The sequence below is a fragment of the Tachyglossus aculeatus genome, chromosome 24, assembly GCF_015852505.1.
Source record: "Tachyglossus aculeatus isolate mTacAcu1 chromosome 24, mTacAcu1.pri, whole genome shotgun sequence".
Lineage (NCBI taxonomy): Eukaryota > Metazoa > Chordata > Mammalia > Monotremata > Tachyglossidae > Tachyglossus > Tachyglossus aculeatus.
Genome location: NC_052089.1, coordinates 6,091,265 through 6,205,822, shown reverse-complemented (window position 1 = coordinate 6,205,822; position 114,558 = coordinate 6,091,265). Strand labels below are relative to the sequence as shown.

Sequence of the window (114,558 nt, the reverse complement as noted above, 5' to 3'; positions counted from 1 at the left end):
GGGATTAAGATTGTCATCCCCACGTGGGACAACCTGATCGCTTTGTATCCCCCTCAGCACTTAGAACAGTGCTTTGCACTTAGCAAGTGCTTAACAAATACCATCATTATTATTAAATTCCCGTTCTCTCAATAATAATGATAATGATAGTATTTTAAGTGCTTACTAGCCACTAAACATAGCTGTGCTGGACTCTGGTACTCTCCTCCAAATCTTTCCTTGACATCTCCCTCAGATAGGCTAACGCCCCCCTTCCCTCCACAGAAACTGCTCTGTCTGAAGTCACCATTGATCTTCTAGCTAAATCCACTAGCCTCTAATAATAATAATAATAATAATAATAATGACATTTATTAAGTGCTTACTATGTGCAAAGTACTTTTCTAAGCGCTGGGGAGGTTACAAGGCGATCAGGATGTCCCACGGGGGGCTCACAGTCGTCATCCCCATATTCCAGATGAGGGAACTGAAGCCCAGAGAAGTTAAGTGACTTGCCCGAAGTCACACAGCTGACAATTGGCAGAGTGGGGAATCCAGACTTTGAGCCCGCTGTTGGGTAGGGAACATCTCTATATGTTGCAAACTTGTACTTCCCAAGCACTTAGTACAGTGCTCTTCACACAGTAAGCGCTCAATAAATACGATTGAATGAATGAATGGATGAACCCATAACCTCTGACCCCAAAGCCCAGGCTCTTTCCACTGAGCCACGCTGCTCTTTGGTGCCCTTGACTCTGTAGACTATCCCCCTTCCTTAGAAAACACTATCTAACCCTGGTTTCATTGACATTTTCCTCTCCTGGTTCCTCTCCGGCCACTCGATTTCAGTCTGTTTCACAGGTTTCTTCCCTGTCTCCCACCCTCTAACTGTGAGAGTCAAAGACTCAGTTCTGTGCCTCTGTTCTGCATTTACAAGGACGAATCCCAAATCCACCTCTCCAATCCCAGTCTCCTCGCAATCTCACAATTCCTCCTGCCTTCAGGACATCTCTATCTCCTGCCAACACTTCAAACTTAACTTGTCCCATCCAAACCTTGTCCTTCCCATGACTTTCCCATCACTGTGGACACCACCACCACCACTCTCCCTGACTCTTAACCATGGCATTATCTTTGCCTCATCTCTCATTCAACCTGAATAGTCAGCCTGTCACCAGATCCTGTCAGTTCCACCTTCACAGCGTCTGTAGAATCCACCCCTTCCTCTTCATTCAAGCTGCTACTATGCTGGTCCAGGCAATTTTCATATCCTGCCTTGACTACTGTGTCAGCCTTCTTGCTGACTTCCCTGCCTCCAGTCTCTCCCCACTCCAGTCCGTGCTTCAGTCCACGGCCCAGACTGAAAACCCATTCTGCGGTTGCCCATCCGTCTCTGTGTCAACAGAAATGCCTCAGCTTCGGCTTTAAGACACTCAATCAGCTCTCCCCCTCTTCCCCTACCTGATGGTTCCAATTTTATCAATAAAGGATTTGATCTTCCTGTGCGAGACGGAGGGTGAGCAGGGGGGCTCTGGGAACTTCAAATGGGAGTTGAAGGTCCGGAATAATTTGTGATGACAACGTGCTTGGGAGTCGATGAGGGAGAAGTAATTTAGCTGAGCAGAAGAAAGGAAGAGATCAGAGCAAGTTGAGGTGAATTTGAAGTGACAGAAGTGAAATGAAGTCTGCTCTGGAAGGTTCAGTCATTTACCCGCCTGGAGATAGAAAACCCAACCAGGTGGCTCTTGACAACCCTTTCTAGCTTTGGGGTTTGGATTCCTTGAATCATTGGGATTCTAAGTATGAGCAGAGAATAGTTTTCAATCCTGAGGACCTCAGAGAATGGAGGCCGAACCTCAGACAGTTTTAATAAGAACTCCCATAGTAGCCTGGAGAGCATTAACGAGGTGCAACGTGGCTAGCTTCTCCTGGAAACAAATTTGAAATCATACCCCACTCTGGTGTTCCCAGCTGGTAACTGAGTAAGCTTGGCTCTCCCTCCGCTCTATAAAGCGTTTCCCCCGCCCCTGACCGATCATCGTGTAACTTCAAATTGTTTTCCACATAGCTATCGAGTGCATTCCAGATCTACTGCTTTGGATTTTAAGCTGTTGGACCCCATTCCCCACCCATGAGACTGCCAGAGAAATGGGGGTCCAAGGCTTCCCCCTCCTCTGGCCTGGCCCCTTCTCCCTCCTGATCTCTTCTTCCTCTCTGTCCCTCGGCCTCTCTGGTCCTGCCTGGTCCCCTTGGCTTTGGTAGTCCAGAGGCGAAGCCCACAGGCCCGGGGGAAGGGCCAGCCAAGACGAAGAAAGTTCTGGAGAAGTAAATGAGGGAGAGAAGGGGGGACTGAAAATGGCGGTGGATTTGGGGGCGTGCGTTGGGATGCAAGAGAGCTCTCAGGAAATGGGGGAGAACAAACCTTTAAAAGCCATAGTGGCGGGAAGTTATAAAGTGGAATGAAGGTCTAGGAATAATAATAATGGCATTTGTTAAGAGCTTACTATGTGCAAAGCACTGTTCTAAGCGCTGGGGGGGGCTACAGGGTTATCAGGTTGTCCCACGTGGGGCTCACAGTCTTCAACCCCATTTGACAGATGAGGTCACTGAGGCTCAGAGAAGTGAAGTGACTTGCCCAAGCTCACAGCAGACCCGTGGAGGAGTCAGTATTCTAACCCACGACCTCTGACTGCCAAGCCCGGGCTCTTACTGCTGAGCCACACGGCTTCTCTAAGGAAGACCCTCATAGCCTAGTGAGCGCAAAGCATCGGTTGCTAGTTGTAGACGAAATGGTGGGTTCACTTCCGGTTGAAGCAGGAGTCTACCCGAGCATTACAGAACCCAAACTATTTCCGTTTTTGATGAACTTATTCATTTATTCATATTTATTGAGCACTTTGTTGAGCAAAGTACTAAGCATTTGCAAGTACAATACAGCAGACGGGCACTCTCTGCCCACGATGAGCTTACAGTCTAGAGGGGGAGATGGACGTTAATATAAATAAATTACAGGTATGGATATAAGTGTTGCGGGGCTGGGGGCGGTGGAATGAAGGAAGGGAGTGGGAGAAGAGAAAAGAAGGGCTTCGTCAGGGAAGGCCTTTTACTCCAAATGGCATCTTACTGGTCAGAGGGTAACAAGCCAAATAATGACTGTTGTGTAACTGTGTACTGAGTAACACTGTTGAGTTACTGTGTATCTGAGGCCCGCAAATGAGGAGCAGAACAGAGGGGCCCTGTGTTGGGGGGTGGGAGGGAGGGGGCTTTGATCTCTGAGCCTCAGTTACCTCACCTGTAAAATGGGGATGAAGACTGTGAGCCCCACGTGGGACAACTTGATCACCTTGTAACCTCCCCAGCGCTTAGAACAGTGCTTTGCACATGGTAAGCGCTTAACAAATGCCATAATAATAATACTAATTATTATTATCTCAAAACCACCAGTAAAGTAATAATAATTGTGGTATTAAGCGCTTTCTTATATGCTAAGTGTTGTGCTAAGTACTAAGGTAACCAGACCGGAGACACATGCACTGTTCTGATTCTATTTGTTCTGATGACTTTGACACCTGTCTACATCATCATCATCATCAATCGTATTTATTGAGCGCTTACTATGTCCAGAGCACTGTACTAAGCACTTGGGAAGTACAAGTCTACATGTTCTGTTTTGTTGTCTGTCTCCCCCTTCTAGACTGTGAGCCCGATGTTGGGTAGGGCCCATCTCTGTATGGTCCCAAACACTTAGTACAGTGCTCTGCACACAGTAAGCGCTCAATAAATACGATTGAATGAATGAATGAGGAAACTGAGGCACTCTTAGGAAGGAAACTCTCAGTGCCTCAGAGTTTGTTTGCCCCAAGTCACACAGCAGGTGAGTGGCAGAGCGGGGATTAGAACTCAGCTCCCCTGACTCCTGGGCTCTTTCCCGGAGACCATGCTGCCTGGCCAGTACGGAGGCAGCCTGGGGCTAATGTGAGGGGCTGGGATTCGCCATAGAAGCAGCATGGAACTAGGAGTCAGAGGACCTGGGTTCAAATCCTGCCTCTTAGTCTTGCTGTGTGACCTTGGGCAAGTCACTTAACTTCTCTATGCCTCAGTTACCTCATCTGTAAATTGGGGATTAAGATGTGAGCCCTATGTGGGGTGAGAACTTGGTCTAACCTGATTATCTTATATCTACCCCAGCACTTAATACAATGCCTGGCACATAGTAAGTGCTTAACAAATACCATCAAAAAAAATAGGTGAGAGTCCCGGGAGGATTGTGTACTGAGGGCTCTGGGAAAAATTAAAAGACCCTTTGTTCTAGGTGTCCGTAAAACTGAAAAGCCTATAAAGCTTCTTGAAACTGTGAGACCCACAGACCTCCCTGGAGGGCTAGGACATTTTTCCTCTCGGGGATCAGCAATAATAATCCTTTAGCTTTCTTCCCGTCGCCCCTTACGGCCTCGGGAAGACCCACGATCCTTCTCTCAGGAGAACAGCACGGTCCAACTGGCTCATGTTTAGGATGTGGTCAGACAAGCGCTTAGGACAGTGCTCTGCACACAGTAAATGCTCAATAAATACAACTGCATGAACGAAGGAATTAGGGCCAACAGTCCAGGGCAGGGCTACCTGCGGCCTCAGCACGGGATGGGCAAGTGGCCTCGGGAAAGCAGATGGAAGGAGCTTAACAAATTCAGCTGGGCAGTGCGATAACCGCGGGTGGGGCATGATATCAGGCCGCAAATATTCGAGGGCTGGAAACACCAGAGGCGGGGGAGAGCTGACGTTCGCCTGATCTCTAGGCATGGGAAGAAACTTCAGGCATAGGAAACGTTACGGAATAGCAGGGAAATGGGATATGAAAGAGAATTAACAAGCTGTGCGATAGGGTGAAGTCCGGATCCCTTAGGCCACCTGTCAACCAGGTTTTATGAATTCTTGGGGAAGGGGGTTGGGGGTTCACAGCTTTGGCTGGATGGGAGCTCTGGTTTATGGGATACAGTGGAGGCATAATGGGAACACGGATGGAGAATGGGCCTGGGCGTCGGCGGGAATTGAGTTTTAATCCCGACTCTGCCTCTTACCGTCTGCGTGACCTTGGGCAAGTCACTTAACTTCTCTTTGCCTCAGTGACCTCATCTGTAAAATGGGGATGAAGACCGTGAGTCCTATGTGGGACCTGGATGGGGTCCAAACTGATTAGCTTCCATGTACTGCAGTGCTTAGTACAGTGTCTGGCCCCTAGTAAGCGATTAACAAATATCATTTTTTTTTAAGTCAGAGGGCCGAGGAGAAGAAATGTCAGTACAGATGCAGGAGATGGGAGTGTTTTGCTGAATGCCCAGAACTTTGAAGCCCATCTTCCCAACTGTCGCTGGCCCCAGTTCAGTGGCCGAGGTCTAGGGAGGGGAGTGTCTGGATGAGGTGGGGAATTCAGGGAAGGCTGGTAAATGTCCCTGATTTGGGGTTGCCGGGTGGACCAGGTATTTCAAGTGAAACCAAGAAGCAACGTGACGTGGTGGAAAGAGCATGGGCTTGGGTGTCAGGGGCCCCCGGGCTCTAGTCCTCAGATCTACCACTCACCTTCTGCGTGACCTTGAACAAGTCACTTCGCTTCTCTCAGTTTCCTCATCTGTAAAAAGGAGCCAAAACTCCTGTTCTCTCTTCCCCGTAAGACTGAACACCTTAAGACTGTCCAACCTGATCATCTTGTATCTGCCCCAGTATTTAGAACAGTTCTTGACACGTAGAACACAAATACCACAATCAGTATTGTTACTATTAGTGGTATAGTTTCAAAGGAGGATTGAAGAAACCTTTTGAGACTTGAAGGCCTAGGCAATGAACGTGAGACTATCTTTTCAGAACAAATATAGCACTTTGATACAAATAGTATTGCTTTGGTTGATTAAAATTTTAATCCAATCAACCCCCCGATACTTAGGTACTCTGCTTTTCCTATTCTCTAACTTTTCACTGTGTGTGTGTGTATGTGTGTGAATGCACCATTTTTGGGTTTAGCACAGTTGTGAATCATATGCTCCTTGTTCAGTAATGCAGATTTCATTCTCCTTCAAATGGGAATTTGATCAATCAATCGTATTTATTGTGTGGCTCAGTGGAAGGAGTACGGGCTTTGGAGTCAGAGGTCATGGGTTCAAACCCCAGCTCCACCAACTGTCAGCTGTGTGACTTTGGGCAGGTCACTTCACTTCTCTGTACCTCAGTTCCCTCATCTGTAAAGTGAGGATTAAGACTGTGAGCCCCTCAAGGGACAACCTGATCACCTTGTAATCTCCCCAGTGCTTAGAACAGTGCTTTGCACATAGTAAGAGCTTAATAAATGCCATTATTATTATTATTATTGAACATCTACTAAATGGGTAGGGACCATCTCTATATGTTGCCAACTTGTACCTCCCAAGCGCTTAATACAGTGCTCCGCACACAGTAAGCACTCAATAAATATGATTGAATGAATGCTAGGCACTGAATTAAGCACTTATTTAATTTAAGCACTTGGGCAAGTTGGGCAATAGCAAGTCAGGCATTCTCTGCCCTCAAGGAGCTTTTAATTTAGTGGGGAAGACCAACAGAATTTATTTCCAGGTAATGAAAGCCGGAAGAAGAAGGAAATAACGCTGCTGTTACCGACACGTCAGGACCAAACATCTGAACAAGTAACCAATATGTAAATACGCTCCTTGTTCAGCAATGCAGATTCCATTCTCCTTCAAATGGGAATTTGATCAATCAATGGTATTTATTGTGTGGCTCAGTGGAAAGAGTACGGGCTTTGGAGTCAGAGGTCATGGGTTCAAACCCCGGCTCCGCCAACAGTCAGCTGTGTGACTTTGGGCAATTTTATATATATATAAAGTTAAAGATAGGTACATGAGTGCTGAGGATGGGAGGCTATACTTCGGAAGAGCCCAAAATTCATTCCTTTTTGCATCAAGTTCAGCCCCCCTGAGTGGAACTCTTTCCTTTTTCTCTGGGTAGACCAACACTGTCCTCATCTTCAAAATCCTTCTGAAATCATATCTCTTCCAGAAGGCCTTCTCTGATTAGTTGCTCATTTCCCCACCACCTGGCTCCACTCTCCGTGTTGTCATTCTGCTTCCGTTAGGCACTTTGATTAATATTTCTTGAACAGTGCACCATACTGTTTGGGAAAGTTACAATAGAGGTAGAATCAGTAGAGGTAGAATCAGTCAAACAAGTTGTCGCCAACTTGTACTTCCCAAGCGCTCAGTACAGTGCTCTGCACACAGTAAGCGCTCAAAAAATATGATTGAATGATTGAATGAATGAATAAAAGGGCTGACGTGTGGACTAGCTTGTAGTAGGAGATTGGCAAGGGAAGATAGGAAGAGAGCTGATTGAAAACTTTAAAACCAATGGTAAGGAGTTCCCGCTTGACGTGGAGGTGGCCTGGCTTTTGAGCCTCAAGAGCTCAGTGGCTTTTGAGGATTTGGGGAGATGTGGGCTGACCCTTTCTTAGGAAATTGATCTGGGCCGCAGAGTGAAGTATGAACTCCCGAGGGGTGAGATAAGAAGCGGGAAGGTCAGCGAAGATACTGGTGCACTTATCAAGGTGGGATCTGAGTGTTTGGATTAGCACGGCGGCCTTTTGGACGGAGAAGAAGAGATGGGTTTTAGAGATGTTGCCAAGGTTGAATGTGTGGGTTGACTGAGAGAGATAAGTTGGGGATGGTGGTGTCCGCAGTGATGGGGAGAAGATTTGGGTGGGAAGATGAAGGGTTCTATTTTGAACGTGTTCATTTTGAGGAGGAGGCGGGATATCCAAGTAGAGATGTCCTGAAGGCAGGAGGAAATACGAGACTGTGGAGAAGGAGAGGGTGCTGGAGAGTACTTAGTACAGTGCTCTGCACACAGTAAGCGCTCAATAAATATGATTGAATGAATGTAGATCCGGGAATCATCTGCTTAGAGATGGTAGTTGAAGCCATAGGAGCAAATGAGTTCTCCAAGGGAGTGGGTATACATGGAGAATAGATGGGAGACAGAGGAGGAGCCTGTGAAAGGGATTCAGTAGGAGCGACCGGGAGTGTATAGGTGAAACATTCAGGAAGAGATGTCCCGAAGGCAGGAGGAAATGCGGAACTGCAGAGAAGATGCCATCTCTGCCCTTAAGAATTTGAGTCCTTGGCCACCTTACCCTCTAAAAACTTGAGTACGCATTGGACCTCTCCTCCCTGTACTAAGTGCCAGGGAAAGTGCAATCCAGCAGAGTTGGTTGGCATGATTCCTGCCCCCAAGGAGCTTACAGTGGACAGACGATAAACCTTCCCCAACCTGCAATTCATTTTAGTGTTATTTATTATTAGACTGTAAGCTCCCTGAGGGCAGGGTTAGTATACACTGGATTGTACTCTCCCAAGTGCTTACTGAACTTGGAAGCAGCGTGGCTCAGTGGAAAGAGCCTGGGCTTTGGAGTCAGAGGTCATGGGTTCAAATCCCAGCTCCGCCAGTTGTCAGCTGTGTGACTTTGGGAAATCACTTCACTTCTCTGTGGCTCAGTTACCTCATCTGTAAAATGGGGATTAAGACTGTGAGCCCCCCGTGGGACAGCCTGATCACCTTGTAACCTCTCCAGCGCTTAGAACAGTGCTTTGCACATAGTGAGCGCTTAATAAATGTCATCATTATTATTATTATTCCCCAACCTGCAATTTATTTTAGTGTTATTTATTATTAGGCTGTAAGCTCCCTGAGGGCAGGGATAGCATAAACTCCCTGAGGGCAAGGTTAGTATACATAGTATTGTACTCTCGCAAGTGCTTACTGCGCAGACTAAGTTCTCAGTAAAAAACAATCATGGGTTGAGTGAGGAAACCAACCCTCCCTCATGATGCTGGGGAAGGTGAAAGGAAAACATTTTCAGTCGGAACCCTGTGTTATTAGGAACAGGAAATGTTTTTCCTCTTTCTATTGTGGTGAAGTCTGATGATGTTGGGCTTTTACTGTCCGCTGCCTAAGCTGATCTGAGACTACTGCTTTTTTAAAAATGGTGTTATTTTGGTTTGTTTTAATGGTATTTATTAAGCTCTTACTACGTGCCAGGCACTGTACTATAATAATAATAATAATGATGGCATTTGTTAAGCACTTACTATGTGCGAAGCACTGTTCTAAGTGCTGAGGGGGATACAAGGTGATCACTAAGCACTGGGGCAGATACAGAATAATCGGTTTGTCCCACACCGGGCTCACAGTCAAGCCCCGTTTTACAGACGAGGGAACCGAGTCCCAGAGGAGTTAAGTGACTTGTCCAAGGTCATACAACAGAGAAGCAGCGTGGCTCAGTGGAAAGGGCCCAGGCTTGGGAGTCAGAGGTCGTGGGTTTTAATCCCGGCTCTGCCACATGTCTGCTGTGTGACCTTGGGCAGTCACTTAACTTCTCTGAGCCTCAGTGACCTCATCTATAAAATGGGAATGAAGACTGTGAGCCCCACGTGGGACAACCTGATCACTTTATAACCCCCTCCAGCGCTTAGAACAGTGCTTTGCACATAGTAAGTGCTTAACAAATGCCATTATTATTATTATTGAACCCCAGGCCCCACAGGGGTCAGTGCTGGCCTGACCTCTGGTAGGTGAGTGCAGTAGTTGACTGGATCCCTAAATGGATGACATTGTATCGTTTAGGTCCTCTGACCAACCCAAGAGAAGATGCAAGACCTCTCCTGGGAAATGACTCAGATCCCATATAGATATGGAATTCAAAGAAAAAGAAAGTAAACTCTCTGCCCCACCTCCCGGGCAGTTGGTATGCCTAGAATCCATCTTTATAAACAGCACAACATCTGGCTCTGGGAGGGCCCAGCAAAAACTACGGAACCGTCGGCCGCGCGTTCCACCTCGGCTGTGTCCAGCGGGGCCGGGGGCCCCGGAGGAGGTCAGAGCCCGGTGGGGAGAGGCCCACTGAGGCAGAGGTCTGAGGCCCCCGCTGGGCATCCTGCCGGGCCAGAAGAGCAGCAGCAGCTGGGCCTGCTGACACTTCAAAGCGTCCACTTGTCCGGCCACCTAGGCACTTGAGTCCTGAGTCCCTGGGTGACCCCGCCCACCTCTCAGCACTTATGTACACATCTTTAAACTCTGTCGCTCTCCTTGAAATGGATTTTTAAGCCTGTCTCCCCCACTGGACTGTAAACTCCTTGAGGGCAGGGAATCGATGGGACTACCTTTCTCGGCGCCCTCCTGATCGTTTAGTCCACTGCCCTGCCCAGATGAAGAGAACCGATGGACTGATTGGTTGATGGATGGATTTGGGGGTCTGGCATTCATTCATTCATTCCATCGTATTTATTGAGCACTTACTGTGTGCAGAGCACTGTACTGAGCACTTGGGAAGTACAAGTTGGCAGGGGTAGGTACCCCCGCTGCCTTTAGTGGAAAATGATTTGAGCCCACTGTTGGGTAGGGACCGTCTCTATATGTTGCCAAATTGTACTTCCCAAGCGCCTAGTATAGTGCTCTGCACACAGTAAGCGCTCAGTAAATACGATTGAATGAATGAATGAATGAATAAAGCATTTATTCAATCGTATTTATTGAGCACTTACTGTGTGCAGAGCACTGTGCTGAGTGCTTGGGAAGTACAAGTTGGCAGGGGTAGGTTCCCCTGCTGCCTTTAGTGGAAAATGATTCGATAAAGCATTCATTCATTCATTCAATCGTATTTATTGACCACTTACTGTGTGCAGAGCACTGTACTGAGCACTTGGGAAGTACAAGTTGGCAGGAGTAGGTTCCCCCATTGCCTTTAATGATTCGATAAAGCATGGGCCTTTAATTTTCGGTTTAATGGAAAATGATTCGATCCCTTCCCATCGAGAAGCGGCATGGCTCAGTGGAAAGAGACCAGGCTTGGGAGTCAGAGGTCGTGGGTTCTGATCCCAGTGCCGCCACTTGGCAGCTATGCGACTCAGGGCAAGTCACTTCACGTCTCCGGGACTCAGTTCCCTCATCTGGAAAATGGGGATGGAGACTGTGAGCCCCATGTGGGAACACCTGATCACCTTGTATCCGCCCCCCACCCCCCACCCCGGCCCCTAGCGCTTAGAACAGAGCTTGGCATGTAGTAAGCGCTTAACCAATGCTATCATTATTATTGTTATTATTGACGGGCCGGTCCTTCCCACCGGTCACTCTGGGGGTGGGGGGGCTCATCTCGTGTGTGGCGGCAGGGGTGGGCAGGACGGGGGAGGGGAGGGGTGGGCAGGACAGGGGAGAGCAGGGAAGGGGAGGGCAGGGCAGGGCAGGGGTGGGCAGGGGAGGGGAGGGCAGGGCAGGGGAGAGCAGGACAGGGCAGGCAGGGGTGGGCAGGACAGGGGAGGGCAGGGCAGGGGAGAGCAGGGGAGGGGAGAGCAGGGAAGGGGAGGGCTGGGGAGGGCAGGACAGGGGAGGGCGGGAGAGGGCAGAGGTGGGCAGGACAGGGCAGAGGTGGGCAGGACAAGGGAGGGGCGGGCGGGGTAGGCAGGACAGGGGAGGGCAGGATAAGGCAGGGGTGGGTGGGCAGGACAGGACAGGGGAGGGCAGAACAGGGCAGAAGTGGGCAGGACAGGGGAGGGGATGGTGGGGTGGGCAGGACAGGGAAGGGCAGGATAGGGCAGGGGTGGGCAGGGAAGGGCAGGATAGGGCAGGGGTGGGCAGGGGAGGGCAGGATAGGGCAGGGGTGGGCAGGACAGGGGAGGGCAGGATAGGGCAGGGGTGGGCAGGGCAGGACAGGGCAGAGATGGGCAGGACAGGGGAGGGCAGAACAGGGCAGAGGTGAGCAGGACAGGAGAGGGGAGGACAGGGCAGGGGTGGGCAGGACAGGGGAGGGCAGAGCGGGGGAGAGCAGGACAGGGGAGGGGTGGGCAGGACAGGGGAGGGGAGGGCAGGGCAGAGGTGGGCAGGACAGGGGAGGGCAGGACAGGGGAGGGCAGGACAGGGGAGGGCAGAACAGGGGAGAGCAGGGGTGGGCAGGGCAGGGGACGGCAGGGCAGGGGAGAGCAGGACAGGGCAGAGGTGGGCAGGACAGGGGAGGGGAGGGCAGGACAGGGGTGGGCAGGGCAGGGGAGGGCAGGCCAGGGGAGAGCAGGCCAGGGGAGAGCAGGACAGGGCAGAGGTGGGCAGGTCATGGGAGGACAAGGCAGAGGAGGGCAGGACAGGGGAGGGCAGGATAGGGCAGGGGTGGACAGGGCAGGACAGGGGAGGACAGGCAGAGGTGGGCAGGACAGGGGAGGGCAGGACAGGGCAGAGGTGGGCAGGACAGGACAGGGGAGGGCAGGGGTGGGCAGGACAGGACAGGGGAGGGCAGGACAGGGCAGAGGTGGGCAGGACAGGGGAGGGGTGGGCAGGGGAGGGCAGGACAGGGGAGGGGTGGGCAGGACAGGGGAGGGCAGAGCGGGGCACAGGAGGGCAGGACAGGGCGTCTCTGCTATCTCTCGCGTCTCTGTCTCTGCTGGCCTGTCTCTGCCCCGTCCCTGGCTGCCAACGGCGGGTCTGAATCATGGCGGAGGCGGGGCCGGGGGGCGGGGACCGTGGTGAGTCCGCGGAGGAGGAGGAGGAGGAGGAGGAGGAGGAGGAGAGGGCGCGGGCCGAGCCGGTGCGGAGCCCCGGAGCCGGGGCAGGTAGGGCGAGGGGCCCGGGGGGGCGATGGGTGCATGGAGGGAGGGAGGAAGGCGGGCCCCGGATGGCCGCCCCCAACCCCCCGGCTCCTCCCCGGAGCCCCCTCCCCAACCCTCGGGGTCCTGGGCGGGGGTCGGCGCCCCCCATCCCGGCCCGGCCCCCCTGGGGGAGGCAGACGTGCGGGCCCAGCTGGGCGAAGCTGGGGGAGACGCCCCCACCCCCTCCCCCTTCCCCCCGGCCTGCAGCCCCGGGGTGGGGGGCGGGCGCACGACCCCCACCCCCACCCCCAACTCACTCATTCATCCTCACCGCTCCCGGGGGCCTTGGGGGACTCAACACGCACCCCTCATCGGCCTCCCCCAACTCTCACCCTGGGCTCCCCTATCCCCTCACTCTGGGCTCCCCCCAACCCTCATCCTGGCCTTCCCCATCTCCTCACCCTGGGCTCCCCCCAACCGTCATTCTGAGCTCCCCCCAACTCTCCCCCCGGCCTCCCCTACTCCCTCACCCTGGGCTCCCCCCAACTCTCACCTTGGGCTCCCCCCAACTCTCACCCCGGCCTCCCCCACTCCCTCACCCTGGACTCCACCCAACTATCACCCTGGGCTCCCCCGAACTCTCATCCTGGCCTCCCCCACTCCCTCACCCTGGGCTCCCCACAACCCTCACCCTGGGTTCCCCCCAACCCTCACTCTAAGCTCCCCCTAACCCTTACCCTGGGCTCCCCCCAACCCTCCCCCCGGCCTCACCCCAACCCTCACCCCCGCCCCCCCAACTTCCTCACCCTGGGCTTCCCCCAACTCTCACCCTGGCCTCCCCCACTCCCTCACTCTGAGTTCCCCCTAACCCTCACCCTGGACTCCCCCCAACCCTCGCCCTGGGCTCCCCCCAACCCTCCCCCTGGCCTCCCCCACTCCCTCACCCTGAGCTCCGCCAACCCTCACCCTGGCCTCCCCCACTCCCTTACCCTGGGCTCCCCCCAACCCTCACTCTGAGCTCCCCCTAACTCTCACCGTGGGCTCCCCCTGACCCTCACTCTGAGCTCCCCCTAACTCTCACCCTGGGCTCCCCCCAACCCTCATCCCAGCCTCCCCCATCTCCTCACCCTGGGCTCCCCCCAACCCCTCACCCTGGGCTTCCCCCAACCCTCACTCTGAGCTCCCCCACTCCCTCACTTCTGAGCTCCCCCTAACCCTCACCCTGGCCTCCCCTGCTCCCTCACCCTGGGCTCCCCCCAACCCTCACACTGAGCTCCTCCTAACCCTTACCCTGGGCTCCCCCCCCAACTCTCACCCTGGCCTCCCCCAGTCCCTCACCCTGGGCTCCCCCCAACCCTCACTCTGGCCTCCCCCTCCCCCTTGTGTCCCCTAGTCCCTCACCCTGGGCTCCCTCACTCCCTCACCCTGGGCTCCCCCACTCCCTCTTCCTGGGCTCCCCCACCCCTTCACCCTGAGCTTCCCCACCGTCTCACCCCGGTCACCACCACACCCCAGGCTCCTCCTCACCCTTGTCTCCCCCACTCCTCACCCTGAACTCCCCAACCCCCTTACCCTGGGCTCCCCCATCCCTTCACCCTGTGCTCCCCCACCCCTTCACCCTGGGCTTCCCCACTCCTCACCCTGGACTCCCCAACTCATCACCCTGGACTCCCCCATCCCTTCACCCTGGGCTCCCCCACCCCTTCACCCTGGTCTCTCCCATCCCTCACCCTGGACCCTGGCTCTCCACGGAAGAGGCAGACAGGTAGGATGGGTTTGGAGGAGGTCAGCCCCAGGGTTTGGGTTACCGAAGCCGCTACCTTCTCTACCCCGCTGGCCCACGGAAACCAGAACCAAGGGACTTCAGGTTCTGGCTGCCACCCAGGAGACAGCCTGGATCTGTAGCTTGTAGCCAGCTCCTCTTACACCGTGAATGAGGGGTTGTTCCTGGCGTCCACCTCCCCTTTGCCAGTGTGAACCCTGGCCTGGGAGCAATTGGTAAGGAATGGAAGTGACCCCTGACCCTGGCCTTCCTGCAGACCTGAGCTCTGAGTGGTAGGAGCCCTCCTGTTCTCACAGCAAATAACAATAGCAATAGTAGTGATAATATTGAGCGCTTAATCCGAGCCAAAGCACTATGCCGATATTATACAGCCGGGCACAGTTCCTGCCTCTCATGAATCTAAGAGGGAGGGAGAGCAGATATTTAATAATAATGGCAATAATAGCTGTGGTATTTGTTAAGCACTTTTTATGGTATTTATTAAGCGCTTATGATGTGCAAAGCACTGTTCTAAGTGCTGGGGAGGTTACAAAGTGATCAGGTTGTCCCATGGGGGGCTCACAGTCTTCATCCCCATTTTCCAGATGAGGTAACTGAGGCCCAGAGAAGTGAAGTGACTTGCCCAAAGTCACAGCTGACAAGTGGCGGAGCCGGGATTTGGAGTCATGACCTCTGACTCCAAAGCCCGGGCTCTTTCCACTGCGTATTTATTAAGCACTTTCTATGTGCCAAGCACTGTTCTAAGCCCTTGGATAGACACGTAGTTCCGGAGCCACAAGGGTATCATGCTCTGTAGGGGGAGAGAGAACAGGTACCTAAACCCTGTTTTACAGATGAAGAAATTGAGACCTAAAGAAGCGAAGTGATTTTTCCTACACGGCAGTGAGTGGCAGAGCCAGGATTCGAACCCAGGCCTCCTGGCTCCGGTTTCTAATCACTAGCGGCGCTGCCAGGAAGGGTCCTGGCCCCTAGCCCTCTCCTCTCCACTCCCCCCACCATCTGGCTTGTTGGCATACTGGCAGCGTGGGAGATTTGGCCATCAGCTAACGCCAGGGCTGAGTGGGGTTGGGTGGCTCTGCCCTGGCTGCGCATGGCTCTGCTTTCCTCGTCCCTCCTTGCTCGGCAAGGCTCAGCAGAGGCCCCCCGGGCTCCAGGCCACCCAGGAAGCTCAAAGTTTTCCTGGAATCATGCTGTTGGAAGTGGAGGGAGTGGGGAGGAGCTGGATGGGGACACCTCAAAGCCCCTCCCGCCCTGGGTCTTTGACGATGGGCCCCCCCCGAGCCCCTCTGGCTCCAACTTGCGCAGAGTGGGCAGAGTGGCCGCAGGCTTCAGGAACTTCCCAGCCCCAGTGACCCCGGCCCGGTGTGGAACCGGAGTGGGTCAGCTGAGCTGGAACTTCTAATAATAATAATAATAATGATGATGGCATTTATTAAGCGCTTACTATGTGCAAAGTACTGTTCTAAGCGCTGGGGAGGTTACAAGGTGATCAAGTTGTCCCACGGTGTGCTCACAGTCTTCATCCCCATTTTACAGATGAGGTAGCTGAGGCCCAGAGAAGTGAAGTGACTTGCCCAAACTCAGCTGACAATTGGCAGAGTTGGGATTTGAACCCATGACCTCTGACTCCAAAGCCTGGGCTCTTTTCCACTGAGCCACACTGCTTCTCTGGGAAGGGGTTCTCCGGGACTGGGGTGGTCCTGGGCCTCTGGCAGTCCCCAGGCAGGTGTTGTGACTCTGACTCCACCCAGGTGGTTCGAATCCTGACCCCACCCCACGTCTGCTGTGTGACCTTGGGCAAGTCACTTAACTTCTCTGAGCTTAAAGTTACCTCATCTGTAAAATGGAGATGAAGATTGTGAGCCCCACATGGGACAACTTGATCACCTTGTATCCCCCCAGCGCTTAGTACATAGCACTTTGCACATAGTAAGCACTTAACAAATGCCATTATCCCTGCCCCTACGAGCTCCAAGGAGGGCTTCGAGGGGTGGGCAAGAGCCTGGCTCTGCCGGCTGGCAGTGCCCAGTGCGCCCAGGCTCTCGGGTGGCTCACAGGTGCATCGTTCCCCTGCCCAGCCAAGACCCACTGGCCCCATCCTTCTGGCCGGGGGAAGGTCGGCCACCCCGGTCACCTCTGGGAAGCCAGAGGCCGGGGTCGTCGGTGCCAGGTTTTAGGGGGACTTTTATGGCCACTTGAGAAGCAGCGTGGCTCGGTGGAAAGAACTCGGCCTTTGGAGTCAGAAGTCATGGGTTCAAATCCTGCTCCGCCAATTGTCAGCTGTGTGACTTTGGGCAAGTCACTTCCCTTCTTTGGGCCTCAGTGACCTCATCTGTAAAATGGGGATGAAGACTGTGAGCCCCCCGTGGGACCACCTGATCACCTTGTAACCTCCCCAGAGCTTAGAACAGTGCTTTGCACATAGTAAGTGCTTAATAAATGCCATCATTAGTATTATCATTATTATTGGTGGGGTCCAGGACCTGGAGGGGCCATTGAGGCTGGGCGGGCTGGGATCTGTCTGGAGCTGTGGGCACCAAGGGGACCGGCACGGCTCAGGTTGTGTGAGCCAAGGCCGAGGGCACTGAAGGTCCCAGGGCAGCTGGGCCCAAATCCTCTGGAAAACCTAAGGCCCTCTAACTATGCGCCGTGTCAACTCTGGCTCCCACCTTCTTCTGCTTCCCACAGCCCCTCACTGTCTGGGGTGGGAGAGGGGCTGGGATGGAAGCAGCCGAATTCTTCCCTGGCATCTAGAGCCATCGTTCCGACCCAGAAGCCCCGGGGAGGGCGGAATGGTCGGGGGAATGCGCGTTGCGGGGAAGAGAGGAGCGCCTGACTGCCACTGGATAAACAGAAACCTTCCTTTATTCCTGAGCTTTCCCTGCCCAAGGGAAACCCGAGTGTTTCCAGTTGTCAGGGTGACTCATTGGTGTGTGTGTGTGTGTGTGTGTTGGGGGGGGTTTGGGGGTGTCGAGGAAGCGGTCAGTCAATCAATCGTATTTATTGAGCCCAGGCCAAAATTGCAGAGGACTGAACCAACATCTGGTCCCGGGGCTTGGGGGAAGGGCAAGAAGAGGCAGGGAGTGATTTCCTGACATCATCTGGGAGCCTTAAGCACTTAGAACAGTGCTTGGCACATAGTAAGCACTTAACAAATACCAACATTTCTCCCCCTTCTAGACTGTGAGCCCGTTGTTGGGTAGGGACCGTCTCTGTATGTTGCCCAAGCGCTTAGTACAGTGCTCTGCACACAGTAAGTGCTCAATAAATATGATTGAATGAATGAATGAATTAACATTATTATTATTATCATTAAGGAGACCCAAGCAATCGGCCTCCCCACTCAAAGCATCATCCCCCGGACTCCACAATGGAGATAGTCAATAACCATGCTACTGGTTAGAGAAGCAGCGTGGCTCAGTGGAAAGAACCCAGGGTTTGGAGTTGGGGGCATGGGTTCGAATTCTGGCTCCGCCACTTGTCAGCTGGGTGACTTTGGGCAAGTCACTTAGCTTCTCTGGGCCTCAGTTCCCTCATCTGTCAAATGGGGATGAAGACTGTGAGCCCCCCGTGGGACAACCTGATCTCCTTGTAACCTCCCCAGAGCTTAGGGCAGTGCTTTGCACATAGCGCTTAATAAATGCCATCATTATTATTACTGGTTAAGCACTTCCTGTGTCTCAAGCAGGGGTAGAGAGATTATTACAGTACAATCAGACCAAACACCGTCTCTGTCCCACATGGGGCTCACCATCTGAGAGGAAGGGAGAACAGGTATTGACCTCCCATTTTACAGATAGGGAAACCGAGGCCTGGAGAAGCTAAGTTCTTCCACAAAGTCATCCGGCGGGTAAGAGACAGAGCTGCCAGGCCCTTCCCGGGTATTCGCAGCAAATCCAATGGGCCCGTGGCTGAGCCGCAGCCGGGCCCCCGTGCCGGGCCACCGAGGGGCAGGGGATGGAGTCGGTGGGAGAGTGGAGCCGGCGAGCCTCCCCGGGGACACAGGGCTGGTCCTCATGGGCCCCCAGGCCCCTCACCTCCCCGAGACCCAGAACGGAAAGCAGGAAGCTGCCAGGGCAAGGTGGCACCCCGGCTTTGGCAAGACTAGGGTCGGCGCTGTCCCTCAGCCAACTCCAAGCTGACTGCTGGGATGTCTCAAGCCTGATGGCATAATAATAATAATAATGATGATGATGATGGCATTTATTAAGCGCTTACTATGTGCACAACACTGTTCTAAGCGCTGGGGAGGTTACAAGGTGATCGGGTTGTCCCACAGAGGGCTCCCAGTCTTCATCCCCATTTTACAGATGAGGGAACGGAGGCCCAGAGAAGTGAAGTGACTTGCCCAAAGTCACACAGCTGACAAATGGCGGAGCTGGGATTTGAACCCGTGACCTCTGACTCCGAAGCCCAGGCTCTTTCCACTGAGCCGTGCTGCTTCTCTGGAATCCGGGGAAGCCTCTGGCTCGCTCCACAGAGCCCCGAGGAATGGCAAAAGGGACCCCCAATCCTTTGTACTTTCCCTGGGGGATTCAGGGGTCTGTTTCTCCTGCTCAGGGGGTGACCTCTCCCTCCCTCCATGCCAAATCCAAGTGGCCAGTGACCCAGAAGCTTGCCACCTCTGGCCCTCTCACCTTGGCCCTCCCCACCCAACTTATAATAATAATAATAATAATAATAATAACGGTGGCATTTGTGAAGTGCTCGCTATGTGCCATGCACTGTGGTGATCGGATTGGACACAGTCCCTGTCCCCCATGGGGCTCACAATTTAAGAGGGAAGAGAAAGTGGCGTCCGATGCCCATTTTAATGATAAGGGAACTGAGGCACTGAGAAGCCAAGTGACCCGGACCCCGGTCGCCCAGCAGGCAAGTGGCAGAACTGGGACTTGAACCCAGGCCTCCCAACTCCCAGGAATGTGCTCTATCCATTAGACCACACTGCTTTTCATTCATTCAATCGTATTTATTGAGTGCTTACTGTGTGCAGAGGACTGTACTAAGCTCTTGGGAAGTACAAGTCAGAAATATATAGAGACGGTCCCTACCCAACAGCTGGCTCATCTGTTCAGTCCCACCTCCCGTCCCTCCCTCCCAGCCTGTCCTACCCCTCCCCCAGGACAGGGACCAAATTAATCAATAATATTTAATGAGCTGCGGGCTAAATGCATAGCCCACCACTCTCCCCTCCTTCAAAACCCTCCTAAAATCACATCTCCACCAAAAGGCCTTTCCTGACTCAGCCCTCATTTCCCTACCCTATTTGCCCACCCCTCTGCATCGCCTAGGTTGTGTACACCATTAACACTTTAATATTCACCCCAACTTCACAGCCCTCATGCCAATATCTTTACGTTCTGCTATTTCCCCAATCCGTAATTGATTTTAATGTCTGTCTTCCTCTGTAGACCCTCTAGACTGTCTCCCCCTCTAGACTGTAAACTCTCTGTGGGCAGGGAATGGGTCTCTTTATTAATAATAATAATAATAATAATAATAATAATGGCATTTATTAAGTGCTTACTATGCGAAAAGCACTGTTCTAAGTGCAGGGGAGGTTACAAGGTGATCAGGTTGTCCCACAGGGGGCTCACAGTCTTAATCCCCATTTTACAGATGAGGTAACTGAGGCCCGGAGAAGTTAAGTGACTTGCCCAAAGTCACACAGCTGACAAGTGGTGGAGCCAGAATTTGAACCCACGATTCTGACTCCAAAGCTCGTGCCCTTTCCACTGAGCCACACTGCTCTTTATTGTTACATTGTACTCTCCCAAGCGCTTAGTACAGTGCTCTGCACACAGAAAGCGCTCGATAAAGACAATCGAATGAATGAATGAATGAACTGTAAGCTCCTTGAAGGCACGGATCATATTCATTCATTCGGTCGTATTTATTGAGCGCTTACTGTGCACAGAGCACTGTACTAAGCGCTTATCCTATCCACCAACTCTATAGTTTGGTACATCCCCAACCACTTGGTCTTATGCTCTGTACTCAGGAAGTGATCATCAACACTTAGAGAAGCAGCATGGCTCAGTGGAAATAGCCCGGGCTTTGGAGTCAGATGTCATGGGTTCAAATCCTGGCTCTGCCATTTGTCAGCTGTGTGACTTTGGGCAGGTCACTTCACTTCTCTATGCCTCAGTTCCCTCATCTGTAAAATGAGGATTAAGACTGTGAGCCCCCCATGGGACAACCTGATCACCTTGTAACCTCCCGAGCACTTAAAACTGTGCTTTGCACATAGTAGAGAAGCAAGTAGAGAAGCAGCACATAGAGAAGCAGCAGATAGAGAAGCAGCATGGCTCAGTGGAAAGAGCCCGGGCTTTGGAGTCAGAGGTCATGGGTTCAAATCCCGGCTCTGCCAATTGTCAACTGTGTGACTTTGGGCAGGTCACTTAACTTCTCTGTGCCTCAGTTCCTTCATCTGTAAAATGAGGATTAAGACTGTGAGCCCCCTGTGAGACAACCTGATCACCTTGTAACCTCCCGAAAGCTTAGAACAGTGCTTTGACATAGTAAGTGCTTAATAAATGCCATTATTATTATAGTAAGCGCTTAATAAATGCCATCATTATTATTAGTATTAGCATCAAACAGCGGCATTTATTGAGTGCTTACTATGTGCAGTGCACTGTACTAAATATACTACACTCAGGTACACAGTAAATACTATTACTATTACTACTATAACTATCACTATTACTACTACAGTCTAAGGGAAGACACAGGCTATTTACCATTAGGAGGAAGAGAATGAACATGTTTCCATTTAGGGTAGGAAGAGTATGGAATTAGTGAGTGAATAGGTAGAGACCTTAGACTGTAGGCTTCCTGTGGGCAGGGAGCATTTCTGACACCTCTATTATATTGCACTCTCCCAAGCACTTAGTACAGTGCCCTGCATGCACGAAGCACTCGGTAAATACGATTGGGGATGATGATGATAATCAACCAAAGTGCTGGGGCGTAGTTGCAAATAAGGAAGTGCTAAATTGGATGTTGGGATTCCGGGACTTGGGGGGAAGACTGGGGAGGCTGCTTGAAGGAGGTGGGCTTTCAGGAGGAGTTTGAAGCTGGGGTACGATGAGGCCTGGTGTGGTCGGGGGGATGAATTTCAGGCGATGGATTGGAGACAGGAGAGGGGTGGGACGCAGGAACAAGTGAGATAGGGAAGAGTGAAGACTAGAGAAGCAGCGTTGCTCAGTGGAAAGAGCATGGGCTTTGGAGTCAGATGTCATGGGTTCAAATCCCAGCTCTGCCACTTCTCAGCTGGGTGACTTTGGGCAAGTCACTTAACTTCTCTGGGCCTCAGTTACCTCATCTGTAAAATGGGGATGACAACTGTGAACCCTCCGTGGGACAACCTCATCACCTTGTAACCTCCCCAGTGCTTAGAACAGTGCTTTGCACATAAAAGTGCTTAATAAATGCCATTATTATTATTATTATTATTATTACAGGTTGGCGAGCCATGGACAGAGAGGCCCAATATGTAAATCCCTGCTTGATGAGAGGGAAAAGGGTAGACTTGAGCAATCGTTGAGGAGCAGAGGGATGTCAACCAAATGGAAGGATGGTCTGGGAAGTAGCATGTATCAGTCAATCAATAGTGCTCACTGAGCACTTACTCTGCACAGAGCGCTGTACTAAGCACTTGGGTGAGTACAATAGAGTTAGTAGGCGTAATTGCTCCCTGCAAGGAGCTTACAGTCTAGCAAGTGATTCAGACACCAAAATAACACTCTCCAGTCCATATTTCACTCTGCTGCCTGGATCATTTTTCTTAAACATCCTTCCGTGCACATTTCCCCACTCCTCAAAAACCTCCAGCGGTTGCCCATCCAGAGGCAGAAACTTCTAACCATCAACTTTAAGGCACTCAGTCAGCTCTGTCTCCCACCTCTTATCCTCCTTCCTCTTCCACTACATCCCAGGCCGCACATTTCCATACTTCAGCTGCTCATCTCTGGTTAATAATAACGATGACATTTGTTAAGGGCTTACTATGTGCAAAGCACTGTTCTATGCGCTGGTGGGGGGATACAAGGTGATCAGGTTGTCCCACGTGGGGCTCACAGTCTTCATCCCCATTTTACAGATGAGGTAATTGAGGCTCAGAGAAGTTCAGTGACTTGCCCAAGGTCACACAGCAGACATGTGGAGGAGCTGGGATTAGAGCCCATGACCTCAGGTTTCCAGACCTGTGCTCTTTCCACTCAGCCAGCTGCTTCTCTCGCTGCTTCTCTTGTTCTCTCCTCTCTTGCCCCCAAGATCTTGTTTACACCTTCTCTGGTATTTATTGAATGCTTATTGTGTGCAGAGTAGTCAATCCATCCTATATATTGATTGCTTACTTTGTGCAGAGCCCTGTACTAAGTAAGCCCCGGGAGAGTACAATATAACCATAAACAGACACAGTCCCTGCCCACAAGGAGTTTACAGATTAAAGGATTGTAAATTCAGAGCACTTACTAAGCAGTTGGGAGAGCACAATTCAATAGGGTTGGTAGAGGACACTATTCCTGCTCTTAAGGAGAAGTCTGCAGTGAGAGACAGGCATTAAAACAAATTACAGATAGGGGAAAGGACAAGAGAAAAAGGATGCATACATCAATTCTGTGTAACTGGGAGTGGGGCGAGTTTCCAAGTATTTAAGGGTCACAGAACCAAGTCGGTAGGTGATGCAGAAGGGTTTGGGCTTGGGAAATGGGAGATTAGTCAGGGAAAGCTTCCTGGAGGAGATGTGCTTTCAGTTAGCTTTAGAAGATGGGGAGAGATGTGGTCTGTCTGTCAGAAGAGGGAGAGAGTTCTAGGCCAGAGGGAGGATAATAATAATAATGATGATGATGGCATTTATTAAGCTCTTACTATGTGCACTGGGGAAAGCACTGTTCTAAGCACTGGGGAGGTTACACGGTGATCGGGTTGTCCCACGGGAGGCTCACAGTCTTCATCCCCATTTTACAGATGAGGGAACTGAGGTCTGGAGAAGTTAAGTGACTTGCCCAAACAGCTGACAAGTGGTGGAGCTGGGATTTGAACCCATGACCTCTGACTCCAAAGCCCAGGCTCTTTCCACTGAGCCACACTGCTTCTCTATGATGAGGATGAGGATAAAGGGGCGGAGGCGTGATAGACAGGGTCAAGATTCAGTGAGTAGGTTGCTGTTAGAGGAGTAAAGTTTGCTGACTGGGTTTTAGTCAGAAATCAGCCAGGTAAGGTAGGAGAGGGGCAAGTTGATTGAGTTTCTTAAAACCAGTGGAAAGTGGAGATGGATTGGCAACCATTGGAGGGTTTCAAGGAGTGGGGAGATGTGGGATTGAGTTGTTTTGTTTAGTTTTGTTTCTGAAAAATAATCCAGGCAACAGAGTGAAATATGAACCAGAGAGCGGACAGACAGGAGGCAGGGAGATCAGTAAGAAGGCTGATAAAGTACTAATTATGATGGCATTTACTATGTGCAAAGCACTGTCCTAAGTGCTGGGGAGGTTACAAGGTGATCAGGTTGTCCCACGGGGGGCTCACAGTCTTCATCCCCATTTTACAGATGAGGTAATTGAGGCCCGGAGAAGTGAAGTGACTTGCCCAAAGTCACATAGCTTACAAGTGGTGGAGCTGGGATTTGAACGCATGACCTCTGACTCCAAAGCCTGGGCTCTTTCCACTGAGCCATGCTGGCAAAGAACGCTGACCTTTGAGTCAAAGGACCTGGGTTCGAATTCCAGTTCTGCCACTTGTCTGCTGTGTTACTTTGGGCGAACCACTTCACTTTGCTGGGCCTCAGTTACCTCATCTGTAAAATGGGAAATTAAGACTGTGAGCCCGATGTGAATCAGGAACTGTGTCCAACCTGATTAGCTTGCATCTACCCCAGCGTTTAGTACAGCGCCTGGCACATAGTAAGCACTTAAGTACTTTTAAAGCAATTAAAAAAGCAGAATCTGGGAAGTGCTTGTATCGGTGTGGTGGCAGTTGGGATGGGGAGGAACAAAGATTCCAAAGATGTGGTGGAGGTAGAACTGACAGGATTTAATGACAGACTGAATATGTGGGTTGAATGAGGGACCAGTCGAGGATAATAAATCAATCGGTGGTATTTATTGAACACTTACTGTGTGCAGAGCACTGTACTTAGCATTTGGGAAAGCGCAATACTGTAGTCTAAACAGGTTTCGTGCCTACAAGGAATGGGGCTGTGGCGCTTTTGAGACAGCTAATGTGGTGGTGTGATTTACAGTGATGGGAAGGACAGGGTTTGATAGGAAGATGCGGAGTTCTCAGTTGGACATGTTTAATTCCAAGTGGAGCCACACATTTTTCTCCTCTAGTGCTGACCTTCTCACCGTGCTTTGATCTTGCCTAGCTCATTGCTCCTGTCCTGCCTCTGGCCTGGAAAGCCCTCCCTCCTCAAATCCCACAGATGGTTACTCTCCCCCACCTTCAAAGACTTATCATCAAAGGCACATCTCTTCCAAGAGGACTTCCCTAACTAAGCCCCCACCCTCTATCCTCTTCTCCCATTCCCTTCTGTCTCCCTGACTTGACTTTGTCTTCCCCCCTCCCAGCCCCATGAAACTTGGGTGTGTATCTGTAATTTATTTGTATATTAATGTCAATCAATATGAATGAGTGGAGATGTTCTGAAGGAAATGGGAGGCTGCAGAGAAAGAGAGAGGGTGATTAGGGAATCATCCATGTGGAAGCCAGCAGACCACAGCTGTCCCCAGCTTCAAAGCCCTTCTGAGATATCTCCTTCGGTAAGCCTTCCTTGACCAACTTCTCATCTCCCCCTGCTATTTCTCCACCTTCTTCTACTTTAGCACTTCGGTCACTTAATCGTCAGTCGATCATATTTATTTTATTTTTTAATAGCATTTATTAAGCGCTTACTATGTGCAAAGCACTGTTCTAAGTGCTGGGGAGGTTACAAGGTGAACAGGTTGTCCCACGTGGGGCTCACAGTCTTAATCCCCATTTTACAGATGAGGTCACTGAGGCCCAGAGAAGTGAAGTGACTTGCCCAAAGTCACACAGCTGACAATTGGTGGAGCCTGAATTTGAACCCATGACCTCTGACTCCCAAGCCTGTGCTTTCCACTGAGCCACGCTGCTTCTCTATTTATTGAGCACTTATTATTTATTTATTTATTGAGTATTTATTGAGCATTTACTACATGCAGAACCCCGTACTAAATGCTTGGGAGAGTACAATATAACAAGGTAACAGATGTGTCTCTTACACCCGGTATTTTTAAATGTCGTTGTCTGCCCTTACTTGTAGTTTATTTTAGTGCCCGTATTTCTTAAGAGTGACGCTCGGGCTGGTGCGATTTACCGCACCGAAAGTTTTTGTGAGGTCAGTGTAGACGGTCATACTGGTTCTGGGATGGTTCTGTTCTCCCCATTTCTCCTGCAGCTGTTCAGAGGTGGAAAACCACATCGATAGATCTCCGTCCAGTTAGAAAGGTGCCCTGGATTTCAGAATTTTTTTTTTTCCATCTCTGGTGAGCTAGTTCAGCATTCCCTGGCTAAAATCTTCCCAGAAGTGGCCAGGAGAGATGTCCCAGCTTTCCCACTGGATTATAAACTCCTCCAGGACAGGGATCATGTGTATATACTCTACTCTACCCTCAGGAACAAGTTCTTAGTTTGGGGCTCTGCAAAGTCCTCAGTGAGCACCACTGATTAATCGATGAGGAATCCGAAAAGTGTGGCTACGTTTGTGGTTTCCGGGGGTGGCGGCACATGCTTTGCGATGGGTTTTGGGGGCGGTGGGTGGTTGTCTATGCCAGCGGCGGGGGCGACTGGGACTGGTGGTCACATGTGTGACTTTCTGGGGTGGTGCTGCAATTTTCAGCAGGTGGCCATGGGTGCTTTGTGGTGGTTTTTGGTTTGTGGACTCACTGGCAGCAATGCTTTGTATCATCATCATCACCAACAGTAGTATTCAATGAACGCTTACTGTGCGCAGAGCGTTGTGCTAAGCGCTTCAGAGAGCACAGTATAACAGAACTGGTAGATGAGTTCTCTGTCCTGTAGAGAAGCAGTGGGGCAGTGGCCCCAGCCTGGGTGCCAGGAGACCTGTGTTCTAAATAATAATAATAATGATGACATTTATTAAGTGCTTACTATGTGCAAAGCACTGTTCTAAGAGCTGGGGAGGTTACAAAGTGATCAGGTTGTCCCACGGGGGGCTCACGGTTTTAATCCCCATTTTCCAGATGAGGGAACCGAGGCCCGGAGAAGTGAAGTGACTTGCCCACAGCTGACAATTGGCGGAGCCAGGATTTGAACCCATGGCCTCTGACTCCAAAGCCCGGGCTCTTTCCACTGAGCCACGCTGCTTCCCCGGCTCCATCGCTTGTTTGCCATGTGAGCCTGGGCAATGCACTTCACTTCTCCGTTTCGTTTCTGCACCTACAATATGGGGATTAGACTCTAAACCTCATGTGCAACAGGGAGCTCTGTCTGTTCCAGCACTTAGTACGGTGCTCTGCACATAGTAAGTGCATGGCAAATACCCCAATTATTATTATTATTATTATTGGAGGCAGGGAGATCATCAAGCAGGTTGCTCTAACACTGGAGCTATGGAGATGCCCCCAGATAGGTGGTTGGGAAGCGGAGGAAGAGCTGACCGGAGAGGCCAAGAGGACCCAGCCAGAGAAGCAGGTGGGGAACTAGGAGAGGACCGCCTCAGTCCAACCAAAGGCCGAGCGTGTTTACAGGAGAAGGGAGCTCTTCCACGGTGTCAAACGTAGCCGAGAGAATCGAGGAGAATCATAAATTCGAAGGGCTGAAGCAATCCCCACCTGTTGGATTTGGCAAGAAGGAGCTCCTTAGGGATCTTGGAGAGAGCGGTCTCCATGGAGCGGACTATAAAAACGGATCGTGGAAGGTCAAGGAGAAAGTTGAAGAGGAAGTGGAGGCGTTTAGACGGGGGGAGCGGGTGTGCATCTGACTCTGAACAATCTGGGCAGGAAGAGGAGACAGGAAGTGGAGCAATAGTTGGAAGGGCCGTAGGTTTCAGAGGTTTTTTTTTTAAGGATGGGGGAGGCCAGAGTCAGATCAACCCTCGGAACTAATCAATTTTATAAGCCCCCCCCCCCCCGCCCCAGATGCATGATGTCACCACGTCACTTGAGATATGACTGGGGTCTGAGTGGGGCCAATTCTGTCCTGTAAGATGGGGAGATCAAGGGGAGGACCACACCAGCTGGTCTGTCTGCTGGGAGGAGGTCGAGGACCACCAAGACCCGAACTCAGCCAGGGCGGTGTCTCCAAATTCCTGACGGGGGGAAGAAGGAAACCGTTTGTTTCCCACCTCGTTGTTGTTTGCTTTTTCCCCCGAGTTAGGAACACAGAGATGCTCCTTGTGACAGCAACGGTGGGGAGGCCGCTACTCCGAGGGTAACCTCTGCAATCTGGAGAGGCTCCAGTTCCACTTGGTCCCCTGGCCCCTCAGTTTGGAGGGGAACGGTCAATCTACAGGGTCTGTTCCCTCCTCTCCAGATGATGCCCCCTCCTCCCTTCCCACTGGGCCGAAGTTTTCACCCTCCCGTGGGTCTGGATTCAGTGTGAGGCCACGGAGGGAGTTCTGCGTCGTGAGTTTTCCTTAATGAGAGATTCCTCAAGAATGCAACCCCACATTATCTGGTTGCCAAGCTGTGTACGCGCTGCGACTCACGAGAAGCAGCGTGGCCTAGTAGAAAAAGCCCAGGCCTGGGACTCAGGGGACCTGGGTTCTAATCCCGGCTGCGCGACCTTGGGCAAATCACTTGGCTTCTCGGCGTCTTGGTTTCCTCATCTGGAAAATGGAAATTAAATAATGGATTTCCCTCCCCATTAGACTGTGAGCCCCATGTGGGACAGGATCTGGGCCTGACTGATTGTACTGTATCTACCCCAGTTCTTGGCACAGTGCTTGGCACATAGGAAGTGCTTAACAGATGCCACAGTGATAATTATTCTGCAGGGGTCAGTTTTCTCTCCCCATCTGCCTCGCCTTCTCCTCTGCTCCCCCCACCCCCTACCCCAGATGCCCTCAAGCTGCTCCCTTGGGGTCCCAGCTCCCAGTGACCATCCAGCCCGTTAGTAGAGCAGGGTCAGGAGAGCAGTGTCCCCGCTCTCTGCACCGCCAACTCACCAAGCCCTCGTCTGCAGCGGCGATGGCCTGGAGCAAAGCGTTCCTGCTCATGCTGTGGGCGGGGGCCTGGAACCCGGGCAGCCATGGGGCTGATGACCAGAGCGAGGACGACGAGTTTCTGGATCCCCCTACCCTGTTCCTGGGACCGGACTCCGGCCCCCCAGCCCAGGACTGCCCCAGAGACTGCGCCTGCTCCCAGGAAGGGGTAGTGGACTGCGGGGGCATCGACCTCAGGGAGTTCCCCGGAGACCTGCCGGCACACACCAATCACCTGTCCTTGCAGGTAAAGCCACTGACGTGCTTGTCCACGTGCACTGCCAACCCACTGGACAGACGGGAAGGCTGAGGCAACAAGGAAGGCAGTGGGTTACCTGGAGGCAGTAAGGAGCCCAGGGCCAGCATGCCAAGCCAGTGGTCTAATTCCTGGACTCCTGGTTGTCCACTGGGCTACTGGTTGCCTTGGTGGGGGTGAGGGAGGGACACAGCTGGGCGTTGGTAATAATAATAATAATGATAATTATGATGGTATTTGTTAAGCGCTTACTGTGTGCCAGGCACTGTCCTAAGCGCTGGGGTAGATACCAGGTAATCAGGTTGGATACAGCCCCTGTCCCACATAGGGCTCACAGTCTTAATCCCCATTTTACAGATGAGGGAACTGAGGCCCAGAGAAGTGAAGTGACTTGCCTAAGGTCACGGAGCAGACAAGTGACAGAGCCGGAATTAGAACCCATGACCTTCTGACTCCCAGGCTCCTGTTGTGCATCCACTGCAGGGGATGACCGGAAAGGCCTTGGAGACCTGGTCTCTGCTCCCACTCCTTCTGGCCTTTGATCTGCCTGAATGGGAGAGCCCCCCCGAGGCCTCCCAGCAGCCTCTCTGGGAGATCGAGGACCATCCCCTTGACCACAGGGGAATAAAAAAGGACCCTCTGAGGGATAAATCGTACTCCGCCCCGGGGAGGCCAGCGTGAGGAGGCAGGGAGACCTCTGGCAGAATGCCAAGCTCCTCTCCCACTTAGAGACTGAGCTGCACCTCACCGCCCACTGCCCTGGCCACACCGTTGAGGCCTGCAGCTCAGCATCTTGTCCCCGGCACCAAGCTGACCCTGGCCCAGCCCCTCCCCACTGGGTCCAGCCTCGACAGTGGCAGGGAGTACCTCACCTGCTTGTTTTGCATTTCCCAAATTCTCAGTGCAGTGTGTTGTGTAAAGTGGGCACTCAATAAATACTAATTTGATGTTTACAGGAGTCATGGATATGCCCGGCTCCATAGCAGAGAGTTGTCCTGTCTGCCTAAGGGCACAGGGAGGGAGTAGGGCTGGAGGTTACCTGTCCCCTTCCCTCCCCTAGCCTTCCACTCTCTCTTGGCCTGAGCTCCTGGGGCAGACTGACTGGGCACCCTGAGCAAACAAATATATGCCAACCCCTCCCCTCTCCCACGCAGAATAACCAGCTGGAGAAAATCTACCCAGAGCAGCTGTCCCGACTGCACAGGTTGGAGACCCTCAACCTGCAGAACAACCGGCTGACATCCAAAGGTCAGGAAATGTTGGGAGGTGCGGTGGGGAGGCATGGAGGGGAGCCAGGCCAGCTGGGGGAAAGCCCAGGCCTGTGTGGTTTCCGGCCAGCCCTGGGGGGATTCAGGGGAGCTCTGGTTCTCAGGCTTTGAGTCAGCCTTTGCCCAGTTGGCAGGGGCAATGGGGCCAGAGAGAAGGACCCACTCCAGGAAGTAGGGCTAATTGTGTCCTGGAGGTCTGTGGGGACCAGAAACCTTAGGGCCAGGCTTAGTTCCCACTGGCTGGACTGAATGGGGTCAGAAGGCAAATGTGCCATCATCCCTGCCCACCCAGGGCTTTCTGGTCACCTTGCCACCCCCCATAATAATAATAATGACATTTATTAAGCGCTTACTATGTGCAAAGCACTTTTCTAAGCGCCGGGGAGGTTAAAAGGTGATCGGGGGCTCACAGTTTTAATCCCCATTTTACAGGTGAGGGAACTGAGGCCCAGAGAAGTGAAGTGACTTGCCCAAAGTCACACAGCTGACAAGTGGCGGAGCTGGGATTTGACCCCCTGACCTCTGACTCCAAAGCCCGGGCTCTTTCCACTGAGCCACGCTGCTTCCCCATAAGCTTGGGCAACAATAATAAGGCTGTTACGGGCAGGAATGTGTCTGCTAATTCTGCCATATTGTGCTCTCCCCAGCGCCAAGACAGTGCTCTGCACATAGTAAGCATTCAATAATTACTGCTGATTGATTGCTTGATTGATAATAATAATGGTTGTGTTATTTGTTAAGCATCTTCCTTGTACCACACACTAGTAGATACAATATGATCGAGTCGTTCACAATTCCCGTCCCGCAATGGGTACATAGTCTAGCTGGAAGGGAGAATAGGTATTGAGTCCCCATTTTACAGCTTGGGAAGCTGAGGCCCATTGAAATGACTTACCCACGGTCACATAACAGATAGGTGTTGGAGCTGGGATTAGAACCTAGGTCCCTTGACTTAGGTCCAGAGTGTATTTACCGAGACAAGGGCCCCTGCCCTACCCTACTCTTCCTCCTGGCCCCTCTAGGTTTCCCCAGCCTGTCAGCCCCACTGTCCTCCACCTTCCAGCCCCTTTCTAGCCCACCCTCCACTCCCTACCTTCCAAACTCTGTTCAGCCTTTCAGTCCTCCCCCCTCAATGTCCCTTGCTCCCCTGCTTGTCCCACCCAACTCCTCCTGCATTATTTTTATTTTTTATTGTTTTTTATGGCATTTGTTAAGCGCTTAATATGTGCCAGACACTGTACTAAGCGCCGGGGAAGATACAAGCTAATCAGATTGGACACAGTCCCTGCCCCATGTGGGGCTCACGGTCTTAATCACCATTTTGCAGAGGAGGTAATTGAGACCCAGAGACACGAAGTGACTTGTCCAAGGTTCCACAGCTGACGAGAAGCGGGGACGGGATTGGAACCCAGATCCTCTCTACTTCCAGGCCCATCTCTATCCACTAGACCACACTGCTTCTCATCAGCTGTGGGCAGGGAATGTGTCTACCAAACTCTGTTATGTTGTACTCTCCAAAGAGCGTAGCCCAGTGCTCTGCACATTGTAAGCACTCAATAAATCCTGTTGATTGACTGAATGATGTCACACCCCATCCTGCTCTCCCAGCCTGCTTCACTCTGCTCCCTCTATCCATCTGCCCCATCCCATCCTGCTCCAGCCTACCTCAATCAGCCCTGAGTCCTACTTCCTCTGGGAGCATCCCTCCAGGCCCAGCTCGGGGCAGGCTGTCAGGGTCTCTTCCGCCCTGCCCGGTGGGCAGAGAGCATCCCCTCCCTCCCAGGTCTCCGTGCCCTGACCTCTGGCTCCTGTTCTTTAAGGGCTCCCGGATGCCGCCTTTGAGCAGCTGGTGAACCTGAATTACCTGTACCTGGCCAATAATAAGGTATGTGGGGCCTTGGGGGTGGGAGGAGGGGTGGAGGGAGGACTCTTTCGGGCCTCCGGTGGATTGGTTCGGCCGGTCTGACCTGGCCTGTGCACCAGCAGAGTGGTGCTGCTTCTCCCATGTGCCCATGGCGAAGCTCCTCAACAGAGCCAGTCTCGGCCAGGGCTCGTTCCCAGAGACCAGTTTCCAACTGGCCAGCGCTCTTCCCAGTGAGGCCAAGGGCCTTTGGGAGGCTTTCTCCTCAGGTCTGCCATGTGGGCCTCACTGTATGTTCCTGCCCTCCCTTCCCAAAGACAGCGAAATCGGTCGGTCAGTCAGTCAGTCAGTTGTATTTATCGAGCTCTTAGCATGTGCAATAAAACAATAACAGACACGTTCCACATGTGTGTGTGTACGCACATGCACACGTTATCTTTGATTCCTCCCCCTCATTCAACCCACCTATTCAGTCCATCACTAAATCCGGTCGGTCCCACCTTCACAGCGTCGCTAAAGTCCACTCCTTCCTCTCCATCCAAACTGCTACCATGTTAATCCAGTCACTCATCCTATCCCATCTGGATAACTGCATCAGCCTCCTTGCTGACCTCCCAGCCTCCTGTCTCTCCCCCCTCCAGGCCACACTACTACTTCCTGGATCGTTTTTCTCCAAAAACGTTCAGGACATTTCACTCCGCTCCTCAAAAACCTCCACCGGTCGGCTCCCCGCCTCCATATCGAACAAAATCTCCTCACCCTTGGCTCTTAAAGCAGTCCACCACCTCGTCCCTTCCTGCCACACCTCACTTCTCTCCTTCTACAACCCAGCCCGCGTACTTTGCTCCTCTCGTGCTAACCTTCTCACTGGGCCTCCATCTCCTTCTCACTGGGCCTCCATCTCGCCTGTCTCGCTGCCGACCTCTAGCCCTGCCTCTGGGCTGGAATTCCCTCCTCGAATCCGACAGACAATGACTCTCCCCCCGCTTCAAAGCCTTACTGAAGTCACATCTCCTCCAAGAGGCCTTCCCAGATTAAACCCCACTTTTTCTCATCTCCCATCCCTTCTGCATCACCCTGCTTGCTTCCTCTGCTCTTCCCCCCTCCCAGCCCCACGGCATGTCTGAACATACTGGTAATTTTATTTATTTGTGTATTTATTTGCCTGTCTCCCCGCCTCTAGACCATAAGCTCACTGTGGGCAGGGAAGGTGACTGTTTATTCCTGTATTGTACTCTCCCAAGTGCTCTTCACACAGTAAACACTCAATAAATACGACCGACTGACTGAATGAATGATTGAAAAGATCACTGGGGGCCCCACAGCCACATTGTGAGCACAAAGTCAGTCCTTGCCTAGACTGGGAGGCTCCCGCAGATAATGATGGACTGGAGGCCCAAAGCGCTGCTTCTCACTAGCCACGCTGCTTTTCACTAGCCCCGCTGCTTATCGCCAGGCCACGTTGCTTCTCACCAGTCCACATTGCTTCTCAACAGGCTACTCTGCTTCTCACCAAACCACGCTGCTTCTCACCAGACCACGCTGCTTCTTGCCAGCCCCTGCTGCTTCTCGCCAGACCACGCTGCTTCTCTCCAGGCTACGCTGCTTCCCAATGGCAGTTTAATGGTGATGCAGAATAGGAGGAGGAGGAGGAGGAGGCTGCCTGGCTTCTCCCGGTCCCTTCAACATCTCCCCAACTGACCCCCCACACTGAACCATTAGGGCGGCGGGATGGATCCCCAGTCTGTGACGTTGTCCCCCGTTCCCGGACATCTGGTCTCTGGCAGCAGCCTCAGGGGTGGAGGTGGAGGGGGAAAGATCCCCACAGTTCCAGGGCCTGGGGCAGAGTAGAGGCCCCAGAACCACCATTTTTCCTTGGAGAGGCTGAGGTGAGGCAGTGACCTTCTGGACCTTCCGATGGGCAACAACCTGGGCTGTGATGTGCAGCCCTGAGCCTCATATCACTCAGCCGGGCCAGAGCCCAGAGGGAGGCGGGGAGAGGGTCGCTCTCATTCTCTGAGGCCCGGTTGGCCCAGCCTGGCTCCATCAGAGAAGCCGGTTCAGAGGGCACAGCCTGATCCCTCCAATTTCAAAGCACTAATCCATCATCTTGGGGAGAAGGAGATTGGCAAACCCCCTCTCCCTGCATGAGCCGCCTGGCTCTGCCAATTGTCAGCTGTGTGACTTTGGGCAAGTCACTTAACTTCTCTGTGCCTCAGTTACCTCATCTGTAAAATGGGGATGAAGAATGTGAGCCCCCGTGGGACAACCTGATCACCTTGTAACCTCCCCAGCACTTAGAACAGTGCCTTGGATATAGTAAGCACTTTATAAATGCCATCATTATTATTATTATTATTATGTGGGTGCAAGGAGCCCCCAGGGCTTGGCTGTTTCAGACAGTGAAAGGCCATAGCCCATCAGCTAGAAATAATGATAGGGATATTTGTTAAGTAATAATAATAATAATAATAATGGCATTTATTAAGTGTTTGCAAAGCACTGTTCTAAGCGCTGGGGAGGATACAAGGTGATAAGGTTGTCCCACGGGGGGCTAATGGTCTTAATCCCCATTTTACAGATGAGGGAACTGAGGCCCAGAGATTTAAGTGACTTGCCCAAAGTCACACAGCTGACAATTGGCGGAGCTGGGATTTGAACCCATGACCTCTGACTCCAAAGCCCGCCCTTTCCACTGTATTTACTGTATGCCAAGCATTGTGCAAAGCACTGCAGTAGATGCAATACAATCAGGTTGGACATAGTCCCATGGGGCTCACAATCTAAGGGGGAGAGAGGACTGGAATTTAATCATTTTGCAGGTGAGGAAACTGAGGCCTGGAGAAGTTAAGTGACTCTCCCAAGGTCACACAACAGGCAGAGCAGGGATTAGAACCCAGGTCCTCTGACTCCCACTCTCGTGCTCTTTCTAATGAGGCCCCATTCTCTCTATCTCCCTTGCTAGACTGAAGTTCCCTGGAGGGCAGGGATAATAATAATAATAATGATGATGGTATTTGTTAAGCGCTTATTATGTGCAAAGCACTGTTCTAAGGACAGGGGTCACGTCTACCTGTTTGTAGTGTACCCTCCCGTGCGCTCAGTACTGTGCTCAGTCCACAGTAAGCGCTCAATAAATACTTTTGGTTGATGGATCGTTGGATTTCCCACGCATCTCTCTTTTCTTCCCCCCGGCATGCACGCCCCAGCTGACCCTAGCTCCCAGGTCGCTCCCGAATACATTGATCAGTGCCGATTTTGCAGCCAATTATCTCACCAAAATCTATGGACTCACTTTCGGCCAGAAGCCAGAATTGAGGTAATAATCTAAACTGCTGTAGCAGGAGGGGGGAGACTGCAGGGCAAGAGTGTGAGAAGGCTGCCCTGAGTGGAGATGGGAGCCTGGGGGGCTGGGCCGCTCCTGGGCAGGCACTGACCAGGGTGGAGGCGGGAGGGGAGGGAGTGGGCGTCAACTGATGGATGGGTGGATATGGGGAGACATGTAAGTGTGTAGAAACTGCCCTGGGTGGAGGTGGCAGAGTAGGGGGCATGATGGTGGCAGTGAGAGGGGGCCGCCCATCCAGGCGCCGTCTCCTGTGCTCTCTGCAGGTCGGTGTATCTGCATAACAACAAGCTGGCCGACGCGGGGCTCCCCGACAACATGTTCAATGGCTCCGGAAACGTGGAGATCCTCATCATGTCCAGCAACTTCCTCAAGTACCTGCCCACCAACCTGCCCCCGGCGCTCTACAAGCTGCACCTCAAGGTAGGGCCGGCCCGCAAGAGAGATGGGAAAGAAGAAGCCGGGAAGATGTGGGAGCAGAGGAGGGAGGCAGGCTTCGCGCCGTTCTGGAGCTGGGTGGTGCCGCGAGCCAGTTGGCCACTCTCCCAGAATTCCTGTCCACTGGTGGTTTGCTCTGACTGGCAAGGGGCCAGCCGGGTCTGCCAACCTGGGTTGTCCACGCTGCGGGGTGGGCATGTGGAAAGAAAATAATTGGCCCAGCGGTGGCCCAGTCTGCTGGCGGAAGGGCCTACTGGTTCCCTCTGAGCTGGCCGTCCCAGCCTTTGGAGTGTGTGCAGGAGAGAGAGAGAGAGAGAGAGAGAGAGAGAGAGAGAGAGAGAGAGAGAGAGAGAGAGAGAGAGTGTTTATGTGTGTGTGTGTATGACTGCAGGTGGGCGGAGATGGAGTGAATTACTCTTGTATGTGTGTATGTATGTGTGTACTCAGAAGAATGTGGCCACCCACCCCGCATTAGTGGAAGGTCCAGGTGTTACCAGACCCATTGGGTCCTCGTTTTGGGCCTGGTGGGAGGGATCCCTCCTGGCCTGGCATGGGGGATGGGGTGGGCGCGCTGCCAGTCCTCCTTCCTGCAGGCAGGGAGCTGGATCTGTTGGTTGGCGCGCCGGCCTCTCCCTGCCGGGGAAGAAGGGGCGAATTGTCAGACCCCTTAGGAGGGGCACACGTCCCGTGGTCTGGGCCGAGACAGAGGGTGGAGGGGGCTCCCCAGCCCAGGGTGTCCCCGCCCGGCACCCCAGCTCTGCCCCTAATATGTTCCTCTCGCTCCTCCCCTCTGCTACTGCCCCCCTGCCACCCCTTGGCCAGAACAACAGACTGGAGAAGATCCCAAAAGGAGCCTTCAGTGAGCTGACCAGCCTGCGGGAACTGTATCTGCAGAACAACTACCTGACCAATGAGGGCATGGACAATGAGACATTCTGGTGAGGCCTTCTCCCCTTTGCCCTCTGCCAGTGGGACTCCCAGGGTGTCCTCCCACAGTACTGGGCCCTCTGGGAGCCGTCCCGGCCAGGCCGGGCCACCCGGAACAGCGGCAACTGATTGGGGGCTTGCCTGGCTAGAGGCAAGTTGCTGATTACTAAAGCAGCTCTTCCCTCCCTCGGCAGGTTGATGTCAGGGAGGAGTCCAAGAACCCCGAAGCCCTGCCCTTAGACCCAATCCCGACCTCAGGAGGGTGTGGGGAATGCAACCCTTCCTCTCGAGACCTTGGAAGCTCGGGGACAATGACCTGGCCCACAATCCGTTGTCTCTAGAGGCTGTGAAGGGGCAGAACCCGAGGACCCCCTGAGAGCCAGACAGGCCCAACCCCAAAAGACACCAATTTTGTTGGGGGAAACATCATTATCTCTGCCTCTTCCAAGTCCTCTCCTTGCCCTGCTTTGGTGCGGGGAGAAGATGGTGGATTTCAATGAGTCAGCGGCTCCCGATGGTTAGCCGGGCGGATGGACAGGCCTGCATTGTCAGAGGCAAGCAGGAAGCGGCTGACCTGACCAGGTTTCTCACAAAGTTCTGGTCCACTGATGTCTTTCCATTGAGCCAGAGAGACTCCCGTTCCTTCCCATTTGCCCAGAGTCCTCACACCCTCAGTCTTCAAGTCCCATGTGAGCTGAGGAGTCCCTCCAGGGGCAGAGCCCAAGGTGGCTGGAGGGAGGCTCAGACGCTCCCCGGAGTGACCACTCCAGGGGCTCGGGTTCTAGTCTATTCCAGTCGAGTGGTACCCACCTCGGGCGCTGATGATGGCTGGCACTCACCCACTGTCCCATGTCTACTCTTCCTCCTCTGGTCCTCTGAGTGCCATTGGTTTGAGAACCTTTACCCAGTGGTTCCTTTCGGGGGCTGGGCCACTCAGGTCCAGGCTGTTGGGCTAGACTGTGAGCCCACTGTTGGATAGGGACTGTCTCTATATGTTGCCAACTTGTACTTCCCGAACGCTTAGCACAGCGCTGTGCCCACTATAAGTGCTCAATAAATACGATTGATTGACTGATTGATTGATCCCATGGGGAGTTGGGAAATTTAGTCCTGAAGAGGCTGTCCCTGCGGGGGTCCTGTGACTTGAGTCTGTGCTGCCCACTGGGAAGTGCCAATGCACCTCACAATATTTATTAAGCACTTATAGTGGGCACAGCGCTGTGCTAAGTGTTTGGGAAAGTACAGTACAGCAGAGGTGATAGTCGTGATAGACACATTCTCTGCCCCCAAGGAACTTAATCAGTAATCAGTACTGTTATCAGTAATCAGTAATGAGAAGCAGCGTGGCTCAGTGGAAAGAGCCGAGGCTTTGGAGTCAGAGGTCATGGGTTCAAATCCCAGCTCCTCCAACTGTCAGCTGTGTGACTTTGGGCAAGTCACTTCAATTCTCTGGGCCTCAGTTACCTCATCTGTAAAATGGGGATGAAAACTGTGAGCCCCCAGTGGGACAACCTGATCACCTTGTAACCTCCCCAGCGCTTAGAACGGTGCTTTGCACAGAGTAAGCGCTTAGCAAATACCATCATTATTAATCAATCAATCAATAATGGAATTTATTGAGTGCTTACTGTGTGCACAGCACTGTACTAAGCACTTTGGAGAGTACAATATAACAGAGTTGGTAGACACATTTCCTACCCAGAGAAGCAGCATGGCCTGATCGATAGAGCTTGGGCCTGAGCTTCATGGTTCTGATCCCGGCTCTGCCACTGGTCTGCTGTGTGACCTTGGGCAAGTCACTTCACTTCTCTGGGCTTCAGTTATCTCATCTGTAAAATGGGGGTTGAGACTGGGAGCCCCACATGGGGCAGGGACTCGATTTGCTCGTATCCACCCCGGAGCTTAGTACAGTTCCTGGCTCATAGTAAGCACTTAACAAATCCCATCATCTTTATTATTAAGGAACTTTAGAGGGAGAGTTTAGAGTGTAGGGGGGAGACAGACATTAAAGTAAATTATGGAAATGCAGCGTGGCTCAGTGGAAAGAGCCCGGGGTTTGGAGTCAGAGGTCATGGATTCAAATCCCACCTCTGCCACTGGTCAGCTGTGTGACTTTGGGCAAGTCACTTCACTTCTCTGGGCCTCAGTTACCTCATCTGTAAAATGGGGATTAAGACTGTGAGCCCCACGTGGGACAACCTGATCACCTTGTATCCTCCCCAGTGCGTAGAACAGTGCTTTGCACATAGTAAGCACTTAATAAATGCCATTATTATTATTATTATTACTACATTAGTGATGTGGAACTGAGGATGGAGTGAATTAAGGGTACAAACCCAAGGACTAGGGTGATGCAGAAGAGAAGAGAAGCAGTGTGGCTCAGTGGAAAGAGCACGGGCTTTGGAGTCAGAGGTATGGGTTCAAATCCCGGCTCTGCCACTTGTCAGCTGGGTGATTTTGGGCAAGTCACTTAATAATAATAATAATAATAACATTTATTAAGTGCTTACTATGTGCAAAGCACTGTTCTAAGTGCTGGGGAGGTTACAAGGTGATCAGGTTGCCCCATGGGGGGCTCACAGTCTTAATCCCCATTTTCCAGATGAGGGAACTGAGGCCCAGAGAAGTGAAGTGACTTGCCCAAAGTCACACGGCCAAAGTCACACACTTAACTTTTCTGGGCCTCAGTTACCGCATCTGGAAAATGGGGATTAAGACTGTGAGCCCCACATGGGACAACCTGATCGCCTTGTATCCTCCCCAGCACTTAGAACAGTGCTTTGCACATAGTAAGCGCTTAATAAATGCCATTATTATTACATTAGTGATGTGGAGCTGAGGGTGGGGTGAATTAGAGAAGCAGCATGGCTCAGTGGAAAGAGCCCGGGCTTTGGAGCCAGAGGTCACGGGTTCAAATCCTGGCTCCGCCAATTGTCAGCTGTGTGACTTTGGGCAAGTCACTTCACTTCTCTGTGCCTCAGTTACCTCATCTGTAAAATGGGGATGAAGACTGTGAGCCTTCTATGGGACAACCTGATCATCTGTAACCTCCCCAGCGCTTAGAACAGTGCTTTGCACATAGTAAGCGCTTAACAAATACCATTATTATTATTATTATTATGATTAATTAAGGGTACAAACCCAAGGACTAGGGTGATGCAGAAGGGAGTAGGAGAGAGGAAATGAGGGCCTTGGTGGGGAAGGCTTCTCGGAGAAGATGCGATTTTTAAAAAGGTTTTGAAGATGGGGAGAGCGATCACCGGGCAGATACGGAGGGGGAGGGAGTTCCAAGCTAGAGGACCAGGGGTTGGTAGTGAGACAGATGGGATTGAGGTGCAGGATTGAGGCATTGGAGGAGTGAAGTGTGTGGGCTGAGCTATAGTAGGAGAGCAGTGAGACGCCAACGGTGAGGAGTTTCTGTTTGATGCGAGGGTGGAAGGGCGGTCACTGGAGACTTTTTTTTTAATTTTAAAAGATCCAGACAGTAGGAGAGCAGGCCTCCAAAGCTGTTCTTCTGGGACTGGAATCCCCCAAAACACGATGAGCCACAGGGGCTGTGGCCAACCTCTTCCACTGAATAGGGTCCATGGCCGCACCCTGTCTGTGGCCATTACCCGCAGTTAGGCAGTCCTGTTACACCCAAACCACCTCTTCGCTCCACTCCTTCCCACCCCCGGCTAGCTCAGGACTCGCTCCGTGTCCCAACTGTCTCTGCACCCCTCTCCTTGTCCCAGCTGGACCCCTTGAGTCCTGCAGTCAGCTCCCTGCACACCGAACGACTGCTGGGTGGGCCCTGCTCAGCCCCAGCCCGTTGGCTCCCGGCTCCTGGGCCTGTGCGGCTCAGGGGGCGGGAGGTGTCAGGTCTCACGCTCTCTCAGGCCCGCCCGCCCGTGGCCCCGCAGCTCCGTCCCGCCACAACTGGCCCCTTCTGTGGGGTCTCGGGGTTTCTCATGGCAGAACGGGGAGCAGCCAGTGGGGTGGGCCTGGACACGGCCCACCTGCTGTCTGCTTGCCCCTCAACAAACACACACAACACACAAGCCCCTCGCCCACATAATAATAATAATAATAATAATAATAATAATGGCATTTATTAAGCACTTACTATGTGCAAAGCACTGTTCTAAGTGCTGGGAAGGTTACAGGGTGACCAGGTTGTCCCCGTGGGACAGTCTTCATCCCCATTTTACAGATGAGGTAACTGAGGCACAGAGAAGTTAAGTGACTTGCCCCAAGTCACACAGCTGACAATTGGTGGTGCCTGTATTAGAACCCATGACCCCTGACTCCCAAGTCCGGGCTCTTTCCACAGCCACATACGTACAAATATGCACACGTCCCCCCTCCCACAAATACTAACACACAGGCACAGAGGAATATGCCCCCCCACATACCTACACACTAACACACATTAATAAATATGTGTGTATTAACGTGTGTGTGAGTGTGTGTTAATGCATAAAGAGAAGCAGCCTGGCTCAGTGGAAAGAACCCGGGCTTGGGAGTCAGAGGTCATGGGTTCGAATCCCAGCTCCACCAACTCTCAGCTGTGTGACTGTGGGCAAGTCACTTCACTTCTCTGTGTGCCTCCGTTACCTCATCTGTAAAATGGGGAGGAAGACTGTGAGCCCCACGGAGGACACCCTGATCACCTTGTATCCTCCTCAGCGCTTAGTACAGTGCTTTGCTCATAGTACGTGCCTAACAAATGCCATCATTATGATTATTAAAAATATCCACATGCCCCACACAAACAGAAAACAGACATACACAAGCAGGCCCACACGTAAATAAACCTACGAACATGAATACACGCACACAAACCCTCAACTTGATCGTATTCCCTAAACGGGTGACTATACCCGGACGTCTTTCTGGAGCCTCTCCTGGAGGAGGCCGTACCCTCCTCCGTGCCCCTGGCTTCCAGCCTCTGCCTCCTCCATGCCCCTGGCCGCTGGGTTCCGCCCCACTCACCCCCCAGCCCCTCGCCCTGTCTCCATCCTTGATTTCCGATGCTTGGGGCCCTGTACGAAGCCGTCCCATCTCGAGCACCTGGTCCATCCCTGTCCTTGATTCCCGGTGCTTTGGGGCCCTGTAGGAAGCTGTCCAGTCTCGAGTACCTGGACCTGTCCAGCAACAACCTGTCGCAGGTGCCCGCCGGGCTGCCGCGGGGCATCGTGCTGCTGCATCTGGAGAAGAACGCGATCCGCAGCGTGGGACCGGACCGCCTGACGCAGATCCGCAGCCTGGAGTACCTGCTGCTGCACAACAACAAGCTGCGGGCCGGCGGCATCCACCCGCTGGCCTTCCGCGGCCTGAAGAAGCTGCACACCGTCCACCTGTACAACAACCTGCTGGAGCGGGTGCCCAGCGGCCTGCCCCGCCGCGCCCGCACCCTCATGATCCTGCACAACCAAATCACAGGCATCGGCCGCGACGACTTCTCCTCCACCTACTTCCTGGAGGAGCTGAACCTCAGCTACAACAAGATCAGCAGCCCCCGGGTTCACCGCGATGCCTTCCGTAAGCTGCGGCGCCTCCGCTCCCTGGACCTGTCCGGGAACCGGCTGACCGGCCTGGCCGCCGGGCTGCCCCGCCACGTGCAGGTGCTCAAACTCAAGGACAATGAGATTCGGGCTGTGCCCGCGGCCGCCCTGGCCGGCATGGCCAACCTGCGGGAGCTCTACCTCAACAACAACCGGCTCAAGAGCAAGGCGGTCTCCCGGAGGGCCTGGGCGCACCTCACCAGCCTGCAGGTAAGGCCGCCGACGGAGACCAGGGCCTGGTCGGTTCCCGCTCGGAGCCATCAACGGTCCGAGCAATGGGGTGGAGGCGAGGTGACCCAGTTGGCTGAGGTTCCCGTCCCGCGTGGTGCTCGGGAGGGCGGGTGGCACATAGCGGGCAGAAGTGGGATCAGAAGCTGGGCTTTCGCGTAGGACGAGGTGGACAGACTCTCCTGCCCTGGGTCCTGAGCTGACCCTCGTGGCCTAGAAGCCTGAGCCCGCCCAAGGATGCTACGTGGAAGAAAACCCGTCTCCATGTTTTGTTTTGTCATCTGTCTCCCCCTTCTAGACTGTGAGCCCGTTGTTGGGTAGGGACCGTCTCTATATGCTGCCGACTTGGACTTCCCAAGAGCTTAGTACAGTGCTCTGCGCACAGTAAGTGCTCAATAAATATGATTGAATGAATGGATGACTGAAAACCAGCAGGCTCCTGGAAAGCCCTGCTCTGATCATCAATCATCTTCATTGAGCACTTAGTGGGCGCAGAGCACTGTACTAAATGTTTAGGAGAATACAAGGCAGACCCGTTCCCTACCCCAGATGAGCGCTCTTCAGCCCTCACCCTTCCCAATGGGACAAGCTGGAATCCAGCCCAGGGCCTTACACAGGCCAGGGGAGTTTTACCATCTGGCGTGGTTCAGTGGAACGATCCCGGGCTTTGGAGTCAGGGGTCAGGGGTTCAAATCCCGGCTCCACCAATTGTCAGCTGTGTGACTTTGGGCAAGTCACTTCACTTCTGTGGGCCTCAGTTACCTCATCTGGAAAATGGGGATGAAGACTGTGAGCCCCCCGTGGGACAATCTGATCAACTTTTAACCTCCCCAGTGCTTAGAACAGTGCTTGGCACATAGTAAGTGCTTAATAAATGCCATTTATTATTATTATTATCTGGTGAGGCCTGGCCCCATTAGACCCAACAGTGGGGGGCTGACTGTAAGCCCCGTATGGGCAGAGATTGTCTCCATTGCTGAATTATGCTTTTCAAGTGTCTAGTACAGTGCTCTGCACACAGTAAGCGCTCAGTAAATATGACTGAATGAATAATGAATGACTGGCAACAGGATGGGGGAAGCAGTACTGGAGGAGGGCAGGCAGATGGCAGAGGATGAGGGGACTCTGGAGATCTGAGTGGGAAGGCTCAGGGAGGTGGAAAGGGACTGTGAGTTCCTCTTATACCTTCCGCACTCCGGCTCATGCTCAGTTCTTTGGAATTTGGGAAGACTTGCCAAGTATCTCTCTGGCTTCCTGTCCTCCCAGCCCCCCATCATGGGCTTCCCTTCCTCCCAACGCCCCGCACTGGGTCCCCATTGCCATCCTCATTGAATTCCCATCCCCTCATCTCCCACTCTCATTGGGTTCCCATACTCCCAACATCCCTTCATTATTATTATTATTGGGTTCTCATCCCTCTCAGCCCCCCTCATTGTGTTAATAATGATAATTGCGATATTTGTTAAGTGCTTACTACGTGCCAAGCACTGTACTAAGTGCTGGGACCCTTGAGGCTCACAATCCCTGTCCCTCTTGAGACTCACAGACTTAACCCCCATTTTACAGATGGGGTAACTGAGACCCAGAGAAATGAAGTGACTTACCCAAGGCCACACAGTGGACAATAATAATAACAATGATGATATTTGTTAAACGCTTATTGGGTGCCAAGCACTGTTCTAAGCGCTGGGATAGATACAAGGTTATCAGGTTGTCCCACTTGGGGCTCACAGTCTTCATCCCCATTTTCCAGATGAGGTAACTGAGGCCCAGAGAAGTGAAGTGACTTGCCCCAAGTCACACAGCTGACAAGTGGCGGAGCCGGAATTAGAACCCACGACCAGCTCTTTCCACTAAGCCACGCTGCTTGAAGTCGGGATTAGAACTCATGACCTTCTGATTCCCAGGCCCACAACGCCCTGCCGCTTCCCGTGTCTGATTCCCTCAGCACCCCCTCTTGTTTGGTTCCCATCCCCCAAGCCCCAGCCCCCCAACATTGGGTTCTCATTGGGTTTCCATCCCCCAACCTTTCCTCATTGAGTTCCCATCCCCCTTTACTCCCTCCTTCGTTGAGCTCCCATCCTCCGTCCTGCTGGGTTTCCATCCCCCAGTGTCTCCTCATTGGGTTCCCACCCACAAGCCCCCGCTCTTGAATTCCCCTCCCTCTCATTGGGTTCCCAACCCCCAGCTCCCATCCTTGGGTTTCCATTCCTCCCAGCCTCCCTCTTGTCTCCAGCACCGGACAGTGTGCGACCCGCTTAGTCTCCAGGACCGGACAGTGTGCCCCCAGGGTTTGATTGTGTGGCCCCTCCCCATCTAATTCCCCAGCCTCTCTTCCCTCAGCTGCTCGACATGGCGGGGAACCAGCTGACTGAGGTTCCTGCCGGCCTCCCTGCCTCCCTGGAATATCTGTACCTCCAGAACAACCGGATCACTGCAGTGCCAGAGGGCTCCTTTGATTCCACGCCCAACATCAAAGGGATCTTTCTCAGGTAGAGCCTTTCCCTCTCTCTCTCTCATTAATTAATTAATTCATTCAATCGTATTTATTGAGCGCTTACTGTGTGCAGAGCACTGTACTAAGTGCTTGGGAAGTACAAGTTGGCAACATATAGAGACGGTCCCTACCCAACAATGGGCTCACAAACTCCTGGTCTTCTCCACCCCATGACTTTCCCCCACCCCATCCTCGCCTCCATTTTCTACAGTCGTCCTTCGTGGTTGAAAGAAGATGTCACCGATGGTGGAAGTTTACTAGCGACATGTATGTGGCTGGACAGGACATTTAGCATGGCTCAGTGGAAAGAGCTCGGGCTTTGGAGTCAGACGTCATGGGTTCAAATCTCGGCTCCACCAGTTGTCAGCTGTGTGACTGTGACTTTGGGCAACTCACTTAAGTTCTCTGGGCCTCGGTTCCCTCATCTGTAAAAGGGGGATTAAGACTGTGAGCCCCACGTGGGACACCCTGATCACTTTGTATCGCCCAGCACTTAGAACATTGCTTTGCACATAGTAAGTGCTTAACAAATACCAAATACCAAATTATTATTATTATTATTATTTGGGACCCTCTATTGTGACCATCCTGCGTGCATACACACACACAAACACACACACACACTCTTTTGCTTTGCTGTTGTGTTGCACGGTTTTCACTTTTGCTGCATCATTTCAACTTGCAGCAGTTAGCATTATCGCCTTTTTTTTTTTTAATTGTCTTTCTTAGGCACTTACTATGTTCCAGGCACTGTACTAAATTCTGGAATAGATACAAGCCTGTATATATGTTTGTATGTATTTATTACTCTATTTATTTATTTATTTTATTTGTACATATTTATTCTATTTTTCTTATTTTGTTAATATGTTTTGTTTTGTTCTCTGTCTCCCCCTTCTAGATTGTGAGCCCACTGTTGGGTAGGGACTGTCTCTAGATGTTGCCAGCTTGTACCTCCCAAGCGCTTAGTATAGTGCTCTGCACACAGTAAGCGCTCAGTACCTATGATTGAATGAATGAATGAATGAATGAATGAATGAAAGCTAATCAGATTGGACACGGTCCCTGTCCCACATGGGACTCAGCATTTTAATCCCCAGTGTACTCATGAGGTAACTGAGGCCCAGAGAAGCGAAGTGACTTGTCCGAGATCGCATAGCAGATGAGTGGTGGAGGTGGGATTAGAACCCAGGTCCTTCTGACTTCCGGGCCTATGCTCTGCCCATTAGGCCATCCTGCCTCCCTCTCTTTACATGCTCTGCCCAGTGAGGCAGTGGTGAGGTGAGCACAGTTTCAAAGTAAGGAGCTGGACATCATTCCAGGACATCTTGCTTGGGATCACTCATTCATTCAGCACTTAGACTAATAATAATAATAATGATGATGGTAGTGCTGGAGAAGCAGCGTGGCTCAGTGGAAAGAGCACGGGCTTTGGAGTCAGAGGTCATGGGTTCGAATCCCGGATCCGCCACGTGTGTTGTGTGACATTGGGCAAGTCACTTAACTTCTCTGAGCCTCAGTTACCTCATCTGTAAAATGAAGATTAAGACTGTGAGCCCCATGTGGGACAATCTGATCACCTTGTATCCTCCCCAGTGCTTAGAACAGTGTTTTGCACATAGTAAGCACTTAACAAATGTCATTATTCCCAGACTGAGCCCCCTCCTTCCTCTCTCTCCCTCCCCATCCCCCTCACCCTACCTCCTTCCCCTCCCCACAGCACCTGTATATATCTTTGTACAGATTTATTACTCTATTTATTTTACTTGTACATATTTACTATTCTATTTATTTTGTTAATATGTTTTGTTTTGTTGTCTGTCTCCCCCTTCTAGACTGTGAGCCCATTGTTGGGTAGGGACCGTCTCTAATATGTTTCCAACTTGTACTTCCCAAGCGCTTAGTACAGTGCTCTGCACACAGTAAGCATTCAATAAATACTATTGAATGAATGAATGAATTTGTTAAGCGCTTATTATGTGCCAAGCACTGTTCTAAGCACTGGGATAGATAGAGGGTCATCAGGTTGTCCCACCCAGGGCTCACCGTCTTCATCCCCATTTTACAGATGAGGTAACTGAGGCACAGAGAAGTGAAGCGACTTGCCCAGTATCACCCTGCTGCTAAGTGGCAGAGCCGGGATTAGAACCCGTGTCCTCTGACTCCCGAGCCCTGCCCTGATAGATTCAACAAGGTTCTAAACTTGCTTCGCAAGAGCAAGGCTGCACAAGTCAAAGCTAGGGGGACTCCCTTGGGAAAGTCACTTAACTGCTCTGTGCCTCAGTTTCCTCATCTGTAAAATGGGGATTCAATGCCTGTTCCCTCTCTTCCCCCCTAGACAGTGAGCCCCATTGTCATTTAAAAGTGTGAAGACCATCTAGGATGATTTTGGCTAGGATCTTGCCTAATGTCCATGAAGAGTAGAAACTCCTCACCGTTCCATCGGCTCTCCCCCTTCTCCCCATCCTCGCTTCTCTCCCGCCAACAACGCTACCACAACTTACTCAGTGACCCTCGCTCTTACTTCATCCACTGTCGACCCCTTGCTTACCTCAGGTCTTAGGTTCCTCCCCCTTCATATTCATTCGTTCATTCAATCGTATTTATTGAGCGCTTGCTATGTGCAGAGCACTGTACTAAACATGTGGGAAGTATAAATTGGCAACATATAGAGATGGTCCTTACCCAATAACGGGCTCACAGTCTAGAATTGACACCCACAAATGGACTTGGGCACTGCAATTGATTTTTTTTAAATTCAAAGACATATAATAATAATAATAATAATAATAATAATAATAATAATAATAATAATAGCATTTATTAAGGGCTTACTATGTGCAAAGTACTGTTCTAAGTGCTGGGGAGGTTACAAGGTGATCAGGTTGTCCCATAGGAGGCTCACAGACTCCCCATTTTACAGATGAGGTAACTGAGGCACAGACAAGTTAAGTGACTTGCCCAAAGTCACACAGCTGACAATCGGTGGAGCCGGGATTTGAACCCATGACCTCTGACTCCAAAGCCCGGGCTCTTTCCACTGAGCCACGCTGCTTCTCTATATTGCCTACATTGCTATGATATGAGCCCGTTGTTGGGTAGGGACCGTCTCTATATGTTGCCAACTTGTACTTCCCAAGCACTTAGTACAGTGCTCTGCACACAGTAAGCACTCAATAAATACAATTGAATGAATGAATGAATGAAATGACATAATAAAAAAAAAACAAGAAAAGAAACAGCACCTTCCCAAGACTGGCAATCAAATCCCAGAAACATCAATCCTTTTCTGTCTCTGCTGAATTGAAGGGACTAGAGAAGGGAAACCCTCATTGCAACCATACAGCGAGTTGCATTATAAGCATGCTCTAGAAGTATAAATCATTATTACTTCTATTTCTTAAATTCATATGTGGCAGTACTCTCCCCATCTTCAAAGCCCTATTTGAAATCATATTTCCTCCAGGAAGCTTTCTGAACTAAGCTATCATTCTCACCTGCCTTCAACCCTATTTTCCCTCCTTACTGTCTCTTCCGTGCACTTATTCCCACTCCCAAGCATGTACAGATTTCCCGCCGACCCCCAAAGCATGGACATATCCATGTACTCAGTTGCTTCTCTTACCTGTAATTTATTCATTCAATTGTATTTATTGAGCACTTCCGGTGTGCAGAGCACTGTACTAAGCACTTGGGAAGTAATTTATTTTACTGTCTGTCTCCCTTGTTAAACTATTAACTCCTTGAGAGCAGGGATTGTGTCTGCCAACTCTATTGTACTCTCCCCAGTGCTTAGTACAGTGTTCATTCATTCATTCAATCATATTTATTGAGCACTTACTGTGTGCAGAGCACTGTACTAAGTGCTGGAGAAGTACAAGTTGGCAACATATAGAGGCAGTCCCTACCCAACAACGGGCTCACAGTCACAGTGTTCTTCACAAAGTGCTCAACAAATACTACTAAGGCAGTGTGGCTCAGTGGAAAGAGCATGAGCTTTGGAATCAGAGGTCATGGGTTCAAATCCCAGCTCCGCCAATTGTCAGCTGTGTGACTTTGGGCAAGTCACTTCACTTCTCTGGGCCTCAGTTACCTCATCTGTAAAATGGGGATTAAGACTGTGAACCCCCCGTGGGACAACCTGATCACTTTGTAACCTCCCCAGTGCTTAGAACAGGGCTTTGCACATAGTAAGCGCTTAATAAATGCCATCATCATTATTATTATAGTAGTGAGGATAGCAAGATGCTCCATTAGTTTGGCAGGGTCTGTGACAGGGAGGTGATTTACATACGAGGCTTGTGAAATTGTCTGAAGGTCCTATTGGTTCTATCAATGTTGAGGTGAACTTTTTCATGGTATTTGTTTGGTACTTACTATACTCCAGGCAGTGAGGTAGATACAAGGTAATCAGGTTGGACACAGTCCATATCCCTCGTGGGGCTCGCAGTCTTAATCTCCATTTTACAGATGAGGTAACTGAGGCAGAGGGAAGTGATATGACTTGCCCAAGCTCACTCAGCAGACAAGTGGCAGAGCCGGGATTAGAACCCAGGTCCTTCTGACTCCCAGCCCAGGACTTTCTAACTTCCAGGCCCTTGCTCAGTCCACTAAGCCACCCTGCTTCTCTACAACCCAACGTGGCCCAATCCGACACTGGCCCAGGGTCTGCTCCCTGGGTGGCAGGAGAAAAACCAAAGCGGCTTCTGTTCTGGCTTCTCGGGAGCGGAACCACAGAGGGGGATGGAGAGGACTCTGCGGGAGGGGTAAGAGTGGGGATTCTGCTGACCGGACTCCTGCCTCTGATTGACTCCTGTTCCCCGTTGGATGGGGTGGGCGAGATGGGGAAAGCAAGAGTGGAAGGGACTTTGTGGGACAGCTGGCCCCATAGGTGTATCTAGGAACTGGAAGTTTGGGCAGTCTGGGGCTAAGTGGGGAGGGGGGAATCCAGGCTGACTGATCAGGAAGTGGGTTGCGTTTCCCAGAATGGACTTCCCAGAAGTCCAATTTAGCCCCGGCCACGCTGCCGGTCTTCATCCCTGCCACGTGACAGCCAAGTCAGATACTTGTGGCTTGAGAAGCAGCGTGGCCCGGAAGAAATATCTCCGGCCTGGGAGTCAGGGCCCCTGGGTTCTAATTGCGGATCTGCCACTTGCCTGCTGTGGGTCGCCTTAGGCAAGTCACGTCTCTCCCCTGTGTCTCAGTTCCGTCATCTGTGAAGTGGGGATTAAATCCCTGTGCTCCTTCCCGCTTTAGGACCTTGTCCAGTCTCACTCTTGTTGGTACAGTGCTGGGTACGTAATTGGTTCTTAACAAATGCCACCGGTTTTTTCCTTAGGTTGGTGCAAACTCAGGCTTTCCCGTTGTGTCTCCTCAGGTTTAACAAGCTGGCAGTGGGCGCAGTGAAGGAAAGCACATTCCAGAAGCTGAAGCACTTGCAGGTTTTGGACATCGAGGGAAACTTTGAGTTTAGTGATATATCCAAGGACCGGGATCACTCCGAGGAAGAAGAGGAGGAGGAGGAGGAGGAAGAAATGAGCTAGGCTTCCCTGGACTGCTTACATGGAGCTGGTAGGGTGGATTGCAGGGGACGCCTGGGGGGAAAGGGTCAGTGCTAAGACCTTAGTGAAAAGGTTTCGCCCCCAGGAAGGGGAGTTCCCAGGCTGGAACCTTCCTGGCTGGGCTCTGAGCCTTGGTCTCCTTCCAGCTCGAGGGGAAAGGTGTGTGTCATGAGAGAGAGGAGTCCTTGAGCCCTGGAGGCTCTGTGGGTGTCCGGAGAGGAGACTCCAGAAAGCCCCAGTGCAGCTGAGGATCTGGTCTAGAGCAAGGGTGGAGGGCAGGAAAGGCAGGACAGAGGGAGCTCCCCCCCCCCCCCCCGACAATTTCTCAGATAATAATAATAATGATGGCATTTATTAAGCACTTACTATGTGCAAAGCACTGTTCTAAACACCGGGGAGGTTACAAGGTGATCAGGTTGCCCCACTGGGGACTCACAGTCTTCATCCCCATTTTACAGATGAGGTAACTGAGGCCCAGAGAAGTTAAGTGACTTACCCAGAGTCACACAGCTGACAATTGGCAGAGCTGGGATTTGAACCCATGACCTCTGACTCCAAAGCCCAAGCTCTTTCCACTGAGCCATGCTGCTTCATGAGGAGGAAATAGAGGGTATCACATAGGTGCAATCTGTCCCTGGGCGAATCTGGGGTGGAAGAAAAGGGGAGCAGGTTTGCCTCACAACTGGAAGGGACCTCAAGAGATCACTGGGTCCAGCCCCCTGCACCCCAGCAGCACTGCCCCAAACCTTCTAGCAAAATGGAAATCCAATCAATCAATCCATCAATCAGTGATATTTATTGAGTGCTCACCGTGTGCGGAGCAATGTGCCGAGCACTTGGGAGGGGATTCCAGAAAAGGAGATTCCATAACCCTGCTCACTGTCCAATTCCAGCCCTCCCTGCTGCTGTTTCCCTTCTGTATCTCCCCAAAATCTCTCATACGCTCATATCAGAGAAGCAGCGTGGCTCAGTGGAAAGAGCTTGGGCTTTGGAGTCAGAGGTCATGGTTTCAAATCCTGACTCCGCCAATTGCCAGCTGTGTGGCTTTGGGGAAGTCACTTCACTTTTCTGTGCCTCGGTGACCTCATCGGTAAAATGGGGATGAAGACTGTGAGTCCCCCCGTGGGACAACCTGATCACCTTGTAATAATAATAATAATAATGATGATGGAATTTGTTAAGCACTTACTATGTGCAAAGCACTGTTATAAGTGCTGGGGGGGATACAAGGTGACCTCCCCAGCGCTTAGAACAGTGCTTTGCACATAGTAAGTGCTAAATAATAATAATCATTATTATTATCCCAGGGAGCCGTGGGATGGGAGGGGTGTGTATGTGAGGCCCGTCCAGTAGCTGACCTCGTCCTGACGCTGCTTCTGTGTCTGTTCTGCAGGAAACAGATGGAAACGTTGACTTCTCTCTCTCTCTCTCTCACCACGTATGTATATACAGTGTGCGTGCATGGGTGTGAGCGTGTTTGGACGTGTGCGAACATGGCCGCCAGCCCGACAGCATTCGATGTGGCAGGGCCAGCGCAGCAGGGCTGGGCTCCACGCAGACGCTTGCACCTCTCCGGGGGAAGACCGGGGCCCGTGTCCTCTGCCCCTCGCCCCCACCGGCCCGGGCGGAGCCCTGGCTGGGATCCTGGCTCTTCTCCCCCGCACCACGCTGTGGCCTAGAAGAGCTCACCTCCTCCCCCGACCCGTTGGCTGCAGAGCTTCCCGGACTGCAGAGCAGAGCCCGCTGCACCCATCGCGAGCGGAGACCCTCCGGCCGCCTGGACGGACGCCCCGCCCCGGGGCAGCACGCCCGCTGGGAGACGGGATCCCCAGGGGAGTTGGCTGGGGGCCGCCCTGGGACAGAATGCGACATGGACGTTGGGATGAAGAAGAGAAACCAGTGAGGTTCCCATCGGCAACTCCTTCTGTGTTGAGGTGCAGCGTGGGAATGTCTGAAATTCCCGGGGTTTCCCGGGCTGGCATTCGGCTGGGCGTGCGGGGCTGTAGAGAAAAGAACCCTCCCCTGTTGTCCTGGCGAATATAAAAGCGTTTACCTCAGTCTGCCTAGATGCCCTACTTACTGTGTCCGCCCTGAATGACCTTGCTGGATGCCTTGTCCACCGTGCCCAGCTAGGGAGTTGGCCAGACCCACATTCCCGCAGGATCTTCTCAGCTCACTTAGGTCCCATCAAACCAGGAGCCTGGGGTGGGAGAGCACTGCAACCTTCGTTCTAAAAGCCCCCTGATTCCTGCACTGATTTGCCGAGAATTTGAATGCCAGCCACTGAAGGGCTCACTCTTCCCAGATATGCCCGGGTGGAGGGGAAGGCGAGGATCAGTCTCTTCAGAGATGGACACGTTTGGCACCTTCGTGTCCCCCCAATACCCAGCCTTCCCCTCCATTGGCCTGAGCATCTTCTGTCCAGAGGAAGGGAGGGAGGGAAGGGCTGCTTTGTAGCCACTGAGCCGGATCTGGAGTCCGGAAGACTGGCAGGCCTGATGCTCTGGTCTGGTCCTGGGGCTTGGCTGAATAAGTGCTTAGTACAGTGCTCTGCACACAGTAAGTGCTCAATAAATACGATTGAATGAATGAATCAGTGGGCACCCGTGGGGACCTTTCCTCCACTCTGCCGTTGAGACCGGGAGTTGCTTCCTCTTCCCAAGGCTCACTGGGGGATTGGAGCATGCCTGGAGAAGAAGCGTGGCCTAGTGGAGAGATCCCGGGCTTGGGAGTCAGACGATCTGAGTTCTAATCCCGGCTCCGCCACGTGTCTGCTCTGTGACCTTAAGCAAGTCACTTCACTTCTGTGGGCCTCAGGGACCTCATCTGTAAAATGAGGACTATGGGCCTCATGTGAGCCCACTATTGGGTAGAGACCATCTCTATATGTTGCCAACTTGTACTTCCCAAGCGCATAGTACAGTGCTCTGCACACAGTAAGCACTCAATAAATACGATTGATTGATTGACAGGGACTGTTTCCAACCTGATTAGTTTGTACCTAGCCCGGTGCCTAGTAGATAGTAAGCACTTAACAAATCCTATAAAAAAAGCAGGGAGGGGAGGGCAGGACAGGAAGAACACAAGACCAAAGTTCGGCACCAACCAGGCCCCCAATCCAGCAGGGTATTCTCCCACCCCCTAGCCTGTTGGAGGGGTGAGCAGAGCTGGGGGGACCTGGGACATAGTAAGTGCTTAACAAATACCATCATTATCATAGTAAGAGCTTAGCAAATACCATTATAGAGAAGCAGCGTGGCTTAGTGGAAAGAGTCTGGGCTTGGGAGTCAGAGGTCATGGGTTCTAATCCCACCTCTGTCACTTGTCAGCTGTGTGTCCTTGGGCAAGGCACCTCACTTCTCTGGGCCTCAGTTACCTCATCTGTAAAATGGGGATTAAAACTGTGAGCCCCACTCTGGACAACCTGAGTTGTCTCCCCCAGTGCTTAGAACAGTGCTTGGCACTTAGTAAATGCTTAACAAATACTATCATTATTATTATTATTATCCACACTCCAAGGCACACAAACCCGGCCTCGCCCCCTCTCCCCAGCCTTTCCCATCCTCCATCCCCACACCCCAAACTTGCTCCTCTGTCTCCCTGGCCCCCTGTGGTCCCTACCCCCACTCTATTTTTTTCCGCAGCTTCAGTGCAGCTGGATTCCAGTGTCTTCAACCCCAAAGGGGCTTTGTTGTCATGGATTTGGATCTGCCCCGGCCTGTGATATGGCCTGCCAGACAGGGATGGACTGGTCTCTTGCAGGCCGTAGAGCCTCACTGCTCCTCCCTACAGCCACAGAGGGAGGCCTGGGCCGGGCCCCAGGACCCAAGTGGCAGAGGCACCACAGCCAGAGTGGCCACTGATGGCTCTCTCTCTCATACTGGACAGATGATGTGTGTGACATCACACATATTGCACGTAGGGCAACACAATGTTCCGGGCACCGTTTTGTGGAAGAACATGGATTTCCCACGATCCTTGAGATTCTAGTATAAGACCAGACATCTGGCCACCCTGGCTGCTGCTGATTAATCCTCAGTCTGAGTCCAGGAACCAATGCCCAGAGCCAGCTGGCTTCCTCACTGCCTTAGGACCACCCAGTTGGAAGCCCATGGGCCAGTGTCGCCTGTGGGTCTCCGGTTTCCATTGGGATAGGTCTCTCCAGAAAGGGCCAGACTTGGCTCCTGGACCCTCAAATCCTCCCACTCCCTTCAAAACCCACTCATTCATTCATTCAATCGTATTTATTGAGCATTTACTGTGTACAGAGCACTGTACTAAGCGCTTGGGAAGTACAAGTTGGCAACATATAGAGACGGTCCCTACCCAACAGTGGGCTCACAGTATAGAAGACTCCCATCCCTAGGTCCTCATGGGAGTGGGGCAAGATGACCACCTGCAACTTTTGAATCTGACCTTGCTCCCTTCTGGCCTCCCAAACCTGGGGACCTTTGGCAGTACTGTTGGACCCATGCAGACCAGCCAGTGAGAGGAGGAATGGGGTAAAAGGGCTGGGGGGGGAGGCGGTGGTCCCCACATGGAAAGTCAGATCCCTGGGGGTTGGGCTAATGGGGAGTGTCACGTGGGAAGCCAAAGCCCCGGTGGGGGGGTAGGAGGAGCTAATGGTTGGTACCCAGTGATGAAAACTGGGGCTCAGAAGCAGGTCCAGAGGCCACCAGGCAGTAGCCAGGACACTTTCCTCCAGGGCTTCTCATATCTGCTTGGCCCTGGCCCTGACTCTAGGCCTCCAAGTGGGAGCAGAATGAATGGAGCAGGCCTGACATGGGCAGGGACAGAGCATGGACTCGGGCTTCAGAAGGACTTGGGTTGGCCACTTGTCTGCTTTGTGATCTTGGGCAAGTCACTGAGCTTCCCTCTGCCTCAGTTCCCTCATCTGTAAAATGGGGAATAAGACCATGTGCCCCCATGTGGGACATGGACTGTGTCCAACCTGATCTGCTTGTATCGACCTCAGTGCTTAGCAGAGTGCCTAGAACATAGTAAGTGCTTAACTAATACTACCACAATTAATCACCCTTGAGCTGCAGCTCTTGTCTGAAACTGAGGCCTAGTGAACTGAGCCCAGGCCTGGGAATCAGAGAGACCTGTGTTCAGACCCCTATCACTTGTCTGCTGTGTGACTTTGGGAAAGTCACTTAACTTCTCTGTGCCTCAGTTACCTCTTCTGTAAAGCAGGGATTAAGATTGTGAGCCCCAAGTGTCCAACCTAATTAGCTTGTATCTACCCTATGCTTAGTACAGTGCCAGGCACATAGTAAGCACTTAACACATACCATTAAAAAAGAAATCTTCTAGAGCCCAGAGTTGGGAACCTTTGCCACTCATCCACCCTTGCCTAGGAGTCTCAAACTGCTCCCTTACTGGACCTTCCCAGCCCCATCCTGTCCCCACCCTGCTCGCTGGTTTCCCTCGAAGATCATCACTCTGTTCTGGGTTCTTGGTGGGGGCCACTGGGAAAGCCCGGCAGTTCCACTTTTCACTAGCCCTAATCCCGCCACCTGATTTCTCTCAAAACCTGGGCTAGTGTGTGGAGCTCTGAGAAACGTGGGGGTCTCTGGGCCCCAGCCAACCAACCCCTTCTTGTCTGCCACGATTCTTTCTTGGTTCAGAGGAGCCGGACCCGGGGGACGCTTCCTGGGGAAGTTCACGCCCACATTTGGCACCCAGATTTCAGTCCCAGCAGTAGCTGGCTCAGGGTAGGTCCGCCCCAACCCTCTCCTAGGGGTCCCTGCCCAGATGTCTTCAAGGGAGGGGACAATCCAATCCTGCCCCTGTCCACAAACAACCCTACCTAGGTCTTCTCTTTCTCCACAAAAGGAGTATCCCGAGGCTTTCTGGAAGGTTTATTTCAAACACTCTTCTCTGCCAACCTGGATCCTGTGCCCTCTCCTCCTTTCATGATATCCCCTGTCCCCAGCCCCCAGCTCATCCTCCTGTGACTCCCCAGTTGGGATATACAGGGTGCCCACTCCCAGCACTGTGGCCTCCCGTGCCCACCCAGTGGACGGAGGGTCTGAGAAGGGCAGGGCTGGGAGGTTGGAGCTGGGAGACCTGGGCTCTGCTGAAAAGATAAAAATAATAATAATGGCATTTATTAAGCACTTACTATGTCCAAAGCACTGTTCTAAGCACTGGGGAGGTTACAGGGTGATCAGGTTGTCTCTCAGGGGGGCACACAGTCTTAATCTCCGTTTTCCAGATGAGGTAACTGAGGCCCAGAGAAGTGACTTGCCCAAAGTCACACAGCTGACAATTGATGGAGCCGGGATTTGAACCCATGACCTCTGACTCCAAAGCCCGAGCTCTTTCCACAGAACCACACTGCTTCTCTGGGTTTCCATGGGGTTTCCACGGGGTTTCCACAGGGTGGGGACCCTGGTGGAGTTGCATCCCCAGCGCCCTGCCCCTCAGGGGGCTCTCGCAGATGGCAGCTTCACCCCGGGGGTCATGTAGATGAATGAGTGGACAGTTGTCCAGGCTGGGGCAAAGGAGACATGCCTTCTGCTAGCCCTGCCCCACCCAGGGGCCTTGGGCCGAGCCCGTGGGTGGGACACGAATTTAGGCCAAAGCTGGGGCGAAGGCACAGACCATGTGGGCAAGGGTTAGGGGCATGGATACAGACCCCAGAAGATTCCGCAACTGAAACTGGGCATGGGCACGGTTTCCCCCCACATCCAGTTGGGTGTCTCACATCAAATGCCAACTCCCTTATTCCTGGATGCCGTCACTGCAAGAGCTCATCCTGTGGAGCTGGCTGGGGGCTTTGTGACAGTCAGTGGCTGTGGGCCAGCCCCCGGAGCCGGGCCCGACTCCCACTAGGCCAATCGACTGGTGTGGCTGCCATCTACTCCTGGCAGAAGATCCAGCTGCCCGCTCTGGCCCTGCTCCCTTGGTGATAGGCTCCTAGACGTTGGTCTCCAGCTCGCTGATCTCGATGGTGCAGTGGTGTCCGCTGGCAGGGGCCTGGGTGGGGGTGTCCATCACGCTCTCCTTCTCCACTCGCACGCAGGTGTGGGTTTGGAATGCCCTTCCCAGCTGCGATCCGGTGGTTTCCACCCCCCGCCTCAGGCAGCCGTTCCTCTGGGGGGCACTATCGGGGATGACCTGGGCAGCAGGGGGCTTCTAAAGACCAACAGCAGGGGCAGGAGGATGGGATGAGTGGAGGGATTTCACCCAGACATTTGGAGGAGATGAGCCAGGCCCTGGAGGATGGGCATCCAATCAAGTGAGAGGCTGGGCTGAGGCAGGGAGGAGGATGTTTCTCTGGTCCTGGGGGCCCAGGGGTCTCTGGGGTGACCCAGGGGCCACAGCTACAAAGAGGACTTTAACTCTTGTAGGGTCTGATGGAAATCTCTGGATGTTAATTAGCCAAAGCCGAGCTCCCAGGTCCCGGGCTGGTGGGCATCTGCAAGACCATTCCAGGCCGCACTCCACGAGGGACAAACAACAGGGACTGCCCTCTGCCCCCGACCCATGGGGCTCTGGGGAATCCCACCCCTAGCCGGGGTGTACCCCGGTCAGAGCCGAGACCCCCTAACTCAGTGTTGCTGGCCGCCCCAGGGGATTTTGCGGGGAGAATCAAAACCTTGGGTCCAGTCTCCATTTTGCCTCGCCCTGTCCCCCTGCCCGGACACTGGGAACCCCGGTCTAATAGCCGCTTTTCCCCTTACCTCACCCCTGGTGAAGTCCTTCCGACAGACGTGAGCCATGATCCCGGCTGCAAGACCATCCCCCAGCACATTGATCATTGTCCGGAATCGGTCCCTGCCGGGCCAGAGCAGTTTGAATGAGGCCTTGTGGGGAGATGGGAGGTAACCCCTGGAAATGGGAGGCCCTGCCAGGAGGAGCCAGGGATCTGGGCCCAAATGACAGAGGGGCTCATGAGGCTGAAGCCCAGCAGGGTCTCCAGATAATAATAATAATAATAGTGGAATTTCTTAACCGCTTACTATGTGGAAAGCAGATGCACCACAAACACCATCCCAAGGGGTCTTGGGTTAGGGGGCCCCCAGACATCCCACAATGCTGCCCCTGCCTCATTGGAACCCCCATCCTCCCACAAACCACTCCCAAACGTGGCTTTCTACCCTCCCATCTGCCCAGACACTCCCTCCCTGGAACTCCTGTCCCACTCCAATGCAGCTCTGGCCTGCTGCTGGGACCAGTGTGCCGGAAATGCGTGGAATCTGCAGCCCTGGTGAACCAGGCTCAGCAGACCTTGGGATGAGCTTCAGTAAACTACTGGGAAGGGGACAGCACCTCCAGATTTACAGGGAGGCAGCTGATCACCCTCTGACAGAGTCTTTCCTCCCTTTCCCCTAACCCCCAAACCTTGGCTGTGAGGGAATAGATTCGGAGAGATTGACACCGGAGTTGCTCCTAGGAAGCCCAGTTCCCGGGCTCAGATACTAACAGCTCCATCCAATCGCACTAATTACTTAATGCCAATAGCTCAAGGATTAGCACGTGCTAATGAGGGGATTAACAAATGTTCACCGTGGGAGCTACCCAATTGAGGCCGGGGAAGGGAGGAAAGTCATTCACATGTGACTCTTGGTGCTGGTATTTTAAGAAACAAAATGTACTTGACTTCTACAGTGTTTGCTCGGAATAAAACCCTATCACTTTCACTATGATTTTGGCTGGTGAAATCAGAGAGCTACCAAAAGTATTTGTTGACAATCATAGGGAAACAGTGTTACAGGAATTCCTCATCTCTCTCTCTCTTTTTATATTCATTCATTCAATGATATTTATTGAGTGCTTACTGTGTGCAGAGCACTGTACTAAGCGCTTGGGAAGTACAAATTGGCAACATATAGAGACAGTCCCTACCCAACAGCAGGCTCACAGTCTAGAAGGGGGAGACAGAGAACAAAACAAAACATATTAACAAAATAAAATAAATAGAATAAATACGTACAAATGAAATGTTTGTTACGCTTTACTATGTGCCAGACACTGTACTAAGCGCTGGGGTAGAAACAAGCTAATTAGATTGGACTGCGCTCATGTTCATTCATTCAATAATATTTATTAAGCACTTATTGTGCGCACAGCACTGTACTAAGCACTTGGAAAGTACAATTCGGCAACAGATAGAGACAATCCCTGTGCAACAACGGGCTCACAGTCTAGAAGGGGGGAGACAGACAACAAAGCAAAACAAGTAGACGGGCATCAACAGCCCACATGGGGCTCACAGTCTTAATCCCCCCTTTACAGGTGAGGTAACCAAGGAACATAGAAGTGAAGTGACTTGACCAAGGTCACATAACAGACAAGTGACAGAGCACAGGTCCTTCTGACTCCCAGTCCCTGGCTTTTCCCACTGGGCCACACAGCTTCTTCTGAGCTTCCTTTAGGTTTCCTGCCGCAGTGACAGTTTCCTTCCTTTTCTTTTATCAGTGTGATATTTTTGTATTTTGTATTAGAGAAGCAGCGTGGCTCAGAGGAAAGAGCATGGGCTTTGGAGTCAGAGGTCATGGGTTCAAATCCCGGCTCCGCCAATTATCAGCTGTGTGACTTTGGGCAAGTCATTTCACTTCTCTGAGCCTCAGTTCCCTCATCTGGAAAATGTGAGCCCCCCGTGGGACAACCTGATCACCTTGTAACCTCCCCAGCACTTATAACAGTGCTTTGCATATAGTAAGTACTTAATAAATGCCATTATTATTATTATTATTTTATTTGTGTGAGTGAATGGCAGGGATGGGGGAGGCCCCTCACTGGGCCTGAATCAGACAGAAGCCTGGGAGATGGTCCCAGAGTAATCGGATACAGAGTGATATCATGAAATCACGCGGCACATGTTGTCCCTCCAAAATCCACTAGCCTTAGGCTGACTAAGGGAGATTACAGCAGCCCTGTTGACCAAAGTTGCGCTGTGGGCTATACTTGTCCCAAGGTCAGCAGAGGACAGGGCTGGACCTCTCCCTGGCCAGTGAAAGTTTGGGGTGGGAGATTCCCTGTATTTGCCAAAACCCCTGAGTTTGAACAGGGCTAGTGGTCTCCAGTCACCTCCCATGGTCTCTGGAGGGCCTGGTGGGTATCTACTTACTCTCTGGGTCAGGCTCAGTGCCTCACCTCACAGGAGGCTCAGAACCCAAGAAAGAGTCAGGTGGCAAACCTGCCTGGAAGCTCCCAGCAGGCCCAGCCCCACGGCCCCACATGTCCGGCCTGGGAAGACTCTCTGTGGTGCACCCCAGGAGAGAACGTGGGGGTTTGTGGTCGGGCCTGGACTGGGTAGAGGTTAAGGGGGGAGCAAGGAGATGGGGACAGGGTGTTCTGCTCAGGTACTCACAGTGCCCAGTCGACAGCGATGATGAGAGTGATGTCGTCCGTGGGCAGACCGACGGAGGTCAGCACGATGACCATGGTGACCAGTCCGGCCTGGGGGATCCCTGCGGCTCCGATGCTTGCTGCCGTCGCTGTGATGCTTTGGTCAGGGAGAAAGAGAACAGACCCTGAGCAGGACTGAGATGAGGCTGGAGCCCGGGACGGGCTGTTCAGCCACTCTGTTTTCCCCCAAGCCATGGGCTCTCCGCTCTGAGGCCAAAGGGACTCAGGCTTGGCCTAAAAGAACTCAGCCTGTGGGCAAGAAGAACTCCAATAAACCTGGGCCCTGAAAGGCATCTCCTTGGCAGGACTAATGCCCACATTCCTCCCTCTGGCAGGTGGCCACCACTCCTACATGGTCACCTATTTGTCTGCTTTATGGACACCCATTCCCCTACTGTGTGGACACCCATGCCCCTGCAGTGTGGCCAAGTCCTCGTGAGCAGTCACAGTGTTGTCTGGCCTGTATGGGCTGGGCTAGGAGAGTTGACCACTGCACTTTTCCTTCCCCTGGGCCAGTTCCTTCCCTGAGAATCTTCCAGGGAGGGGATTTCTGGGGCTTATTGGCTGACATCAACCATGTCTCCTTCCTGACCATGCCTCATCTGCCTACATGTGCCTGGACCCAGGATTTTGATTCCCCCTCAAAATCCCAACATTGGAAGCAGCATGGCCTAAGTGGTTACAGCACGGGCCTGAGAGTCAGAAGAACCTGGGTTATAGTCCTTGCTTCGCCACTTGTCTGCTGTATGACCTTGGGCAAGTCACTTGACATCTCTGGGCCTCAGTTATTTCATCTGTAAAATGGGGATTAAGATTGTGAGCCCTATGTGGGACACGGACTTTGTCCAACGTGATTAGTTTTTATCTACCCCAGCACTTAGAACAGGGCTTGACATGCTTAACCACAACCATCAACATTATTATTATTTTATTATTACAGTGCCTAGCTCTCAGTAAGCACTAAACACATACCAAAAAAAAAAATACCAACAAAACCCTCAGACATCCACAGCCTCTCTGGAAATAGCACAGCATAGTGGAAAGAGCACAGGACCGGGAGTCAGGAGACCTGGGTTCTAATCCCAGCCCTGCCACCTTCCAGCTGTGTGACTTTGGTCAAGTCACTTCTCTGTGTCTCAGTTTCCTCATATATAAAATGGGGACTGAATGGCTGTAGACTGCAAGCTTCTTGCGGGCAGAGAACACCACTACCAACTCTGCTGTGTTGTCATTTCCCAAGTACTTAGAACAGTGCTTTGCATACAATAAATGGTCAATAAATACCACCGATTGACTGATTGATTGGGGATGTGATACCTGTTCTCCCTCCTACTTACATTGTGAGTTATTAGGGGGCCAGGGACATTGTCCAACCTGATTACCTTGTATTTACTTAAGCGCTTAGTACAGTGCATGGCACATAGTAAGGGCTTATCACATATCACAGTTATTATTATTATTATTATTATTGTTATTATAGCAGATAGTGCCCCAGATCAGCCACCTTCTTGTGGGATCAGAATCCATGGGCTTTGCCCTCTTCTAGAGAAGCAGTGTGGCCTAGTGGATAGAGCCTGGTGTCAAAAGGACCTGGATTCTAATCCCAGCTCTGCCACTTGTCTGCTGTGTGGTCTTGGAAAAGTAACTTCCTCATCTGTGAAATGGGGATTAATGTTGTGGGCCTCATGTGGGGCATGGATTCTTTTCAACCTGATTAGCTTGTATCTACCCCAATGCTTAGTTCAGCACTTAGAACAGTGCTTGGCACATAGTAAGTGCTTAACAAATACCATCATCATTATTATTACAGTGCCTGGAACATAGTAAGCACTTAACAAATACCATAAAAAATAGAAAAGAAGAGTTTGCTTGTCCAATTTGAACCTGTCAACTCTAAGCCTCAGGGGTTGCCCCCTCATTGAGAAGACTACATTTCTTTGATCGTCATCAAAGAAGCAGTGTGGCTTAGTGGAAAGAGCCCGGGCTTGGGAGTCAGAAGTTGTGGGTTCTAATTCCCCTTCTGCCACTTGTCAGCTGTATGACTGCGGGCAAGTCACTTAACTTCTCTGGGCCTCAGTTCCCTCACTTGTAAAATGGGGGGATAATAATAATAATAATTAATAATTTTGGTATTTGTTAAGCGCTTACTGTGTGCCAAGCACTGTTCTAAGCACTGGGGGAGTTACAAGGTGATCAGGTTGTCCAACAAGGGGCTCACAGTCTTAATCCCCATTTTCCAGATGAGGTCACTGAGGGGATGAAGTTTTTGAGCCCTACGTGGGACACCCTGATTACCTTGTATCTACCCCAGCACTTAGAACAGTGCACATAGTAAGCACTTAACGAATGCCATTACTATTATTATCCTTTCTCCAGCTATATTATCAATCAATCAAGCAAGGAATCAGTGGTATTTATAGAGCACAGACCTAGGAGTCAGAAGGACATAAGTTCTAATTCTGGCCCCACCCTGTGTCTGCTGGGTGACCTTGGGAAAGTCACTTAACTTTTCTGGGCCTCAGTTACTTCATCTGTAAAATGGGGAGTAAAACTGTGAGTCCCATGTGGGACAGGGACTCTATCCAACCCCATTAGCTTGAATCTACCCCAGTGCTTAGAACGGTGCCTGACCTGTAGTAAGTGCTTGACAAATATCATTATTATTATTATTGAGCAATGACTGTGGGTACAGCACTGTACTAAGCAGGTGGGAGAGTCCTATAAGGCAGATAGACCCCATCCTGCTTGTTTACTTTAGTTTATTCTATGCCCTCAGGAATACCATACCTACTCAGTATCTACTGCTGATTGATTAATTAATTGTTTACACTGTTCTCCTAATGCAGCAACCAGAACTGCACTCAGTGTTCCAGGTAAGGACAAACCAAGGTTCAAACAGTGACAAAGGTGTTCCATTTGACTGGTTTTCCATCTCCTTCCTGATGACGCCTCGCATTTGGCTGTCTGATTTGGCTGCAGCCATACAGTGGGCCGATGTTTTCAAAAGATACCCTGACCACAAGATCTCTTCCCTGAATCTAGCCTGCTAGCTAGTCCCACCACCTGGGAGTTGAAATCTAGACCGTCTTTCCCTCAACAAGGTCCCTGGGCCTTGTTCGCCTTGAGGGTATGGGCCACGTCCAGTCACTCTGTAAGCTCCCTGCTGTCTGTCCCTCTCTGGTCACCATTTCACTCCTCGGACGAACTCAGTGTCACCTGCAAACTAGGAGAATTACTGCACACTTCCTTCTAGGGATCGCTGATGGAAAAGTGAGTAAAACCCACCCAACCCCGCTCCCCGGTGGACCCACTCTTCATCTGTTCCCCTCCTAAGAAGGGTCTTCTATCCTTGAGGGGCCCGTGTTTTAGCCGGTTTTTGTTCCAAAACATTCCCTTCAATCTCATGGTTGCCTAGTTGGTTTAAACCCTTTGCCGTGGAATCGAACACTTCATGTTCTTGGCTGATCCCTTTGAAGCTTCGGCTGATGTCCAAGGTGGGATTTCCCCAGCTGTAGACCCCCTGGACCTCTCCTGCCCACCTCTCTCCTCCCCACCCTTTCTCACAAACCTTGATTTCCATCATCCTGAGGGAAACTGAGACCAGAACCTCAGAAAGTGAGGCAGAGTAGGCTCAGTCGCCGGATCAACCGGTTGGTCTGGGTACTTGTATCCAGACTTGACTATTGAATCAACCTCTCTTCCCTCTTCAGTCCATAGTATGCTCCGCTTCCCAGATCATTATTTCCACGCATAATTCTGTGCACATCTTCCCACCCTTCAGAAACCTCTACTGGCTGCCCATTCCTCTCCACATCAAACAAACAAACATTTCTTGAACCCTTGCTGTGTGCAGAACACTGTACTAAACACAAGAAAGTTGGTAGACAAGCTCCCTGCTCAGTCTAGAGTGGGAGACAGACATTAATATACATAAGTTACAGATGTATAAATACGTGCTGTGAGGATGAGGGTGGGGTGAATATCAAGTATTCAGAGTGCAGATTCAAGTGAATAGGCGACACAGAAGGGAGAGGAAGTTGGGGAAAAGCGAGAAGGCAGTGTGATTTTAATAAGGCTTTGAAGGTGGGGAAAGTGGCAATTTGAATATACGGATGGAGAGAGGGGGGATTGGGGGCGAGGAGTCAGCGGTGAGATAGATGAGATCGAAGACCAGTGAGTAGGTTGGCATCGAGAGGATCGAAGGGTGTGACCTGGGCTGCAGTTGGAAAGCAGTGAGCTGGTTGAGTACTTTAAAGCCAACACTGAAGAGTTTCTATGTGACGTGGAGGTGGATGGGAAATCACTGGGGATTCTTCAGGAGTGGGAAGATGGGTACTGAATATTTTTTTAGAAAAATGATATAGGCAGCAAAGTGAAGTATGGACTGGACAGGAGGTCTCGGTGAGGGGGTCAGTGAGAAGACTGATGCAGTAATCGAGGTGGGCTAGGATAAGAGCTAGGATGCCGATTGTCAGCTGTGTGACTTTGACAAGTCACTTAACTTCTCTGTGCCTCAGTTACCTCATCTGTAAAATGGGAATTAAGACTGTGAGCCCCACATGGGACAACCTGATCACCTTATAACCTCCCCAGCGCTTAGAACAGTGCTTTGCACATAGTAAGTGCTTAATAAATGCCATTATTATTAGAAAAGCAATATGGCCCAGTGGAAACATCACCGGCCTGGGAGTAAGAGGACCTGGGTTCTAATCTCATCTCCACCATTTGTCGGCTGCATGACCTTGAGCAAGTCACTTAACTTCTCTGTGCCTCAGTTATCTCATCTGTTGTCTCATCAGTAAAATGGGGATTAGCACTGTGAGCCCCACGTGGGACATGGACTGTGTCCAACCTGCTTATCTAGTATCTACCCCAGCACTTAGAACAATGCCTAGCACATAATAAGGGCTTAACAAATATCGTTGAAAGAGAATGCTTGTCTCACTGTACTAGCAGTTCAGATGGAACTTGTTGTGGGCAGAAAATGTGTCCGTGTATTGTTGTATTGTGATCTCTGAAACGTTTAGCACAGTGCTTTACAAAGCAGTAAGCCCTCAATAATAATAATAATGATAATGGCATTTATTAAGCATTTACTATGTGCAAAGCACTGTTCTAAGTGCCGGAGAGGTTACAAGGTGATCCAGTTGTCCCACGGAGGGCTTGCAGTCTTCATCCCCACTTTACAGATGAGGTAACTGAGGCCCAGAGAAGTGAAGTGACTTGCCCAAAGTCACATAGCTGACAAGTGGTGGAGCCGGAATTTGAAACCCATGACCTCTGACTCCAAAGCCCGGGCTCTTTCCACTGCTCCATGCTGCTTTTCAATAAATATAACTGATTAAATGAATAATCATTGCTCACAAGAGCTGTACAAAGTTGATGGCAGGGTGGACTACAGGAAGGGTGATGCATGGTTCTCTGGGTTCTGGGTGTTTCCTCTAGTTGAGTAGTGGCGGGATCCTAGCCCCACCCTCTGAGTGGAGTCTCCAAAGTGAGAAGCGAAAGTGAAGCCACTCACCTCAAGTGGCTCACCTCATCCCACCGACCCTGGGAATCGATGCACCCAACTCACAGATGAGGCCCACGGGGACCTTGGATGAACTTTACCTGGAGATAGGGGTGGTTTGGGCCTGCGGGCCTCCCAGGGGCAGAAGAGTAGTATGGCGACCACCCACCCCCGTCCACCCCCAACCCTGGGACTACCTGATGGTGATGATCTGGCCAAAGTCCAGCTCGTAGTTGTTGACTTGTGCGATGAAGATGGCAGCCACGGCTTCGTAGAGGGCAGTGCCATCCATGTTAATGGTGGCCCCCACGGGCAGCACAAAGCGGGCGATTCGACGGTCAATGTGGTTGTTCTCCAGCAAACACTTGAATGTGATGGGCAAGGTCGCTGAGCTGGAAAACAGCAACATAGCCTCTGATTCATTCATTCAAGCATATTTATTGAGCGCTTACTGCGTGCAGAGCACTGTACTAAGTACTTGGAAAGTACAACTCGACAACAGATATAAAACTGGCCCCTCTGCAGCTCTTGCTCCCTCCCCCGTGGGGATGGGTACAAAATGGGGAGCTGAGCCCAGCTTCTTGGGACCAGAGGAACTGGAGTCCCACCATCAGGAGAATGGCTCTAATGACACAGTGATGGCCCCACAGGTTCGGGAAAATGGTTATATTATCAGAGGAATCAGCTCTACTGGCAACCCAAGAGCACCAAAGTGCCTTTTCTTTTTAGGAAATCTGTGTCAGCAGACAGTTTTGACTAAGGAGGCCCTATGGGCCTCTGTGCTGATTTACTTTGCCCTAGAAATTGGATGGATGGCCACATGTCCCAGCATGCACTGCTGTGGTGCCAACCTGAGGCCTAGGGGAGGAGGAAGGGCAGGGGATGTAATAGAGGAAAGGGGTCTTTTTCAGCTTGGCAACTGATGGGGTACCAGGACCATCCCTGTAGATATTTACTATTCTATTTATTTTGTTAATGATGTGCATAGTCTTCTAGACTTCTAGTCTTCTAGCCTGTGAGCCCGCTGTTGGGTAGGGACCGTCTCTATATGTTGCAAACTTGTACTTCCCAAGCCCTTAGTACAGTGCTCTGCACACAGTAAGCGCTCAATAAATATAATTGAATGAATGAATGAATGTGCATTTAGCTTTAATTCTATTTGTTCTGACAACTTGGCACCTGTCCACATGATTTGTTTTGTTGTCTGTCTCCCCCTTCTAGACTGTGAGCCCGTTGTTGGGTAGGGAACGTCTCTATACATCACCAACTTGTACTTCCCAAGCTCTTAGTACAGTGCTCTGCACAAAGTAAGCGCTAAATAAATATGATTGAATGAATGAATGAATGAATGCAGTTTTATCAAGGAAGGCCATCGGATGGAGGTGGGATTTCAGGAAGCTCTGAGGAGGAGGAGGGCCGTGCCTGGTGGATTGTTTATGGAGGAGAGAATTCCTGTTAGGAGAAAAGATGTGACCAGTAATTTGGCTTCAGTGCTTAAAACAGTGCTTGGCACGTAGTAAGCGCTTAACAAATACCGTAATATAGGAGAAGAAGAGCATGAGCAGGGGAGTAGTGGGTGAAGAGACCGGGTACACAGAAAGGACAGAGCCGGTGGGTTTGCATACATATAAACGAGCATGGGTATGCCGGGGTGTTCGTATACATGTGATGTACATGTGTTTGCGCATGCAGTGAGTGTACGTGTGTCCTCTCCTAGAGTCTCTGTAATGCAAGAGTTGCAGGGAAGGGGCCAGTCAACTGGGGAGCCCCCTGATCTCCCCCTTCCCAGTGGCACGGGAGTGAGGGTCCCAGAGAGGTGGAGGGGCGGCGTTTTGGCTGGCCCCGCTGCACCTGGACGAAGTGGCCAGGGCGATGAGCAGGGCCTGCAGGATCCCCCGGATGAAGACGATGGGATTTTTCCTGGTGATGAGGAAGTAGACGGTGGGCAGGAGGAGCAGGCCGTGAACCATCAGCCCACACACCACCGTGATGGCGTAGAAACCCAGCTTCCTCCCGATGGCTGAGGGGTCGTCCATCTCCAGGATCTTGCCCGCGATAAGGAACACGATCCCGAAGGGGAAGTACCTGAGCAGGCAGGAGAAATGGGCAGGAACCCAGTTTGAGGGCCAGGCCAGCAGGCGCAGATTGGGGCCCAGGCCCTCGGCCTCTGCCCTGCTGGCTGTTCCGCATGATCTGAGAGACTTTGCTTCCTTCAGCCTCCAGGCCCAGAGATTGAGCCAGATCCAAGAGATGCCTTTCCCCTCAACTGCAAACTGTACTTGTTCTGCCAACGTTTCCCCTCTCCTCAGAAGCCTTCAGGGGTTGTCTGGGTATGCAAAAGGGGAACAGTTTGCCTAAGAGGTGCTCTATTGGTTTATGAATGTGCCTGGGCACATTTCAGAGATGGAAATTATTTGCCAATAGGGGAAATACAAAAAGAAGGATAGCACAGATAGTACAAGAGCATCAGGATGGAATAACTCAAGAAATATAATCAACTTGACAAACTTGAAATATAATCAATGCGACAGGTCGGATATCAACCGACCTGATATCCAATCTACCAACCTTGCCCAGTCCTCTCTGCAGAAACTCCTGACAGATGATTTGAAGGCCTATCATCAGCTGTCTCCCTCCTCAATCAATCAATCAAGGTTTATTAATGGCTTCACTGACCTTGGCTTCACTGACACTGTGATCTACTGGTTCTCCTCCTATCTCTCTGACTGTTCATTGTCAATCTCTTCTGCAGGCTCCTCCTCTGTCTTTTCACCCTCTGTGGGAGACCCTCAAGGCTCACTTCTAGATCTCCCCTCTATTTTCCACCCACACCCATTTTCTTGGAGAACTCATTTGCTCCTATGGCTTCAATTACCATCACTATGATTTCCTCCTGCCTTCAGGATATATCTACTTGGATGTCCCATGGACACCTGAAATTTAACATTTCCAAAACACCAAGTGCTTGGGAGAGTACAATACATGGGGTCCCCCCAGCCATCCCTTGGTAATTGCTCCCCTGCCCCGATGGAAGAGTCCGGCTCAGAGGCTCTAGAAGAGACTCACAGTGATGTTTCTGGAAGACAGGAGCCCAATTCACTTACCACACAGCCAGGGCCACGATCTTCATGACTGACTCATTCAGACACTGGCAGAAGCTGACCAGAGGGACCCCACTCTCTCCCATCCTGCCAAGCATGATTCCTGCAGAGACATGCCCACACCCTGACCCCAGTATATGCACACAGTCACACCCGCAATCCACACAACCTCACTCCCAGCCACACACACACACAGCGCCCATGCAGTCATACTCCACTGCAGTGGCTCACATGCAGTCATGGTGACAGACAGACAGACAGACAGACAGACAGACAGACACACACACACAGCATCATACAGAGAAGCAGTGTGGCTCAGTGGAAAGAGCCCGAGCATTGGAGTAAGAGGTCACGGGTTCAAATCCCAGCTCCGCCAATTGTCAGCTGTGGAACTTGGGGCAAGTCACTTAACTTCTCTGGGCCTCAGTTCCCTCAACTGTAAAATGGGGATAAAGACTGTGAGCCCCCTGTGGGACAACCTGATCACCTTGTAACCACCCCAGCGCTTAGACAAGTGCTTTGCATGTAGTAAGCACTTAATAAATGCCATTATTATTATTATTATTATTATACCACTCACATCCAGAGTGCCATAGACAACAACACAGTCACAAACACACACAGTGATATCCTCACAAATGCGTTCAGTTGGGTTGCCAACAGCTGATAATGATTGTTACTAGCAGTATGAACACAAGTTACTCACTTGTAAAGATTTTTTCTGATTGGCTAAAAGTAGTAGAGAGAAGGCTTTTTGGGGGTACAGGAGTGGGGAGAGGGGTTGGGGCTGATCACTTGGGAGCTGCCAGCCAGACTCACAACCAATGGTGTTTGCCACAATCTCTCTCAACAGTTGGCAAGCCTGATCCCTCCACCGGCTCCCCCAGCCCCTTTGGCCTGGGGCTCTCCTGGTCTGGCATTGGGTGGCAATCGATGGAGCCCTAGGGGCCAATATGGGGCTGGCTAGGGGGAAGGTGCGAGGTAACCCCTGGGGATGAGAAAAGTGGGCAACTTAGGCAGAACTGAACAGCATTCAGACCTAATTAGGGAAGAGGCCCAGGTGGAGAAGGTCAGGCCTGGCAGCCCCTCCCACTATGGGGAGCTGGAATAGGGGTGGGGGGACAGGAAGGGGAGGGTTCATCGGCTCCTCGGGGGGATGGGGAGCCTCTCCCCTGGGGGGAGAAACTGAGGCTCAGGAGGGGCCAGGGTGGGGCTGGCCAGTGGGAGGAAGAGCTGCCTCCCTATATCCTCTGTCTTTGCTGAGCAGATGGCAAAGCAGCCATGGCCGTGGTGGTAATGGTGGAGACCACAGTGAAGACCGTGCAGAAAATGGTGGCTGTGATTACAGTACTAGCAGTAACAGTGGTGGCTACATGTTCCTGGCATTCCACTAGCTGCAAACCCGGTGTGGCCACCACTCATACACATGGACGTCCAGGGAGCGGGCTGGTGGGGAGCAGGGAGATGGGGCTAACCAGAGATGGACCTCAGGGGAGATACGAAGCAGAGCTTCCCTAAACTTGGCAGTCCAGAGACTCCACCTGAACTTTTTAGGATGAGAGCGGGGCTTGGTGGGGCCGGGGGGGGTGGTGCGGGGGAAAGACAGGGACAGGGGTAGGGTCAGGAGAAGCCACCAGGGATGAGATCAACCCTACCTCCTTCCTTCCTATCTACCTCCTTCCCCTCCCCACAGCACCTGTACATATGTTTGTACAGATTTATTACTCTATTTATTTTACTTGTACATATCTACTATTCTATTTATTCTGTTAATGATGTGCATCTAACTTTATTTCTATTTATTCTGATGACTTGACACCTGTCCACATGTCTTATTTTGTTGTCTGCCTCCCCCTTCTAGACTGTGAGCCATCATCATCATCATCAATTGTATTTATTGAGTGCTTACTGTGTGCAGAGCACTGTACTAAGCGCTTGGGAAGTACAAGTTGGCAACATATAGAGACAGTCCCTACCCAACAGTGGGCTCACAGTCTAAAAGAATGAAAACACTCAGCTACTGGAGAATGAAGTCTCGACAAGGCAAACTCGACTAGAGGGGCATCTTGAAAACTACATGATCCTCAAACAATTAGGAGAGCCTTCTGTTATCACAGTAATATTTATTTAGTTTGATCAGCAAGTTGCCTATAGCATGGAGACTCTAGCAAAACAGCATCTTAATACAGATGATGACGGCTTTGCCTTATATCAACAGTCAACGTGCAACGTGTGTCGGGTTGCTTCCAGTTAATCAAGTTGTAACAGATGAAAAAGGTGTCCTGACGCTTAGGAGCCAGTTGTTTAGCTTCCCTTGGCTTAAAAGTTTTAGCTGGAAAAAACCGATACAGCAGAGGAGAGAAGCCAGTTGTTGGGTAGGGACCGCGTCTATATGTTGCCAACTTGTACTTCCCAATCACTGAGTACAGTGCTCTGCACACAGTAAGCACTCAATAAATACGATTGAATGCATGAATGACCCTCGCCCCTGCCCTGGCCCTGAGCAGGTCACTTTGGAGAGGCCCAGGACTTGGAACAGGTGAGTCAGAGACAGCCAGGACACAGACAGGTTCAGGGGGAGGGAGGGAAAGCAGAAAGACAAATGTCCCCTTGTCCTCCGGGGAAGCCAAACTGCTTCCACCCACCCCCTTGGTGTCCACCCTCCAAGGTCAGGGGCAGCAGCAGAGTCCAGAGGAGTGAGAACATACACCCAGGGCACGTACCCATGGTGGCCGAGAAGATGACTATCCCCAGCACATTCATGCCGTCACTCGTGCCGGGCTCCGACCTGTAGATGACCTCTGGAGGTGGGGTGATGTCCAGGACGAAGTTCTGCACGTCGGACCCATTCTCCTCCTGGATCCCATAGACGATGACTCTGTGGGTGGTCCTATGGGGACCCGCCGGGCTGGCCTTGACCACAGAGACCGTCTTGGTGCGGTACTACCGGGAAGCCCGCAGCAAGAGGCTGTAAGGGATGGATGGGCCACCAGCCCCAGCCCAGCTCCCCGGAGACTTGGCCCGCGCCCCCAGCCCTGCAGTATGCAGTATTATGGAAAGGCGAGAGAGAAATCTCAACTGGATTACTGCATCGGTCTCCTCTCTGATCTCTCATCCTCTTGTCTCTCCCCACTTCAGTCTATACTGCACACTGCTGCCTGGATCATCTTTGTGCAGAAACGCTCTGGTATGTTACTCCCCTCCTCAAAAATTTCCAGTGGCTGCCTGTCAACCTACGCATCGAGCAAAAACTTCTCACTCGGCTTCGAGGATCTCCATCCCCTCGCCCCCTCCTACCTCACCTCCCTTCTCTCCTTCTACAGCCCAGCCTGCACCCTCCACCCCTCTGCCGCTAACCACCTCACTGTACATCGTTCTCACCCATCCCGCCGTCGACCCCCAGCCCACGTCCTCCCCCTGGCCTGGAATGCCCTCCCTTCGCACATCTGCCAAGCTAGCTCTCTTCCTTCCTTCAAAGCCCTACGGAGAGCTCACCTCCTCCAAGAGGCCTTCCCAGAGTGAGCCCTCTTTTTCCTCTCCTCCTCCCCATCCCCCTGCCCTACCTCCTTCCCCTTCCCACAGCACCTGTATATATGTTTGTACAGATTTATAACTCTATTTACTTTACTTGTACATATTTACGATTCTATTCATTTTGTTAATGATATGCATTTAGCTTTAATTCTTTTTGTTCTGACGACTTGACACCTGTCCACATGTTTTGTTTTGTTGTGTCTCCCCCTTCTAGATTGTGAGCCTGTTGTTGAGTAGGGACCGTCTCTATATGTTGCCAACTTGTACTTCCCAAGCGCTTAATACAGTGCTCTGCACACAGTAAGTGCTCATAAATACGATTGAATGAATGAATGAATGAATGAAAATGACCCCTGGGGATTGCAGACATCTGGAGTCAGAGCCTGGGACTCAGGGGACCTGGGTTCTAACCCTGGCTCTGCCACTTGCCTGATGTGAAACTTCAATCTCCAGCCCTGATCTCTCTCCCTCTTCACAGTCTCATATTTTCTTTTGCCTTCAAGACATCTTTACTTAGATGTGCTCCTGTCACTCAAATTTAACGTATTCAAAACAGAACACCTTATCTTCCCACCTAAACCCTGTCCTCCTCTTGACTTTCCCATCAGCTCCATCCTTCCAGTCTCACAAACCAGTAACCTGGGCATTACCCTTGACTCCTCTCTGTCATTCAACCCACATATTCAATCCATCCCTAAGTCCTGTGGGTCCCACCTTCACGACATTGCTAAAATCCACCCCTTACTTTCCATCCAACCTGCTACCAAGTTAATACAATCACTCATCCTATCCCATCTGGATTACTGCATCCTTGCTGACCTCCCAGCCCCCTGTCTCTCCCCACTTCAGTCCATACTTCACTCTGCTGCCTGAATAATTTTTCTACAGAAATGTTCAGGACGTGTTTCCCTTGTCCTCAAAAAGCTCCAGTGGTTGCCCGTCCACCTCTGCCTCAGACAAAAACGCCTCATGATTGGCTTCAAAACACTCAATCACCTTGCCCCCTCCTACCTCACCCTGCTGTTTTCCTACTACAATTCACTTCACTGCTCTAATACTAACCTCACTGTGCCTTGATCTATCTTGTCAACCCCTTGCCCACATTCTGCTTCTGGCCTGGGACACCCTCCCTCTTCAAGTCTCCTTCAAAGCCTTCAGGCACATCTCCTTCAGGAGACCTTCCCAAACTAAGCCCCCACCCTCCACCCTTTCCTCTTCTCCCACTCCCTTCTGTGTCACCCTGACTTGCCCCCTTTGTTCTTTCCCCCTCCCAGCCCCTCAGAATTTATGTATATATCTGTAATTTATTTATTTATATTAATGTCTGCTCGTGGCGGGAAGGGAATGTGTCTGTTTATTGTTGTATTGTACTCTCCTAAGCACTTAGTACAGTGCTCTGCACACAGTAAGTGCTCAATAAATGCAATTGATTGAATGAATGAAATGGTATTTGTTGAGCGCTTACTGAGCACCGTACTAAGCACTTGGGAGATCACTTCACTTCTCTGTGCCTCCCTTTCCTCTTTAAAATGGGGATCTGATACCTGTTTTTCTTCCCACTTAGACTGTAAGCCCGAAGAGGGACAGGAACTGTGACTGACTTGATTCATTTGTATCTTCCCCAGTGTTTAGAGCAGTGCTTGGCACATAATAATAATAATAATAATAATAATAATAATAATAATAATAATAATGGTATTTGTTAAGCATTTAATATGTGCCAAGCACTGTTCTAAGCACTGGGGGTTTACAAGGTGATCAGGTTGTCCCACGTGGGGCTCACAGTCAATCCCAATTTTACAGATGAGGGAACTGAGGCACAGAGAAGTGACTTGCCCAAAGTCACACAGCTGACAATTGGTGGAGCTGGTATTTTAACCCCTGACCTCTAACTCCATTAATATGTTTGGTTTTGTTCTCTGTCTCCCCCTTCTAGACTGTGAGCCCACTGTTGGGTAGGGACTGTATATGTTGCCAACTTGTACTTCCCAAGTGCTTAGTACAGTGCTCCGCACACAGTAAGCACTCAATAAATACGATTGATTGATTGATTAAGTCCAAAGCCCATGCTCTTTCCACTGAGCAATGCTGCTTCTCTAGTAGGTACTTAACAAACACCTATTATTAATTATTATTAGTGAGTTCTCTGGAAGGGTCTCCACAATTCCCTCTCCTTCAGCCCTTCAGGGGAGGAGTCAGGCCTTTTCCTTCCCCAGTGAATCTCTCCAGGCATTGAACTCCCTTCTCCCCATTTCCCAGAGATAGACAGTTCCATGGAGAGAATCCAGATGCAAATCTGTCCCACTGTCTGGGATTCACACTGGGTCAGGCTGACTGGCCACAAAAGTGGCACTGTCCACTGGGGACTGGCTGAGGGCTGGCTCTGAGGAGAGCCACTGATATTCTAGACTGAAAGGTTGTTTCCGGGGGGAACACATCTGCCAACTTTGTTGCATTGTACTCTCCCTGGTGCTTAGATAGTGTTCAGCACGCAGTGAGCATTCAATAAATAACATTAATGATGACGATTCAGTGGCTTTGGACCAAGTTCGGAGCCCACCCGGCTTCACCGCTCCCTTGGGATGGGCCAATTCACTACTGTTCTGGCCCTGAGGCAGGGCAGGGGCCAGGTCACTGGGCAGAGAAGTGGTCTGCTGCCTCTTGGTCCTTAGTTCCCCGAGAGAGGATGAAAATGCATTGGCTCCCACGAGGTTCAGCCCTGCAGCCTAGTCAATCCAGGACTCAGCTCCAATGGGCCAGTGGGATTTTGGGGGACGTGTGTATGGTCGACTCTATGGTACCCATCATTATGGTTACAGATGGACCATCCAACACCCCCAACTTTCCTCTCTCCATCCCCGATTTTCCCTCCAGTAACCCAGCACTGACTGTTCGCCAATACCCACCCCTCTGCATCCTGCTGGTTTTTCCAGCTGCCCAGCTTTGTGCTGGAACAGATTTCCCTTGCTCTATCCCCCACTGGGGTAAGATGCGTTACCTCACATTTGCTTTGAATCTGCCACCCTCCCAGCTCCAACTGGGCCCCTCTTCCTGGTGCTGTGGGATTTGAGGAATGACAATTCAGAATTTGCTTGTCAACCAGCTTTGTGGTTTTGTAGAATTCCCTCCTGCACCCTCTCTCATTCATTCATTCAATCAGTTGCATTTTTTGAGTTCTTACTGTGTGCAGAGCACTGTACTAAGTGCTCTCCTGACTGCTCCATCCTCCTGGCCATCCTGGGTCCCCTTCCCAGCTCTTCCAGGCCCCTACTGAGGTGCACATACCAGCCCACGGCACAGTGATCCAGAAACCATGATTTGACTCAGCGGCAGAATGCTACTACCTTTGGGTGACTTTCCTACTCTCTTCTGGTGGTCCCAGGAAAAGGCCCCAGAAATCTCCCCAGGGGCTGCCAGGTACCCCCCTGCTGTATTCCTATTCCTAGCCAGGCCTCTTACTCCCCAGATGGTCCTTCCCTCCTCCACACCCCTAAACCTCACATCTTCCTGTCCATAATAATAATAATAATAATAATAATAATGGCATTTATTAAGCACTAACTATGTGCAAAGCACTGTTCTAAACACTGGGGAGGTTACCAGGTGATCAGGTTGTCCCACAGGGGGCTCACAGCCTTCATCCCCATTTTCCAGGTGAGGTAACTGAGGCCCAGAGAAGTGAAGTGACTTGCCCAAAGTCACACACCTGACAAATGGCAGAGCTGGGATTTGAACCCATGACCTCTGACTCCAAAGCCCACGCTCTTTCCCACTGAGCCACACTGCTTCTCTAGCATCTTTTCTTAAACTTCACACTCTCCCTGCTCTGCCCCTGTACCTACTCTTGGTTCCCTCCCTGCCTTCGCTGACTAGGGCCCCTTCTGCCCCTCGGCCCAGGCCTATTCCATCTGGGTAAGGGAAGATGGTAGATGGTAGATGGTAGAAGGGAAGATGGTAGAATAGCAGTGAGTTGGGGAGGGGAAGGAGATGGCCAGGAGAAAAACTGAAATGAGGGAAAAGCTGTAGGACAGAATTCAGGAGCAGCAGGGAGAGACTTGGAGAGGGGACTGGAATGGGCAAACAGAGGGAGGAAAACATGGGCAGAACAACTCAAGAGTTGAGAGACTTGGGGGAGAGAAGCAGAGAGACAAAGAGACATACCAGAGGAGGAAATGGAGACTTCCAGCAAGAGCAAAGGGAAACTACTGCTTCTGCCTAACCCTAGTGTAATCTCCTCCTTAGATTTATCCTGTCTCCGGATAAATGGAAATGTTTCCCTGGCTACAGGTGTGTTTCCCTGGCACCCTCAGTCCAAAGGTGCTCTCACCTGTTTGAATGTAGCCTCCACGAGGTTTGCTGGAAACATGTTTCTAGAGAGGGGGGAAAAGGCACTCAATAAATACCACTGATGGTGATAATGATGATGAATAAGGATGGAAGACCATGAGTACAGCACTCTGAAACCAGTAAGCTTTCATTAAGTTCCAGTAAGTTCACTGGAACTGATTTACTGAATAATGTAGCCCCTTAAGGGCAAGGATCGGGTCTACTAGTTGTATTTTACTCTCCTACATACAGTGTTCTGTACACTATTACTATCACTAAATCCTGTTGTTTCCACCTTCACAACAACACCCAAAATCCTCCATTTCCTCTCCATCCAAACTGCTACCACTTTAATCCAAGCACTTAATCTCTCCTGCCTTGATTACTGCATCAGCCTCCTTGCTGACCTCTCTGCCTTCTGTCTCTCCCCATTCCAGACCACACTTCACTCTGCTTCCCAGAAGCCAGTTCATTGGGACCAGGAAAGAGAGTTACAGCTGCTCGCCCTCCTCCTTAGATTGTGAACTCCACATGGGTCAGGAACTTAATCCCAGCTACATAAAATGTATCTATACCAGGGCTTAGCACATAGTAAGTGCTAAAGAAATTGCACTATTGTTTTCCTTACTATTATTGCTTCCAAACAGACTAGACCTGGGATTTTTGGAGGTACATGTGTTGGGGACATTGAGAGGTTGGAACAGCCCTCAAGCTGTTCAAGGTGGTTACTGGGCCACCTCTAAATTGTAAACTTCTTATGAACGGTGGATGTGTCTGCTAATTCTGTTATATTGTACTCTCCCAAGATTTTAGAGCAGTACTCTGCACATGGTAAACGTCCAATAAATACCATTGATTGATGGACTGGCAATCCTCAGAAAGACCAGGACAGGAGATACCTGTGATGTTACGTGTAATATGCCAGGGGAAACATAATATCAGAACATGTGGGAAGTAGCATGGTCTAGTGGAAAGAACTGGCCCTAGGAGTCAGAGGACCTGGGTCGGCTCTGTCATTTTCCTGCTGTGTGACCTTGGGTAAGTCACTTCACTTTTCTGTGCCTCAGTTTTGCCTACCATGTGGGGTAGGGATTGTGTCCAACCTAATTATCTTGTATCTATCCCAGGGCTTAGTACTGTTCTTGGTATGTAGTAAGCACATAATAAATACCATAATTGGAGAAGCAGGGTGGCTCAGTGGAAAGAGCACGGGCTTTGGAGTCAGAGGTCATGGGTTCAAATCCTGACTCCACCATTTGTCAGCTGTGTGACTTTGGGCAAGTCACTTCACTTCTCTGGGCCTCAGTTACCTCATATGTAAAATGAGGATGAAGACTGTGAGCCCCACATGGGACAACCTGATCACCATGTAACCTCCCCAGTACTTAGAACAGCGCTTTGCACTTAGTAAGTGCTTAATAAATGCTATCATGATTATTATTATAATTATTGTATAATTGTCCAATCCTCAAGTGTTTCTCTTGTGGAGGGTGGGGGGCAGAGCCCTGACCCATCCCACCTGCTCCAGAGTTGTTGCGTACCTCTCCCAGGCCCCTGGTCAATCAATCAATCAACCAATCAATCAATTCACCAATAGTCTTTACTGAACATTTACTTTGGTCTTTACTCTGGGCGGGGCTGTAGCACCATTTATTCAATTGTATTTATTGAGCACTTACTGTGTGCAGAGCACTGTCCTAAGCGCTTGGGAAGTACAAATTGGCAACATATAGAGACGGTCCCTACCCAACAACGGGCTCACACCAGGAAGGGGACAGGTCAACTAATAACCAAATTGGTACCAAACTGGATAAGTGATTTGCTTTTGACTTTTTCACATTTACCAGATGTGAGGCCAAAACTTTGGGGCCAAAGCCCCACCTCACCCTACACTCACATCTCACAACTACCTCACCTATGATTACCCACACGCCTATATATCTGGCCACATTTGTGCCTGTTACCTCAGGAGGACACAGCAATTGGGGTGGAGAATTTTGATGCCCCTTGATTCTGGAGAAGGAGGAAGAGAAGAAGGATGAGGAGGAAAAGACAGGGAGGTGATCCCCCTTGGAATCATGAACTCCTAGCCCTGTCTGTGCCACCTCTCTTGCCATTAGGTCAGGGCTGAATGGCCCCCACCAAAGCTGTGGGAACAGCCAATGAAACTGTGTCATAATAATAATAATAATAATGGCATTTGTTAAGCGCTCACTATGTGCAAAGCACTGTTCTAAGCACTGGGGGGAGATACAAGGCAATCAGGTTGTCCCACATGGGGCTCACAATCTTAATCCCCATTTGACAGATGAGGGAACTGAGGCACAGAGAAGTGAAGTGACTTGCCTGAAGTCACACAGCTGACAATTGGCAGAGCCGGGATTTGAACCCCTGACCTCTGCCTCCAAAGCCCGTGCTCTTTCCACTGAGCCATGCTGCTTCTCTAATCACCTAACTCCATCCAACTTTTCCATCACGGCTCAGAACACACCACTATCTTCACTGTACCTGAAATCTGCAACATTGGCATCATTATTAAGGAAGCAGTGCAGCTTAGTGGAAAGCACAGACACCAAGGAGGCCCTATCTGCTGGATCAGGGCAGGGCACTGGGATGTGGAGGAGTGGGGATCCCAGGACATCACTGACTTTGTCCGAGATACTGGGGCGAGGAGCCAGGAGCCCGGGCTGCAGTACCCTTCCAGGGGCAACTGGGGAAACTGGGTAACTGGGGCGACTGGCTGTGGTGGCAGAAGCGAATGAGTCATGGCAGGCTGACCTGCAAAGATGCTTCACCTGGAAGCAGAGAGAAGAAACACAGTTTTTACCTGATGAGGTCCAGCAAGGCATCTGCCGAGCTCATGATTGGCTTCCCGCTCTGCTCCGTGTTCTCCTTCTGGGCTGCCCCACCAGGGTGGATGGCGCAGACCATTACGATGCCCACGATGACCGCCATGAAGGTGGTCCACAGGTAGTAGGCCACGGTGATGATGCCCAGGCGGCTACACGTTTTGGCATCCAACGCCGCCAACCCGGACATTAAGCTGGAGAGAGAAGAGGCCCCTGGTTGCGAGGCAGGATGGTGGCTGAGGGCTCACTTTTGTCCTGGGAGAACTGAGACCCAGTTGAGAGGCCCAGAGTGGGGAGTCCCGTCCCTTTACCCTCAGCCAGATGCCTCTCCATGGCTCGGGAGAAGAAAACCAAGCCCGCTGAGGGAGATGGAGCTGTGGTGGCATCCCACTGCTTTCCCAAGATGGACTGGTTTCGGCTACTTGACCCAGAGGAGACGCTTAGAGTTGCTGGTCAGTGATGTTATTACCTGGTGGTGTTTTCTGGCCCCAAGAGCCCCACTGACCCCTTCATGTTGATCACTTCCTGCCCCAAACTGGGGCTTTAACTGTTCAAACTAACATCGCAGCAGGAAAAGAGCTTTGGAGCAGATTCCTTGGCACAATTTCTCCTCCCCACCCAGCCCTACAGGCCTGTTGGGCCCAGGGGCCCAACATTTATTCCTTTCTCAAAACACAGCTCACCTTCGGTTTGCTTTTCCTGTTGGTAAGACTTACATGGTCAAACTTTCCATTCTCTATGTGTTGCAGTGGCCAAATAATGATAATTGTGGTATTCATTAAGTCCCTAGCACATGCCAGGCAGGCATAATAATGTTGGTATTTGTTCATTCATTCACTGATTCAATCATATTTATTGAGCACTTACTCTGTGCCGAGCACTGTACTACGCACTTGGGAAGTACAAGATGGCAACATATAGAGACGGTCCCTACCCAACAATGGGCTCACAGTCTAGAAGGGGGAGACAGACAACAAAACAAAACATGTGGACAGGTGTCAAGTCGTCAGAACAAATAGAATTTTGTTAAGCGCTTACTGTGTGCCAAGCACTATCCTAAGTGCTGGGATAGATACAAGGTTATTATGTTGTCCCACTTGGGGCTCACAGTCTTGATCCCCATTTTACAGATGAGGGAACTGAGGCACAGAGAAGAAGTGACTTGCCCAAAGTCACACAACTGATGAGTGGCGGAGCAAGGATTAGAACACATGACCTCTGACTCCCAAGCCCGGGCTCTTTCCACTAAGCCACGTGTGCTAACTGCTTGGCGAGATACAATATAATCATCATCATCATCAATCGTATTTATTGAGCGCTTACTGTGTGCAGAGCACTGTACTAAGTGCTTGGGAAGTACAAATTGGCAACATATAGAGACAGTCCCTACCCAACAGTGGGCTCACAGTCTAAAAAGGGGAGACAGAGAACAAAACCAAACATACTAACAAAATAAAATAAATAGAATAGATATGTACAAGTAAAATAAATACATAAATAAATAGAGTAATAAATATGTACAAACATATATACATATATACAGGTGCTGTGGGGAAGGGAAGGAGGTAAGATTGGGGGGATGGAGGGGGGACGAGGGGGAGAGGAAGGAAGGGGCTCAGTCTGGGAAGGCCTCCTGGAGGAGGTGAGCTCTCAGTAGGGCCTTGAAGGGAGGAAGAGAGCTAGCTTGGCGGATGGGCAGAGGGAGGCCATTCCATGCACGAAGGATGACGTGGGCCGGGGGTCGATGGCGGGACAGGCGAGAACGAGGTACAGTGAGGAGATTAGCAGCAGAGGAGCGGAGGGTGTGGGGTGGGCTGTAGAAGGAGAGAAGGGAGGTGAGGTAGGAGGGGGCGAGGTGATGGAAAGCCTTGAAGCCCAGGGTGAGGAGTTTCTGCCTGATGCGCAGATTGATTGGTAGCCACTGGAGATTTTTGAGGAGGGGAGTAATATGCCCAGAGCGTTTCTGGAGATTGTTTTACAGTGTAAGAAGGAAGGGAGAACAGGTATTTTATTCTCATCTTACAAAGGAGGAAACTGAGGCACAGAGTAATAATAATAATAAAAAATAATTATGGTATTTAATAATAATAATAATAATGGTATTTGTTAAGCACTTACTATGTGCAAAGCACTGTTCTTAGTGCTGGGGAGATACAAGGTGATCAGGTTGTCCCACGTGGGGCTCACAGTCTTAGTCCCCATTTTACAGATGAGGGAACTGGGGCACAGAGAAGTTAAGTGACTTGCCCAAAGTCACACAGCTGAAAGTTGGCAGAGCCGGAATTTGAACCCATGACCTCTGACTCCAAAGCCCATGCTCTTTGCACTGAGCCACGCTGCTTCTCTATTTATTATTAATTAATTAATTAATTTATTAAGCACTTACTATGTGCCAGACACTGTACTAAGTGCTGGGTTGGATACAAGCAAATTGGGTTGGACACAGTCCCTATCCTGCATGGGGCTCACAGTCTTAACCCCCATTTTAAAGATGAGGTAACTGAGTCACAGAGAAGTTAAGTGACTTGTCCCAGGCCATGCAGCAGATGAGTGGCAAACCTAGGACTAGAACCCAGGCTTCTTGGCTCTCAGAACCATGATCCTTCTACTAGGTCATGCCTGACTCCCACTCAATGCCCACTGAAACTTCCTTTCCTGTGGAGTAGACAGACACACTCCAATCACTAATGTACTCATGGGCATTTTTATGAATCTGCAAAATATTCTCCTGTCCTTCACCACTGACTGCTAATTGGGTCTGGTGTTGGGAGTGGCACTAGCCTGCAGAATGCAGGATGACACTTCGGGGCCCAGAGATAGTTTTAGTAAAATATGTACTTGACCAGAAACTAATTTATTTTACATTCAGCCTAATTTCTTTTGGGCTCTGGCCCTACTAACTGGACAGGCTGGGTTCTTAGATCAGAGGCAGCAGAGTGGGACCAAACATCCTCAAATGAGGGGGATAGTCATGGAATTTGGGGTTTCTTCCTTCCAAAACACCTAAAGTCCCTTCTTCATCTGGGGGACCGGAAGGGGTCTTCAGCTGAGGTGGTGATGGGGATGGGAGGGAGTTAAAGGGCGAGGAAGAGACCCCACAGTTTCTGGGGCCTCTGTGGGTTACATCTGGGCTGTACTCACTGGCATTTTGGTTTCTGGCAGTCACAGGAATCCCTATCATTCATTCATTCATTCATTCCTTGTCATTTATTGAGCGCTTATTGAGTGCAGAGCACTGTACTAAGCACTTGGAAAGAGCAGTTCGGCAACAGAGACAATACCTATCCAGCAACGGGCTCACAGTCTAGAAGTGGGGAGACAGACAACAAAACAAAACAAGTAGACAGGCATCAATGTAAAAAAAATAGAATGATAGACATATGCACCTCATTAATAAAATAAGTAGAATAATAAATATGTACATATGTACACAAGGCTGTGGGACAGGAAGGGGGGTACAGCAGAAGGAGGGAGTAGGGGCGATGGGGAGGGGAGGAGGAGCAGAGGAAAAAGGTGGCTCGGTCTGGGAAGCCCTCCTGGAGGAGGTGAACTTTCAGTAGGGCTTTGAAAGGGGGAATGGGCCAGTTTGGCAGATTTGAGGAGGGAGGGTGTTCCGGGTCAGAGGTAGGACATGGGCCAGGGGTCGAAGATGGAATGGGCAAGAACGAAGCACAGTGAGGAGGTTAGCGGCAGAGGAGTGGAGTGTGCAGGCTGGGCTGTGGAAGGAGAGAAGGGAGGTGAGGTAGAAGGGGGCGAGGTGATGGAGAACTTCGAAGCCAATAGTGAGGAGTTTTTGCTCGATACGAAGGTTGATAGGCAACCAGTGGAGACTTCTGAGGAGAGGAGTGACATGCCCAGAGAGTTTCTGTAGAAAGATAATCCAGGCAGCCAAGTGAAGTATAGACTGAAGTGGGGAGAGATAGGAGGTTGGGAGATCAGAAAGGATCTGGTGGAGTGGCTGGATTTCCAACCAGGAGGTGATTGTAGCAGCTGACCAGCCAGCTACGGCCTCTCCCTCTGTGGACCTGTGGCGGATGGCGACTCTTGCCCAACTAGGCTCCGAGATCATTCATTCATTCATTTGATCATATTTATTGAGCGCTTACTGTGTGCAGAGCACTGTACTAAGCGCTTGGGAAGTACAAATCGGCAACATATAGAGATGGTCCCTACCCAATAATGGGCTCACAGCAGCTCTGGCAGCCTCAAACCAGGATGGGCAGAATAAACTAGGGCAGAGCAGAGTGCTGTGTGGGCACAGCTGTTCTGTCCAATGCCCCCTCCCTTCTTCCCCTACTCCTCTGTGACCTGTTACCACAGCGGTGCCATTCTCATCACCATGCCAGCTTTACTGCTCTTCCTCAGCTGATGTCTCAGTACATGGGCATCAAGCGTATTCCGCGCTAGGGAGGGCCACGGCACGACTCGGCAGTCTCTGAGCATGGCTGCCTCCTGCCAAGATCACATTTTCAGGCTTTGTACGTGCTCCCTTTTCAATCATTCAATCATATTTATTGAGTGCTTACTATGTGCAGAGCACTGCACTAAGCGCTTGGGAAGTACAAGTTGGCAACATATAGAGACGGTCCCTACCCAACAACGGGCTCACAGAAGGGGGAGACAGACAACAAAACAAAACATGTGGACAGGTGTCAAGTCATCATAATAAATAGAATTAAAGCTAAATGCACATCATTAACAAAATAAATAGAATAGTAAATATGTACAAGTAAAATAAATAGAGCAATAAATCTGTGCAAATATATATACAGGTTCTGTGGGGAGAGGAAGGAGGTAGGGTGGGGGGGTGGGGAGGAGGAGAGGAAAAAGGGGGCTCAGTCTGGGAAGGCCTCTTGGAGGAGGTGGAGCTCTCAGTAGGGCTTTGAAGGGAGGAGGAGAGCTAGCTTGGCGGATTGTGGAGGGAGGGCATTCCGGGCCAGGGGGAGGACGTGGGCCGGGGGTAAATGGCAGGACAGGCACAGGGAGGAGGTTAGCGGCAGAGGAACAGAGGGTGCGGGCTGGGCTGCAGAAGGAGAGAAGGGAAGTGAGGTAGGAGGGGGCGAGGTAGTGGAAAGCCTTGAGGAGCCTAGTGTGAGGAGTTTTTGCTTGATGCTTAGATTGACAGGCTCCCTTGTCCTGCCCTGGGGAGAGTCTGGCCAAGGGCAGCACCTTGGTTGGGGGGATTCTGGGAGTGTTGATGCTGTTTCAGAGAACTTGGGGTGGAGTGGTCAGTTTCTTTCTAAAAACCTTCCTTTCCTTGTTTTGTAGCCAAGCATCCTCTCACCCTTTTAGCAATACAACATCCAGGCTCCTCACCAACCTCCCAGGGGGCACCTATGACCCAACCCTTTAAGCTCTCACATTAGCCCTCCTTGAACTCCTGCCCTACTTGCTGCCTCTGTTGTTCTGGGGGACCCCATGTGGAAGGTAGAATCAGGTCAGTGCTCTGAACCATAAGCCATCCACTGGGTAGGGACCGTCTCTATATGTTGCCAACTTGTACTTCCCAAGGGCTTAGTACAGTGCTCTGCACACAGTAAGTGCTCAATAAATACGATTGAATGAATGAATGAATGAATCCAGGCTGGCCCGCCATGATGTGGGAGGGAGGTGGAAAGCTTTGGGTGACTGGTGAGGCTCCTTAATTTGAGCTCAGTGGGGTTCCCTAGTAATAATAATAATAATAATAATGGCATTTATTAACTGCTTACTATGTGCAAAGCACTGTTCTAAGCGCTGGGGAGGTTACAAGGTGATCAGGTTGCCCCCCGGGGGGCTCACAGTCTTCATCCCCATTTTACAGATGAGGTAACTGAGGCCCAGAGAAGTGAAGTAACTTGCCCAAAGTCACACAGCTGACAATTGGCAGAGTTGGGATTTGAACCCATGAGCTCTGACTCCAAAGCCCGGGCTCTTTCCACTGAGCCATATTGATAATCGTAGTGCTTGTTAAGCGTGCTGGGGGAATATCCATGATAATCAGGTCAGACACAGTCCTTGTCCCACATGGGTTTCACAGTCTAAGATGGAAAGAGAAGAGGCATTGAATGCCATTTTACAGGTGAGGAAACTGAGGCACAGAAAATCAAAGTTATTTATTGAGCATTTGCTGTGTGTAGAGCATTTTAGTAAGCATTTGGCAGTACAATGCAGTAGAGCGTGGCGGGGCTCGGTGGAAAGAGCACAGGCTTGGGAGTCAGAGGATGTGGGTTCTAATCCTGGCTCTGCCACTTGTCTGCTGTGTGACTTTGGGCAAGTTACTTAACTTCTCTGTGCCTCACTCATCTGTAAAATGGGAATTAAGACTGTGAGCCTCTTGTGGGACAACCTGATTACCTTGTATCTACCCTAGCACTTAGAACAGTGCTCGGCACATAGAAAGCACTTAACAAATACCATTATTATTATTATTATTATTATTATTATTATTATTATTATTATTAGAGTTGGTAGACAAAATTCCCGCCCACAACTATTGGTTAGTTTTGTGCCCATCGATCTCCCTGTTTGACTGTAAATTCCTTGTGGGCAAGGACCATGCCCCTTACTCAATTTTACTCTCCCAATCACTTAGTCCAGTGGTCTGTGGACAGAAGGTCCTCAGTAAATAATAATGATGTGTCCCATTTTTTAAGCATTTACTATAGGTCAAACACTCTACTAAGTGTTGAGGAAGTTACAAGATACTCAGTTCAGACAGAGTCCCTTTTTCAGGTGGGGCTTACTCATCATTACTGACTGATGGATTACAATTGAACTACCCTGAACATAAGTTTCACCTAGATTCGAGGTTGGGACCACCTCCCTTCCCCAGAGAGCTAAATACTCATGATGCTAGGTCACTGGGCAGAGTTTCTTGGGTGGGGGCTTGTAGGAATTGGGGAAGTGTTTGGTGATATCACTGGAAGTATTCAATCCTGGGCAGCCCCCATCACTGCTCCTCCTTCCTTCCCTTCCTTCACTCACAAATTCCCAAACGGCCTTAGAGTACTTGACCCTTTGACCCTGAAAGGTGACTATTTGGCCCTGGAAGTCATACTGAATGGGACCTGCTTGCCTCTTATTTTCCCCTCTGGACTGTAAGCTCCTTGTGGGCAGGGAATCTTTGGACCAACTCTTTTGGTTCGTACTCTCCCCAACACTTGGGACAGTGCTCGCCAAACAAAAAACACTCGATACATGCTGCTGACTGATAGATTCAAGGCAGAGCCCCTGTCCTGGAGGAGCTAGAATAGGCTGGACTGGCCTGAAGCTCAGTTGCAGCAGTCAAATTCCAACTCTGATACTATTCCTGGGATCAGATTAAGGGTAAGAAGTTCAAATTGGGTGGAGAAAGACCTCAAAAATGAAGAGCACTGCAGGGATGTTCCTTCCCCTGGCCTGGAATGCCCTCCCTCCACACATCCGCCAAGCTAGCTCTCTTCCTTCCTTCAAAGCCCTATGGAGAGCTCACCTCCTCCAAGAGGACTTCCCAGACTGAGCCCCTTTTTTCCTCTCCTCCTCCCCATGCCCCCGACCCTACCTCCTTCCCCTCCCCACAGCACTTGTATATATATTTGTACAGATTTATTACTCTATTTATTTTACTTGTACATATTTACTATCCTATTTATTTTGTTAATTATGTGCATATAGCTTTAATTCTATTTGTTCTGACGACTTTGACACCTGTCTACATGTTTTGTTTTGTTGTCTGTCTCCCCCTTCTAATAATAATAATAATGATGGCATTTATTAAGGGCTTACTATGTGCAAAGCACTGTTCTAAGTGCTGGAGAGGTTATGAGGTGATCAGGTTGTCCCACGGGGGGCTCACAGTCTTAATCCCCATTTTACAGGTGAGGTAACTGAGGCACAGAGAAGTTAAGTGACTTGCCCAAAGTCACACAGCTGACAATTCTAAACTGTGAGCCCATTGTTGGGTAGGGACTGTCTCCATATGTTGCCGACTTGTACTTCCTAAGCGCTTATTACAGTGCTCTGCACAGAGTAAGTGCTCAATAAATATGATTGAATGAATGAATGGGGAGGCTCTGCCATGCTTCAAGTCCCAAACCCTATGCTGACTTAATAGGTCATTCAACCAGGGAGACACTCAGTTGCTCAGAGACTGCACCCAGGGGCTCAGCATCCTGGGAATTTTCTAGCTTGTCGGGTTGAAGTGGGGATTGGTCTAGAAGGTTCCTGGGAAGGGGACAGATGTTCTTTCACTCACACACTCATCCACTCAATCATATTTATTCATTCAATCGTATTTATTGAGCACTTACTGTGAGCAGAGCACTGTACTAAGTGCTTGGGAAGTACAAGTTGGCAACATATAGAGACGGTCCCTACCCAACAATGGGCTCACAGTCTAGAAGGGGAGACAGACAACAAAAGTGCTTACTGTGTGCAAAGCACTGTACTAAGCATTTGGGAGAGTACAATATAACAATTTTATTTGTATTTATTTATTCTATTTATTTTATTTTGTTAATATGTTTTGTTTTGTTCTCTGTCTCCCCCTTCTAGACTGTGAGCCCACTGTTGGGTAGGGACCGTCTCTATATGATGTCAACTTGTACTTCCCAAGCGCTTAGTACAGTGCTCTGCACACAGTAAGCACTCAATAAATACGACTGAATGAATGAATGAATGAATGAATAAGCAGACACTTTCATGCCCACAATGAGGTCACAGTCTACAGGGGGAGAGAAACATTAATATAAATAAATATATATACACATGTATTTCAGAGACGGCTAGTCGATAACTTCTGGTGCCATCCCACTGTGACGCCCAGGGCCCCTGCCCCCTATATGCCCTTTCTTTCTGTGGCTGGGAGGGTAAGGAGCAGTGATGGCAACCCACAGCCATCCCCTTAAACCAGGCTGCTGGAGGGTGCCTTGTGGGTGATTCCCTTCTCACGCCTCACCCTCTCAATGGCCTCCCTGGGACTCCCATGGGCCCCTCCTTCTCTGGCCGGGAAGGTGAGGCCTGGTGGCAGTGAGGATGCTTCAGCTCTCGGGACGTCGGGAAGACTGGGGCTGCCTCCAGAACCAGGGCTGTTGGACTCTAAACTGTGAGGACCCACAAATTCTGCTCCTGCAGCCACAGGGCCCCAGCTGGATGGATAGTGGTCCTGGTTTTTTATGTTGTTTCTGTGTTTTTATTGTTTCAACCTCTCTGAGGTTGAAACCCCTCTCCCTTCCCTTGTTCTCCATTTGTGAGCCCCGCGATGACATGGGACCATGTCTAATTTTCTCTTGTTAATTTTTTTTCTCTCTTAGCATTGAGTACAGTGCTTGATACAAAGTACACACTAAATAAATTCTATTCCTTCCATTATTACCACTACTTTTCATTAGGGAAAAGGCGGAGGCCCAACAGTCTCGCTGCAGGGAGCGCGGGGTTGGGGTTGATGGATTGTGCTGTCCCTTCCATGGTTAGTAGTCTAGCATCCTGGGCAGAAAGTACTGAAAATCTCCCTGCTCACCCACAGAAGCCATCTGGACATTGCCCTGAAATGGATGATTATGGATAAAGTTATCAAAGGGGATTAACTAGGATTAGATAGCAGTAATCCCACTGAGAAGTAATGGCCAAGTATTAGTCTCCCAGGGTGGCACCTGGTATCATAATTGCGATTTCATGCTTGTTTCCAGGGTCTCCCTCCCCAGGCCCTATTTGCTCTGCTCCAGAAAGGCCCTTCCTAAGCAGTTTTCCAGGGAAGCCTCTAAATGCTCTTATGAAGGATGATTAATTCGAGCAGCCTGATTGGAAAGCCCCGCACACTTCTGACGATTGACTTAAGGGCACTCAATCAGCTCCATTCTACTTACTGTGCTCCTCTCCCACTACAACCAGACTTGCATGCTACGCTTCTCTCAAGCCAGCCAACTCCTTGTGCCTTGATCTCATCTCTCTTGTTCTCCTTCCTCTTTTGCATTTGACAGACCTCCACTCCCCCCAACTTCAAAGCCCTTCTAAAATCTCATCTCCTCCATTCCCTGACTAATCTCTCATCTTCCCACCCTATTTTTCCCCAACTGCTGTCAGTCCAGCATTTCTGTATCCCCTAAAAATCTGGATATTCCATTCTCCATTTATTTATTTATTTGTACTGATGTCAGTCTCCCCCACTCTAGACTGTGATCTCATCGTGGGCAGGGATTGTCATTCTTTATTGTTGTATCATACTTTCCCAAGTGCTTAGTACAGTGCTCTGCACACAGTATGCGCTTAATATGAATAAAAGAATCTTCCCTGACTTCACACTCCCAGTAGCACTTAAGTACATATCTTTAAACACTGTTGCCTCCCCCTACCTGTAATTGATTTTAGAGTCATCTAGTTGAAAATCAATCAATCAATGGTATTTATTGAATGCTTATAATGTACAGGAGACTGTAGTAAGTCCTTGGGAGAATACAATATAAGAGAGTGGGTTATCAATCAATCAATCAATCATATTTATTGAGTGTTTACTGTGCATGGATCACTGTACTAAGTGCTTGGGAGATATAATAAAACAGTATAACAGTTGATGGACATGTTTCCTGCCCACAACCAGCTTAAAGCTTACATGATTCCTGTCCTCGAGGAGCTTATGGTATAGTTGGAGAGAAAACTAAGAAGGAATGTTCCTTCCCTACCAACCATTTCAAACAGAAAAGAGTTACCCAGAAGCTTGGGAATGTCATTCTAAAAAATCAGATGAGATGAAAATAGCATGATAAATCACTCAAAAGAGCACAGGTCTGGGAGTCATTGGATCTGCATTCTAAGCCCGGGTCTGCCACTTGCCTGCTGTGTGGCTTCAGGCAAATCATTTAATATATCTGAGCTTCAGTTTCTTCATCTTTAAAATGAGGTTCATAGTTCTCTTATATCTACCCTAATGTTAGTACAGTGCATGGCACAGAGTAAGCACTAAAGAAATACCACAATTATTATTATTATTATTATAATCACTAGATACAAGGACAGGGATTATGTCTACTTCTCTACTTGGATGTTCTCCCGACTCCTCAAACTTAACAGGTCCAAAACAGAACTCCCCACCCAAACCTTGTCCTCCCCTTGACTTTTCATCACTGTACATAACATTATCCTCCGATCTCTCAAGCCCATTACTTTAGTATTGTCCTCAACTCATCTCTATCATTCAACCCACATATTCAATCTGCCACCAAATCCTGTTGGTTCTTCTACCTTCACATCGCTACAGTCCGCCCTTTTCTCTCCATTCAAACTGCTACTATGCTGATTCAAGCAAGCACTTAGCTTTTTCTGCCTTGTCTACTAAAACAGCCTCTTGCTGACCACTCTGCCTGCTGTCCCTTCCCACTCCAGCCCATATTCCACTCTGCTGCCCAGATCATTTTTCTTAAAAAAAGTTCAGTGAGAATTCACCTCCTCCAGGAGGCCTTCCCAGACTAAGCCCCTTTTTCCTCTCCTCCTCTCCACCCCCACCACCCTACCCCCTTCCCCTTCCCTCAGCACTTGCACATATTTGTACAGATTTATTACTCTATTTATTTTACTTGTCCATATTTCCTATTACATTTATTTTGTTAATGATCAATCAATCAATCATATTTATTGAGCACTTAATGATGTGCATAGAGCTATAATTCTATTTGTTCTGATGATTTTGACACCTGTATACATGTTCTCTTTTGTTGTCTGTCTCCCCCTTCTAGACTGTGAGCCCGTTGTTGGGTAGGGACCATCTCTATGTGTTGCCGACTTGTAATAATGATAATGATGGCATTTATTAAGCACTTACTATTTGTAAAGCACTGTTCTTAGTGCTGGGGAGGTTACAAGGTGATCAGGTTGTCCCACTGGGGGCTCGCAGTCTTACTCCCCATTTTCCAGATGAGGTAACTGAGGCCCAGAGTAGTGAAGTGACTTGCCCAAAGTCACACAGCTGACAATTGGTGGAGCCAGGATTTGTACCCATGACCTCTGACTACAAAGCCTGTGCCCTTTCCACTGAGCCACGCTGCTTCTCTGCTTGTACTTGTACTTCTCAAGTGCTTAGTACAGTGCACTGCACACAGTAAGCGCTCGATAAATATGATGAATGAATGAATCTCTCCACTCTTCAAAAACCTCCAGTGGTTGTCCATCCAACTCTGCATCAAACAGAAACTCCTTATCCTTAGCTTTGAAACACTCATCACTTTGTCCCCCCATCTTATCTCACTGATTTTCTACTACAGCGATCTACTCATTCAATATCAACTATCCCTCCTCTGATTCCTTGCTCATGTCCTACCCAGAACTCTCTCCCCATTTGTATCCCAACAGAAGAGCAGCGTGGCTCAGTGGAAAGAGCCCGGGCTTTGGAGTCAGAGGTCATGGGTTCAAATCCCAGCTCCACCACTTGTCAGCTGTGTGACTTTGGGCCAGTCACTTCACTTCTCTGGGCCTCAGTTCCCTAATCTGGAAAATGGGGATTAAGACTGTGAGCCCCCGTGGGACAACCTGATCGCCTTGTAACTTCCCCCATGCTTAGAACAGTGCCTTGCACATAGTAAGTGCTTAATAAATGCCATCATCATCATCATCATCACGCTCCCTATCTTCATAGCCTTATTAAAAGATCCTCCTCTGAGGTCTTTCCTGACTGAGCCCTCATTTCCCCTAACCCGTCTCCCTTCGATGTCATCCTTGCACTTTAATTTCTGTTCTTTAAGCGCTTGATATTCACCTCACCCTCAGCCACATAGCACTTAATGGACATATGCATAATTTATTTTCATTTCTTTCTCCCCCTCTGGACTGTGAACACCTTGTAGGTAATAATAATAGTGGTATTTATTGAGCACTCACTACGTGGCAAGCTCTGTACACCAGGGTAGGTATTGGATCATCAGGTCCCACTTGGGGTTCGCAACCTAAGTAGGAGGGAGAATAGGTATTGAGTCCCCATTTTGTAGATAAAATAACTGAGGCACAGAGAAGTAACTTGCCCAAGGTTACATAGCAGACGAGTGGCAGGGCCGGGATTAGAACCCAGGTCCTCTGACTTCCAGGCCCATAGGGAACATGCCTACCAACATCTTTATATTTTATGCTCCCAAGTGCTTAGCACATTTAGTATTGTGTGCAGGCACAAATCAAATCAAATATCAATCAAACAATCAATCAATTAATGGTGTTTGAACACTTACTGTAAGCTGAGCATTGTGCTTAGTACTTGGCTTAGTGGATAGAGCATGGGCCTAGGAGTCAGAAGGCCTGGGTTCTAATCCTGGCTCTGTCACTTGTCTGCTGTGTGACCTTGGGCAAGTCACTTAACTTCTCTGGGCTCTAGTTACCTCATCTGTAAAATGAGGATTAAGAGTGTGACCTCCATGTAGGACAGGCACAGTGATTAACTTGTATCTACCCCAGCATTTAGAACAGTGCTTGGCGCATAGTAAACGCTAACAAGTACTGTAATTACTACTATAATTATTATTATTATTTAGAATAGAACAGTATAACAGAGTTGGTAGACATGTTCTTTGCCTACAGTGAGCTTATAGTCTCCGAGGGGACAGACGTTAATTAAAATGAATAAATTATGTTTATGTACATAAGTGCTGTGGGACTGAGGGTAGAATGAATATCAAGCTCTTAGCGTGTACAAATTCAAGCGCAAGGGAGATGAAGAAGGGAGAGGGAGTATGGGAAAAGAGGGTTTAGTCAGGGAAGGCCTCTTGGAGGAGATGTGATCTCAATAAGGCTTGAAGGTGGGGAGAGGTGGGGAATGTTCTATCAGATATGAAGAGAGAGGAAGTGAGTTCCAGGCTGAAGGCAGGATGTGGATGAGGGGTCGGCAGGGAAAAAAATGAGAGCAAGGTACAGTGAGTAGGTTGAAGTTCTGAAAGAAATTTTTGGAATCCTGGCAAAAATGTGAAATATATTATTATAAGGAGCCATCGTACTGGAGAACTGGCCAAGCCACCCAGAGTGGAATTTGGGAATTAGAGACCAATGACTCTCATTCCTATGTCCTTGGCAATTTGGTAGTATAGGGTCACTGATTACTTGAAAAAGTACAACCTGTTGGAGAAAAGACCACCGGGTTTGTGAAAGAGGAATTCGTGTCTCACTAATATGTAGTTCTTTGAAAGGGTCAGTTGACATGAGGCTACAGGGGATTAGATTGACAAATTGCTTTTGACAAGTTTCCTTAAAAAATAAATAATTATGGGATTCAAAGCAAAGCTCTGTGCTCTGTGAAAAATTGACTCAAAGATAGGAAGCTAAAAGAAGAGAAAAATGGCCTGGTTTCAGGATGGTGAAATAGAAATAATGGAGTCCCTCACGGATCAGGGCTGGATCTGGTTTTATTTAAAATTTTCATAAAGGATCTAGAAGAGGAAGTGTGCAGTGGATTATTTCTGACTAATCGCCGGCTTTCAGGCCTTGATAGAACATGTGGCTCTGAGGGGCCGGGCCAGGGAAATCCTCCAGGGCTGAATCTCATTTTTCCAAACTCTGAGCCATTTGTGCGAGCCACCGTGGCTTCATCCCTGCCTCTCAGTGGTGCCGTATACTGGCCAGGGAGACTGGCTTGGGACACGGGGGCGGGAATCGGGGGAGCCTAAAACTGGGGAGGATTCCTGAGTTGGGCTGAGAGGAGCAGTGAAAATTAACTGGAGGAGGGCGCTTCCTCCTCTGGGGGGCTGCCTCAGCTCTTTCTCTGCACCCCCACCCAACTTCTCTTCCTTCCCAGGCTGTGCCCAAGAAGACCTCCCTCTGCCAGTCCCTGCCCGTGAACTCCAGAACTTCAGCTGGGCCTGACTAGATTTGAGTCTCTTTACCCTCCCCTTCCCTTCCCCCTTCTCCCTCCCTATTTGCCTCCTCTCCTTTCCTTCCCTTCAGCCTTCTTCTCTCCCTGACATGGCCTGGTTGCTTCCTCCATTCATTCAACTATATTTATTGAGTGCTTACTGTGGGCGAAGCGCTGCAGTAAGTGCCTGGGAGAGTACTTTTATAGGTCAGAACGATTTCCTCTTCTCTGCCCGGCCCAGACCCAGCCCAGCTTTTTTGGGGAGCCTCTCTCTGTCTCTCTCTGTCTTCTAAGCGATGTCAAAATTATGTCTGCAGTGGGGTTGTTGGCGGGGAGCTGGACAGGCCGGGAAACTCGAGGGAACCTGTGGCCAGTTACCACAGTCAGGAGCCTTTGGGGCTAGTTACTGAGGACACAGGAAATGGTGTACCCTGCCCCCCTTCCCCCAACTTGTTCCCTGTCACTATCCCTCCTGCTCCCTACCCTGACCCCCTTACTTCCTGGCATGCCCTGTCCCTTTACTCCCCGGTCCCCCCTCTATCCCAACCTACTGTCTAAGGAAGGCTAGGTACAGACAAAAGAAAGCCACAGTGAACATCCATCCACACCCACTGACCCCAACTCAGAGCAGAATGGACTGTCCAATCTGCCGCCTCACCCCATCTAACCCTACAGCTGTGCAGGCCACGGGGCCCCGACACGTGACTTCCGTGGGGTCATCGCCAGGCCCGGATTCCTGGGCAGCTGGCTGTGGGCTCTGCACCTGCTGAGAGGTTGTTTTCCCTGGGCCCCTGGGGAGCTGGAACCAAGGAGTATCCTGCACTGCTCCCCTCCCCCGCAGCCCACCATAGGGTCTTGGGAGAGGGATCCTGACTCATGTCTTCCACCTGGAGACCCCCATCCTTGCCTTGAGGCTGTATCCATGGCAGGGGCCTCCCAGGGAGGCCTCAGGGTGACCCGCATCCCGTGGCCAGGATGATTTCCGGGCAGTCCGACGGAGCCCTTGGCATCTCCAATTCCTCCTGTCCGTTTGGCCAAACAAGGCTTCCTGGTTCGAGGAAAAGAGGTCTCCGAGGTTTAGAATAATCCCTCACCCCACTCCTTGGCTCAGAAACTGCTCTTACAAAACACTCTGTGAGCTGAGCGGAGTGAATCAGAAACACATGACTATGTGACCTTGTAAGGCATCTGTGGTGGAAGTTGGAGGGAGCAAAGTGCTCGGTGGGAAGGACTGCAAACAGAAGCGGCGGAAACCGTCTCAGCGTCGGTGACTGCCGGAAGCCCAGGTCACCTTCCGGCACCACCCCAATCTCTCCCCGGGAAGGTGCTTGGTCGCCCCCATTGCCAGGTGTTCATGGAAAACCCACCCCAGTCCATTGTCCTGAGACCAAGGACCAGTTGTAATGGAGAGTGTCAAACTGAGGTGACACTTCGGCAGTCCCTCCTAGGAGGTCTGGTCCTCCCAGTACGAGTCATGCCAACTTCTGACACCTGGGGAAACCTCATCTGCCTGCTAACACACAGTCTACCACCACCACCAAAAAGAGCAATGACTCTCTGGAAAGCGGAGAGCAGTAAAGTAGAAAGAGCGAGTACTTGGATTCCAGCTCCTATCCTGCACCTTGAAGACTTGTCTGGATAGCTTCTCCCTCGGGCTCAAGTTTCAATCCAAAATGGAGGCCTAGTGGATAGAGCTTCTTCTCGAATTGCTTCTCAAGAAGCAGTGTGGCTCAGTGGAAAGAGCATGGGCTTTGGAGTCAGAGGTCATGGGTTCAAATCCTGACTCCACCAACTGTCAGCTGTGTGACTTTGGGCAGGTCACTTAACTTCTCTGTGCCTCACTTACCTCATCTGTAAAATGGGGATTAAAACTGTGAGCCCCCCGTGGGACAACCTGATTACCTTGTAACCTCCCCAGAGCTTAGAACAGTGTTTTGCACATAGTAAGTGCTTAACAAATACCATCATCATTATTATTATTATAGTGCATGGGCCTGGGAGTCAGGAGGATCTGGGTTTTAATCCCAGCTCCGCCGCTTGATTGCTCTGGGATCCTGGGCAAGTCACTTAATTTCTCATCTGTAAAATAATAATAATAATAATGATGGCATTTGTTAAGCACTTACTATGTGCTAAGCACTGTTCTAAGGCACTGGGGAGGTTACAAGGTGATCAGGTTGTCCCACGGGGGGCTCACAGTCTTAATCCCCATTTTACAGATGAGGTAACTGAGGCCCAGAGAATTGAAGTGACTTGCCCAAAGTCACACAGCTGACAGTTGGTGGAATCAGGATTTGAACCCATGACCTCTGACTCCCAAGCCTGGGCTCTTTCCATTGAGACATGCTACTTCTCCTATGGGGATTAAGACTGTGAGCCTCATGTGGGACATGGACTGGAGCCAACCTGATGAGCCTGTATCTACCCGAGCGCTCAGTGCAGTCCATGGCATATAGTGCGTACTATATGCTGGATGATCTTTCTAATTCCTGCTGGGGAGTACTGAGTGAAAAGAGGAGACAGGCTTCTGCCTGGGCTCTGGTAGGTTCTGAACTTGCTGTGCCCACGGCAGATGAACAGGTAATGACGGTAGATGTGCCCGGCCCCAAGCAGTGGCCACCGTTAGTTCCTCTCCTTTGTACTTTGGGCAAGTCACTTAACTTCTCTGTGCCTCAGTTACTTCATCTGCAAAATGGAGATTAAAACTTTGAGCCACCCGTGGGACAACCTGGTCACCTTGTAACCTTCCCAGTGTTTAGAACAGAGCTTTGCACATAGCAAGTGCTTTATAAATGCCATTATTATTATTATTATTATTACTACTGGGGCTTGAAATCCCAGAGATTGCCCAAATAAATCAGCAACTTCTGTGTGCAGAGCACTGTACTAAGCACTTGGTAGAGTACAACAGAGTTAGTAGAGGTGATTCCTGCCCTCAAGGAGCTTACAATCCAACCGGGGAGACTGACACCAAAATCAATTACAAATGGGAGGAGAAACAGAATTTATAGGTCTGTCCATAAGTGCGACCGTTAGAAAGTATTGAAGCAGCATACAGAAGCAGCGTGGCTCAGTGGAAAGAGCCCGGGCTTTGGAGTCAGAGGTTATGGGTTCAAATCCCAGCTCCCCACTTGTCAGCTGTGTGACTTTGGGCAAGTCACTTCACTTCTCTGGGCCTCAGTTACCTCATCTGTAAAATGGGGGTGAAGACTGTGAGCCCCCCGTGGGACAACCTGATCACCTTGTAACCTCCCCAGTGCTTAGAACAGTGCTTTGCACAAAGTAAGTGCTCAATAAATGCCGTTATTAATAATAATAATAAAATTTGTTAATCACTTACTATGTGCCAAGCACTGTTCGATTATATAGAATATAGAATTATATTATATAGAATATTATATATTATTATTATCATTAAGTATTGGTGAATGCCGGGGGTGAGAACTATAGGGTAGGGGAATCAAGGAAGTATTTATGTTGCAGGAGGGGGCAAAATAGGGTGGGGAGATGAGAGAGCAATCACGGAAAGCTTCCTGGAGGAGATGTGGTTTCAGCAGGGCTTTGAGGTTGGGGAGAGTAGCTGTCTGCTGGATGTGAAGGGGAAGAGAGGCAGGGCCTGAGGAAAAAGTCAACGGTGAGAGAAACAAGAGGCACAGTGAGAAGGTTGGTGTTAGAGTAGCAAAGTACGCGGGCTGAGTTAGTGAAAGATTAGTACGCGGGCTGAGTTAGTGAAAGATTAGACCGTGGCAACCCTCATGACAGCTCACTGACATGTGCTGCTGGCAATAATCTGACCAGAGTCCTGCCAAACCAACTCCTGGGGAATGTGGCTTGGCTAGAGGATCTCTGTGGCACAGCAGAAGTGCAGGGAGAAATGCTGTGCAGGGAGCAGCACAAATGGATTTGGGAGGTAAATTATTTTCAGTGGAAAACCAGTGGAGGAGACAAACCACGCTGTCCAAATTGTCTGGGTAGGCATGAATCATGTCAGACTATCACTCCAAGTCCCATTATAAATCTGTGTTGAGGGATAGTTTTCAAGAATTCTTCAAAGGCACGTGACACCATCAGGAGATCTGGACTCTGGTGATTATGGGGAAAATTTAGCCATCTTGAGACATTCCTAGAGGTCTTGTGACTTTCCTGGTGCATGGTTGGCTAGACCAGTGCCTTGGGCAATGCACAAATTGTAGGTACTGAGCTTGGCTCAGCGGAAAAGAGCACAGACTTTGAAGTCTGAGGTCATGGGTTCAAAGCCCGGCTCCACCAATTGTCAGCTGTGTGACTTTGGGCAAGTCACTTAATTTTATGCCTCAATTACCTCATCTGTAAACTGGGGATTAAGATTGTGAGCCCCCCCCCGTGGGACAACCTGATCACCTTGTAACCTCCCCAGCACTTAGAACAGTGTTTTGCACACAGTAAGCACTTAATAAATGCCATTATTATTACTATTATTATTATTAAACATTCTACGCAGTCATGCAGGAGACATTTGAATGTGCTTCTGTTCCTCGGAGAAATACCTCCAGCAAGGACCTGGGTTCTAGTCCCGGCTCTGCCACCTGTCTGTTGTGTGACTTTGGGCAAATCATTTAACTTCTCTGCTCCTCGGTAACCTCATCTGTAAAATGGGGACTGAGACCGTAAGCCCCACGTTGGACTGTGTCCAACCTGATTTTCTTGAATCTACCCCCTCGTTTAGAAGAGTGAGAAGCAGTGAGGTCTAGTGAATGGAGCAAGGGCTGGGAGTCAGAAGGATCTCAATTCGAATCCCAATTTTGCCACTTGTCTGCCATGTAACCTTGGGTAAGTCACTTCACTTCTCTGTTCTCTTACCTGTAAAATGGTGATTGAGACTGTGAGCCTCCTGTGGGACACGGACTGCATCCAACCTGATTCCCTGTATGTACCCCAGTGCTTAGTACAGTGCCTGGCACATAGTAATAATAATAATAATGACATTTATTAAGTGCTAACTATGTGCAAAGCACTGTTCTAAGTGCTGGGGAGGTTACAAGGTGATCAGGTTGTCCCACGGGGGGGCTCACATTCTTAATTCCCATTTTACAGATGAGCTAACTGAAGGACAGAGAAGTGAAGTGACTTGCCCAAAGTCACGCAGCTGACACTTAACACATGCCATATATAAAGAGAAAAAAATGCCTGGCACATAGCAAGCGATTAACAAATACCATTTGAAAACAAAGAACAAATTAAAAAATCAATAGACCACGAGCATCTTCTGGAGTCCTAGAGCTTGTCAGTCATTCAAGGATTGCTTTAGGCAGGTAATTACACCTTGGAAGCACACACTCTGCAGTTTTGTCAAAACCATCAGTTTCTAAGTACTCTTCTTCTTTAAATCCATCAGGCTCCACCTTCAGAATCCCACCTTCTCCAGGAAACCTTCCGGGATTAATTTCTGCCTCCCCAAAAGACACTGACCCAACAGCCAACAACCTTCTCACTGTACCTCGTTCTCGCCTGTCCCGCCGTCGGCCCCCACCCCACGTCCTCCCCCAGGCCTGGAATCAATCAATCGTATTTATGCCCTCTCTCCACACATCTGCCGAGCTAGCTCTCTTCCTTCCTTCAAAGCCCGACTGAGAGCTCACCTCCTCCAAGAGGCCTTCCCAGACTGAGCCCCCCTTTTCCTCTCCTCCTCCCCATCCCCCTCGCCCTACCTCCTTCCCCTCCCCACAGCACCTGTATATATGTTTGTACAGATTTATCACTCTATTTATTTTACTTGTACATATTTACTATTCTATTTATTTTGTTAATGATGTGCATCTAGCTTTATTTCTATTTGTTCTGATGACTTGACACCTGTCCACATGTTTTGTTTTGTTGTCTGTCTCCCCCTTCTAGACTGTGAGCCCATTTTTGGGTAGGGACCGTCTGTATATGTTGCCAACCTGTACTTCCCAAGTGCTTAGTACAGTGCTCTGCACACAGGAAGTGCTCAATAAATATGATTGAATGAATGAATGAATATTCATCTTCAACCATCATGTGTCTTGAACCTGGGATTCCCTGTCCCTCTGGGTGGGGAGGGGAAGCTTTGGAGGACTGATTTCATTGGCCCCTTGGGCAGTGGGCACAATCTGGCATGGTGTGGCCCATCAGGATGCAGTGTAGTGGACAAACACAGGGCCTCCATCCTCCAGGCTGTAGCCCAGTTGAGTCACCTAGTGGCCATGTGATTAGAAAGAACATGTTTTAGTGGATAGACAACAGGCCTGAAAGTCAGACGGACCTGAGTTCTAATCCCATTTCTGCCATTTGCCTGCTGTGTGACCTTGGGCAAGTCTCTGTGCCTCAGTTACCTCATCTGGAAAATGAGGATTAAGCCCCATGTGGGACAGGGATTGCATCCAACCTTATTTGCTTTGTATCTCTCCTAGTGCTAAGTACAGTGCCTGGCACATAGAAGTGCTAAACAAATACTGCAGTAATAATAATAATAGTATTATTATTATTGGGCTATATCCCAGGGAGAAGGTTTCTTTCCGGGCCTTGGTTCCCATCTGTAAGATGGATCCAACACATGTGACCCACCTCAGGAGTGGCAGTTACCAGGGAATGTTATATTACCAATGATTAAATATTTAAAATTATTCATATTAATGTCTGTCTTTCAGTCATTCATTCATTCAATCATATTTATTGAGCGCTTACTGTGTGCAGAGCACTGTATTAAGCGCTTGGGAAGTACAAGTTGCCAACATATAGAGATGATCCCTACCCAACAACGGGCTCACAGGCCATTATTATTAGAAGGGGGTCTAGAAGTCTAGTCAGTCTCCCCCGCTAGACTGTAATCTAATTGTAAGCAGGGATTTTGCTAACTCTGTTGTATTGTACTCTCCCAAGTACGTAGTATGGTGCTTTGCACATAGTAAGCACTCAATAAATACCATCACTTGATTGATGAACAGCCAGAGTCTGGAAACTTGAATAGAAGAATAAATGAATGGAGTGTGGCTCAGTGGAAAGAGCATGGGCTTTGGAGTCAGAGATCAAGGGTTCAAATCCTGCCTCCACCAACTGTCAGCTGTGTGACTTTGGGCAAGTCACTTAACTTCTTTGTGCCTCAGTTACCTCATCTGTAAAATGGGGATTAAAACTGTGAGCCCCCCGTGGGGCAGCCTAATTACATTGTAACCTCCCCAGTGCTTAGAACAGTGCTTTGCACAGAGTAAGCACTTAACAAATGCCATCATTATTATTATTATTATTATAAGTGGTCTGGGTGGCAGCGGGGATGATGGGTCCATGGTTAGGTGGAAGAAAACGACTCCACAGAAAGGTGGAGGGTTTAAGACACACACAATGAAAGCTATCTTCACCTAACTGGGGATAAGCAGAAGGAATTCATTTTCCAAGGGGGCTGGGCAGCCAAAAATACACTGTCAGCAGGTTCCAGGAGGTTGGGATAGATCCAGGAAGAAACAGTCTATGCTTGGGGCACTGGAGGGGAAGTTAGGAATGAAGTGGGGGAAGTTGGAGGGGTTGGGTGGTCTGTCTCTAGCTAAGGAGTGGGCATCCAGTCAGAAGAACTGGGTTCTAATCCCAGCTCCACCACTTTGCCTGATATGTGACCTTGAGAAAGTCACTTCACTTCTCTGTGCCACAGTTCCTTCATCTGGAAAAGGAAGAAAAACAATTCTTCTCCCGCTCCTTAGGCCGTGAGGCCCATCTGGGACTGAGATTGTGTCTGATCTGACTGCACTGTATCTGCCTCAGCACTTAGTACAATGTTAGACACACAGCAAGTGCTTAACAAACACAACAATTATTGTTAATGTCCCATATATTCTTATTAAAAAACGCCAACAAAAAAAATATAAAATCCGCCCAAGAGTGAAAACATATATGATAACTCTAATTGACACTGACAATTGAGCCCGCCATCACACCTCACGGCCTTGCTGCTCCTGGAAGGCTCCTCTCCTCAGAGCGCCAGAGATGCCCGCCATAGACGCCCGGGACTCCGTTCCCGAGAGGCCCACCCGCCCGCCATCACACCACGTGGCCCCCGCTGCTCCCGGAAGGCTCCTCTCCTCCGAGTGCCGCCATAGACGCCCCCTGCTTCCCCCCCCCCCCCCCCCCACTTAAGCGACCTTCCTTCTAGTGCCCCCCAAACCCCCTTCCCAGTCCGGTCCTGACTGACTCTCCCCCCGACCCCGGGAAAAAGGCCCTTGTTATTACCAAGTTACATTAACGACAACCTCATTCGCACCTACTCAGCCTTCCTGTCCCGCCATCGACCCCCGGCCCACATCCTCCCACGGGCCTGGAATGCCCTCCCTCTGCCCATCCGCCAACTAGCTCTCTTCCTCCCTTCAAGGCCCTACTGAGAGCTCATCTCCTCCAGGAGGCCTTCCCAGACTGAGCCCCTTCCTTCCTCTCCCCCTCGTCCCCCTCTCCATCCCCCGCATCTTACCCCCTTCCCTTCCCACAGCACCTGTATATATGTATATATGTCTGTACATATTTATTACTCTATTTATTTATTTATTTTACTTGTACCTATCTATTCTATTTATTTTATTTTGTTAGTATGTTTGCTTTTGTTCTCTGTCTCCCCCTTCTAGACTGTGAGCCCACTGTTGGGTAGGGACTGTCTCTATATGTTGCTAGCTTGTACTTCCCAAGCACTTAGTACAGTGCTCTGCACACAGTAAGCGCTCAATAAATACGATTGATTGATTGACTGATTGAATTGAGCCAAACAATGATTTTGTTTTGGGCAAAGTCTGTATCGGACATTACTGATAGCTTCTTAGATAAGAACCATCCCCCCTCCTTGCTCCCCCCAAACACACACACACACACACACACACACACACACACACACACACACACACACACACACACACACACACACCCCACCCCAGCTTTAGTTTGTCCAGGTGAAAACCCAGAAGCAATGTTTGTGGCTAGTGGAAAGAGCAGAGGTCTGAATCCGGAGGCCTGGGTTCTAATCCTGACTCCATCACTTGCCTGCTGTGTGACATTGGGCAAAGGCACTGAACGCTGTGTCTCAATTTTCTCTTCTGTAAAAATATGGAAAAGTTACCGCTCCTCCTTCATCCTTAGACCGTGAGGCACACTTGGGAGGGACTGCAACCAAGCTATCCCACCCCTTAGCACAAATTGAATGCTTAACAAATAACAAAGGCATTAGAACCCCTCCGGGCCATCCTCAAACTGACTGGCTCCCTTCCTCATTTATGATCCCAGCAAGCAGCCAAACTCCATTTGGAATCAGGAAAAGATTGTCTGCTGTCCTGGCTGCCTCCCCACTCACCCAGGCCTTTTTGACATGTTGCCCTTACTCCCCCAGGAACAGGTGCTCATGGTTCAGCTGGGGGATGCTCAGGACTGCTCTCTGGACAACTCTTTTCCTCTGTCACTCTGTCACCCACTCACTTACCTGGACACAACCAGTGGCAGGATCAGCATTTTCAACATCCTCATCAGCAGCTCTCCAGGAAACTGGAAATAACTAATTTCCTAGAAATGCAGAGGAAAACAGTCTTAGCACACATTGAAGGTGAGGGTGGGCTTCCTATGGGGCTCCTGACCTGGGTTGTTGAGGGGGGGGAGGTCACAAATGTACAATCATCACAACTTCTGCTGTTACAATACCCAGGACAACAACACCATTGTCCTAACAGTGAGGGGTACAAGTTGGTGTGAAACACCAACCCTCAGATAGCAGCCATTCCTAGTCCAGTCAGTATCACAGTGCTGATGTTTCCCGGCTAGTACCAGCCTAGAGTCCAAAGATTTCTCTCTCCCCAGCCTGCCCAAGCTCTCCATGGTTCCATGCATGAGCTCTTCCTGGAGAAAAGCCTAGCCCGCTCTGGGGATGGGATGGTAGGCTGGGGAAAGGGGTCTGTAACCATCAGAGAAGCAGCGTGGCTCTGTGGAAAGAGCACAGGCTTGGAAATCAGAGGTCATGGGTTCTAATCTTGGCTCCACCACTTGTCAGCTGTGTGACTTTGGGCAAGTCACCTAATTTCGCTGAGCCTCACTTCCCTCATCTGTAAAATGGGGATGAAGACTGTGAGCCCTACGTGGGACAACCTGATCACCTTGTATCCCCCCTCCAGTGCTTAGAACAGTGCTTCACACATAGTAAGCACAAAACAAATACCATTGTTATTATTATTATCAGGAGCAGCCTCAGCCCCAGGACCCAATCTGACACTCTGCTCAATTCAGGCCCATATGTGCCCAGTTCTTCAGACATGTGCCAGGCTGTGAGTAATGAGATGGAAGAATGGTTGGCAGGGAGATCACTTGTGCTCCCCTGGGGATGCCAGGAGATTCATTAGCATCTCTGGGGGCATTTGAGGGCTCTTCAATCAAACAAGTAATCAATCAAGTAATATTTATAGAGAGCTTACTGTGTCACAGTAAGAACTCGGAAGAATATAATGTAAGATTTGGTAGACATGTCCCCTACTCATAAGGTGCTTACAGCCTAGAGGGGGAGACAGACATTGAAATAAATTTCAGAGATTTTTGTAAGTGCCATGAAAAAATTCCAACTTCAAGGGTGATGCAGAATGGAGTGGGAGTATGGAAAATGAGGGTTTAATTCTGGAGGGCCTCTTGGAGGAGATGTGATTTAATAAGGCTTTGAAGGAGGGAAGAGTGGGTCATCTGTTCATTCAGTCACATTTACTGAGCGCTTACTGTGTGCAGAGCTCTGTACTAAGCGTTTTAGACTGTGAGCCCACTATTGGGTAGGGACTGTCTCTATATGTTGCCAACTTGTACTTCCCAAGCACTTAGTACAGTGCTCTGCACACAGTAAGCGCTCAATAAATACGATTGATGATGAGAGTACAATACAACAATAAACAGTCACATTCCCTGCCCCAGTTAACTTGCAGTCGTAATTAATGAACTAATTATGGTACTTGATAAGCCCTGACTATGTTCTAAGTGCTGTTCTACCTGCTGTAGTAGACACAAGTTAATCAGGTTGGACACAATCCCTCTCCCACATGGGGCTCAGAATCCAAGGACAGAGGCAGGTCGTGGGTAGGGGTTCGGCAGAGGTAAATGAGGATTGAGGAACAGTGAGCATCCCTCCCGCCCTATCTCCTTCCCCTCCCCACAGCACCTGTATATATGTTTGTACAGATTTATTTCTCTATTTTACTTGTACATATTTACTATTCTATTTACACTGTTAATGGTGTGCATCTAGCTTTATTTCTATTTATTCTGATGACTTGACACCTGTTCACATGTTTTGTTTTGTTGTCTGTCTCCCTCTTCAAGACTGTGAGCCCGTTGTTGGGTAGGGACCACCTCTATATGTTGCCAACTTGTACTTTCCAAGTGCTTAGTACAGTGCTCTGCACACAGTGAGCACTCAATAAATACGATTGAATGAATGAATGAATGGTGCCATCTACAGTGATGGGAAAGTCAAGGGGAAGACAGGTCTTGGGTGAGAAGATGTGGAGTTCTGTTTTGGACATGTTAAGTTCGAGGTGTTGGTGGGATACCTAAGAAGAGATGTTCTGAAGGCAGGAGGAGACACGAGATTCAAGGGAAAGAAAAAGACCAGGGCTGGAGATGTAGATTTGGCAATCACCCTCGTAAAGGTGGTAATTTAATCCATGGGAGCAAATGAGTTTTCCAAGAAAGTGGGGGTCGATGGAGAAAAGGAGTGGATCCAGAACTGAGATCTGAGGGACTCCCAGAGTTAGAGGATGAGAGGCAGAGGAGGAGCCTGCGAAAAAGAAGAAGCATGGTCTAATGGAAAGAGCACGGGCTTGGGGAGTCAGAAGGCCCTGGGTTCTGATCCCAGCTCCACCACTTGTGTGCTGTGTGACCTTGGGCAAGTCACTTAACTTCACTGTGCCTCTGTTACCTCATCTGTAAAGTGGGAATTAAGACTGTGAGCCTCATGTGGGACATGGATTAGGTCCAACCTGATTATCTCCTATCCACCCCAGCGCTTAGTATAGTGCCTGGGACAGAGTAAGTGCTTAACAAATATCATTAAGAAATAAAAGAGACTGAGAATGGGTGGCCAGAATCGTAGGAGGAGAACCTGGAGATGACAGTGTCAGATAATGTTACCAGGAGGAGGGGGTGGTCAACAGTGTCAAGGGCAACTGATAGGTCAAGGAGGTCAAGGAGGATGAGGATGGAGTAAAGATGGATTTGGCAAGAAGGAGATCATTGGTAACTTTAGAGGGGGAAGTTTCCACTGAGTGAAGGGGGCAGAAGTTAAGTTGGAGCTAGTCAAGGAGATACTTGAAAGAGAGGAAGAACAGGTCTCATTCATTCATTCATTCAATAATATTTACTGAGTGCTTACTGGGTGCAGAGCACTGTACTAAGTACTGGGGATAGTACAATATAACAATAAGCAGACACATACCCTGCCCACAATGAGCTCACAGTCTAGAGAAGGAGACAGACATTAATATAAATAAATTGCAGATAGCTCTGCCAATTGTCAGCTCTGTGACTTTGGGCAAGTCGCTTAACTTCTCTGTGCCTCAGTTACCTCAGCTGTAAAATGGAGATTAATACTGTGAGCCCCCTGTGGGGCAACCTGATAACCTTGTAACCTCCCCAGCACTTAGAACAGTGCTTTGCACATAGTAAGCGCTTAATAAATGCCATTATTATAAGTGCGTAAGTGCTGTGAGGCTGGGAGTGGGGATGGATAAAGGGAGCCAAGTCAGGGTGATGCAGAAGGGAATGGGAGAAGAGGAAAGGAGGGCTTAGTCAGGGAGACCTCTTGGAGGAGATGTGCCTTCAATAAGGCTTTGAAAAGGGGGAGAGTAATTGTCAGATTTGAGAAGGCAAGGCTTTCCAGGCCAGAGGCAGGACATGGGTGAGGGATTGGAGGCAAGATAGATGAGACTGAGGAACAGTGAGAAGGTTAGCATTAGAGGAGTGAAGTGTGTGGGCTGGGTTATTGTAGGAGAGTAGTGAGGTGAGGTAGGAAAGGGCAAGGTGATTGTGTACTTTGAAGCCAATGGTGAGGAGTTTTTGTTTGATGCAGAAGTAGGTGGGCACTTCTTGGAGTTTCTTGAGAAGTGGAGAAACATGTCCTGAATGTTTTTGTAGAAAAATGATCTAGGCAGCAGAGATATTGGAGTGGGGAGAGACAGATGGCTGGGAGGTCAGCAAGGAAGCTGATTCAGTAATCAAGGCAGGATAAGTGATTGGATTAATGTGGGAGCAGTTTGGATGGAGAAGAAAGGGTGGATTTTGCCAAAGTTGTGAAGGCAGAACCAACAGGATTAAGTGATGGATTGAACATGTGGGTTGAATGAGAGAGAGGAGTTAAAGATAACACCAAAGTTACGGGCTTGTGAGACCGGAAGGACAGTGGTGTTGTCTACAGTGATAGGAAAGTGAGAGAGAGGGTAGGAATAGGCAATTCACTCAAGGAGCTTGGAGAAGAATGGAAGAAGGGAGTTGGGGAGATAGAGAAGCAGTGTGGCTTAGTGGAAAAAGCACGGGCTTTGGAGTCAGGGGTCATGGGTTCAAATCCCAGCTCCAGCAATTGTCAACTGTGTGACTTTGGGCAAGTCACTTAACTTCTCTGTGCCTCAGTTACCTCATCTGTAAAATGGGGATTAAGACTGTGAGCCCCCCCGTGGGACAATCTAATCATCTAATCACCTTGTAATCACCCCAGGGCTTAGAACAGTGTTTAGCACATAGTAAGCACTTAATAAATGCTAGTATTATTATCATTATTATTATTATTATTATTATTATAACTGGAGGGAGCCATGGGGTCAAAGGAGGGTTTCTTTTAGGATATTGTGATGAAGAAGGCATTTGGAAAGTGAACAGTTGAAGAGGACAGTCAGGCAGGAAAGAAGGGCGAGTGCATGTGTTTTGGAAAATGTAAAGGGATGGTAACACGGTGGAGGGAGTAGATCTTTAGGTGAGGCTGGGAAAGGAGGGGCAGGAGGAGAGAGAGACCGAAGAGGAGTAGGGACTCAAACTGTGAGTCCCAGGCTCAGAGAAAGGGACTGTGTCTGACCTGATTATCTTATATCTATCCTGTTGCTTAAAGCAGTACTTGACACACAGTAACTGCTTAACAAATACCATAAAAGAAAGAAAATAGAAAAGAAAAAGGACACCATCATGGGGGGAGGGAGATGACCACCCTATGAAAGCACAGGCTAATTGCTGTAAATTACCCAAACAAAGAGTAAACTCCTTGTGGGCAGGTTTTTAGCCTGCCAACTCTATTATATTGTTCTCTCCCAAGTCTGGGTGGGGACCTGTCTACCAACTCTGTTATAGTGTACCCTCCCAAGCATTCAGTACAGTGCTTTGCACACAGTAAGTGCTCAGTAAATCTGAATGATTGAAGTGCTTAGTACAGAGCTCTGCACATGGGAAGCACTCAATATATACCACTGCCACACCTTCAAAACCTCCACTTAAGCAAGAATCCCAGCTCTGTCGCCTGTCTGTTGTGTGACCTTGGGCACGTCATTTAACTTATTTGTGCCTCTGTTATCTCATCTGAAAAATGGGGATTAAGATTATAAACCCCGTGGGGGATATGGATTGGGTCCAACCTGATTATCTTGTGTCTACCTTAGTGCTTAGTACAGAGCCTGTCACGTGGTAGGTGTTTAACAAATACCATTAAGAAAAACAAGAACAAATTCTATCATTTTCTAAAAAACGTTCATCCCATGTTTCCCCATCCACCTCCACATTGACCATCCACTTCTGCATTAACAGAAACCCCTTACCATTAGCTTTAAAATGGGGATTAAATGTCTGTTCTCCCTCCTACTTGTTTTGTTTTGTTGTCTGTCACCCACTTCTAGACTGTGAGCCCGTTGGGTAAGGACCATCTCTATATGTTGCCGACTTGTACTTCCCAAGCGCTTAGTACAGTGCTCTGCACACAGTAAGTGCTCAATAAATACATTTGAATGAATGAATAAACTCCATCTCCACTCCCATTCCTATCTTCTCTCGCTGATTTCCTACTACAAACTAGCACACTCACTTTGCTCTTCTAAGGTCAATCTCATCTATCTAGCTATCTATCATCATCTATCTAGAGAAGCAGCATGGCTCAGTAGAAGGAGCCCGGGCTTTGGAGTCAGAGGTCATGGGTTCAAATCCTGGCTCTGACAATTGTCAGCTGTGTGACTTTGGGCAAGTCACTTAACTTCTCTGTGCCTCAGTTCCCTCATCTGTAAAATGGGGATGAAGACTGTGAGCCCCCACCGTGGGACAACCTGATCACTTTGTAACCTAAACAGTACTTAGAACAGTGCTTTGCACATAGTAAGCACTTAATAAATGCCATTATTATTATTAGTAGTAGTAGTATTAGTATTAGTAGTAGTAGTAGTAGTAGTAGTAGTAGTAGTAGTAGTAGTAGTAGTAGTATCTATCTCCCCACTGACCTCTCACCCATGTACTATTGTGGCCTGGAACGCCCTCCGCATTCATATCTGATAGATCACCACTTTCCCCATCTTCACAGATATATTAAAATCACATCTCCAAGAGGCCTTCCTCAACTAAGCCCTCGTGAGGAGCAGCATGGCCTAATGGCTAGAGCACGGATTTGGGAGTCAGAAGGTCATGAGTTCTTATCCTGACTCTGCCACTTAGATGTGTGACCTTGGACAAGTCACTTAACTTCTCTGGGCCTCAGTTACCTCATCTGTAAAATGGGGATTGAAACTGAGAGCCCCAATTGAGACAAGACTTCGTCCAACCCTATCTGCTTGTAATAATAATAATAATAATAATAATGGTATTTGTTAAGTGCTCACTATGTGCAAAGCACTGTTCGAAGTGCTGGGGGGATACAAGGTGATCAGGTTGTTCCACATGGGGCTCACAGTCTTCATCCCCATTTTACCGATGACGTAACTGAGGCTCAGAGAAGTTACGTGACTTGCCCAAGGTCACAAAGCAGACATGTGGCGGAGCTGGAATTCGAACCCATGACCTCTGACTCCCAAGCCCGTGCTCTCTCCACTGAGCCACAGTGCTACCTAGTGCTTAGTACAGTGTCTAGCACATAGTAAATGCTTAACAAATACCATTATTATTAATATTTCCCCTATTTCCTCTCCCTCCCATGTCACCTATGCACTTGGATCTTTACCCTTTAAACACTTGATAATAATAATAATAATTTTGGTATTTGTTAAGCTCTTACTATGTGCCAAGCACTGTACTAAGCGCTGGGGGAGATACAAGGTAATCAGGTTGTCCCACATGGGGCTCACCCTACCCTAGCCACACAGTATTTACATACATATCCGTAATGTATTTTAATGTCTGATTTCCGCTCAGGACTGTAAGCTTCCAGTAGGCAGGGAATGACTACCAACTCAATTATACTGTACTTTCCTAAGTGCTTAGTATAATGCTCTCAAGAAAGTAAGCCCTCAATAAATGCCATTGATTGATACAGACCACCCAATGCCTGCATATACTTTGGGGTATATTCCTGTATTCACACATGAATAACTCCTATTTTGCCAATCTTTTTAAACCTACTCATTCCACAGATTGACCTTTGTTTGTGGGCTCTCATGTTTAAAATGCAATCTGGCTCTAAAAGAAAGTTTGTTTTCACCAATAGAACATTCGACTTGTTATTCCATGTTTACGTCATATGTGGAGCATTTTTGTTCCGAGGCCATGGCATTCATTCATTCATTCAATCAATCGTATTTATTGAGTGCTTACTGTGTGCAGAGCACTGTACTAAGCACTTGGGAAGTACAAGTTGGCAACATATAGAGACAGTCCTTACCCAACAACGGGCTCACAGTCTAGAAGGGGGAGCAGAGAGATTAGGCTGAGGCCTCGCTTTCCATGGCCCCATTCTGACCATCTGAGGTTGGCATTTCTGCCAGTAATGGATGAAAAGTCCATGTGTCCTCCCGCTTCTCTGTTCGCCTGTTACTCTGGACCAGTGCAGGCCAGCTGCCGTAAATTGAGGTGTCTATTTGGGTGTGTGCGTGAGGAGGGAGACACTGAATTTGCCTTTGATCATGAAAAACGCCACTTCTTTTCTTTCAACCTGATCCCTTAGCAGGAAATCCATCTGCCCATCTTTGTGAACTGGTACCTTCAAAGCCAAGTCTCAGAGCTTTTCAGACCATCCCCAGGGAATCGATCAATCGATCAATCAATCAATCATATTTTTCTGGAACTCCCTGCAAGCACCCAGGGGAGTCCTGATGAACCTTTGGACTGAACCTGAACTTGGGGATGATCAATGGATTTCATTACTTTACCCTGCCCTACTCCATCTCAACAACTTCTAGACTTTGAGCCCGTTGTTGGGTAGGGACCGTATCTATATGTTGCCAATTTATGCTTCTCAAGTGGTTAGTACAGTGCTCTGCACACAGTAAGTGCTCAATAAATATGATTGAATGAATGAATGAACCAAGAATTCCAACAAATACAGCTGTGCTGTCCACTTTATCTCAGCTATTCAGAGATTGTGTCCCCCGAGGGACAGAATCCTTTTCCAATTCACCCTCCATACTCTTTTTCTGCACTTAGTTCCCAGATCTACACACACTAAGCCCTTAATAAAGCACTTAATTACTACTACTACTACTACTGCTATTCTCTCCCAGCAGTCTCTGCTCTTTATACCAGCAAGAACTCTCCCTCCCTCTGTGCAAGAAGAAGGAAATCACTTATCTGCACTGGAGAACAGCTACAGTCTCTAATTCCGACCCTGGGTATTCTTTCCCAGTGCTGAATACAGTGCTCTGGATATGGCAAGCACTCAATAAATACTGTAACTAGTACTACTACTATGGCTGGCTCTGAATGCTATGTTTCCATCATCCCAGAACTGAATACACCCCTATTTGCTTCCCAGGTCTTGGGAGCTTTTCCCCACAGACCCAGAGATCACCCAAGACAAGGTGGTGGCCAGATCCTGCGAAGCTCACGTCTCGGCTCAGTAGGCCCATGTCCGTGCCCCAGGGGGAACCTGGTGTAGAAAGCAGGGGGGGAAGGAAGTAGCAGCCCCCACCCCCCACCATGCCACCACCCTGAGATGCCGCCCCGCCTCCTCTGAGATCTCGGCAATCCCATCCACCTCCCTCCTCTTCTCTGTTCCTGGCTGCGAGGTCTCTCCAACTGACCTGAGGGGAGAGTCTCCTGGTCCTCAGGAAGAATCCCAGCAGGCATCCTACTATGACAGACAGTACAGAGAGAATAAGCAATCCGTTCTTTTTGCAAACGTCCCTGGCCCGAGCACGCGTGGCATTGCAGGCTTCAGCCATGGGCCCGGCCGCTCCTGGCCGCTCCCAGCCACTCCCAGCCGCTTCCAGCTGTAGGCAGGTTGGCGTCCCAGCAGCCTCTATCGCCCTCCTGGTCTCCCACTCAGGACAGGTGGGGGCCGAGCACTCCAGGGCCCCGAGCCTCCCATCAAGGTCACCCCTGGCCCAATTGCTAGTGCACACGCAGCTGGCATTATTGTTCCAAAATAATATCTCAATCCTATTAGCCGTGGCATCGTTAAAGCCATGGAGATTAGGGGGGTCGGCATGGCCGGAATCCAGGCCTCTGGGAAGCTGTTCGAAAGAAAGTTGCCAAGGCCACAAGTAACCCGGACTGGGAAGAGTCAGCTTTCTAGGAGTTGAACCGATTATTCCCCCCGGGCCTGGGCTGTCAGAGGGCAACCGAGGGCTGAGAGAGGGAGAGCTGTGGCTATAAAGGGAAGACAGGTCTGGTTGTTCTGGTCAAAGTGGTCTGAAAGGGGAGGCAGGAGTTGGGGAGGAAAGGGGGCGGTGGGAGGAGGGGCTGAGGTGGGCAGGTTTGTTCTGCACTGGAGTTGATGGTTCCGGCACCCCAGAGGCTATGAGTCCACAAGATGGGAACCATGGAACAATGAAACCAGGCCCCCGGTCTCCACCTCAGAACCATTCCTCGATTTTCTCTGTCTGGAGAGGGGGTGCTGCTTTTGGAGGCAAGGAGTGGAACCTCCAACCTGAGTGAGGTAGGGCCATAAAGCAAACTGGATCTTTTGTCTACAACTTCCCACAAGAAGTCGGAGGCTTTGATATGCCCCTCCCAAATATGTTCTTAAGTATTTCCGTCTGGAAGCTGCAGTGTCCCCTAAGACAATGGGCTGAACTGGACACTTCCCCACTGGCAGAGAGGATGGACAGTCCACCCACCAGCTGTTGACTCCAGGCATTCTTCAAAGACACTGTTGGGATGTCTCATAACTGGTTTTCCCAGAAATGGATAGAAACATTGCATTGCCAAGAAGGGTTTATTCAGTCTCATCCACCTCCTATAAGCTCCTAGAGGGCAGGGATCATGTCTACTGACCCTATTGTACTATCCAAGTGCTGAGAATAGAACTCTGCCAGAGGAGTGATATGACTATCACTAGACTGTAGGTTCTTGAAAGCAGGAATCTTGCCCATAGACTCTTTAGTATTGTACTTTCCCCACCATTTAGTACAGCATCCTGCCCCCAGTAGGCACTGCATAAAGACCATGTATTGATTACTTGATTCAGCCCTTTTGAATTAGTTCAAAATCCCCAGTGTGCCCGCCAGATGCAACAGCA

General features: G+C 50.1%; 2 protein-coding genes across 4 annotated transcripts; one reads left to right on the top strand and one right to left on the bottom strand.

Moving 5' to 3' along the window:
* Window positions 1-12,578: 12,578 nt before the first annotated feature.
* Window positions 12,579-52,558, top strand: PODN (podocan). 3 transcript variants are annotated; one of them, XM_038766382.1, is made up of 11 exons: window positions 12,579-12,611; window positions 28,540-28,805; window positions 29,969-30,062; window positions 31,903-31,967; window positions 35,153-35,262; window positions 35,553-35,709; window positions 36,547-36,662; window positions 41,750-42,407; window positions 44,769-44,917; window positions 50,300-50,493; window positions 51,936-52,558. In XM_038766382.1, exons 2-10 carry the CDS (start codon window positions 28,545-28,547, stop codon window positions 50,463-50,465), a joined length of 1,776 nt encoding a protein of 591 aa, XP_038622310.1. In that variant the 5' UTR covers window positions 12,579-12,611; window positions 28,540-28,544; the 3' UTR covers window positions 50,466-50,493; window positions 51,936-52,558. The 3 variants fall into 3 exon arrangements, with proteins under 3 accessions (XP_038622310.1, XP_038622308.1, XP_038622309.1); XM_038766380.1 differs by having other exon boundaries at window positions 51,877-52,558; XM_038766381.1 differs by lacking the exon at window positions 12,579-12,611 and adding an exon at window positions 14,306-14,352 and having other exon boundaries at window positions 51,877-52,558.
* A 4,279-nt stretch (window positions 52,559-56,837) lies between these two features.
* SLC1A7 (solute carrier family 1 member 7) lies at window positions 56,838-113,260 on the bottom strand. Its single transcript, XM_038766137.1, has 11 exons — window positions 113,120-113,260; window positions 104,386-104,465; window positions 80,143-80,358; window positions 77,317-77,359; window positions 72,179-72,368; window positions 69,459-69,579; window positions 68,206-68,439; window positions 66,552-66,746; window positions 60,808-60,942; window positions 58,175-58,268; window positions 56,838-57,626 (listed from the first exon to the last, which is right to left on the bottom strand). The coding sequence occupies exons 1-11, from the start codon at window positions 113,258-113,260 to the stop codon at window positions 57,408-57,410; spliced, it is 1,668 nt and encodes a 555-aa protein (XP_038622065.1). The 3' UTR covers window positions 56,838-57,407.
* Between the last annotated feature and the right edge of the window lie 1,298 nt (window positions 113,261-114,558).

Coding starts and splice junctions, on each gene's coding strand:
- PODN (XM_038766382.1), top strand. CDS start 28,545: ATGGCCTGGAGCAAAGCGTTCCTGCTCATGCTGTGGGCGGGGGCCTGG. Junction 36,663..41,749: donor ATGGACAATGAGACATTCTG/GTGAGGCCTTCT, acceptor GGGGCCCTGTAG/GAAGCTGTCCAGTCTCGAGT. Junction 44,918..50,299: donor ATCAAAGGGATCTTTCTCAG/GTAGAGCCTTTC, acceptor GTGTCTCCTCAG/GTTTAACAAGCTGGCAGTGG.
- SLC1A7 (XM_038766137.1), bottom strand. CDS start 113,260: ATGGCTGAAGCCTGCAATGCCACGCGTGCTCGGGCCAGGGACGTTTGC. Junction 72,369..77,316: donor TGGAGGCTACATTCAAACAG/GTGAGAGCACCT, acceptor TCTGTGGTCAAG/GCCAGCCCGGCGGGTCCCCA. Junction 57,627..58,174: donor AGGACTTCACCAGGGGTGAG/GTAAGGGGAAAA, acceptor GTTGGTCTTTAG/AAGCCCCCTGCTGCCCAGGT.